General features: G+C 40.8%; 1 protein-coding gene across 1 annotated transcript; it reads left to right on the top strand.

Moving 5' to 3' along the window:
- The first annotated feature begins 84538 nt into the window (after positions 1-84538).
- On the top strand, positions 84539-142596 carry MTPN (myotrophin). Its single transcript, XM_042925789.1, has 4 exons — positions 84539-84890; positions 118874-118987; positions 119840-119923; positions 140022-142596. The coding sequence occupies exons 1-4, from the start codon at positions 84819-84821 to the stop codon at positions 140106-140108; spliced, it is 357 nt and encodes a 118-aa protein (XP_042781723.1). The 5' UTR covers positions 84539-84818; the 3' UTR covers positions 140109-142596.
- The last annotated feature ends 1583 nt before the right edge of the window (positions 142597-144179 follow it).

The raw sequence follows: 144179 nt of genomic DNA, 5'->3' as shown, positions 1-144179 counted from the left end.
TAGGAAAAAAAAAAAAAAAAAAAAAAAATATATATATATATATATATATATAAGTATACATATTACATATGTAATATATATGTACATATATATGTATACACACACACACACACACACACATACATACATACATACGTATGCCAAATTTATATATAGGCCAAATTCAAGAAAAGAAAATATTTATGTAAGCCAGTTCCTGAATATTCAGCTTTTGATAACAGATAAAAAAAAAAAAAAAAACCTCCCAAAAGCTGTATCCCAAGGCTCCCTAAGGCTCCCAAAACACAAATACACACAAATCAAGTTCAGGAATCCTTAGCAAAGTTGATTAACCCAGTCCTTCAATTCCACCCTGTCCCTGATATATGATCAAGTGAACTCATTAGTAAAATGCTTTTGTAAACGATGCTTTTAACACAACCCAGATGGGCAGATGTGTGGCAGCAGTCGGGTCCACCATTCTGCCTCATTTTTACTGACCAGCCAGTAACCGTTACAAACACTCAATGAATTGTATGGTTTCCTTAGGGAGAAAATTCAGGGGAGAAAAAGTCTACGGATATGAGTTTTTTTAAAATAAATTCTAGAAGAAAAGACTTTGGTCCATTAGTTTTGAAATCTGGTGAGATGTTCAATTAGTGGCAAAGCACAACTTTTAAGGCTAATCTATGAACAAAGAATCTAACTAGGTGAATTTAAGTAGACCTAAGTCAGTAAGGTTGACTCTCCACTAAATTAATAATCAGTGAGTTTTTCCAGAACTAAAAATAACTGAAGCCAACGTGTTTTCAAGAAAATATCATGATAGAGCTTAAGTAATAGTTATTTTGCCAACCTAAAGTTTCTCAGGTTCTACAATCTGCCCGAGCAGGAAACTCATCTACCTCTCTTCTACGTACAATTTTGCTAGGGTTATAAAGCTGAAGCCTTTCCATAAATTAAGGTACTAATCAATGCATCCCATTTGATGCATTGATTCTCCAAGAGGATTGAGGGATTTAAATCAGTGGCCCACATACGCCGGGACTTTGTTTCCTGGAGGAAAACAAAAGAATTTAAAACCAACTGGGTTGGTTGCCAATCTTCTCGGCATCCTAAAAAAATATGTCAGGGGCATCTAATGAGGTCCAGACCAGCACATCTCCACCCTGGCAGTTTATTGAAGTTTTTTGTTGAATGTTATTAACATGTACATTCCCAGATCTGGCCCTATAGAATCAGAATCTCCAGATACATAGCCTGGATATATGCACTTTTTAAAAAACTCTAAAGGAGCTATCGCTGCAACTCTAGGATTGTGGAACCCCTTTTCTCGAGTACAGTTAACCCTACTTGTCAATTACACTCATAAAAAACCATCAACTAAAGGAAACTCAAGGTTTATTGGATATGGTTGTATTAGGCTCAGTTTTATGTCTTATGTTTTAATTTTTCAGTTTGCATAGCCCATGTTCATACTATGATTTTTCTTCTCTCTGAAGGAGGCTACCCTCCTTCACTTCCTGTTCTGCTTATCATGGAGTCAGGCTCATCAAATACCAATGAAACAATTTCCCTGGCTTACCCTCCATCTAAAACAGTAATCATAGGAATGTCTGCAACTGTTTGGAGGCAGAGTTGCCCTGAAGGCCAACCTGAAACACTGAACTCGGTTTAGACAGCTCAGGGCAAGGGACAGTAGACCAAAGAGTCTCAGTCCGGAGGGAGCACTGAGGAATGTGCCTCTACCAACAGATGCTTTGAGCCATCTGCATATCCAACAAACCAAAGCCAGAACAACAACAAAAAAAAAACCCTGTAACCAGCAGTGACCCTCCATAATCCCTACAGGTAATTAGTTATAAACTGACAGTTAGCTGTTAAATCCTTTAATCAGACTTTTCATCTACTCATGCTTTCATCTAACAACAGACACCACATCATGTAGCTAATCATGCTATCCTCTGTATTGGCTGCCGAAAAGTTTTTTTTTTATTATTAAAAAAAAATTTTTTTAATGTTTATTTTTGAGAGGCAGAGAGACAGAGTATGAGCAGGGAAGGGCAGAGAGACAGAGGGGGTCACAAAATCCAAAGCAGGCTCCAGGCTCTGAGCTGTCAGCACAGAGCCCGATGCGGAGCTCAAACTCATGAACCACAAGATTATGACCTGAGCCAAAGTCGGATGCTCAACCAACTGAACCACCCAGGTGCCCCTGGCTGCTAAAAAGTTTAAGCATAAATTTAGAGTATACTCTTTTTTTTTTTTTAATTTACATTTCAGGAGAAGATTCCTTAATGCCCCTTACCCATTTAGCCCATCCCCCCCTCCCACAACCCCTCTAGCAACCTTCTGCTTGTTCTCTATATTTAAGTGTCTTATGTTTTGTCCCCCTCTCTGTTTTTATATTATTTTTGCTTCCTTTTCCTATGCTCATCTGTTTTGTGCCTTAAATTTCTCATATGAGTGAAGTCATATGATTTTTGTCTTTGACTAACTTCGCTTAGCATAATACCCTCCAGTTCCATCCACATAGTTGCAAATGGCAAGATTTCATTCTTTCTGATTGCCGAGTAATACTCCATTGTATATATATACCACATCTTCTTTATCCATTCATCCATCGATGGACATTTGGGCTCTTTCCATACTTTGGCTATTGTGGATAGTGCTGCTATAAACATGGGGGTGCATGTGTCCCTTCGAAACAGCACACCTGTATCCCTTGGATAAATACCTAGTGGTGCAATTGCTGGCTGATAGGGTAGTTCTGTTTTTAACTTTTTGAGGAACCTCCATACTGTTTTCCAGAGTGGCTACACCAGCTTGCATTCCCACCAACAATGCAAAAGAGATCTTTCTCTGCATCCTCGCCATCATCTGTTGTTGACTGGGTTGTTAATGTTGGCCATCCTGAAGGTGTAAGGTGGTATCTCATTGTGGTTTTGATTTATATTTCCCTGATGATGAGTGATGTTGAGCATTTTTTCATGCATCACTTGTCCATCTGGATGTCTTCTTTGGAGAAGTGTCTATTCATGTCTTTTGCGCATTTCTTCACTGGATTATTTGTTTTTTGGGTGTTGAGTTTGATAAGTTCTTTCTAGATTTTGGATACTAACCCTTTATCTGATATGTCATTTGCAAACATCTTCTCCCATTCTGTCGGTTGCCTTTTAGTTTTGCTGATTGTTTCTTTCGCTATGCAGAAGCTTTTTATTTTAATGAGGTCCCAATAGTTCATTTTTGCTTTTGTTTCCCTTGCCTCCACAGACATGTTGAGTAAGAAGTTGCTGTAGCCAAGGTCAGAGAGGTTTTTGCCTGCTTTCTCCTCTAGGATTTTGATGTCTTCCTGCCTTACGTTTAGGTCTTTCATCCATTTTGAGTTTATTTTTGCATATGATGTAAGAAAGTGGTCCGGGTTCATTTTCCAGTTTTCCCAGCACCATTTGCTGAAGAGACTGTCTTTATTCCATTGGATATTCTTTCCTGCTTTGTCAAAGCTTAGTTGGCCATACGTTTGTGGGTCCGTTTCTGGGTTCTCTATTCTGTTCCATTCATCTGAGTGTCTGTTTTTGTGCCAAATTTAGAGTATACTCTTAGCAAAATTTATAAACTCCTTAAAACATTTGTCAGTTTATTCTATTTACCAACCTCACTTCTGACATCATCTTATTATCCCAATTTTTCTTTTAAAATTTTTTAAATCTTTATTTATTTTTGAGAGAGAGAGAATATGAGCAGGGGAGGGGTAGAGAGAGAGGGAGACACAGAATCCGAAGCAGACTTCAGGCTCTGAGCTGGTAGCACAGAGCTCGATGCAGGGCTTGAACCCACGAACCGTGAGATCACGACCTGAGCCGAAGTCGGACGCTTAACTGACTGAGCCACCCAGGCACCCCCCCCCCAATTTTTCTTTTAATGCAACTTCCCCACTCACTGTAACTTGTACATTGTACTCAATGTGACTTACACTCAGTTACACTTTATCTTGTTCCAGGCTATGTACATTTTTATAAGTTGACCCACATCCTTTATGAGAACAAGGAAAAAGCAAGAAGAAAAAGAGGAGAAGGGGAGAAAGGGAGAAAGTAGGAGAAAGTACTCTAGAGTAGCGGGAGCTCAACTTCTCCATCGTCTCTAAAGACGTAGAATCTACTGACTCTAAATGGTATTCTCACAACCAGGGATATCCTGTTACTCCAAGTTATTCAGAACCCAGCCCTGAGGTTTCCCAAAAACGTGTTTGTTCTCGTAAGACTAAATTGTCTTACATTTTTCCAGTCAGAACTGTGAAGTAAGTGAAGCAAGGGGTTAAGATTCATTGATCTCTTTGGCGAGTTCTTTAGTGAGGGAATACTCCATTGCATTTGCGTCTTGGCCTACCTTTCCTCAAAGCCATTCCACTCCTGCCCATCACAGGATCCTGGCACGTGGCAGTCATTCAACAAATGGTTGTTGAATGAATGACTCTGATCTAAGCAAAGTTTTATAGATCTGAGGATGTAATCATGCCTAAAACAGGCCCTCGGATCTGTGGAGTCTAGTGTATAGGCTGTGATAAACATCTACCGATAAAAAACATATATCCAAGTATATACAAATGACTGTCACAGAGAGTAAGTGTGGTGAATACTATTTAAATGGTTTAGAACATAAGGTTGTAGGAATCTCAAGACGGGAGAGCTTTCTTTCAGGGGAGCAGTCGGGGAACGATTCATGGAAAAGTGATTGCCACCACCTGGAGGCAGCATGGGACATATCTCCCAAGTGGAGGAAAACACCACAGGAGCAAAGGAAAAGTGGGGCAATGCGAACGGGTTCAGGAGACTAAAGAGGTAAGTTGAGCTGTGGGATGATGGGAAATAGTGACTGGTGTGAAAGAAACTGTCAGCTATTTCCTAACTGCCATCAACCCCTTCTTCCTTCATGACAGAACTGTGGGTTTAGCTGGTCTTCTTGTTGTCTTGCTAAGAGATTACATTCCCATCCTTTCTAGAAGGTAGGTGTAGCCAACAGAGTTCTGTTTGGGCTAATAGAATGTTATCTGAAGTGTCACATGGGACTGCCTCAAGGCTCTGTAAACAGAAGGGGCTGCACCCTCCTCTTCTTCCATCAGTACTGGCTCTTGGAGATCAAGCCTTAGCGGCCATCTTTGTTTCTGAAGCTGAAACCCATAACCTGAGGCTGGTCACTCCTACAAGAAGCCTTGGTCCCTGAAGACTTCTCGGGGCCACATTCCAGGCCTTTACTACTTAGTACTTGTCTCGTTTCACAGGAGAAAGAAAGAATTTCTGTGTTGCTTGAGACTCTTTCATGTGAGGCTTAATGTTACATAAAGCAAAGCCTAAAACTGAAACTGATGCTTTAGAAAACTGTGTAAGCACGACACACACACAACACACACGTAACAACACAAAACAAAAAACGTTACTCTAGCCCCTTAAGCTGTTCAGCCAACTTTTCCACTCATCACTTTCTTGACTTTCCTAAACCCCGATGATACACTCCGCTGCATTTAAGTATTGTTTACCACAAACAGAGCCCCTGAGAAATCATCTTCAACGGCAACGTCGAAAGCAATTTTCCGGCATCTGATTTTGGTGTAAATCATTAAGATTTTTGCTTTGGCAGGCCGCAATTACAGCGAGGTAGGGCTGTAGCGCGGAATTAATCAAGGCGTAGTAACCAGGTCAGCTTCCAAGGACTTAGTTCCAGCAGGAGATAAAAGCAAGGACAGGGGAGGGGTCAACACTAAAACTTAACCGACCCGTCAAAGAGCTGCTTACGATCCCTAGGCAGGTATAATAAACACCTAACTAATGAGAACCCTGGGCGGAAAGGGCCCTTTGTGCAGCAAGATGAAATCTTTATATTGTCTTGCAAAGCAAAATCTGTAGTGTTCTGAATAAGTGCGGGAAAGAAGAATTCTGTGGCAGGGGCTCCGTGAAGTGTGTAAAAAAAAGAACAAAAGGCACAAAGTTGTAGACAAAACGGGGTTTGGGAAAGCGTGGTAATAAAGAACAGGCGCCTGTGGCGAGAGCAATTAACTAGTAAGTGGAGAGATCAGCATTTCCCATCTGATTAATTATCAGCTCCCCACTTCCGGGGAGACCTGACTGGCCCCAGAAGTTATGTCAAGATTTCCCAGTGGCTTCGAAAATCCCTTTTTGAACAGAAGGGATGACAGAAAAGAGGAAGGTAGCACTGCCTCCTACTGACTGCACTCCCAATGAAACATTTGGCCAACGTAGGCCATGCTGAAAACAAAGGTCCAACCTTGGCTTCTCATTGCCTTCTTACCCACCACCCCCGCCATCAAAAACATCCAAACAAAATCCATGCTTTTATTACAGTGGCAAAGCATTTCCACGTATATCCGATTTGGTTCAGGTCATGATCTCATGGTTCACGAGATCGAGCCCCCGCGTCAGGCTCCACACTGAGGTGGAGCCTGCTTAGGGGTCTCTCTTTCTCTCTTTCTCTCTTACTCTCTCCCTTTCTCCCTCTCTCCCCCGCCTAAAATAAAATTTTAAAAAATGAATCTGATCAGATGTGTAGATGGTACACAAGTGGAAAAGCCTGAGACTGGGCAGAAACTTGGGGGAAAACTGGTGGGGTAACACGGCAATTTTCTCTCTCTCATGCGTATATGCCCACGATTTTTCTTTACGATGAAAGCTATTCCTAAACTAAGGTTTCCTCTACTCTGGGATGATAATCATGCCAGGCTCTGCTCCTGCGTGCAAAGCCTGAGTGAAAAGCCCGTGTGCACATCACTTAAGGGACCCTACTCCTTCTCCAGCAGCTGTCCAGAGTCACCACAAAACAAATACGTGGGACTGTTGACAGAAAGCAATAACCCTTCCTACAGCTGTTGAATAAATTGCCTATTAGCAGTCCCACACCATAATTCATGTCAGATCATGTAGATTCAGCCCTTATGAATAACTGGAAAAATCTTATCATTAAATGAAGTTCTATACCAAATCCCTAAGCATTTTCCTGTTATTTCCTAAAGCTGTTCCTCCTTCCGGCTCATCCCTGAACTTTCTGAGAGCTGGCAGAATCAAAGATAAGCAAAAAGTTCATATGCTCTGTACACTTTTCCTCTGGGACAGGCCTCTTGGGTCCTTGGGATTTACATTTTAGAACCCCAATTTAAATGCAGATTTTTAACTCCCATGTTGAGCAGCCAAAGAAGTTTCTGGCTTGATTAAAATACCGATGCATAAATTTTATACTTAACATTTTTCTTCTAGAGCACGAACCGGGCTGAGTGGGGTGGTACCGAAAAGATACTTTTAATGAACTTCCAGGGCATGTGAGGTCTCCAAGAAAGTGTATTTTCACAGATCAGTTTTCTAAGTCTTAAAGGAACAGAGTTCTGCTACTTTTGAAACAGTATTTTAACAATACTTGGGGTTCCTTGGTCAGTCCGTTGAGCATTTGACGTCAGCTCAGGTCATGATCTAGCAGTTCATGAGTTCAAACCCCGCATCAGGCTCCGTGCTGACAGCTCATAGCCTAGAACCTGCTTTGGATTCTGTGTCTCCCTCTCTCTCTTCCCTTCCCTCGTTCACACTCTGTCTCTCTCTCTCTCTCTCTCTCCAAAATAAATAAACATTAAAAAAAAAAAAAAAAAACTCTTGCCAGTGGAAACTCATAAAAAATGGGACATATTGGTACTTGGTCCTGTTGCGGACAGGACAGTTAGGAGGCAGGAGAGCAAATGCAGAATTCGCAGTCCAGCCAACTGGTGGTTTGCAGTTTGGGTTTGGGAAGATGTCTCAGGCATTTTGAGCCTCAGTTTCAGCATGTACAAAAGTGGGGGTGCTTCCCATGCTGAAATGAGGTCACAGTCGGCCAATAGCTAAAGCAGAAGCCACACAGTAGATGGGTCCTCACTCCTTCATGCAGGACATCTCGGTTTGCCATCGGCTTCATGAACTTGTACCAATCACTTCACCAACCTGACCCCCAATCTCCTCTCTTGTAAACCTGGGGAAGGTGATGCCCTAGGTCTCTTCAGGTCCTAAATACAACAGTCCTCTGATCCCGCTCCAAGCATCACGACCACTAACCACTATGGAGACAAACACTGCACGTGGTGGAGAAGCCGTGACAGGTGGCCCAGTAGGCAGGAAGGCAGGTAGATAGCAGATCATATGAAATATAACACAGCCTGACAGAAGGGCAAAAGCAAGCAGGATTGAGCCATTCTGTCTATCCTTCTCCTAGCTGCACAGAGGCCATCCCTTCAAAGAAAGAAAGAACACAAGATGGCGGTGAGGGTAGGAGAATGTCATGGGGGGAGGGGTGGTAAATGGAAAAAGTCAGGAAGGAAATGAAAAAAGAAGGCATACTATATATAACTTAAATACTATATAAAATGCAACTTATAAAACCGAAGATATACCAAAATTCTCTACTAGAGGCAGCAGACCTTAGTAGCCACCCTGAAAGGCCAGTATCTTTTCTTCTCTTTCACACGTACATGAATGCAACCTCGGATCTGAGCACAAGTAATGTTCTCCCAAACAAATGCAGCTCTCACTCTACCTGATCTTATTCGTGATGACCAGGCAATCTAGCAGACAAGGAGAATGAATGTCATCTGCGGGTGCCAGCTGCCAGATGGAGACTGTTCGTGAAGGATTTCCAAATTCACAAGGACCATCCAACCCCACTTCTTTAAGAAGCAGGAGACCCTCCTTCACTATGCACAACGATGTACTTGGGAATTCGGCAAGAGACAAGCCTCAACCACAGACAGCACTCAAGCAAATGACATGTGACATTCTCCAAGAAAATTCACCAAGGACATTCTTGACATTCTACTACTCTGATACAGATAATTAAAAAAGGAACCTGTCCGTTAGGCTGAACTCAGGTACGACAACCACACCAATGCCAATTAACCAAAGGAAGCAAGAGTGACCCTCACCTTTGACTCAACTAGGAAAAAGTTAAAAGCATCTGGATAATGTGCTTTGAGATCTTAAGCCAAAAAGTTATGTGAATTGGCTACTGTAAAAAAAAAAAAATGCCAAAAATTACATTTCTAGCAATATTATAGAGATACTTCATAATAATCTTTCTCTGCCTCCTGCCAATATTGGCACCCCTCTCTTTTCTAAGTGGATTTGCCAAGAGCTGTGCTTTGTAATGGGGCAACTGGGGGGCACCTGGGTGGCTCAGTCGGTTAAGTGTCCGACTTTGACTCAGGTCATGATCTCGCAGTCTGTGAGTTCGAGCCCCGCGTCAGGCTCTGTGCTGACAGCTCAGAGCCTGGAGCCTGCTTCGGATTCTGTGTCTCCCCCTCTCTCTGTCCCTCCCATACTCATGCTCTCTATCAATAGTAAATAAATGTTTTTAAAAAATTTAATGTACTGGGGCTCCTGGGTGGCTCAGTTGGTTGAGCGTCGGACTTTTGATTTTGGCTCCGGTCGTGATCCCAGGTTCGCGGGATCGAACCCGCAGTTGGGTTCTGCACTGAACATGGAACCTGCCTAGGATTCTCTCTCTGTCTCTCTCTCTGCCCCTTCCCCCACTTAGGTGCTCTCCCTCTCTCTCTCTGAAATGAAAAAAAGGAGATGTGGTTTGTTAGGTTTTAGTTTTTGTTTTTTTTTTTTTTTCAACGTTTTTTATTTATTTTTGGGACAGAGAGAGACAGAGCATGAACGGGGGAGGGGCAGAGAGAGAGGGAGTGTTAGGTTTTAGTTTTATTTCCGATTTGCATACAGTCTAATACTTCCGGTCTTGCCTTTCACTGTTCGTGAGTTTGAATTCCTTGCAGCAAAACTCGAGTCTGCAGTCCGCGAGGTCAAAACTAGATCCCTAACACCACTGAGGACTTTGCACTGTTGAAGTGGTCGCTGAGGGTGCCAGTCCCAAAGCTGCTGCTGCCTCAGCACAAAATAAGTTTGTGGTGCCAAACCCTACCAGGAGTCACTGTATTCTTCACTTCCACCTACGTACTAACAGGACAAAAAAAAAATTTTTTTGTTTTGGGATGCCTGGGTGGTTCAGTAGGTTGGGTGTCCAACTGTGGCTCAGGTCATGATCTCATGGTCTGTGGGTTCGAGCCCCGCGTTGGGCTCTGTGCTTCGGATTCTGTGTCTCCCTCTCTCTCTGCCCCTCCCCCACTCACGCTCTGTCTCTGTCTCTCTCAAAAATAAATAAACGTTAAAAACAATTCTTTTCATTTTTTTTTTTTTGTTTTATTTTAAAATGTCCCTGATGAGTACAAATGATTGACTTGGTTACATCTCAATCCTGAGTGTATGTCTTTTCAACATCGTGTGTGATAAATGGGAAGCCTACAGGAAGCACTTGTCACAGGCGGGAGCACTATGTTGTCTCCTGGAAAAGCACTCGCTTAAAGGTTTGAGCTGGGGATTCAACTAGCCACTCCATGGAATGTCATTTTGACTTGGGACAGCGATGCAGAGATTCTCAGACTTGGCAGACATTTGCTGGAAAACGAACAAAGGGAGCCTGTCGCTTCAATGAAAACCATCGACGGTGTTTGTTGCCCATAATAATGTGTGCTTTCCAAGCAAAAAGTAGGTTTCAGAAAACATGAACCCGCTTCCCAATTTTGAAAGATTTTTCTGTTTGGATCAGTGGTGATATTGAGGAGTATAATTTTTTTTATATATTATATAATGAAACATGTAGATATTTGAAAGATGTGTATAACTCAGTGAACCAGTATTTTCCCGATCATCAAAACATCATGTTACGTTTAAAAAATCCAACATGCAAGATGGACCGATAGATTTTCAGGCGATTCAGTAGGAGAAGTTCATTCATATGGCTCCAGATCTCACACTGCAAATAACCTTTAAGAAAGTATAACTTGCCAAGGTTTGGTTTAGGGTCAAAGAATGATATCCACAATGAATCTGAAAGCCGCTTACGTTTTTCAACTACCTATCAGCGTGAAGCCAGATTTTCTTCATGTAGACTAATTGAAGGCAGGATCTGTGTCCTATCAAGTCCAGCCTCAACAGCCAGTCAGACTCCCCAGCTCATAGCTTACTCAGTCTCCCCCCACGGGCCCCCACACTCATGTTTGCTATAAAGACCCTCTACATCCTTTATACAGCATTTTCCAGCGACCATTTAATCATCCAGCAATACTTGGCATTAATTACTATTATTATTGCCATTCACCTAAGCCAGACGTGATTCTCACTAACCTGGCTGGTAATGGGCCGCACAGAGACTCAAACCAAGGTAGGGCAGCTCCAGAATCCAGCCTCCTTCCCACCATACTTCTCTGCTTTTGTGCTGGGACACTCTCTGGTGGCAGAATATGCTAGAACTTCAACCCGGAGCTGGTTCTTTGGTTTTGGGTTCAAACATCTTCTCCAAACCAGCTGAAAAGAATTCCTGCCTCTCTATTCATTCCTTGGAACTAATCCCTTCTAATCTTACCACGAAACTAAAAAAACAAGCTGCTGTGGGCTGAATTGTATATTTGGACAGGAGGCCTTTGGGAGATCATTGGGTTCCGCTAAGGTCATGAAGGTGGGCCCTCATGATGGGATTAATGCCCTTTATAAGGGATACCGGGGCTTCCTCTGATGTTCTCTCTGTTCCTCCCTCTCCCTCCTCCCCTCTTCCTCTCCCTCCCTATCCTCCCTCCCCTCTCTCTCAGACACCAGCTCTGCTGGCACCTTGATCTTGGATTTCTAGTCTCCAGTGACAAATAAGCTCCTGTTGTGTAAGTCACGGAGTCTGTGGTATTTTTTTATTTTGTCAGCCTGGCCTAACACATGAACACAACTTGATTTCTTCTGTTAATTCTTCACCTCGCTTCACCTGCACTTAAGGTGCCTTCTGGTTCAACTTTTCTCATAACACAGGACTAACAACAGTGTCCTGAGAATGAACACGAGCGGACAGAGGACTGTCCCCTGACAGAGCAGTCCCCACGCCCCCTGCCCCCGCCCCATAGTTTGTCAGCCTCCGGGAGACACATGGCAGAAGAGATTCGCCCTTGGCCTTCTTCCCCACATGTTACATTCCCACCGCTTCTAATCTTTCTGTTTCCTAACCTCCATATTCTCCTAAACTTCTCGGGAAACATGTAATGATATATTTTTTTTTTTTTTTATTAATTTTTTTTTCAACGTTTTTTATTTATTTTTGGGACAGAGAGAGACAGAGCATGAACGGGGGAGGGGCAGAGAGAGATGGAGACACAGAATCGGAAACAGGCTCCAGGCTCAGAGCCATCAGCTCAGAGCCTGACGCGGGGCTCGAACTCACAGACCGCGAGATCGTGACCTGGCTGAAGTCGGACGCTTAACCGACTGCGCCACCCAGGCGCCCCTTGATATTTAATTTTAATTCCTTAGCTGCAGTGGATTTTGCTGACTAGAAATGGAGGCTTCTGGATGCAGTATCTTAATCCTCTTTAAAAACAGCGCCTGGGGCTCACTGCAGCTGCAAATTATAAAAACAAAAGCGGGATTTAAAAAAATACACATGCGTCGTGGTAATTATTTAAAGTGCAACACATCAGGTTTAAACAGCAATATGAATGCGTCCTTGGGATAAATGAGGCATTAGCGGTATAAATCTTGATTACTGGTTACTATTCCCCGGGTTTATAAAGGAGTAGCAATTTAAATCACTCCAACGGGGAAAGAATTAACCCGTACCTGCCTCTGTCTTGGGCCAGGAGACAGACACAGCTAACAGGAGTCTTCTGCTTCTGTTAAAACAGGCAACATGGTCTCTCTCTCTCTCTCCATTGCTCTTTTAAGACACACTGTATTCACAGAACCTTGTCTTTTCTCCCAGACGCTCATCTAAATTTATAAACACACACGCGATTCTCCACTAGACGATAAGCTCTGTGGGGGTAGGCCTCCTGTTTATTTTTATGACAGTCCTACTCCTAACGCGGGGTGCCGGCTGATCCAGTCCTCCTGGGACTGTCCTAGGTGAAGCTCTCAAAGTCCTGCGTCCTGGGAAACCCTCCTTTGCAGGCAAACCAGAACATTCAGTCCCCATACCCTAGCATCTAGTTCATAAGCAGTGTTTGAATGAAGAAACAGCCGTAAGGACTGGCCCGTCCTTCCTAAAAGTAATCACGTGTACAAAGGATACAACGGCGCAGTTGTTCAGAGCCTGACCGTGGAGCTGGATGGCTGGGTTCAGATCCAAGCGCTGCCGCTTACCAGCTAGGTGACCTTGGGTAGCTTAGCCTCTCTGTGTCTCCGTCTCCTCTTATGGAAAATGGGAAATGAGTGGTACCAACCACAAAGGGCTGTTAGAAAATCAAATCAGTTACTATATGCAAAGTATTTAGGACAGGGCCCGGTGCCTACTATCAAAATTTATGAAAACAAATGACCTAGTACATGGTCAACAGTAGATAACACAGCTTATTTAAAATAGTAGAGGCAAGGAGAAATCCTGGGCCGAATTGTGAACTAAATGAAATGATTCTTTAGTTTCTCTCGCGTGTTCCAAGGCTTGTCAGAAACCAGAGCAGGTGTGCCCCTCCTGGGTATTCACTGTAAGCCCTCACTAACCCTGCCTCGCGGTAGAGCCCTTCACCCTTCCTCTCCAATGGGACACCACATTCGCTCCCACTACCTTTGCCCCGTCACAGAACCAAATTGTGGCTGCTGATGAATTCATTTGTGCTGAAATGCCTCCTCCTTACCATACCTTGCCTCCCACCTACAGGGCTCTAACTTGCAAAGGGAAGTTTCATCTAGGGAAACGCGTCTCTAACGACTGGGATTTGAGGCTATGTAGGGAAGGGAGGGGGAAATTGGGAACAGGGTCATTTCAATGGCGTCTCACAAATCCCCGTGAAGACCACTGCCTTCTACACCAAGGACTGATTTTGCTGGCAGCTCTTTCTGCAAATTCTTGCCTCGAGACACCCATTCATCTCTGGTGGGTCACTCAATGTGTCCTAATGCTGATTATACTGGAAAGCTGCCAGCAGATGAAGCCCTTATCCCTCACGCTTGAGTAGAGGTGCAAGGAAGGGAAGTCCGAAGGTATAATTCGGAGAGAATGGAAGCTATCACCACATTACCCCTTCATCAGGGTGAATTTCTGGAGGCGGACAGAGGCCTTCAGAGAAATGACTGAAAGTGAGCTCACCAAGATGAGTGAAGAACGCCCCCACTTGGGCCTTCACTTTTACCTGGGAAAGGAGTCTTCGAAATGCCCAGCCAAACACAAAACTGAAGTGACCAGAGATTCATTTATAATTTCCCTCTCCTTACTAACTTCTTCTCTTTTCATAGCCTGGGCTCAGGCATTAGATACCAGCCAAACCCAGCCTGATGATCCTCTCCCATCTGTCTTCCTCTACAGCCGCCCAAGCTTCCAACCCCTTCTCTCATCAAAACTCGCCTGCTCTTGGGGCGCCCGAATGGCTCAGTCAGTTCAGTGTCTGACTCTTGGTTTCAGCTCAGGTCATGATCTCACTGTTTCATGGGTTCGAGCCCCGCGTAGGACTCTGCACTGACAGTGTGGAGCCTGCTTGAGATTCTTTCTTTCTCCCTTTCTCTCTCACCCTCCTGTGCACGTGCTCGCTCTCTCTCTCTCTCTCTCTCTCTCTCTCAAAATAAGTCAACTTACCTGCTCATGTCTCACTCCTTCAGAACCTTATTCTAAAGCAAATCTAATAAATTGTGCAAAGAGCTGACACATATTGTTGAACATGCCACCCCCCCCCCCGTTTGTGTCCCTTTAGTGCCTTAATTTGAAGGCTAATCTCAAGCACAATAATGGATTTCAAGTGTAATGACAGGCATATACGGGAAATACTTAATGAAGGGTGTGCATGTTGTACCCTAAAAGCATACCCCAGGCCTTTTCCATTGATAATTAGATAAGGTAGAATTTAATGTCAATAGTGAATCGCTCTTCGTATGGCACGATTTTTACAAAACACTGTTTTATTTTGCACTTGGTGACTACTTAAACCATCTCTAGTTTGGTATTTTATTTTTTTAATGTTTTTATTTTTTATTTTTTTATTTTTGAGACAGAGAGAGACAGAACATGAGCAGGGGAGGGGCAGAGAGAGGGGGAGACACAGAATCCGAAGCAGGCTCCAGGCTCTGAGCTGTCAGCACAGAGCCAGACACGGGGCTCGAACTCACAGACCGCAAGATCGTGACCTGAGCCGAAGTCGGACACTTAACCGACTGAGCCATCTAGATGCCCCTCTAGTTTGGTATTTTAATTTCAAAAACAAGAAGTGTCTTGGGGCGCCTGGATGGCTCAGTCAACTAAGTGACCGACTTCAGCTCAGGTCATGATCTCACAGCTCGTGAGTTCCAGCCCCTCAATGGGCTCTCTGCTGTCAGCATGGAGCCCATTTCAGTTCCTGTCTCCCTCTCTCTCTGCCCCTCCCCAGCTCATGCTTTCTCTCTGTCCCCAAAAATAAATAAAAACGTCAAACAAAAAACAAAACCAAAAAACAAAACAAAACAAGAAGTGTCTTTAACAAATCAAGTAGAAACTTGATGATGCACCCTGGCCACCTTTCCCATGCTTCTTAAGAAAACTTATATAAACAGTAACGGCCCTGAATACTCCAGGGACAAGACTCCTACCTCTTTCCTTACCTGGACAGGTCCACTGACAGCTGCCAACAAAGCTTAATAAGACATTGCATAGCGGTGCCTGGCTGGCTCAGTCAGGGTTTCATGCATCTCCTGATATTGGGGTTGTAAGTTCGAGCCCCATGTTGGGTGTAAAGATTACTTAAAAAGAAAATCTTTAAAAAAAAAAAAAAAGGAATTGTGTAGAAGTTCTGAAGTTCAAGGTTAACAACAGGAACATCAACAATATTCTCGGTTAACACTGAGGACTCAGTGACCCGCAAACTTGAGTCAGAAAATGCCTTGCAGGGGTGCCTGGGTGGCTCAGTTGGTTAAGCTTCTGACTCTTGATTTCAGCTCAGGTCATGATCTCATGGTTCATAGGTTCGAGCCCTGTGTTGGGCTCTGCACTGACAGTGAAGAGCCTGCTTGGGATTCTCTCCTTCTCTCTCTCTGCCCCTCCCCACTTGTGCTCGCTCTCTTTCTCTCTCTCTCTCTCTCAAAATAAATAAACAAACTTGAAAAACAATTTAAAAAAGAAAAGAAAATGCCTTGTGGTATACAGTCCAGTTACTTGGGTTATAATATAAGCCTCTTCTCCTTTATTCAGTTTTCCAGAGGTATGGAGAAGAAAAGGGTGTAGTCTAGTCCAGAAGGGTAGAGTGAATTCTCTCATAGATGGTGTCATCTGGGGAGCTTTCGGTTATTCTCCTCGCAAAATATCTTCCTTTCCCAGCTGTCCCAGAAGCTGCACTTTTTACTCATGCCTTACTACCGAGGCTGAATCTCTCTACAATTCCCAGAAAGTACTGCAGAAGTGGTAACACATTAACCCAATATCTATCATTAAAATGTTTCCTTCCACCTTCCATAGCCATGAAAGGAAGAGCACAGTATTCTAACATAGAAGATCTATTTGCATAAGTCAATGAACGATTGAGTACTTAAAGTGCGGTATTAGAGATTTTCCAATAAAAGTAGATTTATATACAAGTGTTAGGGGCCGAAATGTGTCCTCCCAATAAGTCTTATGACTTATGTTGAAATCGCAGTCCCCAGTACCTCACAAGGTAATTGTATTTGAAAATAGGCCCTTTAAAGAGGTAATGACATGAGGTCATACAGGTGGCCCCAGTCCCTGAGACCGTATTCGGAGATAGGGCCTTTCGAAGAGGCACTGAGGTACAACGAGACTGATAGGGTTGGGGCCTCACAAGAAGAGGGAGAGACAGCAGACGTGTGTGCTAACAAGGGGCGAGGCTGCGTGAGGACACAGTGAGAAGGCTGCTTGTCTGTAAGACAAGGGCCTCAAGAAAAACCCACTCATACCATGAATTTCTACCTCGAGAAAAACCCACTCATACCATGAATTTCTACCGTCCGGAATGCTGAGAAGGTAAATTTCTGTTGTTTAAAGCACCCAGTCTGGTATTTTCTTTTCTTTTTTTTTTTAAACATTTATTTATTTTTGAGACAGAGAGACACAGAGCATGAACGGGGGGAGGGCCAGAGAGAGAAGGAGACACAGAATCCGAAACAGGCTCCAGGCTCTGAGCTGTCAGCACAGAGCCTGATGCGGGGCTTGAACTCACGGAGTGCGAGATCATGACCTGAGTGGAAGTCAGACGCTCCACCGACTGAGCCACCTAGGTGCCCCCCAGTCTGGTATTTTGTTATGGCGGCCCTCACAAGCTAACCCACGGCAAGGGTCCAACTTCCACATGAAATGCCACTGCATTTGATTCATCCCTAAACACAGATGCCATGTATGTGGGGTTCGGGAACATTTCAGTGCCCATTAGTGTCAGAGTTCAGTAAGTATGTAGCCGCCATGATGATATGACAGAGGACTAGAGAAGTAAACAAACCCATTTTCCCAAGTACAGTTAAGGTTGTTGCCTGACTGAAAGATAAACAGCCCAAGAGAGCAGGAGGCACGTGTTTCTTCTGCTGGTTGTTCCTAATTCCTCACTACTGACGTTACATGGTTGACTGGCTTTTGGCCAACTTGCTCAGACCACAAAGACTCCAACTTTCGCCACCACTAGATATCTAGTGCCTTGACTATGTCTCTAACTGCCTCTGCCTCTGTGTGTCTCTGTCTCTCTGTACGGGGCTGTTTCTGTGCCTGTCTCTCTGTCTTTGTCTCTGTTTCCTTCCTGACTCATTTCTCCACTCTTCCTTCACACCCCAAATAAACCACATGTACTTGGATCCTCAGCTCAAGGTCTGCTTCTGGGCAAAGCCAAATTAGGACAAAATAGACCCGGTTTAGAATCCTGGTTATACCACTTACAAGGTCAGGCAAGTTAACGATCTCCCTCAGTCTTCATTTACCTATTTGTGAATGGAAATGGTTAATACCTACCCTGTGGGTTTAAACAAAATAATATTCATGAAGCATTGAGCACTATGTCTAGCACGTAGCCTATCCCTAATGAGTTAATTTCTCTGTCTTTTGTTTGGCTCTCCCTGCAGGAGATTTCAAACCTGCAAAGAGTTACACCATTTCGACTTGCGATGTAATGACACCCCTCCTCAATTTAGACGCCTAAAGTGCTGTTCTTCAGCTCACCATCCGGGGGGCCAGCAATGCGGTCTGGGCTCAGCTGGATGGTTCTTCTGCTGGCTTGTGCTGGGCTCACTCATGCATAGGCGGGCCCCAGACAGTCAGTTGGATGGTTACACTCCTGGGAGTCAACTACCTAACTGCCAGGGTAAGCAGAGTGACTGAGCCACATGCTTCCTATCACCTGGAAAGCTGGCCCAGTCTTTAAGTGGCAGTCAAGTCCCCAAGAGCAGCCAGATGACAGGGCCTAATGGGCTAGTGTTTTTGCAAGTCTGTGTCGTTTTTGCTGGTAGAAAGACTCTGCTTTTCAGATGGGAAGGGCTACCGAGTGATGCCGCAAGGGTGTAGATATCGGTAGTGTGGGAATCTGTGGCCATCTTTGCAATTTACCCCAGAGAATGTGCCTTCTATACATCTGAGGAACTTCGATAAGATGTCTGGGGACCCCCGCTCTGTGGTGGGATCTCCCCGTGCTAAGTAGCTCGCCAGTAATTAAAAAAAAAACAGGCTGGCTCTCTCAAGTCAAAAAACTATCCCTCACCGGCACTTACCGGTAAAATTTAGGAAGCAGAACGTGTAACTTTTATCTTTGACCAAAGTTAGGAATTTTTCTTGGGAGATGATAAAGACAAAAGGTTTTTTTTAAAAATACCCAGAACTCTACTTGTTACACTAAATTGTTCAGATGTGTTATCATTTTTTTAACCACCTCTGATGTAGCCCTATTAATCACGGCAATGGTCGTCTGAATACAGATACTCACTCAAACGCATTCTTCGAGATTCTGTCTGGAGACGTAACCATAATCAATCCAGGGAACCCTTTTAAGCTAACTTGTCGCTTCCTCCCACCCAAAACCAATTTATTGCAAGCCTAAAGGCTACACGGAAAGATAGCAATAATTGCTGCTTTCTTGTAAAAGCAAACCAGTTTTCTAAGTTGATTACGGGTCGTAATTACTGATCTTAATTTCAATAATAACTACCTTTATAAAATTCCTTATAAAAAACTCTTTATGAAGCCCTGCTTTGTAAAACCTTTTCTAATAAAGGAAGAAAAATTATAAATAACCTTAGGGGGACAAGGGTGCCTTGGCTTCAGTAAATCGCAAGCAGCATTTCTGGCTGCTGAACAAAATGTGGTCTGCTCAATAAAGTCCAGGGAGGCTTGGGGCAGAGCCATGAGATTGAAGTAATTCTTGTGCTGTCGTAATCGCATTTATTTCTTATTAACGGCTACGTACACACTGCTGATATTTTGTTAAACTCTGTGTATAATTAGGATAAAAGAATTAAGGCTTGACTGCCTTCCAGAAGGTTACTAAGAGGACCTAGGCTGGTGGTGCCTAACCGTACCTCCCCCCCATACATACGCGCACCCACAACCATCTTGAACAAGCCTCATAAACTAACTCTAAGAAAGGCACTCAGGCCCTCCGGACTCAGGGCAATGGCCAAGACACGCTGTCCTAAGTATAACTCTCTGGTGCGCAGAAACAGAACAATTCAGCTGCTTGCCAGCCACGGTGAAATTCCCTCTGGGCTCCGCTGGAGGGACACCTCTCCAAGGCAGGGCTAAGACTTCAGTCTCCCTCTCCAACATGGAATCCATGAGGACAGATCTCTCATAGGCGGAGCAAAGGGGAAATTCGAGGCCTGAGGGAACTGTGAGTTCAGCTAGCCCATACCCAAGTAGATCCAGTGCACCGTGAGATAGGACAACGCTAAGGGGAGTATGGCCGTATCACCTGTCGGTGGTCTGTATAGGGAGAGCTGATAATTTATCTGATGACAGGAGGGCGTTTTTTCCTGACCTTGGGAGAGGTGCCGATCAGACTAAGCAACAATGGAGTGGAAGCTGGGGTCGGCCTCTTGGCAGGCCTCTTCCAACACCTGGCCTTCCAGCAGGACTGTCACGAACGCCACACGACAGTCTTGACCCTCTGCTTCGAGTGAGCGAGTACGGCTCCCAGGACCACGGGCAAATTGGCGGTTCAGCAAAAGAGCTCAGCTACCGAAATGTCCTCTGGGAATTCTCAAGAATTCTCACCACCCCCATACAGACCTGGACCTGGGGTGGGCGGCTGTATCTTCCTATTCACAGCTCCCTCCGTGCCCCTTCGGAGCGATGGCACAGCATTTGTCCGCACCCTCTTGGGGTCCGTGCTTGGTGTCACTGGCACCGAAGCCCCATGATGTCCTCCCCCAGCCAGCCCTCAGCCCTTGTGCATTGACCTCAGCGGGGGTGCAGGTAACGGAAGGTTATGCTGCAGTTTTCTGCCCCTCTCCCTTTGGAGACGGGAAGGGTTAGTTTAGTCTTCCTTTGATAATTATAGACTTTCTTTTCATCTAGGTCCTTCCCGGGAGGAAAACAACACCCTCTCCGGCCCTAAGTGAATGCTTACACCACCGACGACAGTTGCAAGATCTTACGGTGGCTCAATAAGTATTAAAGTATTAGGGTTTTAGCTCATTTGAAAGAGAGCGGACTCACGCCGTCTGCATGCCAAGTGTCTTTTTCAAAGCTATCAAATATTACTGCATAAAAACAGGTTTGCTCCATGATTCAGGTCACCGTGAAACCTTCACCGCTAACACTGTCACTACCAAACACCAAGTGTTCTGATCCTGCCCACCACGGGAACATCTGTCTCTTGAGATCACGTCTTCTTGAACCCTCTCCTCTCCCGCTATCCCACGTCCAGGCACCACTGGTCTTCAAGTAGCAGCCGCTTCCTTTCACTTCCGCCTGCCACCCCAGCTGCTACCCTCCTGAACTCGCACTGGCTCTAGAGCAACAGCCTTCTGCCTGGACCCCCAGCCTTGGGTCTCCCCCACCCCCAACCAGCCCTGCCCACCCCCCCACCCCGCCCCCCGCCAGCCAGATCAACCTTCTCAAAACACCCTCCCCTGGAACACACCATCAACCGGCTTGCAATCTTTAGAGGTTCTCTCTTGCCTTGGAGAGACTGTCCAAATGCTTCAGATCTGCCCAAATCTGACGTCAGCCCCGTTCACCATTGGTCTCACCCCTGCACACAAGCCGCGAAGATCGCCGCACTCAGCTTATGGGTGCAGGCTGCTTCGCACCAGGAGGGCGCCCCAGTTTTCCCAGTTCTTGTCCCATTGTCTAGGTTAGAGATCAAAGAGGCACCAGTGCCCAGGGCCCAGCAGCACAGCAGTTCTGACCTCCAGAACTTGAAAATAGTGAGCTGGCGGTGTTTTAAGACACCCCCCGGCCGCTTCCTGTCAGTGGTGATTTGTTAAAGCAGCACATCCTCATCGCTTACAAAGACACAGATGCTACAGTGCTTGGCGTTCATGGGGTTTCCTCACCGCCCCGCAGTAACATGGGGTGGTTACTACTGTTACCCCTAGATACAGGTAAGGGAATGGGCCTTAGCAAAGTCACCCGAGGTCACACACAGAGCTAGTGACAGGTACAGCCGGATATCAAACTCAGGATTCTGGGGCCCAATCCTATGCAACTGATCCTTTCAAACTTTTCTCGGGTATGGGGGAAGAAAGGCTCCCAGGATAATCTTGATAGAGGAAAAGGCACAGCGTTGCTACCCCTTGGCTGGCAGATCTGTGGGAAAGAAAGTTGTTGTTTTTTTCGATGGACTCTGCGAAGGGTGAGAGGAGCGGGCCACACCCCACCTCGGCAGCCAGGGCCTGCTGCGATCGGGCAGCTTCTGGGAACACACTCATACATTTGTTCCCTTTTGTTCTCGGACATTCTTAAATCTTTTTTGTCTCTCGTAGGCCATGGGAATAAGGGAAGGGGAGCGTGGGAGTGAGGCAGCTCTAGGCACAAGCTTGACTCTTTCCTTTGCTAAACAGCCTCCCCCCAGATAAGACCGAGGATCCCAGGCTTGAGGAAATGGGATGTTTCCCCCACGCATCGCTTCGGAGCTCGGTGTTAGTCCCAAACCGCCTTCCCCCACCTCCCTCCCCCGATTGCATCTTGCCTGTCAACCCTCACAACACTGAAAATCCCTCCAAAGTTTTGCCACTGGTGACACTTTTCCATTGTCTTCATGGACTCATCTAATTAAGATGACTCCCCAACCACCACGACGCTAGGGATTATGTCTGTCCTGGTTCATGTTTCTATCCTTGAGGAATCCTCCTTGAGTCCTGTCTTTCCTAAACCTTCACATAGAATCTAATCAGCAAATCTAATCACTTCTACCTCCTAAATTACAACCCAAATCCTTCTACCACCCTCTATCTTCATTGCTATCATCCATGGCCAACTCTTTATCACCTCCCATTTGGGTTATTGTCACGGCATCCTGCTTCCTACTCCTGCCATCCCTAAGACTTCTCTACACAACAGTCACAGCAAATTCCAGTAAAACCCAAACCCTTTAACCTGACTTGCAAAGTCCTGCCAAATCTGACCCCTGCCTTCCTTTCCAACCTTATGCTATGCCAATCTCATTTTCAGGCCACCTGATTGGTCCAGTTCATTCCAGCTTCATGGCCTTTCCCCTCATGTTGCCAGGAACATGCTGCCTCCAACCTTCCTTCACATGGCTGACCCTTCAGCATTCACATATTGGCAATTGACGCCTCCTTTGATGCCCCAAAGTAGACACCTAGTCATATATTCCCTTTATAAGTTTCGACACAGAACTTACTACTATACGATATCTTTCTTATTTGTTTCTTTGTTGGTTGACTTCTCCTTTCATTTATATTAAGCCTCATGAGAACAGTGACCTTGTCTTTCTTGTCTCTACTGTATCCCAATGACAAAAACAAGGTGCTTGCTCAACGTCCGTTAGTGACTTCCTAGCACTCTGCCTGGTGCAGCCTACCTTTTCCGCAAACATTTGTCAAATGAATCCACAATAATTCGGTTTTAAGCTTTTAAAACTTGATGCATTTTCTAATTAGTCTGACAAAATTAACAGTATTTTAATACTCAGATTTCCAAGCATTAATTTGCCTGGTCCTACAAAAACCTAGCAAAACTTAAAGATACAAGTCTGAGATCCAAGGCGTATCCAATGTAACTCCACTTTGAGCCCTAAAATAACAGCTTGTCGCTTTTGTGCCTGACTCTACGCACATTCTGAGGTCTACCTAGCAGATAGAAGGACACGTGAACTTATAAAACGCCTTATGTTTGCATAGCTACCTAACAAATGTCAAGTTTCCTGTGCCATTCCTGCTGGAATAAAAATGGGATTACAGTAGAAGCCATAAAATGGTACACATCTTGGAAGGCTCTTCTCCTAGTTTCTATGAGAGTACCATCTGAACAAACTTCCCACCCCACCTTCAAACTTGTCACGAAGTCTCACGAAGTCTCACCCTGGGGCTGTCACCCACATGCTACATGAACTAACCATCCTTTTAGTCACCTGAAAATATCAGTTTCCTCCCTTCCCACTTCTTTCATGCTGGTAGAATCTCTAGTAGCTGCTGTTAACAAGAGCCCACCAAAACCACCGCTGCTGAAGCCCAGTAGGGCGGCCACCTCTCCAGGAGCCCGCTCTGTCCTGCGCTCACAAGTTGAAGGTGCCATTAAAGGGCTCTGAATAACCCTGAGTTTATTTCCCACGGCTGCTGAAACTGCTGCCCCCAATCTGCTAAAGCCTTCCTTGTGGTCTCAGTATCTCCCACGTACTTGGGAAGGTTTTAATTTTGCCTTGCTAATTTATTGGAAACTAACCTCACCCCATCCCTTCCCATGATAGACGGAAGTGTTATGCTCTGAATCACTCTACCTTCCCTTATGGCCAATACTCTTAAACCAAACTTGTGTATTTCAGCTTTCTCTTTCTTTCTTTTCTTTATTTTTTTTAATTGAAAATAAATTATTTGGAGGGAGAGAGAGCACACATGCACAAGCAGAGGAAAGGGGCAGAGGAAGAGGGGGTTGGAGAGAGAGACAGAGAGAGAGAGAGAGAGAGAATCTCAAGCAGGCTGCATGCTCAGCATGGAGCCTGATGTGGGGCTCAATCCCATGACCCTGGGATCATGACCTAAGCTGAAATCAAGAGTCAGATGCTTTACCAACTGAGCCACCCAGCTATCACTCTCTTTATTTAAAATAAACAATTTCCCAAATAAATCATGGGTATATATCCCCTAACAGTTCCTCGGGATAGTCCTGAGATGAACACAGTTTAGGCTTATGTTCACAACACGGTTTCACGATCACGTATGTTTTGTTTGCTTCTCTTAGCAATCCCGTAGTAGGAGCAAAGCAACAACAATCCTACACCCAGGGAAGTAGAGCAAAGATTATGTGAGTTGCCTGAGATCCCACAATCAAGTAACTGGGGGAGTGGGATTTTGATTCAGGCCTCTGGACAACAGCTTGAGGGTTCTTTCTGGTACCTCAAGGTCCCACTGCCGCCTCTGAATTTCCACCTGCTCCCCCAACTCTTCCCCAACCTCGACCAAACTTGAAGCATCTGGAATTTCTTGTAGTTCTGCTGAGTTTCGAGTGCAAGTTTTAGGTTGCACTTTGTTTTTAGCATTACCTGTTGTCAGTTCTGCCCCTCAGAATATTCACTAATACCATAAGGCCAAATTCTTACTGCTTTTAAAATGGGATCCACTAGCCCAAATCCCACAATACCCACCAAGATCATTAGCTCTGCCTATTCGGAATAAAAGCACGGATCTAAGTGAGGTGAGCTTCTGCTAAATTGAATCCCTTTGCCTTTATTCCAAAAGTAAATAATTTCCCTAAAAAGGATTTACCTTCCTTTTATGAATACATAGATTACTCCCATATTACTCAAAAGGATAACGCTTACTGTTTTGTTTTGTTGTTTTTTGGCTTCACATGAGTAATAATCTTCACTGATCCTGTTTTCTCTTTTAGGAAAAAGAGAAAGTAACATAAACCCATAGAGTTATTAGTAACATTTAAAATTTTCTATACATTCTCTATTCTCCTCAAGTTCACCTAATACACTATAAAGAATCTATGCAGGGGCACCTGGGTGGCTCAGTCAGTTGAGCATCCAACTTTGGCTCTGGTCATGATCTCATAGTTCAAGAGTCTGAGCCCCGCGTCGGGCTCTGTGCTGACGGCTCAGAGCCTGGAGCCTGCTTCAGATTTCTTTCTCTCTCTCTCTCTCTCTCTCTCTGCCCCTCCCCTGCTCATGCTCTGTCTCCTTCAGTCTCAAAAATAAATAAACAGTAAATAAATAAATAAACAAACAAACAAAATAAGATTGAGAATGGCAGTAAATCTGGAGATCAAAGTGGGTAGCAGCCTCCATTATATCAGCTGAAAGGTGTTCCATTTAGCTTGATTTTTGTTTTGTTCAATACTAGAAATCACGAATGGGATTGTACTGTTCCGAGTATGGCATTTGAACAACATGTGGGTCACTAAATCACGGGACACATATTTGTCTCAGCTTCTAGAAATCTTTGGACACCATCCCCAGGATTTTACAGATGACTACATGGTAGCTCAGAGAGGAAAACAAATTATCCAAGGGAAGAAATATAATTTACCATGCCAAGAGGTTGAGGGGAAAAGCAACAAGCCCAATAAACAACCCACAGGAAGTCATCAGCAGAAGGCACAGGTGCTCGCTAGTCCCCTGTCTCTCCGCATCCCGCTAAGAGGTGAGCCCAGACCCAGCACACTAGGACGCACCTGCGGGGCTGCAGAACAGGGTCTCCATCCCCTAGGTTCTCCCTATGCAGTGGGTAAGCATGAGGGTGGCCTTATAAACAGATGCAAACGAGTGCCTGGAAGCCAAGCAACCAGAGGTTTTTAATTGCCAGCCACACAGAGAAAGCGCTGGAAAAGCATCAGAAGACCTGGGCTCATGAGAAACTGCAGCCCCTGCTGCTGGGATAAGGAAGCCATCACCTCATAAAAAGCTGAGTTCATGTACTTTCTGCATTTACTTCTGTGCATCGCAGCATGCTGCCTCCGCTCCCACTTCTAGACACACACGGGGTTACTGGTCTTTGGGCTGATTATTGGGGAAAACGGAGGGGCAAGTCTCATCTCCCCTCCAGCTACAGGGTTCAAGGAGAGGTAAATCTTCCAACTAGTTATATTTGTCTTCAGGTTCTAAATAACCTGAGTACAAGGACCCTATCGCAAATGTCTTCTCTAACTCTCATTATATCATAAAATGAGCTTTTCAATACATATTTGTTGGTTGAAGCATTTGATAAAGTTCTCTCACTCCCTCTTATCCTACTTTCTGAAAATTCTGCACGTAATTCTAGAAAGCCTGGGGGAAAGAGGAAAGAGACACAGAATACGAACTAGTAAAATGTTGCATTCCATCAAAGTCAATCACCCGATCATTGTTCTTTGTTCTCACGTCTTATCCCTCACATTAATGATTTGTGGGAGAAGAAAAAGGGGAACATGTCCTGCTTTCCAGTTCCACACTGAACTTCCCCTTCCTTTGGGGGCGGTTGATTTCTTGAGTGGACACACCATCTGCCAAGCTCCTTGCCCATATTAATAAGAACCCACCATGTCCAGGCAGTGACTAAAGATGGGGAGCAGAACGTGGGTGAATGCCCTGGCAAGAGTATTTCCCTGAAAACAAGCATACCTGTATTTCAAAACATTTTGGTTTAGGTTTCATATAAAAAATTCTAATGCTTCTGGTTGGCTCAATCTTAAGGTTGGTTTGTAATTTACATAGAGGCACTGAACTTTAAAAGTATAAAAGACTCTGGAGGTTGTCTAACGCACTCCCTTTCAAAGAGATGGTAAGCAGTTTTTCAGTTCGTTAGGCACATTCAACAATTTAGGTTTCTCTTTTGGGCAAAATTATACATTCCATTTCTTTTTTTAATGTTTATTTATTTTTGAGAGAGAGAGAGACAGAGTGTGAGTGGGAGAGGGGCAGAGAGAGAGAGGAGACACAGAATCTGAAACGGGCTCCAGGCTCTGAGCTGTCAGCACAGAGCCCACTGTGGGGCTTGAACCCACGGACCGTGAGATCATGACCTGAGCCGAAGTCAGACACTTAATCAACTGAGCCACACAGAAGCCCCTATACATTCCATTTCTAGAAAATTCTAGTTAGTTCTTCCTTGGAATTTCTACACAAGCACCTCATATTTGCCCTATTGGCACAGACAATAAGAGTAATTGCCTTTAAATATTTGGTATTGAGAATTGAATTATTGAAGATACTGTCATTACCCTGGACTCTTCTTTTCCCTCAATAAAAGATTCCTAGCCCCTCCAATAATACCTCCTTTGGCAGGATTTTTAGATTTTTTTCCATATATCTTTCCATTCTCTATGTAAAGGTTTTATCCTAAATTTTGTCTTGACTTTGCAGAAAGTGTCTATGTGGAAAAACTTTCAGGATTATTTGCAAGATGACCCCAGTTGCTGTCGCAGGGTTGGCTAGTTCCCACTAATGAAGTAAGGTGGCATTCGACCTTCAGTGCTCACTGGAAAATTTCTAGATTGTCTGTAAGTTGTTTTTTGGTGTGTGTGTGTGTGTTTTTTATATTTTGGTGTTGAACAAACTTGAATGTGATTCTCTACTATATTCTTCTATTCTGTTTTGTTTTTGTTATTCCCAACTTGTTATGATCAAAAATTTCAACCGTCAAAATTTTTCAAAGGACAATGAACTCTAATACACCCTCTATCTAGATTCAACAATTATTAACATTTGCCCTCTTTTGATCTCTTTCTCTCTGTACATACACACACATACACCCCTTCCAATCAGTTTTCAGTCTAGAGTCCACCCTTATTTATATATGAATGGACAACTGAGGCTCATAAGTGCTTGAAAAGAAAGGCTTCAACATGAAAAAGTGAATTCAAAGGCAAAAGAAACTCTCCCCTCCTGCCAAAAAAAAAAAAAAAAAAAAAAAAAATCACAGAAGAAATGGAGACATTTAGGTGACATTCAAAATAAAGCAAGCAAACAAACAAAACATTACATTTAAATTAATATAATCAAAGAGCATAGATAATGCATCTGTCAACTAAGGGAAGGATGGTATTTTTTAAAAGCCAAACAAGCAGAAGAATTTAAAATTAAAAATATGATAACTGGGATAAAAGGCTTAATAAAGGGAATGGAAAGCCAGATCAAAGAAATCTCCCCCCAAAAACAGAACCAAAAACTAAAGAATTAGAAAAATGGAGAAAATATTTTTAAATTAGAGGACCAATCAAAAGAGTGCAATATGTGATTATTTGAGTTCTAGAAAAAGAATAGAGAAAGAGATGTCGGGAAGTTATAATAAAAATAGTATAAAAAGAAGGTTTGCAAAATCCAGGGCAAAAGTCTTAAGACTGAAAAGGCCCACAAACACCCATTGCAATAATTTTTTTCAACTGCATATCACATAATCATGGAGTTAAGCAACTCTAGGTATAAATAACCAGTGATAATTGCTTTCATCAAAGTAGAATCTGACTTCCCAAAAGCAATGCTGGAGCCCCGGAGAACGTGGAGCCACGTTTGTAAAATTCCACATGAAAACTATTTTCAACTGATAATTCTCCCACCAACCAAATTGGCTATGCTTGTATACACATGGAATAGTCACATCACATGTACAAATATGCATGGACTAAAAACAATGTCACTTCCCTGAAGACTTGCAAAGGAAGCTACTGGCTATATGATTTTTAAAAATTAAGAGAAAAAAAGTCAAGATAAGGAGACTTGGAATTCAAAACATAGGTTCTCCTGCACATGCCCGGGAAGTTTCTGGACAAGAGTTCTGTACCAATCTAGAGATGCAAGATGGTGGCTGTCAGGAGGGGGTACAACAGATAACGGAACTGATTATTGGGATCGCTTGCAAAATTTTTATCTGGGTGGTTGACAGATACATCGCATTTAGCGAAAAAAAAAAAAGACTATTGGTACATAGAAAACAATTGGTACATAGAAAACTAAGAAATGTAAAAGCAGGGTAATTATTAATCGTGAGATATATTTTTTTAAATTTTTTTTAACGTTTATTTATTTTTGAGACAGAGAGAGACAGAGCAGGAAGGGGGGAGGGACAGAGAGAGAGGGAGACACAGAATCGGAAGCAGGCTCCAGGCTCTGAGCCATCAGCCCAGAGCCCGATGCAGGGCTCGAACTCATGGACCGCGAGATCGTGACCTGAGCTGAAGTCAGATGCTTAACCGACTGAGCCACCCAGGCGCCCTGTGAGATACATTTTTAAACGTACAGAGAAAAGGCATAATCATACAGCAAGCAGTGCTTGGTTCAAGTGTAAGCAGTATTTGTAAAGTCCTAAAAATGTAACTCCTAAATACTGATTTAACTAAACATTATAATCTTTAATAATAGTTAATATAACTATAAGAATAATATATGTTACAACTGTAGAGGGACTGGATGTGAGGAAAGAGAAAATGGAGAGGCAGGAAGGACTCCTCTATCGCCTGAACAGGAAATCAATCACCACTGAGTAAAATCAACCAATCAAGAAATAGAAGTAAAAGCATATTTGGATATGTGGAGATAAATATATAAGGAAATAGTGAAAACTGTTGAAGGTGGCTGCTTCTGGGAAGAACCTAGAACAGTGCCCAGGATATTATGCATTAATCAGAATAATTTCCATTGCAAGTGACAGAAATTCAGATTAAACTAGCTTTAGCAGAAAGAGGGATGTATTAACTCACATAACTTGAAAAAAAATCCATGGATCAAGACAGCTGGATTCAGGTTTTCAAATAATGTTTATATAATGTCTGCAAGAAATTATCTCTTGGTTTTCATCTCTCAGTCCCAGTTTCTTTCCCATAGGTTGGCTTAATTTTCCAGCAAGCATTCCCCACGTGGGGGCAGAGATGGTTCCCTGCATTTCCAGGCTTAGCGACCAGACTCTTAAGAATGAAACAAAGGTTTCAGTCCTGGTAGTTGTAAGAGAAATCCCAGAAAGGGATCTCATGGACCTAGGTTTGGTCCTGTGGCTATCCTTGAAGCAGTCTCTTTGGCCAGGCTAATCTAATACTGTGATTGGCTGGGCCTGTGTCACATACTCACCCTCAGAGCTGGAAAAGGAAGTCAGTCCCACCTGAAGCATGTGGAATAAGGAAGGGTCAGGAGAGCAGTTCTTCAAAAGGAAGTTGGGGTATGTGATGGCTAATTGCATGTGTCGACTTGGCTAAGCCATGGTACCCAAATATTTGATCAAACACTAATCTGGACGTTGCTCTGAAGGTGTTTTTTAGATTAAGATTTAAATCGGTAGGGACACCTTGAGTAAAGCAGATTACCGTCCATAATATGAACGGGCCTCCTCCCATCAATTGAAGGCCTTAAGAGGGAAAAAAAAAACAACAAACAAACAGATGTCCCTCCCGCTCTAAACCCCTGCCTCAAAAAAGAAGGAATTCTGCCTACAGACTATCTTCAGACTTGAACTGAAACATCAACTCTTCCCTGCCTCTCCAGCCTTCTGGCTCATCTTGTAGATTTTGGACTTGCCAGCCTCCAACAACTGCATGAGCCAATTCCCTAAAATCTCTCTAAAGATAAGTAGATAGAGATAGAGGTGATAGAGATGGATAGGATAGAGTTAGAGATAGAGATACCTATTGGTTCTGTTTCTTTAAAAAACAAAACAAAACACAACAAAACTCTAATACAGGGCACTTGAACCTAAAGCAGTAAGTGAAGATGCTGGGTAGACCAAAAAAAATAAATTAAAAAAAAAATCTACTCATTGGTATTGTTACGGGGGTGGGGCGGGCAGATTGGCTAATTTTTAAAGTAAAACTACTTTAAGTAGAAGGACAGGATACCTAAGGGCCCATAAATTCTCAGTTCCAAATGCATATACAAAGGTAAAGGCATAATTCATCTAAAGTGATTAAAAAAGTATTTGTCCGGAAAAGCCAGCTCCCTGTTTTATTTCAAATGTGGAAGATAATGTCAGCTTAGAGACTTTAGCAGGCCGGGAAATGGGCACAAGCGTTACACAAGAGACCCGTAAACAACAAAGAACAAGGAGTGGACGTCACTTATAGGTTTCCCAACTAGGCTGAGAGCTAAGTGGTAACCCTTAAATGTACTAAACTTGCAGGGATCCTTACACAGACCCTCCCACTATTCTGGTTTTCCCGCCATCTAAAGTCTAATTCTTGCTTAGGTTTCTTTTGCTTGAAAACAGGATCCTTTTTCTAAATTGCAGGCAGCATCCTTGCAAGTGAGGGCATCGGTGTCAACATTTTGGGTTCCGTGGGAACAGCATTCCCCGCCCCCCCCCCCCCAGGTCTTTGGATGGGAGCCCAACCTGTTCTAAGTGAAACTATCTTAAAAAAATCAATCCAGGGCCCTTTCTGTCTAAGCCACAAAGATTGCACAATGAAGCTTACTTGAACAGCTTCTTTCAAAGGGCAGCTAAGAAGATAATCAACGTTTCTCACTGTTATAAATAATAGTAATAATAATTGTTAATGTCACATACGGTCTGACGCCTTTTACTAAGGCGCACACATTTTTTTTTTTTTTAATAAAAATTACTATTTCAGGAATTTTAAGTTACTGGCCTTCTGGTCACACCCCCTTGCCGCCCAGTCCATACTGAAGATAGCTGATGGGTCCGCGCCATGCCAACACCCGCCTAACGAGAGCTGGCTTCTCAGAAAACTTCCCTGAGGGCAGCATATAGTGAACAGTGAAGATTTCAAACAACTCTTGGGTGAAACATGCTCCTGATAAAGAAAGTATAAATAGGGATCGGAGACGATGACAGACCAAGTCACAAAAACCGGTACAACAAATCTTTCTGACTGGAGAGCCATTTTGCTATAGTAAATAAAAATGCAAAAGATTCACCGCAAATTCAATTTCACTGTTTACAAAGAGCTGTAGCTCTGAAACGATCAAACTAAATAGATAAAATTAAAACTTAAAAAGTGAGCAAGAAAGACAGAATGATATAATATGAAGTAAGACTAAATAGACATATTAAAAAGGCAAAGAAAAAATGGTAAAACTAAGAGTATTCCGAACAATGAAAGTGAATATTAGGTGAAAGAGTATTCTAGAAGAATTAAGCAGTATGAGAAAAGTTAAAAATCAATTAGGAGAATGCCAGAAAAAAAAAGGAAATAAAATTATAGATGGTTCTAGAAATTCAGAAGTGCTGTGACTAATACCCCATTTGGAAGTAAATAGGGTCCCTTCAAGCAACGTGACTGATGGCGGTTTTCTCCAAACTGGAGATCACTGCTGTGGTTTAATGGGACTTGATGTCCATGGGCAAATATTCCTAAACAGATGCAGGTAGTCCATAGAATGTCTCAAAGTCAAGTCTGCAGACCACATTTGCAACTATTAATCAAACCCAAAAAATCTCATCATGGACAACAACACAACCATGGAAGCCAACCAACTTCTTGTCAGACTGCTTGGGGAGAACAAACCCGGCTCCAACAGCAGACTCTCTAAAACTCCAAGCTCTTCGAGAGCGGGATACCCATGAGCAGAGCCTGAGAGTAGCTTCTCCTGACCTGGGCAGAGCTGAACCACGCCACAAGCTTCCAGGCTTCCAGAAATGGTGCGCTGACGACATAATTGGGCTCAAATAATTTGAGTCCCATCGATCTCAAAACGCCTCGCCAACTCAACACTCCTCCTCATCGTACATCGTGGGACACGTCTCGTCTCGAGCCATAGGAGCTCAGTCTCCTGGTTTTCAGCACCCAGGTGAAGTAGTGAGGACAGAAATCAGAGAGGGCCAAGGCCACATACTGGAACGAGCACAAGCAGGGCACAGGGTGCCATACCCGGCAGTGCTTTTCAAAGTTAGGTCTGTGGACCGCGTTCCTCAGCATCTCTGAAGGATGCCACTTCAGAGTGAGATTTCTAGCCCATATTACAGATCTACCACATCAGAATCTCTAAGGGCCAGCAGCCCAGGAGTCTGCTCTTTGAACAAGTACCACCACCCCCCCCCCCAACAAAATCCACATCAGAGAAGAAGCAGTGAGCCCTGGAGAGCCGGAGGGGAGGCTGCCCCCTTGATAGAGCATAGTTAAATGTCCTCGCAGCCAAACGCACCAAACAGACCCTCAAGGTCTCAGCGGCAACCTGAGAACCCTCCTTCCAGATGCAGAGCCCACTCCGAAGGTCGTGCTGCCACGCGTGTCCAGCCTCGTGCTCAGTTCTACTCTTCTGCTCAAATCCTGGATCTCTTGCCCCGTTTGAACCACAGTGTTAGTGTTAGTGTTTCCCAATCGAACTAACTCTGACAGGGTGTGGTAATCTGGAGTCACCGATCCAGGGGGTCCCTGCGAAGTCAACTCATCGCGCCTCGACTTGAAGGGGAGCTATGACTGCAAACACGGTACACGATTTCGTGCCAGGGACTCAAGCACGAAAGGCCACATGACCGACCACCTCTTGCACGCACCTCACCCAAGTGTCAATTTCTTCCCACAAGGATGAGGGAAGACAGATATCGGACGTGGAGCAGGTGGTACAATCTTCTTCCACCTGGCTTTGGGTTTCCATGGAAGGTAAGGGTCACACTCGTGACCCTTCCTTACACACTCACTTATTTTGTCTCACGGTGGGTGGCTGAGTACCTCAGCCTCATTTTCCCGTTCCTCTGCCCGCCCACCTGCCTGCCTGCAAAGAACTCTGGTCTGAGAACCCATCTTGTCAGGGTTTCATGGAAGTCCATGGTTTTCTAGTCCTGCCTATAACCGGGCGGGTGAGCCTCCCTGATTCTGGCGTAAGGAGCCAGAAAGTTCAGTATTGCCATCTGCCTAAGCCACGTTCTCCAAAGTAGCCTTTATTACTTAAAAAAAAAAAAAAAAAAAAAAAAAAGGATATTGGGAATTCTATTTGCCATATTCTTTCTCCGTCAATTGGTTCAAAACTCCGTAAGGAAAGGAAAGTGAAATAGTATATTGGCTGCCCTCCAACATTTGGCTTCCACTTTCAGTTCAGGAAAGAGTTTGCATAAATCTCTGCGGTCAGAGAAATACAGAGCTCCCCTCAGCCCAACCCCATCGATCCAGAGTGAGGGGGGAGAACAGCTTCCCGGCATGGCTATGTGACATGTTTTCTGGAGTGTGTTGGGAAAACAAAACTAATCCAAAAAAATGCACCAGTGGCACGAGACTTAGGTAGGAGGGTGGGTGAGGACTGCTACTAGACTGTGGACACCATTGCTCTCTGTGATGATCCATTTCTGGCTCTGAGTGGACTAAATACAGGTGCCCTGTTTGCTACGTCTACCATATTTGATATTTTCTCCACACCTTCACACACACCGTGTACACATCCCTTTGTAATGGACTTTCTCCTGCACCACCCCGCCCCCTGAAAGTTCACTTGGAAAACTCTTGCTTATGCATAAAGACTTAGTTCAAATTTCGTTTCATCCTGATCTTTTTCAGACAGTTACGTACGTCTTCGTGTTACTCTAACGTGTTGCTTGTGCCTCTATTAATCGTTATGGTTACTATTTCTATGCCCCTTCCCTCCGCTCACCCCCCACCCTGTTAGATGGACAACTCTGGAAAGCATAATCTGTCTTGTTTATAATCTTTATAATCCACACCCCCTAACCCAGTGAGTGCCTGGCATGTGGGAACATGTAATAAATATGTGGAGAGAGAGGAAGATGAATTTAAAAAAAAAAAAAAAAAGAGAGGAGACAGAAGGACACAGACACAGAGAGTCAGGTAGAAGAGAAAAGGAGAAACATAGGAACAAAGACCCACAAAGAGAGATGAGAAAGGGGAGTGAAACCATGACGTGGAGAAAAGGAAGAAAAGAAAGATTAAGTCATGGGGCATCTAGGTAGCTCAGTTGGTTAAGACTGGCTCTTGATTTTGGCTCAGATCATGATCTCACAGTTCATGAGTTCGAGCCCCATGCCGGGCTCTGTGCTAAGAGCACAAAGCCTGCTTGGGATTCTCTCTCTTCCTCTTTCTCTGCCCCTCTCTCTCTTTCAAAAATAAATAAATAAATAAACATTTTTTGTTTTTAAAGAAAGATTAAGTCATACACATAATGGCATAGCCTTCCCCCTATAAAAATATTTGCTAACTTGGGGCATCTGGGTGGATCAGTCGGTTAAGCGTACGACTTCGGCTCAGGTCATGATCTCACGGTTCGTGGGTTTGAGCCCCACGTTGGGCTCTGTGCTGACGGCTCAGAGCCTGGAGCCTGCTTCGGATTCTGTGTCTCTCCATCTCTCAGCCCCTCCCCTGCTCATGCTCTGTGTCTCTCTGTCTCTCAATAATATATAAATGTTAAAAAAAATTAAAAAAAAATATTTGCTAAGTTCTTTCTGATAGCTGGAGATAGCGCTCAATAGGGGAAAACACCCAGAACAACCAGAAACCATAGAAGTGGTGCTAAGCAGCCAAGCAGTCACTCTGAAGAACTATCTAGAACCCAGGCAGCCCTGCAGAACTGGGTGCCCATTGCTAGTCAAAGTGTAGGGAACAGAGTTTACTTGCTGAAAGTATTCATGAAGCCCCCCACACGTGGAAGCTTTCTATTTCAACCGTGTCACGAATAAATGACTTTTCTGCTTGCTAATCGCAATTTCCAATCCTTCTTAACTTCTCTCGATATTTAAATAAAGAAGAAAAGAGTCCAGATGGATTTGTTTTTAATTTTGACCTCCAAACCACGTGGCCCAATTGTGGGACTTTTAGAAGATCATTTAAACCTTCACATTTGCATTATAAGGCTTTTTTTTTTTTCATCAGGCATGCTATAAATCTGCAAGAGGAACTGTGTTTCATTCCTGTAGGTGTTAGGGATTATGCAAGCATTGCCAATAATGAAAATAAATTACTAGAAATTATGGCAAAGAACAAATAAAAGCAGCTCTTTCTATAAAAGTGCCACATCTCCGTACTATAATAAAAGACGGTCTGTGTATAGAGAAGTAGCTTGTAACAGCTAGTAAGCAAATCAACGTTTTTTAGATGACTATCAGCCAAAGCATCCTGTATCAAATAGGAAAACTTACAAAACAAAACATAGCCATATAAATAGAAATAACTGATTAGAGATTCTCTTTTTTACTGTTTCCTCCGCTGAGCTGGATGATTCCTTCGGCCCACGATACGTACGAACCATTTCGTGTGTCTGCCTCCACGTGTCCACGTTAGGCAGTCAAGTCCCAGTGGTCGGGAACCAAAGTAATTCCTCGATTAGCAACACACATAAATAGGCTCGTATGTCTCTCTTGTGGTGGCCATGGTGGTTTTGAGGGACGCTGGTTCCGGTTTGCGTGCTTTCTTTCTAACTCCATGCAACCATCCTTGACCGAGCACCTCCTCTTTGGCAAATGATGTGTTACGCCCTGAAGAAATGCTTTAAGAGGCAAATAGGGTTCAGGCATTATATTCAAGACTCTTACAGGGCAGTGGATTTGGGCAGTGCTACAAGTCTGTAGATACGGATGTTCTGTCTTCTACTAGCCTAGGTCCCCATAGAGCCCCCCAGGGGACTTAACAGGGAGGGAGCACAGAGGCCTAGTCTCCCACCTTCCATCTCCCACTTCCCCAAGAAGCCTGTCTCACCGGGTCCACATGACTCCTCCAAGATGTGTTTGTCTTTGTATCAGTGCCGTAGGTCTACTTGCAATGTCCTTTAAAGCAGATCGTAGGTGCATTGAGTGCAAAAAATAGGTCTGACTTGTTTTGATGTCATCCAGAGCAAGGAGCCTGGGGCCTAGATCAGCAGACTGCTTTGTCTTGTCCTTCCAAAAGGCACCATGAGTTCTTTGAAGACACGAACTACGTCTGGTATGTCTTGGTGATAACCTAATATCCCAGCATCGTGCAAATTCAATCATTGTACACTTTTAGGAGATGTTTGTTGAATGAACTAAGAGGACCGTGAACTGCCCAGATCAGAAGCATTTCTGTCTGCCAGCCTAATTCCTTTCTCTGCTGGCTATGGCAGGTAGTTCTGCTACTTTTTTTTAATTCTTCTATCAATAAGAATGGTTTTAACTATTTCAAAGTGCATTATAGAAAATGAAATACTTTGAAATACTCAGCACAGTTCTTGGCACCCAAGAGCGTGCTCGAGCAATGGTAGGTGTTCTCTACTATAACTCTCAAGCCTGGAGGATTGATCTAAGGGTGAAAGAAGTCCCTTAACTCTTACTTTCAGGGGTGAGAGGAATTGAACCCATGTGCTCTGATCGGAAAAGTGTCTTCTCCATCAAAAATGCTTGATGTGTCAAATTTATGGGTTGAAACTAAAGGGATTTCCCGGGGTCTATCTGAAAGCACTGTAAACCACTGGTTTTTAGCTTGGGGTTCATGAATGGGCTTTACTCAGTCCATTAACTCATAAACGCATTCCAAAAAATGTACGCGTGTAGATGCATTTTTCCACCCAGTGATTACATAGCTTTGATCAGATGTCCAAGGGAATTGGTAGCTCAGAATAAAACTCAGAACTCCTGCTATTGAACAATCTTAGGATAAGTTCTGTTTTTCCCTAAAAAAATCACCAGAGAGAACTTTCTTCCATGAATTGAAGTATCCAGGAAGATTTTTTTTTTTAACCTATGGTGTATCTCATATTTTATAAAACCAAAGAATTAATGATTTTTAAAACCTAGAGAACTGAAAACAAAGACGAATCTCTTATACCCAGAGGCACAAAATATCAAATGCCCTATGAAACAAACAAATGCCAATGATTAAAACCTGACACATGCTCACTTGAACACCTGGGCTTGAAATATATTAGAAAGAAATGTCAGGGCAATTAATAAGCTTCTGTCTCCTGTCCATATTTATTGAGAGAAAAATAAACAGAGGCTTGGCAACTGCAAAAATCAGTGAGCAGAGTTTTGTTAGTTCTGCAAGAAATTTCCAGGAGAACACATCTCTTTTTAAATGAAATATGCCACCAGCAGCCAAAAGATAATATGGTAAAAATTCTGTGGCAGTTCAAGAATATTGTTTCATGAGGCCAGTTCTGTAACTCTGATTTCCACCATCTCAGGTTTCAGAGCCTCCAAAACACCATCTTCTACCTGTTAGCTTTACAATTTATAAACTACCCAACTATTTCCTTAACTAAAATTTTACCACTGCTTTCCATGCCATTCCGATGGTCAGAGAATGTGTTATCTACAGAAAGGAAAAGATTGCTATCTATTGCCTTTATACAAACTAATTTCTCCAAATGTCTTACTCACGCATAAAGCACATTGAGCCAGACACTGTGATAGGTTCTAGAGGTAGAAAAGTAAGTAAGGTAGACATTGACCTTGACATCAGGGAGCTTGCAAGAGAGAAAAAGATAAGAGGGAAAAGTCAAATAAATAAAATAGTTTAACAGTTGTATGTTATGTTTAATGTTATGGAAACAATCAAGACTTGTTTATTGTTTTTTATAAATTTTTTTGTTTATGTATTTATTTTTGAAGGAAGGGGGTGCAGAGAGAGAGAGAAAGGGAGACAGGGAATCCCAAGCAGGATCCACATTGTTAACCCAGAGCCAGAGCCTGACACAGGGTTTGATCTCATGAACCACGAGATCAAGACCCGAGCTGAGATCAAGAGTTAGATTCTTAACCAACTGAGCCACACAGGCCCCCCAAAATTTTTAAGTAGGCTTCACGCACAATATGGGGCTTGAACTCATGACTCTGAGATCAAAACCTGAGCTGAGATCGTGAGTCTGATGCTCAACTGACTGAGACACCCAGGTGCCCCCGAGGCCTAAGTTTAGAATAACAAAGAGGACCTTATTTTAGTCAGGGAAGATCTCTCTATAGAAATGTCACCTAAGCTGAGACCAGAAGATAAAAGAGCTGTGTCCATACACAGAGTGAGCAAAAGAGAATCTAAGGCTAAAGAAACAGCGTGTGCAAAGACTAAGTACCAGGAAAGACCATGGTGTTTTTAACAAAGGAAAAAGGATGGTGAATTCCATCCATTGAGGGAGAGAAAGCCAAGACATATGGTTAGAGAGGAAGGAACAGGAGCATGCAAATCTTGGAGGCCATGGTTAGTTCAGACTTTGTTCTAGCCACAATGGCAAGTCACTGAAGGGTTGTAAGCAAGGGGGTAATCTGATACAATTTCTATTTTAAGAATATCATCTTTAATGATATATGAAGAGTGAATCGGCATGGGAACACTAGAAGGTGTTAACGTGGAATAGATGGTGAAGTTAGAAAGAAGTAAGTAGACTGAGACATATTTAAAAAATAGAATTAACAGGGGCACTGGCGTGGCTCAGTCGGTTAAACATCCAACTTCAGCTCAGGTCTTGATCTCGCGGTCTGTGAGTTCGAGCCCCACATGGGGCTCTGTGCTGACGGCTCGGAGCCTGGAGCCTGCTTTGGATTCTGTGTCTCCCTCTCTCTCTGCCCTCCCCCAACTCACGTTCTCCCTCCCTCTCTCTCTTTCTCTCTCTCTCTCTCAAAAATAAACACTTAGAAATTACAAAAAAATAAATAAATAAAATTGACAGTTTTCTGGTAGACCACACATGGGGGAGAAGAAAAAGGAAGGAATCAGTATTACTTTTAGGATTCTTGTTGAAGTAACTGAGGGGACGGCAAGGCCATTTACTGAGATGAAGAAGATTTGCTGGAGGTACCAAGCATCCATTTTCAACCTGTAAATTTTGCCATATATCTGTGTTACATTCAGGTGGAAATGTCAAGGAAGCTGCTAGATCTATAGTTCAGTCTGTAGTTCAGATGAGCCACCAGGGCCAGAGACATCAATTTGGTTTCCAACACTGAATTAGTGTTTGAATCCCTAAAAATGGGTGAGATCCATCTTGAAAGACAATTTGGAAAGGAAAGGGGGTCCTTAAGACACTCCCCACCCCCAAAAACCAAAAACCCAACCATTTAGAGGACTAGTTGAGGAGGGAAGCCAGCAAGGAAGTCCACGAAAAGGTAACGAGTAGAGTAGGAGGAGTAGAGTAGGGTTCAAGAAAGGGTAATGAGTAGAATAGGATGAGAGCTGGGAAGTGAGAAGCACTAAGAGAAGGAAATGCCCTTCCTTCCAGCTCTAAATATCATGCTCTTAGAAACCTTGGTGTCCATTGGCCTGTGAAGTCCGTTGGCCTCAGGCACATCTATTTGTCATTGCCCCCAGTGTTGATTTGACTTAAAGCATATCTTAAGTCAATGCTTTCCAACCTTTAGCATGAAGACCTGTGGGAAATGATAACATGTCTCATTCCATAGTGGGCAAAATGGAGGGTCTCTGGAGCCCTGCGGAGGCTGCTCATGGCCTGGGGTGACCAGCTACGGAATCCCAAACCACAGCAACGTGATGCTGTTGGCTTAGTCTGTGATTAGACACATGGATCGGTTAGAACTCTCTCGGTTAAAGATGTAGAAAACAACCTGAGCTAACTTAAGCAAAAATGTGGAGAATTTAATGACTCAGGGGTAACTCAAGGGACCCAGGACGGGAATTTGCCAGGCCTGGGGAAGGGCTGGAATGGAGAAACGGAAAGCATCTGTCATTGCTGTTTCTCTCAGTAGCCTGCTTTGTTAACTTTTTTGGCAGAGTAGCCCTCTCTGCTACTCTGTGTTTGTGGCATGCAGTCATCCCTCCCAAGTTCAGAGATTCCTTCTCTACGTCTTAATTTCAGATTCCTGGGGAAGGGACTCTGGCCCAGCATGAACCGGGGGTGCATGCCAGTTCTGATCAGCTGAAGTTAGAGGAGGGTGTTACGGTGTGTAAAATGGCTGCAGGGGAGCACTGTGAGCTGAGCACACAATTCCAAAAAGCTATCGCTTTGTCCAACATGAAACTTTCACTTGTCTTGATGGTCATATTATAGTCCCTTGATTCTAAGACATCATCCATTGTAAAAAGCATCAATTTACTGACAACTTCTCCAGAAAAAGCAAAGACCATATTAAACACACATACATTGAAAAGCCTACGGAAGCTTGTGTTTGTTCATTCCAACACATCCCACTTTCTCCTATCGTTACGACCATCAAAACTTGACTCTAAGTTTCTTTTACAAAGTATAAAAAGAAGTCTGAGTCACTTTTAGATCATAAAGTTATTCTAATTTTCATTACCCACGTCCTTTGTCTTGACAGATAGCAATTTTTGGATTAGTAATATAACTGAAAAGCATATCAAAGAATCTGGAATTTTGTCTCCATTTCTGCTTTGATTACACTTACAGGATTTTTAATTGAATTACATATCTCTGGAATTTAACATGCTTTTCTTGAAAGTCAGCTAGAGGCTTTTATCTGATGTTCTGAGCTTGAGTGATGGACCTTCACAAAATTAGTTATACGCACCTTTCTCCTAGCTTTGAAAATTCGATAACGTATTCTGAAAAACTTGGCCTTCTCTGATGTCTTTAATTGCATCACATAGCATGTGATAGGCGGTCTTTGCTGCATACACAGTAACTTTTTGTTTGGTGCTGTACATGATGTAGGCTTGTTTTAAGATATTTTTGTCGATTTTTACAACTCCACCCTTAAATTTAATTTAATTTTTTTTTAACGTTTATTTATTTTTGAGACAGAGAGAGACAGAGCATGAACAGGGGAGGGGCAGAGAGAGGGAGACACAGAATCTGAAGCAGGCTCCAGGCTCTGAGCCATCAGCCCAGAGCCCGACGCGGGGCTCGAACTCACAGACCACGAGATCGTGACCTGAGCTGAAGTCGGACGCTTAACCGACTGAGCCCCCCAGGCGCCCCTCCTAAATTTAATTTAAACGCTATACACATGTAGTGCCACCCACAGAACTAACTCAGCTGAGGTGAACGCCTACCTTCTTGGCCCACCAAAGCAGGCACATGAACACGGGGAAGCAAGGGTAACTTGGGGTCTCTGGCTACCGGCCTAGAGAGTCTCTTTGGAAAGATTTTAAGACACATCCTGATTTGAGAAATGTCAAAACATGGAAAATGTGTATCTTGCAATCAAGCAAATATATAGTTTTCTTTCACTGAGACTGGATACGTGACAGGCCTTTTTAAACTAAGTGATTCAGGCACCTGGGTGGCTTAGTCGTTTAAGCGTCAGACTCTTAATTTCAGCTCAGGTCATGATCTCGCCATTCGTGAGCTCGAGCCCCTCATCGGGCTCTGCACTGATAGTGTGGAGCTTGCTTGGGATCCTCTGTCTTCCTCTCTGCCCCTCCCCTCCCCCTCAAAAGTAAGTAAACATTTAAAAATAAATAAAGTAATTCACATGGTTTAACTCACTTAATCCACATGACAATCTAGCAAGCTATAGCTCTTAGGCCCATTTTATAAATGAGGAAACTGAGGTTGTCAGAATAGGTAATTTCCCCAAGACCACCCAGCCAGTAAATAACTGAGCCAGGATTGGAGGCCAGCCTGACTCCAAATCCCATGTTTAGTGTATCAAAAGGCTTCCTCATTAATTGTGTGGTAGTCAGCAAGAGTTATTAAGATAAGATTAATTGACAAGTTTAATTATAAGATTAATTAATAGTATGAATTTATCCATCTTGCTATTATTCAATTAACTGAGCTGTTTTTCCAAGAAATGTGGAAAAGACTACTAAGTAGCTGTTATATGTTTCAATATCATTTCTGGTATAAGTTGGATGAATCACTATTCACATATCCTTGATTTGCTCATCATTAAATTCATGGAACTATTTTAAGTAATAATAATCATAGTGAGTGGGAAACAACCTGCAGCTAGGGTTCTCTGAGATGCTCAGCTCCTTCCGCCACCTGCCCTAGGCCAGGTGTCCACAGCAGAGAACTGTTGAGCAGCCAGCTGCCTGAGCCTTGCCATAACTTGCAGAGGCAAGGAGACGGGGCAAATGAACATAGAAAGTGCCCTGTTCTGGTAGGTTCCTGATCCTCTCACATTAGAATTCTGCCTCTGGGAATGGTACCAAGGGGTGGTGTGCGGGACAGCAAGGTGTCACCTCAAAAGTCTTAAAGGACATCCAGTCGGCAACAGACACATGAAAGGCTGCTCACTATCATTCATCATCAAGAAAATGCAAATCAAAACCACAGTGAGATATCACCTCACACCTCTGAGGATGGCTAAAATCAAGGACAAAAAAATAACAGGTGTTGGTGAGGATGTGGAGAAAAAGGAACCCTCGTGCCCTGTTGGGGGGAATGTAAGTTGGTGCAGCCATCATGGAAAACAGTATGGAGTTTCCTCAAAAAATGAAAAATAGAAATATCATATTAACCCATAATTCCTCTACTGGGGGCTTATCCAGGAGAAATAAAAACACTAACTTGAAAAGATATATGCACCCCTATGTTCACTGCAGCACTATTTACAACAGTCAAGACATAGAAACAACCCAAGTGTCCATCGAGAGACAAATGGATGAGGAAAAAAAAAATATATATATATGATATGTATTTAATGGAATATTACATGCCATAAAAAGGGATGAGATCATGCCATTTGAGACAACATGGATGGACTTAGAGGATATTATGCTAAGTGAAATATGTCAGACTAAGAAAGACAAATACCATATAATTCCATTTATAAATGGAATCTTAAAAAAATGAGTAAACAGAAGAATCAGAACTATAAATACAGAGAACAAACCGATGGTGGCCAGAGGGAAGGAGGTGAGGGTTGGGCAAAATGGGAGAAGGGGAGAGGGAGATACAAGCTTCCAGATATGGAATGAATGAAAGCCATGGGCATAAAAGGCACAGCGTAAGGAATACAGTCAATGATACTGTGCTAGGGATGTAATGGGACAGATGATAGCTACACTCAAGGTGAACACAGCATAGTGTTTACACTTGTCAAATCACTAAGTTGTATATTTGAAACCGAAGTAACATTGTGTGGCAACTATACCCACACTACGTATATAAAATAAAATGGACATGGGGGGAAAACGTATTAAAGAATAACCCCAGGCAGTGTAGATTTTCTTAGGAACCCTGGTACCATCTGAGAGCATATTTCCTTTGCTTGTTAGGAAACAGTGATGCTGTTTCAACCTAACCTGCCAGGATTTGGTGAAGAGGGTTTTCTTCTAGCCACAGCCAGTAGCAAACTTCTTGCCTATCGAGTACAAGTAAATAAATAAAGCTCACAGCGAATATTATAATAAATCACACATTATAATTACAATGCATATTAGAGATTATAATATTATACTATAATTACAGCATAAGGAACATTGAATCTGAGCATAGTAACTCATTCATGGCACTAGTGCCTCATGGGACTTCCTTCCCTAATGCTGGGAAACCCACCCTGAAAAGCTTCATCAACTTTCCAAGGACTGTGGTTGGGGTTTACTTGATAGATTGTTCAATGAACTGTAGACAACACCCATTTCTATTGTTAGAGAACTAAACAGATGGCACAAAAATCTTTATGTGCGGGTTTCAAACGTGTTTTTGCCTTGTTTCTCGTTTCCTTCTATTATTTTCAGGCTCACAGGTTGCTCGAATTCACCATCTTTATGATTTCCTCCCCCTGCTCCCTATTACCGGTTGTCTATTAGTCATGCTCGTCTAAGTGGCTTTTCAGTTGAAACCAAACCTTCCAGTTGATTTATCCTTTCTTTCATTCATTCACTTTCATTCATTTGTGCTGCAAATACTGAGTCCCTACTATGTTTGAAGTCCTGTATGTATATCCATGTGACTAACTCACTGGGAACATTGAAATCAGTTCAAACAGACACGAGCTATATTTAATAACCAATAGAAAATTCAGTTTTACTCTTCCCTAGAATCTTGTTGGTTTCTGAGTTCCCTGTGGGGCATCTTTAGATTAAAAGCTAGATCTGCCCCTTCCTATATCATCATCTCTGCTGTTGAAGGGGAAGCTCAGCAGGCAGAGGCTTGTGGATTTGGGCATTTGGCAAATCTGGTCCAAATTCTGTATCACTTACCAGGTATGAAACCAGAAACAAGTTTGATAAGTTCCCTCAAGTCTTGATTTCCTCATTTACTAAATGGGACAGTCACATCTAACTTCAGGGTAGTTCAAAATCTCAAACACATTATTGTAAGTAAAGTAATGCAGGGCGCCTGGGTGTCTCAGTCGGTTGAGCACCCAACTTCAGCTCAGGTCATGATCTCATAGTTCGTGAGTTCGGGCTCCATGTTGAGCTCTATGCTGACAGCTCAGAGCTTGGAGCCTGCTTCGGATTCTGTGCCTCCTTCTCTCTCTGCCTTTCTCTCTCTCTCTCTCTCTCTCTCTCTCTCTCTCAAAAAGAAATATTAAAAAACAAAAAATTTTTAAAAAATAAGTAAAGTGATGCAAAGAAGTAGTCAATAAATGTTACTTCTCCAATGCCACACCCCTTTCTTACTTATGTCTTCTTTACATTCTGTTACAGATTCAGTCTTTATCCAGTTAGCAACTCTTATGTGCCCTTCACGATGCTATTTTTCTTCTAAACTGGGCTCGAGAAGTTCTAAACAGGAAGAGCTTACAGTCAATCTGGATGGAATGGAGACTTGCCGCAGGCTATATTTGCAGAGCAAGCTAGCTCTGTACTAAGAATTTATGTGCAGGGGCAGGGAGCGGGGTTAGTGGGAGTGCTGATGGAAGTTATGCCTCTGCCTACCTGCACCGGCCAACTGTCCCAGAGAGAAGACCGCTTCCCTTGAGGCCTCAGTGATCTGGGCTACCACAAACCTTCTCCATGCACTGCTGTGTCCTAGGTGCCCTCACTTACAAAGCAGGTGCAAAGAAAGCGCCGCTGCTTCCCGTGTCCTTGATCAGGGCCCCCAACTCTCTTTCCAAACTGGCTCTCAGGCAGGCAACTAATTTCTCTGCTGAGTAAGCTTTTCTGCCCTGACTCTGGATGAGAGACCTCTTCAGCCAGCTTCCTTCTAGCTTAGTCACTGGATTATTTTCCTTCTGCTCATGCTTCCATTGCTTATTTATTATTTATTTCCAGTTCTTCATTCAGTATTGGTGACAAAACCTCTTTCTTCCTTATTTCTTTTGTGTTGAATTTTCTAATTTGGAAGGAAAATATTTTTAGGGGCATATAATGCCTGTTTAGTATTTTTTTAGGCTACATCGCACACACGTCATCTCATTTACCTCTTACAACAACCCTGAGATGTAGGCATTACGACTCCTCCTATTTTGAAGATTAAGAAATCCAGTCTTAGAAAGACTGATATGTGGAAAGGGTCTTCAACTCTATATGCTCTTCCCATTACCCCAGTTCGAAGAATTATTACAAATACTTCGCAAACAAATTCACAAATATAATAGACTATAAAAACAGCGTCTGCAATTGTCGACCGACGTGCATATGAAATTGCCTTTGTTTTTCATTAGCTAGGTCTTCAGTCCTAAACACCTGGGCGTCTTCTGGTCTAAGTTTTGAAAGATAATATTTCAACTAATTCATCCATTTCAATGGACTATTTAATAGTATATTTTCTAAGGCATCAGTAAGCAAGAGGACTACTGATAATACAGTACAATTATTACCATATACATCAATTCTTTGTGTCTGCATTGTATTTATTTACTGACAAAGCCTTTTTCCCCCAGTGTCAGCACTATGTCATTAATATAGCTTTAAAAGAGAATTGTATTCTCTTCTGACCCATATATCACTAACAAAATTATTAGCAAAGATCCAATTCTCAATGACAAGCACAAAATAGTCCTAGATTTTAGCATATATCAAGCTGGCGTAGTTCAACAACTATTCTCTGACATTGATGTATTTCATCAGGACAGTCTGTGTCATTAGAAGACTTTGCAAGTTTCCCCAGTATCATATTATCAGGTTGTATTTTTCTTTTGGCTCTTCCAATTTTGCCTTCACATCATAAAATCAGTAATGACCAGTTTTAAAATGTTTTTTATTAATTTTTTTTATTTATTTATTTTTTTAGAGAGAGAGAGAGTGTACAAGCAGGGGAGGAGACACAGGATCTGAAGCAGGCTCCAGGCACTGAGCTGTCAGCACAGAGCCCAACACGGGGCTCGAACTCAAGAACCATGAGATCGTGACCTGAGCCGAAGGCAGACACTTAAACAGCTGAGCCACCGAAGCACCCCAGTAGTGACCAGTGTTAAAGCAGACTTATAAAGTCATGTGTAACTTTGAAATTGACACCTCGCTATCAAGGTGGGAAAATCTTAGCAAACTTGGCCAAGAAAAATCCTCTAATTTCATCAGTCAGGTTTTCTGGGGCAACCAGCCTACTTCTTTACTCTCTTCCACACTAATGTATATCCAACAATATAGCTTATCCTAAACATCACAACATAAAAGTTTGTCTCAGTCAGCTTGGGCTGCTGTAACAAAACACCATAGACTGGACGGCTGAAACAACACACGTGGGGAAGTCCATGATCAAGTGCCATCATGGTCAGGTTCTGCTGAGAGCTGTCTTGCTGGTTTACAGATGGCCACCTTCTTGTTGTATCCTGATGTGGCAGAGAGAGAGGGCACAAGACCTCTGGTCTCAGGGCGCCTGGATGGCTCATTTCTTGAGCATCCGACTTCGGCTCAGGTCATGATCTCACAGGTCGTGAGTTCAAGCCCCACATCGGGCTCGCTGCTGTCAGCACAGAGGCCGCTTCTGATCCTCTGTCCCCCTCTCTCTCTGCCCTTCCCTGCTTATACTCTCTCTAAAAAAAAAAAAAAAAAAAAAAAAAATCTCTCGTCTCTTTATATGGGCATTAATTTTGTCATGAGGACCCCACCTTCATGAACTCATCTAAGCCTCATTATTTCCCAAAGGCCCACCTCCAAATACCATGCATGAAGTTGGGGATTAGGGCTTCAGTGTACGAATTTTGGGAGGGGTACATAAACATACAGTTTATAACAGTGCCCTCATCATTTACGATACAATCTGTCTAAAAAGTTTTAAGTTGCTGGTATTATCACTGGCTTGTGTACAACCCTAACCAGGCCTGAGTAGAGGAAGGGAATAAGAATAATAAAAGAGAATACACAAGTATGAGTCCAGGAACCTGGGATCCCATACAAACTCTGGCACTAATTCTTTGATCTTAAACCACGTCTTGTCCTGGGGCTGTACCTTGCTTAGCAGAAAAATGAGTGAGGCACAATGATCTCCCAAGTATCACCAGCTTTAATAAATAAGTAAAGATTCTGTGACTGTATGAATAACATAGGCCCTGGGATCCGTGAGAAAACCCAACATAAGCGTCATTGAGAAAAACTTCACAAAGAATGAACGTGAACAAAGCAGATGACTGAAATCGTCACTTTACTACCTCATGTCTTCATTTCTAGAGGGAATGAACCTACGCGAGATCAACAAAGCTTTCCTATTTAGAACAGATAAAGGCTTTATAAAATCTGAATGGTAATCTGCAATATAAACTGCTTGCCATTTGCTAGGCGATTCTACATGCCAACCATTTTCGATACTTAACTCATACAATCCTTAAACCGCCCTGCAAAGCAGACAGCATCCTTTCCATCTTCCATGCACTCCAATACACCAGACCTCTAACAGCCCTTCAGAATCCCCATGCTCACTCCTACATCACCTGGCTCAACACTCATCTGACTTCTCATCATTTGGGTCTCATCTCAAATGTTGCATATTTTCGAAGAGTTTTTCCCTCGTTGCTCTGGATAACATACCAACTCTGTTCTTACCCCAGTCACTTTCCATCCCATTGTCCTGTATTCTCCATGCTACTTATCACTGTGTATAAAGTAAGTATCACATACTTTATGTGTATTTTCTCCCGCTCCATTCTCCACCTTAACTACAAGGTGAGCTTTATGAAGGCAGGTAATTAGCTTACTCAAAGCTCGATCCCGAGCAATTGGAACAGTGCCAGCTTAGTTAATATCTGGTGAAGAAGAGACTGTCACCCCCACCTCACAAATATATACGGTTGAGGCCCAAACAAGGTTGATGGCTTTCCCAAGGCCACATGCTGAACTGATAGAGCTAAGATTCAAACCCAAGGTTGTCTAGCCCCAACATCCATGTTCTTTCCAGTATCTCAAAAATTCACAGGCATCAAATACTCTCCATAAGAGTTGTTTTCATTTTGTGTTTTTGTTTGTACAACAATCTAAGACAGAAAAGTGAACATAGTCAACATGATATGGAATGTCACCTTATCACCTTAGAAATCAACACTGCTCCACAATTTTAAGTCCTGCCTTTGCATTTGGATTCGCCACTAAGTTAACACTGTCTAAGCAAGTACTAACCAAAGCCTAAGTGATATCATGATATAATATAGGAAATAAAAGATTAATAGCACTTCAAATAGAACAGGAAATAAAAGCTTTACGATACTTCAACAGAACAAAATAGTGGGAGAATATACTCATCATCTTCCTTACAGCGATTGAAACATATCAAATTCAAATGAACATGTATCAGCGTCTAGAACAATGACACAAGTAGCATTGTCTGAAGATGGTCCTAAGATCTCACTCTGGATCGCCTGTATTATAAAGCAGTTGGCCCTACACCAGACCCAGTTTGGTGGCTACCCTCCCCCAACAAGAAAGTCTGCACCAAAACACGACTCCACATGGGTCCCCAATGTCCCCAAGTAACTGCATTTCCCAGATGACTCTTCATTTTTTATTAATTTAAAAAAAAATCTAATGTTTATTTATTTTTGAGACAGAGAAAGAGCACAAGCAGCGAGGGGCAGAGAGAAAGAGACACACAGAATTGGAAGCAGGTTCCAGGTTCTGAGCTGTCAGCACAGAGTCTGACATGGGGCTCGAACTCACGAATGGTGAGATCATGACCTGAGCCCAAGTTGGACGTTTACCCAACTGAGCCACCCAAGCGCCCCTCCCAGACAATCCTTTTAAACAATGGATTCCAAATCCAGATATCCCAAGAATTTGAGCAGTCTATTTGTCTCACTTTTAACATGGCAACTTTGTTGGGTTTATACTACAAAAAGGTAAATAAATAGGGGGCAAAGAATCTTCACTCAAACACCTATAGCATGTCTGGCAAAGTTTGCTAACTCCAACCCATTTCCTTCCAGAGGCAACCAAATGTCTTTCTTCTTAGTGACCCTTACCTTGTAAAAGTAAAGCCTATTTTCAATTCATTCTGGCTGGCATTGTGAAATTATTTTTGAACTCTACTACAAGACAGATAGTGATCATGAAAGGAGCCATCTTGAATACCGCAAAGAGATTCACCCTGCACAAGTACCATATTCACACAATGAAAGGTAACATTGTTTTTAACAAACCAGTATTAAATAAATGTTGTAGATTGGATTCTACTGGTTTTATGGGTTGCATGTAATTAGTTTGTAAATTTGATTTGGATGGTAGCTATATGAGAGCTATAAGCACAAAGCGTTTGTATCTGGTTCCGTATTTATTCATACTTAACCAATATTTTAACAAAGTAATTTAAATCAATACTTCTGCTTGGAAGACATTGTTATGTTTGTGAATTCTGGGCTCTGCTCAAGCCCAGGTGAGTAACTCCAAGACTTTAGTAAGCACATTTTTGTTTTCCCACAGGAAGAACTACCTAAGAGGGGACATCTGGTTAAAAATAACTTCCCACTGTACCACTGTGGCTATTACCTACGTAGCATTCTGAACATTGGGGTACAAGGAAGCCTGAGTGAGAAGGATGTTACTCACCCCTAAATATTAGAAAATATACTTTGGGCTGACTTCCCCTCCAGTCACAAGTTACACTGAGTCAAACATGCTCATTTTGTTCTCCTAGAGACTGATGGGAGAATCCCTTGATAGAGAACTTTTTTTAGCCCTATACTACTCAGGCAATTTCTGACCTTGCAAAAATTAAAGACTCACCTGGAGTTTGGGAAGGGAACAGATATATTAAGATACTCTAGCCTTACTGGAAGACTGAAAATATTCCCTTCAGTTTCCATGTGTAATCAAGCAGTACCAGTCTTTTTTTTTTTTTTTAGTTCAAAATTCTTTATTTTTTAAATTTAGATTCAAGTTCGTTAACATATAGTATAGTATTGGTTTCAGGAGTAGAATTTAGTGATTCATCACTTACACATAACACCCAGTGCTCATCCCAACAAGTGCCCCCCTTAATGTCCCTCACCCACGTAGCCCATCCCCTACCCATCTCCCCTCCAGAAACCCTCAGTTTGTTATCTATATTTAAGTGTCTCTCATGGTTTGGCTCCTTCTCTGTTTTCATCTTATTCTATTTTTCCTTCCCTTTCCCTATGTTTATCTGCATTTCTTAAATTCTACATATGAGTAAAATCATATGGTATTTGTCTTTCTCTGACTTATTTTGCTTAGCATAATACACTCTAGTTCCATCCATATCATTGCGAATGGCAGGATTCCATTCTATTTGATATTCCATTGTATATATATGCACCACATCTGTTTTATACATTCATCAGTCAGTGGACATTTGGGCTCTTTCCATAATTTGGCTATTGTTGATAGTGCTGCTATAAATTTTGGAGTGCGTTTGCCCCTTCAAACCAGTATTTTTGTACCTTTGGGGGAATACCTTGTAATGCAATTGTTGGATCTTAGGGTAGTTTTATTTTTAATTTCTTGAGGAACCTCCGTACTGTGTTCCAGAGTGGTCGCACCAGTTTGCGTTCCCACCAGCAGTGCAAAAGGGTTCCCCTTTTCCACATCCTTGCCAACATCTATGGTTTCCTCAGTTGTTAGTTTTAATCATTCTGACAGGTGTGAGGTGGTATCTCATTGGGGTTTTGATTTTTATTTCCCCAATGATGAGTGATCTTTTCATGTGTCCATTAGCCATCTGTATGTCTTCTTTGGAAAAGTGTCTACTCATGTCCTCCAAGCAGTGCCGATCTTACTCTGTGATACTAACATTGAAGTTGCCTTAAGAAACTTACAATAGTGAGAGTTATATCAGACACCAGAACAAAACCAAGTAGTATAAAGGTGAAGGATAAAGTCTCTGGACACCCTGGAGTTTGTTTAGCAAATCTACAACCCTGGGGCGCCTGGGTGGCTCAGTCGGTTGAGTGCCAAACTTCACTCAGGTCGTGATCTCACGGTTCATGGATTCAAGCCCCGCGTTGGGCTCTGTGCTGACAGCTCAGAGCCTGAAGCCTGCTTTGAATTCTGTGTCTCCCTGTCTCTGCCCCTCCCCAGCTCATGCTCTCTCTCTCTCTCAAAAATAAATAAACTTTAAAAAAGTAAAAAGTAAAAAAAAAAAAAAAATCTACAACCCTAAGTCCCATTTTCACCTCTCCCCCTGCCTTTAAAGAGCTCTTGACAAAGATATGGAAATTGAATCATATTGGAAATTAAGCTATAATGACTGCCTCTCTAGTCAAGTTAAAGTGGATTCCTCTCTCGTTTGTTTTTCCATAAACCGTTTGAGCTTTTGAGTTTTCCAACAAGCATAATTTACAAATTCATTTGCTATTGGGGTTCTCATTATAACTTTGATTGTAATCTTTAATGAACTGGCTTATAGCAATATTCTGAACATATCAAATCTCACTATTGATTCTATCCTAGCACTCTGTCACCTACCTCTATATTCATTCTCCAGAGAATTAACTTATGTACTGAAAGTTTTAGGAGAGGACATTTAACCCCACTACTGGTTGTAACTTGAAACAAATGTATTAACTGGTTTTATATAGAGATGTAGCATCCAGCTTTAATATTAACGTGTAACATTATCAAAATGCGTAAGATGTCAAATGCTATTTTAATGTCCTGATTATAACTACTTAATTAAATGATCCAGATAGTATCAAATACATTAATATTTACACATATTTTAAATCAAGCATGTGCTTTGCACTCTTTTAGGAAAGGGTTTGTGTAAGTGATTTCCTGTTTTGTATTGAATCGGATAACTGGATGGGCAGAAAGCTCATAGGAACTGTTGAGACACCTGAGGTAAGAGCTAAAAAATAGAACTATACTTTTTAGTGGTGATTTAAAAAAATACTCCCACAAGGTATTTGAAGGGGGTCATTTGAAGAAGCAGAGCGGTTTAGTTGTTCCAGAAATGATGCTGCATTAAAGAGAGGAAAAAACAAGACGGTACCAAAGAAATGGAACTTAAAAGGAAACTTGGAATTAAATTTGAAAACGTGGTATGTCACAGTTCATGGGAAGTCTTAAGACTTCTGCTCAAGTCCTAGTCACGACTGAAACTGAGGTACCAGCCTTCTGATGACCACACTCTTCTCCCCCACAGCAACCCATCACAAGCGTCCCTCCCTGCCCACACTCTTCATTTGCGGGGCCCATGGGAGAAAACTCTGCCTTCACCCCTTCTCTAAGAGAGCGGCAGGTCCAGGAACACCCAGGTGTGTTTCTGAAGAGTTTATTTCTAAGTGCCCAATGAGCTGCATGAAAGAAATTACGATGTAACATGTTACAGTTAGGGAAGAGAAAAAGACAAAGGCTTTTTGTGCCAGACAGAAAAAAAACAACTCACCCAGATATGCATTTTAAATATTGCCTAGAAGGGATAAACACACACACACACACACACACACACACACACACACACGGATATGAATGTATATGGATATATATAATTGATGTATCGATATAGATGAATATACCATACATCCATGTGTGTGTACATGAAGAAAGAGAATGCATGCTTTCTTCCAAAAGATTCTGTTCGATTCTAGTTCGATCTTTCCGTGCATAGCCATTTATATATTTGTTGCATGTTTTATTTATTTATTCATTTATGAGAGAGAGAGAGAGAGAGAGAGAGAGAGAGTGATAGAGCACGCAAGTGGGGGGAGTGGGGCAGGGGGAGAGAGAGAGAATCCCAAGCAGACTCCATGCTCAGCACAAAGCCCCACATGGGGCTCGATCCCATGACCCTGGGATCATGACCTGAGCCAAAATCAAGAGGCAGATGCTCAACTGACTGAGCCACCCAGGGGCCCCTGTTACATATTTTAAAAGAACATCTATATAGATAGGGATACAGCTATAAATGTGTTATAGCAACTGAAATATTCAGCAACTGAAATATTCATTAGCAACTGAAATATTTTTTAAACACCAAGGAATAAATTTAGCTAGAAATGAGCAGAACCTTCCTGAAGAATATGTTATGTCTCTACTAAGGTCCATAAAAGAGAACTAATAAATCACATACCCTCTTCTTGGATCAAAACCATAAACTTGTAAAGATGCCAATTCCATTTAGTTTAACCTATAAATTTAGTAAGATCCAAATACAAATACTGGAAAGGTTTTTAACCTTGTGAAATTAGAGTTTTTTTCCTTTTGTACAATTTTATTGGCTAATTATTTCAAATTATTTCATTGTCTCATTTTTAATTTTTTTCATTTTATTTCATTGTCTCGTTTTTTATTTTTACTTGAAATACTTGTCACCATTAGGAGTTAGGCCAGCACTGGATGATATAACACACACACACCAGAATGTTTTAGTTACCTGACAGAAACTCAACACTTCTCTATTTTCATTGTACTGAACTTCTTAAAAGGAGTCAATAGAGCTTATCTCTCTTTCCACTCTTTTCTTGTGGCTTCTAATGCTGCCATCCGCTCCTGCCTTTCCTTCACTACTGTCCTTTTCTGTCTATGCCACTTTAATCTGACATCGAAATATTGCAGATGCCTCAGAGCTTCTCTATCTAAACACCTGCCCATGTGATCTCATTGGGTCCATCTATAGAATCCTAAACTAAAAGAGCCAACCTCAGCGTTCTCCCAAGCTCCTTCTTCATTTCCAACTACCTCATTGACACCTCCATTTGCATGTGAAACGGGCATCATACAATTTACCATGCCCAAATAGAACTCATACTCTCTCTGCCCCCAAAACTATTACTCAGCTCACATTCCATGTCTTGGTAAATACCACAACCAAACAGTTGCCTAAGTCAAAAGCTGAATTATTCTTGGTCCTTTCTTCTTAATTTTTTTTAATGTTTATTTATTTTTTGAGAGAGAAAGAGACAGAGCATGAGTGGGTGAGGGCAGGGAAAAAAGGAGAAGCAGGCCCCAGGCTCTGAGCTGTCAGCAGAGAGCCCGACCCAGGGCTCAAACTCACAAACCGCGAGATCATGACCTGAGCCGAAGTCGGGCGCTTAACCGACTTAGCCACCCAGGTGCGCCAATTCTTAGTCCTTTCTTTTCCCTCATCCCCCGTATCCATTTTATTGTCCAGCCCAAAATATCTGAAATCCATTCCTTTCTCTCTCTACTATCACCATCCCGATGATACAAGCCACCATCATTTCCAACCTGGACCATCATGCTGGCCTCCTAGCAGGTCTCCCTGTTTCCACCCTGGGGGTAACCCCCACAGCCCATTCTTCATGCACCAGCCACAATGATTATTTTAAATTTTTTTTTTAACGTTTATTTATTTTTGGGACAGAGAGAGACAGAGCATGAACAGGGGAGGGGCAGAGAGAGAGGGAGACACAGAATTAGAAGCAGGCTCCAGGCTCTGAGTCATCAGCCCAGAGCCTGACGCGGGGCTCGAACTCACGGACCGTGAGATCGTGACCTGAGCTGAAGTCGGACGCTTAACCGACTGAGCCACCCAGGCGCCCCAACAATGATTATTTTATAGCACAGGTCACATCTGGTCACTCCTCCGCTTAAAGTCCTTTAAAGGCTTCCCTTTGAAAATAGCAGAAAGTCTAAATTCTGCTCACCACAGCCAACAAATCTCTCCTGGTAGGACTCCTACTTACTTCTCCAATCTCAACACACCACATTCTCCTTTCCACTACAGGCTCCAACACTCTGCCCTGAGATCTTTACACTTGTTACTCTCTTTGTCTTGGTTACCCTCCTTTTCCCGCTCTGTTTCCCATTCTCACACAGAAAATAATTGCCATAAAGAGCCAAACGACAAAAATTTAAAAACAGAGGTCTCATTGCCATAGTTGAAGACTATAAAAAGGTCTTTTAAAATATTTTCATGCAATGCTTTTTTAATATATAAGATCCTTATCTTGCTGTGGAAGACTGGAAATAATAAATAATTATGCACTTTTAATTTCTACAGAAATCCCAAAGAACTAAGTGTGCGTTGTTTGGGGGGTGGGGGTGGGGATAATGAGTTAGAATAACCAAGATAATTTTAAAACTAGAGCAGGTGAAAGACATCAGCTTTATCAGATGCTAAGACGTATTTTGGAGCTCCAATAATTTAAAACATTAAGTAAGGGGTATAACTTTAGAAAAGTAAGGGACAAACATTTGCAAATGATAGGACTGTATACCGAGAGAGCCCCCAAAGAATAAGCCAGATACGTTTTTTAAAATGAGAATTTGGTTGGAACACTGACACTACTCAACCCCAAGCCTTACTACAAAGCTACAATAATCAGGACAGTGTGGTATGGATGAAAGAACAGGTAAATAGATCAATACAATAGAACAGAAAGCCCAGAAATAGACCCATATGAATACAGTGAACTGATCTTTGACACAGGAGCAAAGGTAATACAATGGAGAAAAGATTGTCTTCTCTACAAATGGTGCTGTAAAACTGGACATCCACATGCAAAAACAGGATCTAAACACAGACTTACACTCTTCACCAACATTCATGTAAAGCAGATCATAGACCTTAAGGAAAAGACACGGAAGAACCTTAAATGCATCCTTAGGTGAAAGACGCCAATCTGAAAGGAATATATACTGGATGATACCAATTATGTGACATCCTGGAAAAGGCAGAACTATGGAGAGAACAAAAATTCACTGGTTGAAGGTGTTGGGGAGACGGGGAAATGAACAGGTGAAGCACAGAGGAATTTCAAGGCAGTGAAACTACGATGGTCCCTTGACTTAAAATTTCTCGACTTTATGATGGTGCTAAAGCAATACGCATTCAGTAGAAACCAAAATCGAAATTTGGAATTTGGATCTCATCCCAGGCGAGCAGCATCTCAGGATGCTGGTCACCAGCAGGGAGTGGCCGCCATGTGATCACGAGGGTCAACGACGATACACTCACAAGCATTCTGTTTTTCACTTTCAGTTCAGCGCTCAACAAATAGGGAAGACCACGCATGTATAGGAGTAGAGTAGGTATATGGGTTTATGGGAAATCTGTACTTTCTTCCATTTTCTTATGAACCTAACACTGCTCTAAAAAAATAAAGTGTATTGGGGCACCTGGGTTGCTCAATTGGTTTCGCTTTCAACACCTGATTTCAGCTCAGGCCATGATTCTAGGGTCGTGGGATTGAGCCCTATGTCAGGCTCTGGGCTGGGTGTGCAGCCTATTTAAGATTCTCTCTCTGGGGCGCCTGGGTGGCTCAGTCGGTTGAGCGCCGACTTCGGCTCAGGTCACGATCTCGCGGTCCATGAGTTCGAGCCCCGCATCGGGCCCCTGTGCTGACAGCTCAGAGCCCGGAGCCTGTTTCGGATTCTGTGTCTCCCTCTCTCTGACCCTCCCCCATTCATGCTCTGTCTCTCTCTGTCTCAAAAATAAATAAACGTTAAAAAAAAAAATTTTTTTTTTAAAAGATTCTCTCTCTCTTTTGCTCTGCCCCTCTCCCCTGCTTGGGTTCTTTCTCATTCTAAAAGTAAAAAAAAAAAAAAAAAAAAAAATTAAAAAAAAAATTTAAAGAGTCTATTTTTTTAAAAATTAGAGTTTAGTAAAATTACAAAAAATACAGAAACTAATGAAACATAGAGGAAACTATATTTTTAAAACTAATTCTAAGTAGTAACATATAAGAATTACATGTGTAACATATAGAAATATAACATTAAATGAATAAAGAGACATGCTTTGACTGGTGGTAGGAAGACAACACTACAGAAATATAAATTCTTCCTAATTATCCTCTAAATTCTAAGTAATCTCATTCAAAATTATTTTAAGGCTAATCTGGAAGAATAAACGTGTGAAGAAAAGCCAGGAAAATTCTTAAAAAGGAATGTAGGGAACATGGTAAAATGCATCACAAAACGACAGGTCAATTGAGGGAAAACAAAGTTTAAAACATAAAAGGCCTTCATTGTGTGATAAAGGCATTTCAAATCCCTTGGTAAAAGAAGAATCAGAGTGTTGAGTCAACTGACTAGTCATTCAAAAATAAATAGAAACACACAGTCAAATATAAATAAAGCTGGGGAAATGTGATTAAGATTGATGGGTTGTATTAATGTCAATATCCTAGCTGTGATATTATACTGTTGGCTTTTGCAATGTTACCTTTGGGGGAAACTGGGTAAAGTATGCCAGGAATCTTATTACAACTGTATGTGAATCTACAATTATTTCAATAAAAATTTCAGTGAAAGAGATCAAAGATTCTGTAACTACAGCAAAATATTTTCAGATGGCTGTTGTATTTAAATATACATATTTTTTATTAAATTTAATTTCCATATCAATAATTTTTTCTCAATTCTACTGTTTATATTCAGTTCTTTTCAATGTAAAGAAATAATGTTTTATAGTTTTTTTTTTAATTTGAGAGAGAGATAGCAGGGAGAGGGGCAGAGGAAGAGAGAGAGAAAATCTTAAGTAGGCTTCTTGCTCAGCACGGAGTCCCACAAGGGGCTCCATCCCAAGGCCCTGGGATCATGACCTGAGCCGAAATCAAGAGTCCGATGCTCAATCGACTGAGCCACCCAGGCAGCCCAAAGAAATTAAATTCTAAAGGAGTCCTTTATTCTATCTGTTACCATGTATTTATTCTTAGCTAATACTATATTTAAACAATTCTTGCCCTTTGCACCAAATCTAAACTCCCTTCCAGCACATATATTCCACACTTCCCCACCCCATCAAGTGTACAAAAAATTTTGTTGAAATGAGCTTTCATTTAGTGAAACGAGCAGATAAAAGAAAAACGAAATGTTGAATAAAAGAGTAATTCTGCTCTACAAACCAATATTTCTGCTAAATTCTGCGCATGTGCAGCTGTGCTTAGAGGATTCCTTTCAATGACTGTCATCCAACGGAAGAGAGTTAACCATGGAGCAGTGGGGGTCTTGCCTCCCTTGTCTTACTCCTTTCTTTACCCCCTGCCCTTCATGTTTCCTCTCCTTCTGCCTTTTTTTTTTTTTTTTTTTTTTTGGTTAAGACTTCATTGTTAAGTAATTTCCATACCCAAGATGGGCCTCAAAATTACAACCCCTAGCTCAAGAGTTGCACAGTCCACGGATGAGCCATCCAGGGGCTCCTCCTGTTCTTGAGGACAGGAAGCATCAGGACTTATTTTTTAATGCTCCTTGGGTGATTCCCATATGCAGCCCACTTTGAAAACCCCTGGCGTAGACACTTGGTGGTTGCGAAGGCCTCCTCCCATGGGCTTTTGATGAGAGAGGTGTTCCTTATGAGTGAAGGAACCAGGAGCCCTCCTGGTTGGTGGCCCTACTTCCAGATACTTTTCAACCCTGTGACTATTTCCTCCATTCCCTGCTGAAGAACACCCCCCACCCACTCTCCAAATGCTTCCGTCTCCTCACTCAGATGGCAATCTCCAAGCTGCCGGGGCCCAGCACCCCATCTCACCGTGTTCTCACCTCCTGATGGAAGCTGCTGCCTGAGTCCCTTCCACCCCGTCTCCCTCCCAGAGTGTGGTGGCAGTGTTTTGCCTTCTGAGAAAGTCATTCCCACTTGCGAGGCCCAGGGAACCCAGAGCCGAGCAGCAGAAGAAACACTCAGATGTCGATTACAGACCCCTGGATGGAAGCGAGCACATGGAATGAAATACAGGCAGAAGACAGGTGTACAAGCAACTCTAAGAACTGAGAGGTTAGTTCCAGACTGAGCGTGGGTGCAAGCACGTGTGTGCGTTAAACTGTGTAAAAAGTGTTAGTGTAACAAGTGTCAGTGGCTTTCATTTTGAATAACTAATGAAAAGAAAACCTGTAACATTTTTGTCTTGATTTTGTAAAAAGGAATACCTAGTAATTGTCACGAATTGTTTATCATTTACGTAATTATCAGGCAGCATGCAGATTGGATGTGTATATATAATTTTGTGCTACCTGAATATACGTATGTATATATTAGACAAACGTATGAATTTCACTTTACAATGATGCTTACTGCTGCTTGTACTACTCATATCACAGGTTATAGGTTTGTAAGATCATCTCAGAAATTTTGGCACATGAGGTTGTTTTGAAGTCCATTGTTTGATGTGTAACATATCCAATCACTGCAAACGGAGTCCTATTCTACCCAGTGCTTCTTCACAGAGGTTTTTACAATATTCTGCCCAACAAGGTGCCATCGTTTTTCTATGACCTGTTCTAAAAACAGTCATGATGAATTTTCAGTACACGCTGCATAGCTACAGAGCGTATACAATATTCATTCTTCCAGCAGGGGGCTCTCTCACCATTAGAAGCATAGATGGGAAAACAAAAAATGATCCACTCCGTTGTTCATTCAATTCATTTACTCACTCAGCAGAATATCACTGAGTTCCTGGGATCTGCCAGATTCTGTTACTTTCCAAGGACACAGTAGGGAGTACTTCATTCTCATGGAACTTAGAATCTAGTGTCTAATTTTTAGCTACCTCTGCTGGACACAATCATTGCTTCCCAAGTAAAAGCTGTTATTACTGGGACATTTATTTGGGGAGGAGGTGATCCTGCTGCTGAGAAAGTAAGTACTTTGGAAAAGAGTGTGAGTACACATTACTCAAACGGAGTCTCTTCCACCCCGTCCTCCTCCCAGAGTGTGTTGGCAGTGTTTTGCTTTCTGAGAAAGTCACTCCCACGTCCAAGGCCCTTTGATTGGCTCTCCTCCGTGCTCTGAGATGTATTCCCTCCTTCAACTAGGAGAGAAATGACCTCTGTTCCTACCATACCCTCTCCTGAGATCCAGCCACTGCTGTATTCTGAGAAAAAAAAAAAAAAAGACTAATCTAGTGGGAGAAACTTTCTATGCCAACAATGTCAAATTTCTGATCTTAGTATCCATTATTCTGAGAGCAATGAGGGAATTAGAAACGATATTCAGCATGCAGACATCATAAACACCATCTAGAGCAATGGTAGTCAAATTGTTTTGTACAAAGACCAATTCAGAAAAACTTAAGATTTTTCAGATTACATTTTTGTCTTCCTTCCAAATGAAAATTATATCATTGCATCTTACAGGGGAAAAAATCATTCTTACAACTTGAATTACTCACTTGAATGAATTTTTTCAATGTGAAAGAGAAGATTGGAACGGCTTTATGGGCCACTAAGATTGTAACCTCTGAACATCTCCAAGAAGTAGAACATGGTGGCAGCTTCTAATCTTTCTTCTTAACAATTTAGGCTGGATGCATCCCAAGGACCAAGGAGTGTACATTTTTGATCTAGTGTCCAACCATCTTCTGCTGATTAGGGATCTAGAGCCCAGAGAGGAGGCAGGACTTATACATGCCACACAGTGAGTTCTCAGGGCATCTTTTTTCCGAATTCATTTTTACAGATTGTGAAAGCATAGCATCTTAAAGTTAAACATTTTTAAAAAAAGATCCATTTTATTTATTTTTGAGAGAAAGTGAGCACAAGCAGGGGAGGGGGGGGCGGGGGAGACAGAGGATCCAAGCAGGCTCCACACTGTCAGCAGAGCCCCAGATGGGGCTCGAACTCAGAAACTGTGAGATCATGACCTGCGCCGAAGTCAGACGCCTCACCGATTCAGCCACCCAGGCGCCCCAAAGTTAAAATGAATCTTAGGAAGTCAATCAATCCAACCTTCTGCCCCAAGGGAAAGCCACTTTGATAGCACCCCTAAAACAACATCATCCAAGCAGTGACAGATTGCTAATAGTGTTCTACCTCTCAAAGGGGCTCATTCCATTCTGAATTTTCTCATCATATAAAAATCATACATGGGGCCCAAAGATAACTTCTTGTCATCATTTCTAGCTTTGTTGTCTGCTTCTGTGCAAAGAATTGTACCACAGTTGCTCAAGGACAATGATCATAACTCCAGTTCCCTTCTCTGAGCAAAACATAATCTATGCTTCAGCCATTTTCCATATGCTATAGTTCCTCCTGACCCTCGCTCAAATCCCAACTAGCCTCTAAAATGTGATGCCAGACGTGAAGCTTTTTCAGATGAATCTGACAAGCCATGAGAACAGTGGGATGAACAAAGATACAAAGTGTGTCCATTTCCCAGAAAACATATTTTATCTATGCAGAGAATAAAGAGTACCACTCACGACTATTCCTTTTCTTTTTTTTTTTAATTTTTTTTAACGTTTATTTATTTTTGAGACAGAGAGAGACAGAGCATGAATGGGGGAGGGTCAGAGAGAGGGAGACACAGAATCTGAAACAGGCTCCAGGCTCTGAGCTGTCAGCACAGAGCCCGACGCGGGGCTCGAACTCACGGACCGCGAGATCATGACCTGAGCCGAAGTCGGCTGCTTAACTGACTGAGCCACCCAGCTGCCCCTATTCCTTCTCTAGAAGAAAAACTGCCTTGTGTGCCATTTCAACCCATGGAAGGCTTTTCCAGTTTAGCCAGTTCTCCAGGGTAAGAAAAAATGAGTTTATTTAGAGGGAAAAAAAAATCAAAACATTTCATGCAGATGATACAAATAAAAGTTCAATGCGGAAATTCCAAATACCACTCCCTCCATCCCAAAGTCTCAGGGCCTGAGCTCCAAGTTAACTGGGTATAAATGGATAGTGAACGCCTAAAGGTTCAGTCCTCTCTTGAAGATACCACATTTTCATGAAGCACATACTCTCCAGGATCTAGAGGTATAACTGTGAGAGGTTTTGGGGTTCAAACAATAAGCATACCAAAAACCCACCAGGTCATCAACAATGCAAATCTCTTCTATTAGTAAATAATATATGGACGTGTTGATGCAAATCAGGGAGTACAAAATACTCCTTGCAACCATTTCCAGACTCATTTTCCAACATTTCCTAAAACTAGTTTCAGCTACTTAACCATGGTGGAAACCAATCTACTGCCCTCAATCTTTCTGAAACTCTTTATGGTATTTTCAGCAACTCAGCAGTCACTCAAATACGGTCCCAGACGATGCCAAAGAGTCAATATTGGCAAATGCCCAGAATTTCATACTAGCCTCCAACAACTTACATGAATTGTCTTCTGTATCTTTTCATCCCCAAACCAACCACCTGCTCACTTTGTGGTCAGTGTCGCAGGGGAGAATTTCAGAGGCTTACAGTGACCATATTCATTGGGTTAAAAATATGATGACTTAGGTGAACAATGGAACAAAATATTTTAATTAGTATCTTCAGAAAATTTAGAAGTCACGGTACTAATACCTCTCCCCATGTGGACTTGGGCCATGTTCAGTTTTACCGAGATCATGTCCTAATGCGTAAGCCATGAGAATATTTTGCATACGCTCCATTCACTCTCGTTGGAGAAATTTTAGTCCCCAAATGCACGACATGAAGATAATAGCTAATGATGTACTTACTGCAATTTGTTGGGTATCTAACAGAAATGATTTTACCTTCATAAAAAAACTTTTCATGCATGTATCTGCTTCTTCCACGTTCTGCAGATAAGGAAGCTGGGCTTTAGAAGAGTGAACTCACTCGTCTAAGGTGGCTTAGGTGGGGAGGTGAGAAAACTGAGCCTGGATCCCGGGTCTGCCTCCAGAGTTTACGCAAAGTAGCACCATTCAAGAGAAGGCTTCTCACTGAGGAAGGAAGGATCTGGATCAGGGCTGTGGATCTTCGACCTGGAAAGAGTAAGAAGTACCTGGGCTGGGAAGGACTCATTTCACTTCTGACAATTATCTTAAACATCAAATGAAATAGCTATACCTACTTCCTAAACACTTATATTTGAAAACCCTAAAACCACCTTCAACCCCATTTTGAGCCCCAAGTCTATCAGTTCTTTCTTTCCCCCCATTAGGAGGACAGCTTCGTGTAATGAAAAATCGCAGAGTTGGAAGTCAGGAAACTGGGTTCTAATTCCAACCTCACCATCCTCTATCGTGGGTAAGCCATTCCCTGGAATCTATTCTCTCAACCCTAAAATGAAAATAGCAATGTTACCAACTTGCTAGAGCTGCTTCTGAGTATTAAATAAGAATATTGTACGTAAAAAAAAATGTTTCTCAAAATCCTGTACAAGCATTATAATTACTATTATGCTCTGCACTTGTTGATAACGATTTCTACTCTCTTCGTAGATGTAGCCATCTGGGATATTTTCCTATTTCCCCTTTGATTATAGTTAAATGAGAGCGAGCTGTCAACAGAGTGAAGGAATTCTCAAATGTTAATTTTCATAGGCCGTCAAACATACAATGATAATGCTTAAACTCGAATTTCCTTAACACTTCATCTTACTTGTTCTAACAAGTACACAGAACAATGAATGTAGCTAACAGCGGTTCCCCATTACCTCCCTACCATAAAGCACTCAACTTTTATAATTTATGTGGAGCCAATAATAAGCACAGAGATGAGCAATTGCTTTTTAAGAAGTATTTGTTTTCAGCTTACATTTCAGAGTAATGTGGAGGACTAAATTATTTTCTTTTGAATGGCCTTTTGTCAGGTAGAACTCTCAGTATCACTAATAGATTATGAACTGGCAGCATAGTCATGGGAAAAGGAAAATGAATTTTTAAAAGCGTTAGACCCTAAACGCTTATCAGTATTCATAAACCATAGTGAAGACCACAACAGTCTATTATGGAAGTAATATTATCAATCATGTTTTATAATATTTCTGTAGATAGTTAGACACTGTTATTGTAACAATTTTCAGTGTAGATTTTTTTCATCCAAGACACTCTTTCTTATAATCAAGGCATAAAATGCATGCGTGTCCATCTTGATGATAACTTATAATTGAATTTCTTTCATCCTGTATCTGCTTATCTTTATGTCGGAAAAAAAATGTTTAGGAAATGCTGTTCAATTTGTACTTTCAGTGGCCTCCCCAGACCTATTGTCCGACCCACGGGTTAGTATGTGACACAAGCATTTCCTCTGCCTTTACCCTCGTTCTGAACTATATTCTGAGAATTTCCTGGCTCGAAGCCTGCTGTTATTTGTGGTATGATCCTCCTGCCAGATTTTATCTTCTTCTGGCTGCATCCAGCTGTTTGCTTTGGACATCCAGTCATCTGCAGGCCAAACTGCTCCCTTCGTGGGAGCGATGAAAGGTCAGCAGACAGGATATCGGCAATCCTCATCCTCAAAAGAAAAATCTGGCTTTGGAAACAATCCTGGAATACTCCCTGACCCAAAGCAGAGATGCCAGGTGGTCCTCCGAACAATTATCTGTGCTCAAGTGCATTCGTTTAGAGATCATATAACAAAGTGGAAAAAGGATCGTCGCTAGAACAACATTGCTTCCCCAGCTCTACCACTTATTAGCTGTGTGACCTTGGATGAGTTCCTTAACCCGTCCGTGTCTCAGTGTCTCCATCTAGAAAATGGGGAAAATAATTGTACCTAGCTCAGAGTTACTGCAAGAAGTGATTGAGTTAATAAGTGTATGATACTTAAACGTGCCTGGTGCAGGGCACATGCCTGATGTGTTTCCTATTAGCGTTACCACCGCCTTCTGATTTTATTCATTCATTAAATACTGATTGGTCTCTGCAGGTGCTGCGACATCAGGCATCGTAACACAAGCCTGAGCAAAGCAAACAACAAACAGCCCGCGTGGCATCTATAGCCACAGACATAAATCAAATAACCTCGTACGTATGTAATAGAAAACATGATATAAATACACGAGACATGACTGCACCCCTGGAAATCGTGGGCCTCTCTACCAGGTTTCTTAACGTCTGCAGGTCCTCTACTTTTTCCAGGTGACAGGTAGGCGCCTGCTCGCTCCCTCGGTCTGTGAGCCAGTACTGACCTGCTTGTCTGGTTCCTTCGAGCCCTGCTTCTGGGAGGAGGCCCAGTTCCCACCCTTGCGCTTCTTGTTTTGTTTTGTTTTGTTTTTTTTTTTTTGCACGGCTCTGTTCGACGGTACCGTCCACATCTCAGTAGCTCAGGGCTGCCCCTTTGAAACTCAGCCCAGGCCCGGATTCTATTTAAATCAGCAGCCTCCTGGAGTCTGCCCCTTGGATGGCAGGTGAGTCGTATTGTTTGGCGTATTTGCTCCAGCTTCCCCTGATTGTTCACATTCCTGCTACCTTCTACACACGCTTTACAGCACCTGGATCCGGGGCGCCTGCGTGGCTCAGCGCGTTAAGCCTCTGACTTTGGCTCAGGTCATGATCTCAACGGTTGGTGAGCTCGAGCCCAGCATGGGGTGAGCACCGAGCCCTGCTTCAGATGAACATAAGCCCTACTTCAAGTGAGCCCCTTTTGTCTCTCTCTCTCTCTCTGCCCCTCGAGGGAATCTCTGGCTTGCGCCCTTTCTCTCTCTCTCTCAAAAAAAAAGAAAAAAAATACAATACTTGAATCTGGTATCAAATGCCGCCTTTATACTTGTTACTCTGTGAATTCTACTAAATTTGTCAACCTTTCTTGGCCTTTGTAGTCTCATTGGGAAAATAAGAGTAGAAGTATCCACACCGTAGACTTGAGTGGCTTAAATAAGATAAGACGTCTTACACAACCTTTAGGGTTTAACACTCAGCAAATAAATTCATCCATACAACAGACACTTATCCCCAGACGCTGAGGATATTTATTCAACAAGTACTCATCCCCAAGCACTGAGGACACACGAGGGAAAAAAAGACCTAAATGAGTTTCTTCATTTGTGAAGATTATATTCTACCAGGAAAGGCAGCTAAAAAGTAAAATAATGTAAATTTTAAGTACTGTCCAACCTGCCCTTGAGGAGACAGGATAATTCAAGTGGGTGAATACCAGGAGGCAGAGATCATGGGGGGCCATTTTGGCCAAATGTTACTATTACTACTACCAAATTTTGTGTTGAAAACGGATTTTCTGCTGTTATTGCTATTAATGTGGTTCTTACAAGTTAATAGGGTTCTTACAAGTGAGTGATTGGATGGCTGAGGGTTCTTAGTTGCAGGCAGCGAAAACCAACTCCAGCTGACTTAAGCAGGAAGCGGGATTATGAAACATTCAGGAGTGGCTCCCAGAATCATTGGAAGAACTAAAGAATTGGCATGGGACTGAGCAGCCGGCAACACTACCCAGAATCATGAGGCAAAACCTATCTGGTAAGACCCCTGCCCCCTCTGTCTCCACTACTCTGAACCTCAGATGTGATGGCCTGCATCACCAACTCTCTGGGTCCCAGATGCTGCATAGGCCCAGCTGTCCTAAGAAACCGAGTCTCCCTCAGCTCCTACCCCCATAGCACTCGGGTCTCAGAGCCCCCACATCACCTGTTCTGGGCTCTCAGCGGGCACCACGTGACTGATGGAGGCTAAGTCTGAGACATAGGTCAAATGAGTAAGGATTTGGCATTTGCTTCCTCTATGGTTGCAAATAGGCCTGCTTCTTTCCAAGATTCATTAGAAGGAGAGTTCCCCAAACAGAAGATGAGCATTCCATTGCTGGACAGCCAAAATAACTTCTAAAAGTAAGGTCCACTAAAGTGGTTATTAATGATTTCTCTACGGTGAGCATGATTTTTTAATCCACGCATTAAAAATTCAGTGAGTTCCTGCAGGGAAGTTCTCTCAAGAATTTCTATCCCTCATTATATTCCTTTCTAAGTTGAAATGATATTCTTGGAGCTAAAATATTGGTCAAAACACTACATCTTTGACTGATTTACTTGTATTATTATTTTTTCACCAATGGATTTTTCCAGAAAATCATTAATTGTACATTATAGTCTCCACCAAGACTTGTGCCCTTTCAGCACTCGGAAGCCATGATATCACAAGCCTCTTGCCCTAGAAAAAGTAAGATGTCTCTATTCATGACCACCTTGGAAGAAGTTCAACTTCTCATTGCTTGTTGTATTTTAACTGCATTTTTCTAGGAGACAATCATGAGAGTTTCTCTCATCAGAAATGTCAGATTAGGTGATTCTGAGCCCTTGCGATTCAGTACCAGTGAACTTGATATGTGGTAGAGGCTCCCCCACATGCCAGAGAGGGAGCCTCTGACACCAAGACCAAGGCCAGATGGTCCTCCAAAAAAGATTGTACCATGTCACATGCCTAGAAACAGCTTAAAGCTGCTGCAAAAGAAAGAGACTCAGGAAATTTCTGCTTTGGGTAATGTTCTACTTCCATTATCTCAAGAATCTAGAATTTTTCTCTAGCCTTTTACCTTAAGGCCGTAATTTCCCCCTTTTTTATTTTTCCCTGATAGTACACATCTGTAGAAGTTTGCCCAGGAAGCATACATCTGGCAAGTTGATAATATTGCTTTAAAAATACTTCACAATAGTGTGAGGGGAAAAAAAAAAAATAGAGATGCAATCCATGTGCAGGTTGGTTAATTTGAAGTTTAAATCTTGGTTCCCTAATTCAGCTTGATTCATTTTAAATAATGTTTCTCAACCAGGGGTGACTTGGCCCCCTAGGGAACATTTGGAAATGTCTAGAGACATTTTGGTAGTCACAGCTGGGGACGGGGAGGGGTGATACGACTGACGTCCATTGGGTGGCAACCAAGGATGTTGCTAAATACCCTACAATGCACAAGGCGGCTTCCTACAACAAAGAATTCTCCCACCCAAGATGTCAATCATGCGGAGGTTGAGAAATCCTTATGCGAACACAGTGACTTTCGTAGGTGTTTCCAGTTTTCCTTCCTTACACCATAGTTCTGACCCTTCCTGGCATAGAGATACCTCTTCCAGTCCTCAGGTCTTTAAAGAGGCAAGATTCTTCCTGAGTGGTCGCTCCAGATCTCATCCTCAAGCCTGAACTGTGGAAGCTCTACCTTGATCTCCCATTCTGAAAATTCTTTGAGCAAATTTACCTTGGTGAAAACTCCTTGGTTTTCTGAAACACTTCTACTCAATTACGTGTATTTGAACCTGGGACTTGAACAAACTCAACTCCTGCTCTTATCACATTGTGCACGTCCAACCTTAGTTTTTCTAAACATTTTCGGTCTAAAGCCCTGACGGGCATCCACCCTCTCCTCCTACAGTCTATGTGGCCTTGGAAAGTCACGTAAGCTCTCGCCACTGTATTTTCACATCTGCAAAATAATATAATACAACTAACTTCACAGGATGTTTTGGTCAGATGACATAATATAAAAGCCTTTAATAATCAATAAGACAGGAGAAAGTTTGCTTTTACCATTATTATTCTTTTTCTCTCCACCTCTTTTCCATACCATGCTCCCCTACGGTTAATAATGTATAGAGCTCTCTGAGAAGGATGTCACATAGTGTACCAGTCAGGCATTTACTTTTAGCAACAAAACCAGTATACCTACAACATACACTTTTATTACATTTGCTCCTACCCATAAAGACAGTAAACTACATAGTCACATGTTCTGGAGAATAGAGAATGCATTGTACTGCCATTAGACCCTTCCCCAATTTAGCAGAAAAAACTATTACAGACGGGTCAGGATTTTTACTGCATGGTGCCTGGGAATAGAAAATAAAATGAAATATCATAAAATATCATATTTTTTCATAAGAACAATCATGATTTGTGGTTGGAAAAAATAGCATCAAAAAATCAAAGAAAGAACAAACAATAAGTAAACTTCCATAATCTCTGAAAAAGAAATATTCCACGCCATAGAAAACAAACATAAATGTGTTGCACACATTGACACATAATATTTTTGTTAGTTTTAACATTTAGAGGACTTTTTATTGGTGACTTGGGTAGTTTGTTTTATAAAAACACAACTCATGGAAGTCTCTATCTCTTAGTAAATTTCTCTGAACTTAGCAGAAAAAAATCAGCCCTTTTCCATCTACCTTGGAGAGTTTTGACCCATTGAGATCATTATTCAGAGTCACTGCAAGATCTGAGCATTTGAATCTTCCCCAAAGAACTTTAGTTCCCAATTACCTCTATCCTCCAGCATCGGAAGGGAACACAAACCACATAAGGAAACCTGTAACGAACTAAGTGACGAAAAGGATGAATATAGTCCGTTGGCTGTGAGCACTGGAAGATATTAATGAGGTGCCTATTGATGAAACACAGAGCTTTTTGAGGGTTGGACTATGAAGACATAGTCACCTCTCCTCCTCTTGCCGCTCCCCTGGTTTTCTGCCCAGAGCCAGTAGCATGAATTACAACTTCAGAGATTGTGCAATGAGTGAGTCTATTCACAACAAAGTGAATTACAGGTGTTAATTACCCAGTTATACACACTAGTATCTATTTGTCTATATCCCCTAGTAACCTTTCAGTTTTATAAAACATGATTCCTTCAACCCACATGTATTCTTTAGTAAGTATATACAAAGGAAAACATTTCAGAATTATGATACTCGGGAATGTTATAAATGCAGACATTTTTTTTTTTTTTTTTTTTTTTTTTTTTTTTTATTTTTTATTTTTGGGACAGAGAGAGACAGAGCATGAACGGGGGAGGGGCAGAGAGAGAGGGAGACACAGAATCGGAAACAGGCTCCAGGCTCTGAGCCATCAGCCCAGAGCCTGACGCGGGGCTCGAACTCACGGACCGCGAGATCGTGACCTGGCTGAAGTCGGACGCTTAACCGACTGCGCCACCCAGGCGCCCCATAAATGCAGACATTTTGATGTGTGTGTCTTGAATCAAAAATCAATTTCCCTCCAGCTACAAGCATGTTTCTGGGAGTTATTTCTGATGCATATGATCAGACTTTATACAGTCTCCACAACGTTATCTTAATCAGCACTGGCAATTTACCGATGCCTGCTCTTGTAGGCAGATTGTTGTTTAAGAATCCAGTGAGATTTCAATTCTTCCTTCAAGAAGTCTTCAGTTGCATCACAGACTCAAGTCAATGTGGCAGACTTTGCAAGCTCTATCTCTGCCTCCTAATCCATCCAGTCTAGTGAAGTTCCCTAAGAGTCCATTTCAGCAATTGCTGTCACTCGTGGCAGTGTGACATTTGCCTTTCCTATTAGGCTCAGGATCGCAAAGTTAAGACTTCAGAGACTATTCCTGTCAACCCAGGGATGCACCAAGAATCCATGTATTGCCAAAGGTGAGTAGTGGTGCCCGGCCCAGGAATCCGCATAGGTATGGAGTAATAAAATGAAAAACAGCATACTTTTCAATCGATTGTGTTTTGTCCCAACAATGCATGTGTTTCCATAACCAAGAAAATAACAAAAGTTGTCCTGTAATCATTGAATATAAAAAATTACACATAATTCAGAACCAGGAAATGCAAAAGTCTTAGAAGAATAAGTGTTTACAAATAACAGTCTACACAGTAAGTCTAAGCTCCCTTATCTCAACTAAATGTCTCTTTTTGGTCAAGTTGACTCATCGTCTTCCTAAAATGGCGCATCTCCTCTCAGCTAAGCCAGTCAGAGTCTGAGTCTGCTGTTGCCACCATGATCCTGTCCTTGGAAGGGACTTTCTGAAGGATCAGAGCTATAATTTCCGGGCCCCTGATGATCATCACCATCCACGTTGAGGCCACTTAAGCCTCAGCTCTAAAAATGGGTCTAGATCCTTTGAAGCAGAAGGACCTAGGCAGCTCTATCATCACACTCAATCACTCTGGTTGTGTGTCCATCCCAAATATAGCGGCCTCCCAGATTCATGGCCACACACACAACATGGCCGGGATGCTGGCCCTCTGACCCAGCTCTGATCTTGGACTATTGCTCACTGACTCATCTGCACTTGCTGCCTGGAACTCAGTGCTGATACCATCCATTTATTTTAGAGGGCTTAATCAGGACACGTTGAAGCACAGGGTTCCTTGAATCTTCATCTTGAAAGTGTTTAAACTGTAAGGGTCCTAGCTGTTCATGACACTGAATCTGCATGAGGCACGTGACCTAAAGGAGAGCTTGAGAGAAGCAAGAGAAGCGGGAAACTGAATTTTATGCTCAGGTAGACACTCTGTGTGAGGCTAAAGTCATTTTAGTGCTGTGTTGTTCTTCAGCACTGCATTTTCACATTTGAAAAGTATCGGGAAGAAAGCAAGAAATCAACCATACTCCCACAACTCGGAGAATGACACGATTAATATTTGATTCCTTCTAGTATATTTTTCGAAGTGTGGGTATATACATAGACATATACATATACGTGTACGCACATACACACATAATTAAGGGTTCTGCACCCAATTCCACCATTTGTGTCTCACATGGAGATTGGGGTGGAGGGGTGCTCTCTATACCAACGAGAAATGTTTGGACACCAGCTAGATGTCCTACAATTCAACTCAATTCTGACACTGTCTACCCAGAAATGGCATCAGACTCCACACGTTAAGGGCTGAGTCCTACAAAACTGTCCCCTCAACACACACGTACAACTTCAGACTCCAGTGCAAGCCCAGGGGGTCACTTGTGCTTCTGACTGGCTATAAATCGGAGGGTCCCACGACCCCCCTCCTTTGGTTCAATTAATTTGCTAGGATGGCTCAGAGAACTCAGAGAAACGTTCTACTCTAGATTACTAGTTTGTTATAAAATAATAAAACTCCAGAACAGCCAGGTGGTAGAGCTGCAGGAAACAGAATGGGGAAAGGACGTAGAGCTTCCATGCCCTCTCCAGGTGTACAACCCTCCCAGCACCTCTGGGAGGTTCTCATCCTCATACTCACCAGCCCAGAAGTTCACCAATCAAGTTCTTTTGGGCTTTTCTGGAGGCTCATTACACAAGCATGGTTGACTAAATCATTAACCATTGGCCATTGATTCAACCTTCAACCCCTCTTGTCTCCCCAGAGGTCAGAGGGTGGTTGGTTCTCTCAGCCACAAGTCCCATCCGTCAGAGGGGTCCCCAAATCACCTCATTAATGTAACAAAGGACACCTTTATAGCTCTCATCCCTTAGGAAATTCCAAGAGTTTTAGGAACTCTGTGCCAGAAACAGACAAAAACCAAATACATACTTCTTATAAGTCACAATATCCCAATAATACTCTCACAGATCCATTTTTACTGTCTCAAATTAAAGGTGCATACTATAGGGGCACCTGGGTGGCTCAAAGTCAGTTAAGTGTCCCACTTTGGCTCAGGTCATGATTTACAGTACGTGGGTTTGAACCTCGCATCGGGTTCTGTGCTGACAGCTCAGAGCCTGGAGCCTGCTTCAGATTCTGTGTCTCCCTCTCTTTCTGCCCCTCCCCCCTCCACTTGTTCCCTCTCTGTCTCTCTCTCTCTCTCTCTCTCTCCCTCTCTCTTTCAAAAATAAATGAACATTGAAAACAATTGCATACTATAGTTCACTATTTCTGCAGAACACTATTGGTGGTAATCTACAGGAAGTTAAGAGATGTGGTTTAAGAGAGAGATCACGGACTGCAAGAAAGGGTATTTTCACATTTTACTCCACATACCATGATGCTTTCTTAAGAATTGAAAAATAAACACGCATTCGTGTATTGCTTTTGTAATACGAAAATAAAAGGACATGGTCCCAGTTAAAATTGTCATGGCCCTCTTCAAGATTATGATTTTGTATGTGTATGTTGAAGCAGGTCTCAAATTCTTTTAAAAAACTATTCAGACCCTGTTTGCATGCGTTGTCTTGGCTCACCACCATGAAAAAGTGAGATGAGTATCTATTAAGGCATGAATCTTGGTTATTAGTTAAGGTTCTGAATCATACTAAGACAATTAACCCATTCGATAATTCAAGAAATATTTTGAGCACCTGCTAGGAGCCAGTGTAGTGATAAATATTCAGTATATAACTTAGAGCAAGATAGACAAGTTTCTTGTCCTCATTAAGCCTATCTTCTAATGCAACAGGCAAACAATAAATTGATGTATTATTCAGAATATGCTAGATTATTCTGTAATGATATACAATCCCCCAAATCTTAGTGGCTCAAAACAAAAGGTTTATTTCTCACATGCCACATGTCTATCACAGCTTGGCAGGGGAATTCGCTTCTAATAGATACTCAAAACCCAGGTGGAGGGTTGCCTGTTGGAAAAAAAAATACATGGAGGAGGTTAAAATGGCATTTAAATGCTTAAAAGTTCTGACCTAGAAGTGATTTCATATCATTCATGTTCATAACTCATTTGCCAGAACTACTCACATGGACCCATCTAACTGCTAGGGGGACAGAAAGTGCTCCAGTGTGGGAAGCATGCACAGATGAGACTAGTGACAGCGGCCTGCCCTTCTGATCATTCTTCCCATGTGCAAAATATATGCATACCCTCTGCAGGGAAATAACCCCAAAAGGTTTATCACAGTGTCAAGCTCAAAGTCCAAGGTCTCACAGTACTTGGGCCTAGACGTATCTTCTCTTGATCTGGAGACATATCCACTAAATAAAATGTCTGCACCATTATTCCCACCTCCCCACCCCTCCCACCCCACCCCATCCTATTAGGAATAGGATAACCATCATAAATACTCCATCTGAAAGCAAGAAGGTGATTAGAGCCATCGTTAGTCCATGGCAGTTGTGGAATTCTGCCAGGCAGACATTGAGGTCCTAGACACTAGGGTGAGGAATGTTCCTTGGTGAAGCACCAATTCTGATCCATGGTAGTCTTTCGTCTCCCATTGCCTTGTCTCCTGTGGTCGTTAGTTCCACCTTCCACCTTCTAGAAGCCTTCTTTTCCATTACCCTTCATGTCCTTAGATTAAGTAAGCATTGGATGGGGCGCCTGGGTGGCTCAGTCAATTAAGCGTCTGTCTTTGGCTCAGGTCATGATCTCACAGTTCGCGAGTTCGAGCCCCGCATTGGGCTCTTTGCTGACGAGTCAGAGCCTGGAGCCTGCTTCCGATTCTGTGTCTCCCTCTTTCTCTACCCCGACCCCTTTTGTGTGCGCTCTCTCTCTCTCTCAAAAATAAATTTAAAAAAAATTTTTAAAAGATTAAGTGAGCAGTGGAGAATATGTCCTTCTTGGTTTTTGAACAGCTTTCTCAGACTACTTCCAGCCCACAGAAAGTTGAGGCCCAAGGGTCATTTAAAGTCTCATTTACAGTTTCCTTTAGCACTTGCTGCTCGATATTTCGGCACCACCCTAAAAATTGTGGTCAATTCCTCCTACATTTGATTCAAGTCCCTTCCATGTGCTATCATCACAGCCACTGTGCTTTCTGAGACACAAATTCTTCTCTTGTTTAATTTTTCTATTTATTTGGGTAGCTTGAGCCCATCAGGCTTTGTCAGTGAGAAGCCCTGTGCCGTTCTATTCAAATGAAAGGCTTTACTGGGTACCACTTTAATCTACTCAGAGGCTTTTGTCATGAGTGTGACTGTCATATCCTTGATTTGATCCTTGCCACAAGGCTGAGGTCTAATCGGCCTTTTTGCTCATCTTAGTTTTAGATGAGAACCATTTGTATCTTCCAAATGCAAGCTTCCAGATCTCTGGACGCTATGATCTCTTTCAGTTGTAATTGAAAGCTGGACAATTACTTCTGTTTCATGTCTTCCTGTAGTATCTTATGTATTCAGGAGTACCAACACCCAAATGGACCTATCAGACACATGCAGAATATCCCATCTGGCAGCTGTAGGATATGCATTCTCATCAAGTGCACATGAAACATTTTTTAGGATAGATCCTACATTAGGCAACGAAACAAGTTTCAACAAATTCAAGAAGATATGAATTATATGAGATATCTTTTCCAACCATAGTGGCATGAAACTATAAACAAAAAGAAAGCTGGAATAGTCACAAATATATGGAAATTAAACACACACTTTTAATTTTTTAATGCTTTTTTTATTCATTTCTGAGAGACAGAGAGAGACCGAGCGTGAGTGGGGGAGGGGCAGAGAGAGGGAGGGAGACACAGAATCGGAAGCAGGCTCCAGGCTCTGAGCTGTCAGCACAGCGCCCGATGCGGGGCTCAAACCCACGGACCGTGAGATCATGGCCTGCACCGAAGCTGGACGCTTAACTGAATGAGCCACCCAGGCGCCCCTAAACAACACATTCTTGAACAACCGATGGATGAAAGGAGAAATCAAAAGGGAAATTCAAAATAATCTGACACAGGGGCGCCGGGGTGTCTCAGTCGGTTAAAAGTCCTACTTCAGCTCGGGTCATGATCTCAGGGTCCGTGAGTTTGAGCCCTGCATCGGGCTCTGTGCTGACAGCTCAGAGCCTGGAGCCTGCTTCAAATTGTGTCTTCTTCTATCTCTGCCCCTCCCCTGCTCACTCTCTCTCTCTCAAAAGTAATGAATAAACATTAAAAAAATTCTGAGACAGATGAAAAGGGGAACACAACATACCAAAACTTATGAGATGCCACAAAATCAGTTCTAACAGGAAAGTTTATAGCTATAAATACATAAATTAAGAAAAAAGGAAGATATGGGGCGCCTGGGTGGCTCAGTCAGTTAAGCGTCCCCTCTTCAGCTCAGGTCATGAGCTCGTGGTTCTTGAGTTCGAGCTCCACATCGGGCTCTGTGCTGACAGCTCAGAGCCTGGAGCCTGCTTCTGATTCTGTGTCTCCCTCTCTCTCTGCCCCTCCCCACTCGTGCTCCGTCTCTCTTTCTCTCTCAAAAATAAATAAACATTAAAAAATTAAAAAAGAAAAAGAAAGATCTCAAATAAGCCGGACATTATACCTCAAGGAACTAGAAAAGAAGAACAAACGAAGCCCAACATTAGAAGGAAGGAAATAATAAAGACTAGAGCATAAATAAATTGAAAACAATAGAAAAGATTAACAAAATAAGAGCTAACTCTTTGAAAAGATAAACAATTTGTGGGTCATAAATACATACAAAGGGTCATAAGAGACTATTATGAACAATTACATGCATGGGTTGTTCTAGGACAACTTACAAGAGTGGATAAATTCCTAGAAATATACAACCTACCAATACTGAATCATGAAGAAATAGAATATCTAAACAGACCAATAATAGGTAGGAAAGTAAGAGATTAAAGTAAGAGATTTGATAACTTATCAAAAACCTCCCAACAAAGTTTAGGACCAGACGATTTCAGTGGTAAATTCTACCAAACACTCAAAAGATTAATTACAATCCTTCCCAAGCTCTTAAAAAACAAAGAAATGAAGAGGAGGGAATATTCGCAAACTCATTTTACAAGGCCAGAATTACCTGGATACGAAAGCCAAATGAGCACACTAGTAGAAAAGGCAGCTACAGGCCAATATCCCTGATAAATATAGATGCAAAATTTCTCAACACAGGACTAGCAAACTGATTCAACAGAACGTTAAAAGGCTCATACACCATGATCAAGTGGTATTTATTTCTGGGTTACAAGGATGGTTCAACATACACAAATCAGTAAATGGGAAACATCAAATTAGGAGAATGAAAGATAAAGATCCTGATCATCTCAATCGATGCAGGTGAAGCACAAAATTCAACATCTTTTCATAATAAAACTCTCAACAATTGGGTATTACAAGAATGTTCCTCAACATAATAAAAGTATATATGACAAGCCCACAGCTAACATCACAGTCAGGGTGAAAGATTGAAAACTTTTCCTTTAAGATCAGGAACCAAAACAAGGATGCCCACTTTCACCAGCCGGAAAACTCAGGCAAGAAAAAGAAATAAATAAAAGACATCCAAATTGGAAAGGAAGAATTGGAAGTGTCTCTGTGTGCATATGGCATGATCTTACATATAGAAAACCCTAAAGACTCTACCAAAAATTGTTAAAACTAATGAATTCAGTAAAGTTGCAGGGTGCAAAATCAACATATAAAAATCAGTTGCATTTCCACACATTTAACAATGAACTGTCTGAATAAGAAATAAAACAATCCTATCCCCAATAACATCAAAAATTATATAATACTTAGGAATAAATTTAACCAAGAAGGTGAAAGATCTGTATACTGAAAACTAGATGACATTGGTAAAAGAAATTGAAGAAGATACAAACAAATGCAATGATGCCCATGTTCATGGATTGGAAGAATTAATACTGTCAAAATGTCTATACTACTCAAAGCAACCTTTACATTTAATGCAACTCCTATAAAAATTCCAATGGCATTTTTTACAGAAATAGAAAAAAATCCTAAGATTAATATGGAACCACAAAAGACCTCAAATAGCCAAAGCAATCCTGAGAAAGAAGAACAAAGCTGAAGGCATCACACTTCATGATTTCAACAATATTACAAAGCTGTAGTAATCAAGACTGTATCATACTGGCATAAAAACAGACACGTAGAACAGAATAGAGAGCCCAGAAATCAACCCACACATGTACAGTCACCTAACATTTTAAAAGGGATCCAAGAAGACTAAATGGGGAGAAGATAGTCTCTTCAATTAGTGGTATTGGGAAAATTGGACAACCACTTGCAAAAGAGTGAAATTAGACCACTATCTTACACCACTTAAAAATTAACTTGGAATGGGGCACCTGGGTGGCTCAGTCGCTCGAGCGTCTGACTTCGGCCCAGGTCAGGATCTCGCAGTTTGTGAGTTTGAGCCCCGCGTCAGGCTCTGTGCTGACAGCTCAGAGCCTGGAGCCTGTTTCAGATTCTGTGTCTCCCTCTCTCCGCCCCTTCCCTGCTCATGCTCTGTCTCTCTTTGTCTCTCAAAAATGAATGAGCGTTACAAAAAAAAAATTAACTTGGAATGGATAAAAGACTTAAATGTAAGACTTGAAACCATAAACTCCTAAAAGAAAACATAGAAAAAACGCTTCTTGACATTTGTCTTGGCAATGATTTTTTGGATATGATACCCAAAACATGGGGAGCAAAAGTGAAAATAAACAAGTGGGATTACATCAAACTAAAAAGCTTCTGCACAGAGAAAGAAACAATCAACAAAATTAAAAGACAATCAGGGCGCCTGGGTGGCGCAGTCGGTTAAGCGTCCGACTTCAGCCAGGTCACGATCTCGCGGTCCGTGAGTTTGAGACCCGCGTCAGGCTCTGGGCTGACGGCTCGGAGCCTGGAGCCTGTTTCCGATTCTGTGTCTCCCTCTCTCTCTGCCCCTCCCCCGTTCATGCTCTGTCTCTCTCTGTCCCAAAAATAAATAAAAAACGTTGAATAAAAAAAAAAATTAAAAAAAAAAAATTAAAAGACAATCTACAGAATTAGAGAAAATATTTGCACATAATAGGGGTTGATATCCAAAACATGTATGGAACTCATACAACTTTATAGCAAAGTAACAAATATCCAACTTAAAAATGGGCAAAAGACTTGAATAGGCATTTTTCTAAAAAATATATACAAATGGTCAACAGTTACGTGAAAAGGTGCTCAACATCATTAACCATCAGAGAAACGCAAGTCAAAACCACAGTGAGCTCACACCTCACACCTGTTAGAATGGCCATTTTGAAAAAGACAAGAGAGATAATAAATGATGGCAAGGATGTGGAGAAAAGGGAGTCCTTGTATACTGTTGCCGGGAATGTAAATTGGTGCAGCCACTTGGAAAACAGCATGGGGGTTCTTCCAAAAATTACAGATAGAACTACCATATGATTCAGCAATTCCACTTCTGGGTGTATAGCCAAAGGAGACAAAATCACTATCCTAAACTGACATCTGCAGCCCCATCTTACTGCAGCATTAACTAGAGTAGTCAAGAGATGGAAACAACCTAAGCGTCCATTGACAGATGAACGGATAAAGAAAATGTGGTATATGCACCCAACAAAATATTATTCAGCCATGAAAAAGGAAATCCTGCCATTTGAGACAACATGGATGAATTTGAAACATATTATGCTAACTGAAATAAGTCAGACAGAGGAAGACAAAAACTGTGAGGTCTTCATCTTACTTATATGTGGCTCTAAAACACCCAACAGGAAACAAACAAGCAAACGAACACACAGAAGACTGGTGGTTGCCAGAGGCTAGGGGTGGGGCAAATGGGTGAAAGTGGCCAAAGGGTACAAAAATTCTAGGTATAAGGTCAATAAGTTGTGAGGATCTGATGTACAGAATGCTGACTACAGCTAACAATCCTGCATTGCATCCCTGAAAGATACTAAGGGAGTAAAGCTTAAAAGTTCTCACCACACACACACACACACACACACACACACACACACACACACACAGTAACTTTGAGGTGATGAACGTATTTACCATCCTTACTGAGGTAATCATTTTGCAATATGTGCATATATCAAGTCATCACACTGTATACCTTAAACTTACACAAAGTTATATGTCAGTTATATCTCAGTGAAGCGGAGAAAAAATTAAAACATGCCCCCCCCCCCCGCCATACGCACACAAAAAATAGTTACCAACACATGCCACCAGCTTTCCATTTTCCAGTCTCTTCCACTAGAGCTCCAAATGTACAGGGTACATTAGCTGCCTTTCAGGCTTTACTTTGCTACCGCGGGAGATTGTTTTGCCAAAGTTTTCGCTCCTGTAGGTATGATTCATCATCCTTATGGCTTCTAATATCACTTCCTTTGTTGTGTACTACCTAGCCCTTAAGTCAATGCCATCTATTGAGGTGTTTTGTTCTAGTAACAGCTCTCTTCTGACGATAATTTCTGTATCAGTCAAGATAGGCCCAGTGTTGGCTGCGGTCGTAAACACCCAAATTTCAGCAGCTGAAACGTTTAATTATTATTTTACTATGTATCCATCGTGGGATGGTAGGGGAGCTCTCCTCAATATAGTCACTCAGGGACGCGGGCTGACTATAGCCACTGCCTTCAATGTTCCTGGTTGCCGTAGCAGAGGGAATAAAGAGCTCTGAAGGGTCTCGTATTGGCAAGCACGGAAATGACTATTACTTCTGCTCATAAATAATAGGCCAAAATTAGTTACATGGCATTAGTCAACCACCAGGAAGCCAGGGAGATAAATTCTCTCGTGCTCAGGATGGTATACAGAAGGAAATATTTGTTGAGTGCCATGAATACCTACCAAAATAGGTAAATAACAACAACGAAATAATGCAAAATCCGTGAAAAGCGGGGCAAAGGGGGGGAAAAAACTGGACTATCTGGCTATATTTGCATTGAGACTTCAAAGTTCAGAAGGAGTAAGCAAGAAGGAAAAGAATATTCCAGACAGGAAACAAGGACAACGGCCCTCGGGTGGAATGAGCTTGGTTTTTCCTACAACTGATTAGAAGACAAGATTTTTGAGGAACTGAAGAAGCAATACGGGTGGGAGGGGAGTGTCATAAGATGCGAGAGACATCAGAGTCAGATCACAGAGGACCCACCATAGCAAATCAGTAGAATTTTATCCAAAATGCAATAGGAAGCCATTGAAGGGCCTTAGGACAAAAAGTGTCTGTTGGATTTCTGTTTGAAAAAGGTAGCTCTGGCTAGGTGAGGGATTCCTGGGAGAAGGGTAGGAGTAAAAATGGAGAGACCAGCTAGGAGGCTACTGTGGCAGTGCAGACAGAGATGACGGGGCTGGGAAGGGTTGTGGCGGGTCATCAGTAGTGAAGATGGGAAGTGGTGAACAATTTAAGATACATTGGGAAGAACTTACTGATGGATTGAATAAGAGAGAAAGATTGGGAATGATAGGGGTTCTTTATGACTTCCAGTGTCGAAGACGATCAAACCTGCACCGTTAACATGATAAGTGGTAAGGACAGATTTTTTTTTTTTATCAGTAATAACTTGTTAAAATCAAAGACAGAGACCAGCCTTGAAAATGCTGTGAGCAGACAGTACCAGTTTAGTGATATGAGCAAAGATTAATTTAACGTATTTTGTAAGCCTAACTTGACCTCTGAAAATCACAAGCAAAGCTTAAACTGTCTCCCAAGGTTGATATGAGGTAACCCACTAACTGGTATCTTATCATTTAAGCAAATTCTAATACTATAACCAGTCACTGTGAGGAATAAACATTCTGCTTTGCCACCGTATAAGCTGCTTTATACAATATACCCCTGAGCCTCGTTTCATATTTTGGTTTGAGGGCTCCTGGCTTGCAAACTATCTTTTTAGCATGTGCACAATAAACTTTTACTAATTACTACTCCTAGTGATTCATTGGTTTTACTCCTTTTATATCTGAACTTTTGGCAAACTAGTGCCATAGGGAAAAGAATCCAACTTGAAATGAAGTCAACTTTGACCTGTACAGAGATGATTGGGTGTTTTAAAGGAAGAATGGGGGAGTAAAGGGGAGCCAAGTAGGGGCTCAATAGAGTTAATGCAAGTAGGACAGCTGTGTATGCCAGCTGGCAATCACTGAGGTTAGGATTCTACCTTCCAACAGAGATGGGGAGACAGAGGCCCTAACCCCAGGTGTTGGCTGGAATGAACGGTAAAAAAAAAAAAAAAAAAAAAAAAAAGTGGCAGCCTTGAGTTTTCTGAGGCAGGCATTTTAAGGAGGACTGGGGTCATCTTAGGATGTGGCCTTGAGCTGTTAGGAATTACGTTAGTGTTTGTTCAACTTTTTAGAGATCAAGGTTGAGGCATGGTTGAGAATAGGGCTCAGAGTAGCCTGGCTACAGTTGGGCCAAGGAGAGAATCTTTGTCACCATGTGTTCTAGTGACGCATGGTTACTGGTGTCTTTCACAGAGAAGGGGGAGTCTATGGGGACAACTAGGTTTAGATTCCAGAGGAGATCAAATCCTATGTTGCACATGTTAAGTTTGACACATTTGAATGGCTAAGAAGTTAAATATAAGAATGGATCATAGTAGAAATCTAAGCTAGAGATATAAATCAAGAGCTGTCAGCAAGATGTAACTCAAAGATCACACAGGTGGGAGTGGGAGATCAAGAAGCTCCAGGATTTGCCTTACAAATCACTCCTTGAGAGTTATTTGATACAGAAATGTATCACCATTAGGTAGATGGATCTGTGTTTCTAATTGTCAGAAAGTGAAATTAACAGAACATCAATCAGGGTAGCTGTTAAATATTTGGAGATTTTTATTTTGATTTGAAACCTCTCTCTATTTGCTATTTCTTTTTTTTTTTTAATGCTTGTTTATTTTTGAGAGAGAGAGAGAGAGAGAGAGAGAGAGAGAGAGAGAGAGCACAAGCAAGGGAGGGGTAGAGAGAGAGGGAACCAGAGAATCCCAAGCAGGCTCCACACTGTCAGCAGAAAGCCCGATGCAGGGCTCGATCCCACAAACTGTGAGATCATGACTGGAGCTGAAATCAAGAGTCGGGCACTCAACTGACTGAGCCACCCAGGTGCCTATTTGCTATTTCTAAATCATAGCCAAAAAATTACATTTATTGAACACTATTGTTCACATTTAACAAATGTGGAAAACCGAACAGAGAAGGGTCAAATAATTTTTGTCTTACAAAATTAGTAAGGGTTGGATCCTGTATTCAAAACTAAGCAATCTATTTCCAGAGGCTATAATCTGAGTATTACTATATGGTAAGCATAGTAAAGTAGTTTGGCTTCTTTATATAGTGGGTTGTAAATAATAGACTTGATATATATATACATTTATAACTATTTATACATTTATATATAACTATATATATAGTTACACATATATATAGTTACACATATATATGTATAGTTATATATATAAATGTATATATATAAATATGTGTATACATATATATGTATATATATGCACACATATATGTATGTATATATGTATACACACATATATAGTTATATATAAATGTATATATATATATAAATATGTGTATACATATATATGTATATACATATATATTATGTACATTATATAATCATATATGTGTATATATATTTATATATATAAATATATAAGGTATATAATATATATATACGTATACACACATATACATAAATAGTTCCAGTAAGTTTTTATTGAATCTTTGTTCATGTGTGCATGTCTGGGTCATCAGTGTTGGGGCACAATTCACTTGGATTCTCTGCCCCAAGGTATTACACCCAAACTCTAGGAAGAGTAGAACCGGCTTCACTAGAATAGTCCTGAAGCTTCAATCCACTGAAAACAAACAGAAAATTTAAAAAACACAAATTATACGGGACAGTTGGGTTTGCTCTGGCCTATGGCACCAAACTGAATTCTTAGTCCTGGAAATAAACTTATTGCATCTTTTTTTAATTATATCCTCCGTGCCTAGCAGAATCTGGCATGGAGGAGGAGCCCAAGGGATGCCTGATAGTGGAGGAAGAAAGGGAAGGAACAAGAAAGGGAGGAAAGGAAAAAGAGAGGAAAGGTGGTAGAAGGCGGGGGGGGGGGGGGGGGGGGGGGGGAAGAGGAAGAAATTCAAATCAAACATTCCTACTGCACACTTTTAGAAGGTGAGCAAGATGCCCTCCAAGGTTGTGTTTTAAAGAAAAAGTTCTTCTCACGTGTAGTGTGCAAAAACGTCCTGGTTCCACCTGAAATACCCCAACCGCCCCTCCACTCCCTGCCCTCCCCTCCTGCGGCCTCGCTACGCTGGCCTTCCAGTCCCGCCCACTCCCGACCCCGTCAACCAGCCTGCCTAGCCACTGCGCCTGCGCCCACGGAGCGCTCCGCTGCGCGCCGTCGGGGCGGGGTCGAGAGCGGGGCGTTCCGCCGAAGGGAAGAGGAAGAGGAAGTTGGGGGAGGATCCTAGCTGGGAGTGAACCGGAAGTGTAAGCGCTCTTGCTTCTCCTCGGCCAGGCGGAACCTGCTCTGCTGGGCCCGGTGGCCGCAAAAGAACTTTCTATCTCCCGCCCCAACGGTCGCCGCGGCCAACTGCCTCGCCCGCCTGGCAGCCTTTCCCGCCTTCTCTTCCCTTCGGCTCCGCGCGGCCCTGTCTCCCTTTCGCCCCGCGGTATCCGCTTGCTGCTACCACCGCCTCCTCGTCTTCTGCCCGGCCGAGCGGCCCGCCCCGCTGCAGTGATGTGCGACAAGGAGTTCATGTGGGCCCTGAAAAACGGAGACTTGGATGAGGTGAAAGACTATGTGGCCAAGGTAAGCGGCGACGAGTGGAGTACGCGAGAGCACGGAGGTGGGATGCCGATGGATGGGGCTGAGGAAGCTGACGGGAGCTGGGTTGGCGGGGGTGGGGGCGGCGGAGGGTGGGGGGAGGAAAACCAGCCGGGATGGAGGTGGCACCGAGGAGAGAAGGGAGTCCGGGAGCGTCTGTATTGAGGGAAGGGGTCCTGATGACGCGGTCGCGTTCCGTGCCAGGTAAACTGCTCGGTGTTCAGTCAGGCTCTTGTCCGCCTGCCTCCCTGGGGGGAGGGGAGGAGTGGTCACCCTCTGTTAGGGTCCCTTCTGAGCCCTGGTCACTTGAGTCTGGCCCTCTTCTATGCCTGAGTTGCTTAAACCTTGCTTTGAATGGGGTAATTCTCCATCTTGGACCTGCCGGTTGCTGAATGAATCAGAGGAACGTCTTCTTGAACTTTGAGCCGGTTAAGAATTTAAAGTAGTCATTGACCGTGAAAAAAGAGTGCCGAAAATAGCAATGGTTAAAATTCTGAAACTTGGTATCACTTCACTGTGAAGCCTTCTCTTTGGGTGTGGCCTTTTTGGTGTCCCACGCTACAACACATACATCCTTGCTTCAAGTGGTAACGTTGTCCATTAGCGCCGGGGGGTGTTTAAGGTACAGAATAGTTTTCCAGCAGGCACGTTAACTTCAGTTACTCCGTGTTGATCCTTGATCCCATCTGAAGTGAAATGCCTAAACGTGTAATAAATAGTGTGCCGTTCATTCACAGTATATTTGGGGGTAGGATCATGATGAGAAAAAACTCATCTCAAATCTACACTCAAAATGCAAAATTGAATCTGCATGGTGGTGGAGTGGTAACATTCCAGGCCGACCTGCCTCTGGACCCCAGAACTGTGCCTTTTGTAATTAGGAGAGTACTTACGTGTTTTTTGTTTTGTTTAATTCAGTGGTAATGTTAAAAAAAAAAAAATCCCCAAAGTGTAACCTTAAGACATAACCTTGGAGGACATCTTCTAAAAAGTGTAACTTTAGGACACAGCCGTGGAGGGCATCTGACTCACCTTCTAAGAGTGTGAGAACTGGTTCTGGATTTTAGTTCTTCAAAGGATATGCCCACTGATGTGCTGCTTTGTCTCTAGAGATCTGTTAGGAAGCAACTAAGCAGAAGCAGAGTTTCTTAAAACTTGCAGGATTGTGCAAGGCAAGCTGCTGCTGCTGTTTACTCTGTTTAATAAATACCATTACAATTTAGACTTCTGCTTGCAGGTCATGTGTTTAGCTATTTGCAGTGGATTTGTAGGACGCCTTCTCACTGCCCTTTCAGCTAGTGGTAGTCTGAAACCTAACTTACGGGATGTTTCAATACAAAGTTTAAAGGAAGAAATTACTGGGGCGCCTGGGTGGCTCAGTTGGTTAAGCATCGACTCTTGGTATCTGCTCAGGTCCTGATCTCACAGGTTGTGGGATCGAGCCCTGCAGCAGGCTCTGCACTGACAGCATGGAGCCTACTTGGGATCCTCTCTCTCTCTCTCTCTCTCTCTCTCTGCGCCTTTGCCTTGCTTGTGCGCTCTCTAAATAAATAAATAAACAGACATTAAAAAAAAAAAAAGATGTGCATGAGAGGAAAACTAGACATTCAAAGAAAAGGAAGTATTAACTAGTTTATCCGAAAAGGTTTGACTGTCGTGTAATCCTATGAACAGTGAGCTTTTTCCTTAGTTTTATTGAGTAATTTGAGTCTCTTAGAATACCGTTTGTTTTGTTAATGAAAAATAACAACAACCGAAACGGCCAAAAACCTGCACTCCAGTTTTTACTGACTGAGTTCCCTTCAGGTGTCTCTTCACACTCTCAGGTGCTTATAAGATAGTTTCTTCTGTTCTGCAGCCGTCTTCCCTGCTTACTCATTGACTCATCGTTTTCATCTGCCAGTTTATGATACTCTACTCATTATGACACTCTGAACTTAACGTAATGTGCATTTATCTAAGTAACTGCAAAGAAAGTACATAAAGCACCGTTTGGAGTCCTCTAGTTTTCCTTGTAAGCAGTAAGAGCCTTTAAAATATTCTTCTCTACTCCTGTGAAGATGTCTCGCATAGTTAGTATACACGAATGGACCTGTAGGTGAAGCATTTTAGTATTCTCCCTCGTTAAAACTAGTATTTAAAAAAATCAGTAATTTTACTTTTCTACCTGCTTTTGACTTAGATACAGAAATCTAAACATGGAGAGCCATAAATTACTGGTTTGGGGTGAGTTCATGAACTCTGAAAAGTAAGTTCAGAGTCCCCAGACCATTGAAAATTGTCTATCTTTAAATGGAAAAAGCAGCATATAGAGAAGATTTTAGGTTAATCCGTATTAAATGTTCATCTGTAACATTAAAACAATGTCTGAGACAGTTTGGCTTCTTGACTGACCAAGATACCATACTTGGTTCATTCTTTTTTCGTGGGCACCTTTCAGGTCCCAAGCACTTTGCTAGGCCAGGCCTGATAGTGAAGAAATCGGACACAGTGCTCAGGAAACTTAAGCATCTGTATTCAGCAGACTTGTGTGGGAAAACTGTCATACTTTTAAAGAAGTTTGAAAACTGTAAGTAACATCTCACATAAAATTTGGTTTGTCCGTTTGGAAAACGAGAAAGCCGGGAAGTAAGATAATCACGAGCAGCAGTAGTAGATACTCGTAGCCCCATTTTCAATCTATATACTTCTGGGTGACATTACCCTTGCCTTGTCTGCCATTTTTGCCTGTGTGTTAATTTCTTCCATTGGACTTCATTCTGCTCTCACCTGAGCTCCAGACTTTCTAATGGATAGTTCTGTTCAGATACATTCGATTGACCCCACATTGCCCTCTCCAAAACTGTTTTCATTTTTGTTGTCTCCATTTCGACTAATGACATCATGACCCAGCCGTTTCCCCAAATGAGAAATTGAGGGATCTTCCCAAATTTCTGCGTGTTATCAAGACTACCTTCTTAGTCTCTCGTCCATTCTTTACTCTCCATTCCTATCATGACCTTAGATTAATTGCTGTGTCTTTCCCACGTGGACTGTATTTTCCTTGACTATAGTATTCCTCTCTTTCCTCGTCAACTTGCACATCTTAGGGGAGGGGATCTCTCTGTCACGTGAATTCTGGGCATGTTGTCTTTTTCGGCCAACCTCCTTCACTGCCCTTAAAATACTTTTATGATTCCCCATTATTAGTTTTTTACTTTTTAAGTAAAAAACTTATGGCTTTTTAAGCCATCTATTCCGTAAGTACACTCTGATCTGGCCGGGGCCTGCCTTTCTGCAAGCACTGTCTACAGGTCCTCTGCCCCAGACCCTGCCAGCTGTTTCTTACTTGTACATCTTTCTGTGCACTCTTTTCTTCCTCCCTGAGCAGGTCTGCTCACCTCAATCCCTAACCCCCAACCTCGTGAGCTCCTCTTAGTGCACATATCACTTCTTCCAGAAAAACATTTGATTTCAAATGGTACACTGCTTCTTTTACCGTTTCACTTACCAGATTGCTGTGACTTTGTTTACATGTCTGTCTTTAATTAGGCTCTGAGTCTCTGGAGCTTAGATATTATATTCTTTTTCATCTTTGTATCTCCAGTACAGTGCCAGGGAATTTCACACATTAAAAGCATATGTTCTGAGAAATTCTTTGTCTTAACTTAGCTACAGTTTCAGCATACTTCATTAGCAATATAATTGCTATTGATTACCATTGACAGAGTGATTTATATTGCCAGGTACTAGACGATACTCTGCAAGATCTTTACCAAAATTTTCATTTGCTTTTTACCAAAGCATTTCAATATAGCTAATAGTATCCCCATTTTAAGGATAAGGAAATTGAAACCTCAGAGAAGTTAAGCAACTTAACAAGGCCACAAAGTAGCACAACTGGGATTTAAACCTAGAGCTGTCTGACTCTACAGCCCATATTTTTTTCTCACTGTATCAGTCTTCCCCGAAATGGTTATCGGGTGTCTTCGCTCAGAGTAGCTTAGCATCAGCACCTTAAGAAAGAGAAAGGGGCTTATAAGAAGTAGGCACAAGTTACCTCTGATTATGAATAACGACATAGAAAAATGGCTACAATTAACAGTTTGGAAATAGCATAGAAACAGTATCTCTTATAAACTTTAAATCTCACTGGGGGGCTGTCTTTGCTCAGTGTACATCTGTAAAGAGATGGATAGTTTGATAGCTTATGGAAACTTGTATTTATAGTCACACAGTTTTGGGGGCTTTTTTTAAGATTTTTTTTTTAAGTTTCTTCTACACCCAGTGTGTTACTTGAACCCACCACTTTGATCACTTTGATACCAAGAGGTGGATGCTCCACCGACTGAGCCAACCGGGTGCCCCAGATAGTCACACAGTCTTAACAATTTATATGTGCGATTATGATCCTGCGCGGTACAAAAAACGTAAATTGTGTCTGTTTGCTTTAAGAAACAAAAGTTAAGTATTGAGATTTCTTTTCAGTGGTTTAAATTAAACAGACTGCAGGGGCGTCTGGGTGGTTCAGTTGATTAAATGTCCGACTCTTGATTCCTGCTCAGGTCATGATCTCATAGTTCATGAGTTCAAGACCCGCATCGAGGTCTGTGCTGACAGTGAAATGCTTGCTTGGGATTCTGTCTCTCCCTCTGTCTGTGCCCCTCCCCTGCTCGCTTTCTCTCTCTCTCTCTCTCTCTCTTTCTCTCTCTCTCTCTCTCTCTCTCCCCCCCCTCCCTCCTCCTCTCTTTCAAAATAAACTTTAAAATATATATAAATTAAACACATTGTAATTTTTTCAAAAAGTATGTTCTTAAAATTTTGTATGTTTGAGCACTGTGATGCCAAGTGTAAGTATAATTTCACTTACACATCATATAATTTCATTTACTTATCACATCAACCCATGAGCATAGTTAATGTTGCTAACCCCCATTTTAGAGACTAAGAGACTGAAGCAAAGATTAAATAGCTTGCCCAGGGTCATAAAGCTCTTGACTAGTGAAGCTGAGATTTGAACTCTGACTTCACAGTTCCTTGCTATGATACTTCAGCATGCCATTGACCTCCATTTCTCAGTAATGCTAGGTAACTCAGGAGATGCTGTATTATTGAGTATACAAGTGTTAAAAATAATCACAGCAGGATGGTAATTATCCATTGAGACTACTTAGGGGTGACTTTTTTGGTAGATTTTGAGGATCCAGCTGTCCTAGATAGAGGTGAATGCTTATGAGATGTATTGATAAGTTGCCCCTTATCTCCAGCAGGTCCCATACATGTAGTCTCTTGTTTACATGTGCTGCTTTTTCACTTGCTGTGAAATACTATACATCAGGTCTGTAACTTCCCTTTCTCTGTGGTTTCCCTTCTTTCTCAGGCCCCCATTCTAATTACATCTACCTTTGACACCCTGGTAGGTTTTAAAAGCAACAATTGTGCACTCTTTGAAAGGATAGGATCTCTTGAACCTGAGAAAAGTATCAACTCTAATCTTGAGAAATTGCCAAGACTTACTGGGATCACTTTTCACTTTCCTAATAAAATTGGCAATTTAAAAACAGTCCTAATTCAGTCTGTCTTGCATTTATTCATTTTAGGTGGTTTCCCTTTTCTCCATTCCTTTTTTAAATTGACAGTTTCTTATATCGAAAAGATTTGTTGCTGTGTTATGTATGCCCTTTCTGCATCAGGGCTGGTGACTCCGTCAGAAAGCAAATATATCAGCTTGTATAAATACAGGTGCCCCCAGAAGGTATAGAACGTTTAGTGTAGATACTTTTTTTTCTATTAGTCTGGTGTTTGGTTTGTTTTGTTCTGTTTTAATGCAAAGGAAGACCTTTCTTATATTGGAAGGCTCGTGTTCACTCAGATGTCCATAGGCTATATATAGTGTTTTGCTCTAAAATTTTAGATAGGATCCTTGCACTAGTGCAGACAATTAAAAGCGCAGTAAGTTAAAGCCAATTTAATTATAAAAACAACATAAGCTTATTATTTAAAAGACAGCTCTGTGTTGAATAAAATAAATAGAGACGAAGTCTCTCATTGCTCACTCCTCCTCCCCAGGTGGTTTCTTTAAAGTATGGCTTGTTAGGTGCCTGGATGGCTCAGTCCATTAACTGTCTGACTCTTGATTTCAGCTCAGGTCATGATCTCATGGCTCTAGAGTTGGAGCCCCATAGGGAGCTCAGCGTTGACAGGTTGGAGCCTGCTTGGGATTCTCTCTCTGCCCCTCCCCTACTCGCTCGCTCTCTCTCTCTCAAAAAATAAACTTGAAAAAGAAAATAAAATATAGGTTGTAGTAGGTATTTTCAAGACAGAAAAGCATAAAAAAGACAAAAATTGACCTATAATTCTACTATCTAGATAATTGCTGTTAACTTTGAAAACTGAAATTCAGGAACAGATTAAAAAATGCAACAGCTATGGCTCCCTTCCCAGGTCTCTTTGAACAAAGTGAACCATTCTTAACAGTTTCACCTAATTGCAGAAAAGCACTGGAAATTTACTTATCTATTTCCCCACTTAAAAAACGATTCTGTGTATACATACCTTCTGCACTTTGCTTTTTTTAATTCCTTAATAATTCATCTTAGGTTCCACATTGAAATTTATTTATCCTCTCCTTTTTTTTTTTTTTTTCTTTCTTTCTTTCTTCCCGGTGGGACACAGTGTCCTGTTTTCTGTTTCATTGATGTACCATAGTTTATTTGACTAGTGTTCAATGCAAACATTTTTTCCGGCCTATTTTTGTAATTAAACAGTGCTGTCATGATTACCTATGTATAAACCTTGACAGCTTTTGAGGCTATATCTGTATTACCCTCCTGAGAAAGTTTTATCAACCTAGCCACAAATCAGTAAGCACGTAAGACTAATTATTCTCTCACAACATCAGCAGCACTGGCCATCATGACACTTTGTAGTTTTTGCTGTTTGAATAGGTGAGAAATGATACGTTGCTTCAAATTGCATTTCTTTAATAAGAAAATCCAACATCAGATCTTTAGCATTTGTGTTCTTTTCCCCCAATTTCTTGTTTATTTCTTCTGTTCAGTTTTCTGTTAGGTAGTTGGTCTTTTTTTTATTGATTTGTATGAGCCCTTTATAAATTAAGGAGTTTAGTTTTTTATCATGTGTTTTGCAGGTATTTTTTCCAGTATGTCTTCTGACTTCATCCATTTTGTTTTTCTATAACAGTCTTTACTTTTTATGTGGTAAATCTCACTTTTTCCCCTTGTGTGACCTGGATATTTTCTATTACAGAGATCTCTTTCTTTATAAGATTATAAATTTGGTCTTCTAGAATTTTTTTCTTTTTTCTTTTTTTTTTTTTTTTTGGCATTTTAGGCCGTTGATACTTCTGTTATCTATTTTGAAGTAAGCCACAAAACAGGAATGTAGTTTGTGTGTTTTTCTGACAGTTTGTTTCCGTACCATTTATTGTGTAATTTTTTAATTTGTTCCTGAATTAATAATCTGAACTACTGTCTTCATCATAAACAGAATTCCAGTATGTGTTTGGATTTCTTGCTCTATTTCGCTCCATACTAAATTGTTTTAGTTACTGTAGCTCCATTATTTAGTATGGAGTAGAGCCATTTTCCTCTTACATCCTTTTTAGAATTTTTGTAGAAAGGTTCCTTTAAGATTTTTTTCCCTTTTCTTTTGTCTCAGGGAAAATGGGAGCATTTTTTGAATGATTTCAAACTTAACCCTTATGTCTCCATAAGCATTAGACATTTTTTTTCCTAGAATACTGGTATCATGTAATCTAAAGACCATAACGCTTTAGATTTTAATTCATTATGAACTATCTTAAGATCAGAGGATATAGTGCAGCATGGGAATATTCTATATCAAAGTATTTGTAACAGTGAAATTGTGTTTAGGCAATCAAATCACAGCTGAATTGATAATTAAGAGTTAATAGGTACTATAACAAAGGCTACCTTACGGTAAGAAATACGACTGAAATTAATTTTTTTGCAACTGTATCTTTATTAATAGTTCTGATAAGCTTGGGAGGTTGGTTTTTCTTATTCTTTTTTCTTCTCTTTCTTTTCTCTTTTCTTTTTTCTTTTTTTAGTCCACAAAACATTACAAAGATGGAGAGGGGCTGTGATTACTGAAAGCAATGAGAGAAGAAACAAAAACATGAGCTGACCCAAGAAAATGAAGGGCCAAGAGTCATATTACCTTAAAGTTCTAGAGGCCCATACAATAATGAATATGTATGAATGTAACTGTGAGCTTCATGAATAGTTTAAATTTGGTCCACTTTTCTCTTATTTAAAAAATCAGACAAGTGTATATTTTGGAAAGATTTCTATTTGACTATATAAAATAAAGAACATTTTGATACTTAGGTCTAAATTCTTGACCTTCTGAAAAATTTAGGCATCCAAATAAGGGGGTTTTAGAAGCTAAAACACTCTCCTTAGGGAATTTGGAATTTCATTGTTGATTTAGCTATCATGTTAATGGCTTTGGAATTAAACCCTCTAGCTGTGGTTCTCTTAACTAACTGGATCACTTTGAGTGAATGAGTTAACTGCTCAGAACCAGAGTTTCCTCAATTGGGAAAAAATGAGGATGTTTATAAGACCCTCTTGATGTATTTAAACTGTGTACCTTTTTCCCTGGCATGTGGTGAAGTGTTAGCCAATAAACGTTAAGCCATTGTTACTCATGATAGTGACCATAAATATGTTTAGAAGCAAAGCTACTTAAATATCCATCTAGTCGACCTCCCTTATTTTGTAGAGGAGGAAAAATTAGATGTTAAAAGGCTTGACCCAGATCATACTGCTAACAGGTATTAGGATTTTAATGCAGTTTTCTGGAACCAGAACAGATTTTTTTCACTATATTATGGTATTTTATAATAAAGTACTTTATACTTTATTACGTCTGATGGAATATTTTTTGCCTACCCTATCTGCTTAGTACATTTCTGCTTATTTTTAAGTTCTTGTTCCGCATAGCATTCACTGTTTGTGCAGTTAATTCCTCATTTATGCCAATGTGGTATCAAATATAGATATAGAATCTAATATAGAATATAGATATCTAATATAGAACTTTTTCACTGTGTTTATGCTGTAGTGCAGTGTTTCTTACACCGGAGAGCTATGGGCTCCTGATTTGACTGACAAGTCCCTAGACTTGAATTTGAAAAACAGTGGTTGAGAAACTCAGATCTTGTTCTGTAGAACTCTTGCTCCTGTCTTTAAGTTTTGAATGTTCAAAAAGAGTTTTTGTCTTACTGACTGGTTTAAAAAAAAAAAAAAAGGTGCATGTGTAGGAGTGAATCGCTTGTTACCATTTAGATATTGAATAGTGCCTCTCAAACTTGAGAACTCAGAGATTACCTCCCCGCAAAATATTGTGTAGATATTTTTTTATAATTTTTTTTTAATGTTTATTCATTTTTTGAGAGACAGAGAGAGAGACAGCTTGAGCGGGGAAGGGGCAGACAGAGAGGGAGACCGAGAAGCCGAAGCAGGCTCCAGGCTCTGAGCTGTCAGCACAGAGCCCGACGTGGGGCTCGAACTCACGAACTGTGAGATCATGACCTGAGCCGAAGTCGGACGCTCAGCCGACTGAGCCACCCAGGCGCCCCAATATTGTGTAGATCTTGATTTAAGGTGCAGTGTTTGTAGTGGGGCTTTTGTCTTTTTAGGGGTGGAGGTTCCCAGAATTTGAAGGCCCTTCCTTCTTATATAGTAGGAGTCTTGGTGAAATGCAAGGCTTGGCTCCTACCACAGTAAAAGCCAAAAAGGACAAATAACTTGCTTCTGCCTGCACTTAAGAAATGGGCCCGTAATCCATAACCCTAATTGGATGCTTTTACCTGGAGCTGATACAAAGACTCGGGCACTGTAACGGATGCAGTGGCAGCAGTAAAACCTGCAGTTTCAGAAAGAGAAGTAGTGTTGTGTCCATTGTGGCCTCTCTTCTGTGCCCAGATGATTCTCTGAACATTTTGGTTTTATTTCTTGTTTTTAAGCCTCTTTCATTGCCGTACGTTTACTCAGCTTGGTTCTTCAGCCTTCACAATAATTCTGAGAGATACTTGTATTATTTGTTTAATGCATTCCATTTCTGTTCATCATTATGAATTGGTTTCCACTGCTTATAATTAAGAGCCCCGTATGAATTTTTACCTGCCTATTCTCCATTATTATGCCGTGAACTTTTTGAAGATAAAAAAATCATCGTGTGTTTCCAGTATTTATCACATTGTCTCTTTTCTGCCGTATAGTTAAGTTTGGGTTGAATTGGTATTCTGGGAACTGACCCTTGATTTGTTGTTTCCAAAGTTGTTTTACCATATTCCTCTTTGTGACAGTTGTTTTTCGTATAAATGATGTTCCTTCATTTCCTCTCTTGAAAATGGCTATTTTCAAAGTCTTTGTTTTAAACTCAATAAGTTCCGCCCAACTTTTTCACACTATTACAATAGTTGTGGAATACAATGACAGTGACGATAGTTGCCTAGATATAACACCACCTTCCGCTTGTAACCTCTCATGGCCATCGCTTTAGAATTTCAGTGATGAATTTTTAAAACCATACAGTCTGAGTAAAAGTGAAGGTAGTTTTATGCTTGTTTTCTTGTGAAGAATAAGCAGCATCATTGCTTTTTCATTGGTAATAATGAACAAATATTAAAATCTATACTTAATGCCACATTGCTTAAAACAGTATGAAAGCACGTGGACCATCCAACCAATAAAATTGAAAGCTTTCCAGCTGCAGACCAATTCCTTGGAAAACACCTTTATTATTTAAAGCTCTCTTTAGAAGAGTAATTATACTTTCACTTTGCATTCCAGCACACCTGGGTTTGAGTGCCAACCCTACCACGTACTAACTTTGACCAAGTTGATTAATTCCATGAGCCTCAGCTTTCTCATCTGCAAGTAGGGATTGTAGTAATAACCAATTCAGATGTTTTATCTCATTTTTAAAAAAGATACTGAATGTAAGATTCAGCATAGCATTACCTAACAGATTATAACTGCATAGCGCATGTCTGCTATTTGAGTTGCTTTTATGTAGATCCATTCCTAAGAGGAGTCTTAGGCCAAGGCTGTCCTTAGGTTTTGTGAGCTCTACAGTCTCTATCATCAGTATTCATCTCTGCAGTTATGCAAAAGCAGCCATGGATGATATATAAGCAGATAAGCATGTCCCTGTTCCAGTTACACTTTATTTACGAAAACAGGCAGCAGGCCGGATTTGACCCATGGGTCAGAGTTTGCTCATCCCTGTATAACACCGAAGTTACAAAAACTGGCTTGTCTAATAAACTAAATTTTATTTCTTTCTCTTCAAGATTTTGAGATCTAAAGTAATTAACATGTATGATCAAACATAACACTTATTTTGGGGCTCAACATTTCCGAAAATATGATTCAGAAATCTTTCTGCTGTAAAGATATTGAAGGAAGAACAAGACTTGGAAAAGCCACATGTAGATAAGGGGATGAGAAAGAAAGTTCAATGAAATTCTCTAAAAGAAAAAGCAGAGTCTTAATAGTAAATTTGAAGCTTAGGCAAGAGGCCTAGAATTATTCTGAAAAATAAGAATCATTGCTTGTATACATGCAGATAAGAACTGATTTAAATCATTAAACTGAAAGGGAATTCTACAAAATCTTTTCGGTTATCAAAGGTCATTCTTCACCAGAATGTTCCAGGATTATTCTCTCTCCAGTCCTAATGCCAGTCCCACAACCTCACTTGATTTTCAAACTCTGGAAGAGGAAGAGAAGGCTAGTTAGTACAGTTTTCACTGGTTCATACATAATTCATTCAGCAGATACCATTAAGCACCTGTAGTGCTTAGTAAGCATAGAACTTAACAACAGTGAATATTTCTGAGGATCCATTTTCTTCAGTAGGTTCATTTAAAAGGCTGTACAGGATAAACAACAAATAAGGTAGTTGTATAGGTTCTGAATAAATTATTTTCCTATTTAAAACATGGCATACAAATAAAACTTAGAAAGCAACTGTACAAATGTGTTTAAATTCTGCAACTATATAAAAATAGTAGACTGCTTTAAGAGCCAAGAAGTAGCCATATTTGATTGCAGTAGAGAGGAGAATCAGTGCTATAGAACTTCAAATTCAAAATGGAAGATAATGGGGCACCCGGGTGGTTCAGTCGGTTAAGCATCCAACTTCAGCTCAGGTCATGATCTTGTTGTTTGTGAATTTAAGCCCCACGTCAGGCTCTGTGCTGACAGTTCAGAGCCTGGAGCCTGCTTCGGATTCTGTGTCTCCCTCTCTCTGCCTCTTCCCCGCTCACACTCTGTCTCTCTCTCTCTCTGTCTCTCTCTCTCAAAAATAAACATTAAAAAAATTTTTTTTGAAATGGAAGAATGGGAACAGAATGCCTTCTCTTTGAGTACTTACCCTGTGCAAGGTATGGTCCTATATAATAAATTAATATAGATACACATATAATTTAATCTCACATCTACCCAGGTAGGCTTAATCTCCATTTTATAGTTAGAGAAATGAAAATTAAGCAACTTGCTGAAATCCTACAGCTCGTAAGTAGAAGGACAGGATTTGATCTGACCCATCCAGGAGAGTACTCTTTTCCCATCATTTGCATTGAAATTTTTCAGAGCTACAAATGAAATAGATAGGGGGAAAATTGAAGATTATTACAGTAGGTAAAGCATTGAGATGGAACCAGCAAAAGATAGGGAAGAACATATAAGTTTGAACCAATAAATAGAAATACAAGTTTTCACAACTGAAAACACCCAAAATTGGACATACAGGGTCCCCATCTTTTATTCAAAATCAGTAAACACAAATGAGGAACAAGACACATCTTAGATAAAATGATTATGAAGTTTTTTTTGTTTTTGTTTTTTTAAGTCTGTATGCTCATGGGAAAAATTATAACATTAATTTTAAGGGGTTAAGTCATCTTCCCTTCTTTTTTTTTTTTTTAAGTTTTTTTTTTTTAACGTTCACTCATCTTTTGAGAGACAGAGACACAGAGCGTGAGCAGGGGAGCGACAGAGAGGGAGACAGAATCCAAAGAAGGCTCCGGGCCCTGAACTGTCAGCACAGAGCCCAACGCAGGGCTCAAACTCACAAACCATGAGATCACGACCTGCGCCGAAGTCAAATGCTTAACCCACTGACCCACCCAGGTGCCCCCCTTTATATTATTTTTGATGGTACTGGAAAACAGTGAAACAAGCATTTGTGTCAGGAATAAAACCTATAACATGAATTCAGGTTGTCACTCTTGTACGATGGTGACAGAAAAACAAATCTTAAAATATGTACACCCTCCCCTTCCCACTCAATAGATTTCTGTAGAGATTGTGTTTAAAATTGTAGGAATTGAATTACTCTTCCCCTTCTTTCTCTCTTGCTCCCTCCTTTCCTTCCCTTCTCCCACTCCTTTCCTATCATGGGTTTATTTACAGATACAGACTTTAGGAATGTAAATCATTGGATCCTGACAGAAGATATTTCCCTGGCATTGGATCCTGACAGAAGATATTTCCCTGGCTACCTAAGATTTTAGGAATAAATTCCAGCTGTGGAGCCATGAATTAGTTTTCTTGAAAATGAGGCTAATTTTTGATCATATTAATTTTTCCAAATTGAGATACTAGTAATAATGTTTTGAGTGGATTTTTAAAATTTTGGTAGTCTTTCTAAATATAAATGCATGCATTTTGTAAAAATTTCAATTTTATACCACCAGTAAAAATTTTAATACTTCACTGTTTCCATAGGAAAATTTCTAAGTGTGACTAATGGCTTTAAAACCTGCCAAAGAAGAGGGGAATTGGGTGGCTCAGTCGGTTAAGTGTCCGACTTCGGCTCAGGTCATGATCTCATGGTTCGTGAGTTCGAGCTCCACTTCGGGCTCTGTGCTGACACCTCAGCCTGGAGCCTACTTCAGAGTCTCTGTCTCCCACTTTCTCTGCCCCTCTCCCGCTCACTCACTCTCAAAAATAAATAAATGTTAAAAACAAAAAATTAAAGAAAAAAACCTCCAAAGAAGAAAAATAAAGTGAGCTTTTATTAAGTAAATCAACTATATAAAACTAAGTGACTGAAATAGTCATCTTGAAAAAAAAAACCAAACTTACATTAAAAGTTCTATGTTGGGGCACCTGGGTGGCTCAGTTGGTTGAGCATCCAACTCAGACTCAGGTCATGATCCCAGGGTTGTGGGATCAAGGCCTACATCAGGCTCCACAATGAGCATAGATTGTGCTTAAGCCTGTTGAAGATTCTCTCTGCCTCCCCCCACCCCCCAACCCCTGTCCCCTGCTCATGCTCTTTCTCGCTCTTTAAAAAAAATAACAAAGTTCTGTGTAATATATAGATAGGGGAACATACCATAAAATTTGGGGCCTCACCTTTCATGGACCTTCATTTAAAAACATTTTTTGTTAGTAAAGAAGGTAAATGCTTAACACTTTTATTAGTTAAAAATACTTACAAAAATAAAAAGTTATGCATTACATTCGCATTTAAATTTTTCTCTGGTTCATATTTTATTTGATTTTCATTAGGTCTGTGTGATACTGGTGAGTAACTTAATGAACATGAATGTATAATTTGAACATATAATTCCAGAACCTTGAATAGTCCTAAATTAAGAATCCCAGAGACAGAAAAACATAGCTGTTTACATGAACTATGTTAAAAACACAGGACTTTGGGTCACCTGGGTAGCTCAGTCAGTTAAGCATCTGACTCCTGATTTTGGCTCAGGTCATGATCTCACCATTCATGGGATCAAGCCCTGCATGACAGTGAGAATCCTGCTTGGGATTCTCTCTTCCCGTCTCTCTGCCCCTCCCCCAAATGCACTCTCTCTCAGAATAAATAAACTTATTTAAACAAAAAAAAGAAAAACAAAATAAAAACGCAGGGCTTTGTTTTATTTTGTAGTTCTCATCCTTAAACAAGTTATATGTGTTTTGTTTTTTTACCATGAGCAGGTTCTTTGTTAAAAAAAAAATTTGTGCCAAATTATCAGGCATTATTACCATTGAAATTTCTTAACATTACTACTATTTGTAGTGATTTTGTCAGTGAAAATAACCCTCAGTAGGTAACATGTCTGGGGTGACTGATCCTGGTAGCTTTTAGGTGACCACTTTGGTCAGGATCATCTGAGTAATGGTTTTAACTAACTAGTAATAAGAAGCTATTCAAAACAAATTTAAAATGTTTTCAGTGGATGCATTATTACATATTTACTAGATAGGTGCCCATTAAATAAATGATTATTATGGGTGTTATTACTGTTCATTACTTTGAAATGAGTTCATATTTATAATATTGAAAGTTTGATGCATTTGGTGTGGCAGATCTCTTCTGTTAACTTTAAAGAAAATATGTAGAAGTAAGAGCAAGTTGATTATATATTTCTCAGACCTACTTTTCTGTTGTGCCATCTACTTATATAATCACCTTTTTTTATTTGCTTTGCCTCTCAGTGGTAAATTATACATGTGAAGCCATTGCTATGTTGTAATTTATAACTCTGGTTCTTTTTATCCATTAATGTCACCAGTGCAGTAATACATGATTTTTATGTTATGTTATGTTATGTTATGTTATGTTATGTTATGTTATTGGCAAAGTTATATCCTAAGGCAAGGACTTTTAACCTCAAAGAGCAGGGGAGAGAGGACAGAGGGATAATTGTGGGAGGAGGGGCCATAGCATTCATCCAATTTCTTAAAGGCTCTGTCATTACAAAAATACTAAATACCATAGTCTTAAGGAAATTCTGAACTCCAAGTGAGGAAAGATAATAAATACTTAGCTGTAACTGGATTACTGGGAACATTGACTCAACATTATGGAATTTGTTAAATTTAATAGTTTTATGCATTCTTCTATCAGTTAGGTGTCCAGTATTAACTTACATGCTGTGCTACAAAATGGTCACACATATGCTAATTTAGTCTAGTCTCTGTTAAGTAGTTTTTGAGGACACTGGTTTCTTGTGACAGAACAGTATGTGCTTATGCCTTAGAACTCAGTTGCAGCAACATGTAGGTATCTTGGAGATCAAAGGAAGCAAATTACTTGCTTCTTTTCCCCTGAAAAAAGTCCTAAAAAAAGTTCTCTGCAGGAGTCAGATGACCGTTTCATTTGGAAATATTATAAAGAATGTTATCTCAATCTGAATATTTATTATTCAAATGAACCTAACGTGTAGTAGAGGCCTGAAAGAAGGTCTTCTGGATCTAGTAAATATCTCCACCAAACCGTACTTCTGAAAAGCATATAAAAGGTTTGCTATTACAGACAAGACATCTGAAACTTCAACAGTATATACATATTTGTAAATGTGTTTTTATTGCATATTAAAACCATTTAGGAGACTAGATAAGGCAAACTTTTAAAAAATCTGGAAGAATCTAGTGAGAGCAAGATTGAGACATGCACAAAAATAGAAATACTAAGTAAACTACACCAAGTAAATTGTACTCCTCTGTTTGGACCGTGGATGTTAGAGTTGAGCACTTCCTATCACAAAGCCCGTTGAAATTTTTTTATTCACCATTGTACCTAACCTGTTGTCCTTTATTTGCCTTAAACTTCCAGAAGCTATACTTAAAGTGAAGTAGTATTAGCAGCCCACCAGAAGAAATTTACTCTCTGGACCACGTAAGTGATTAGAATAACAATATCCCTAGAATATAGATAAAGCACTAATACTTGCCCTGTGTTACAAGTAAACATAATGAGCGGCGCCTGGGTGGCTCAGTTGGTTAAGCGTCCGACTCTTGATTTTGGCTCAGGTCATGATCTCATGGTTCGTGAGTTCAAGCCCTGCATCGGGCTCTGTGCTGACAGTGTGTAGCCTGTTTGAGATTCTCTCTCCCACTCTCTTCCCCTCCCCCATGCGCGTATCCACGTGCTCTCTTCTCTCTCTCAATAAATATTTTAAAAAAACAACAAATAAACATAATGATACTCTAATGGCCACCATGTAATATTAGGTTATTTGCTGAGTACTTTGTCTACATTTTCTTTTACTTCTCATAAACATTTGATTTTAAAAAGATACCATGAAACATGGTTTTTATGGGTAAGGTAAATGAAGGTTGAAGAAATTTAAGTCATGTGCCCAGGGTAACCAGGCTAGTAAATGTCAGACCAAGATTTGTCTCTAGATCTGTTGGATTCCATAAACCACTCATTCCATTATATGATGAGTATTTTTGAAAGACTGAGGGAATAGAGAAATGGAGTTTCGTTTTTTGTGTGACTTAGTACAAACCTGTTGTCAAGAGAAAGTTTTAGAACCACGGTGACCGCACAGCTCATGCTATGTGAATGACAGCCATTATTACTTGACCTCATGAACTTGTCTTTTTTGTTCACTTCTGTACGTTTCTACCATGTAGAATGATGTCTAGCTCTTAGTGGGAACTCATAAATATTTGTTGAATAAATGACCAAATAAATGGCTAGTGAATGAAAAATATCTTTAATGCTTGAAGGTTTTAGAAAAGATCTAGAGCTGTGCATATGATGCTAAGAGTTTATATAGAAAGAGCCTGTAGCTATTCTCTATCCAGAAGATGAAATCAAGGATCAGATTAAGGAGTATCAGCTTGAGCTGAAAGTCACTGGCAAGATTTGGAATCTAAATGGCAGGAAAAGAAGTGTCCACATTCTGAACAGGAAGGAAAGTGTTAACAGAGACAGTGAACCAGTTGACCTTCATCTTGGCATTAGCAAACTGGCAGAAAAGGGGTCTGGATCTGGGTGGAGGTGGGGGAAGCTGGGACACTGTCTTGGGATTTAACTCTTGTCACCCAGTACATTAGGGATGTTCTGTGTTCATAAATGCTTTTAACTGCTTCTCAGGTATAATACAAAAAATAAGGAGATCAAATAAAAGAGATGCCAGGCCACTTTGATTTAATCATGTAAATAATCATTTCAAGCTTCATAATTGAAAAATAGTTTGTCATTATAAGACTTCTTTACCTTTGACATAGAACATTGCTCACTGTTTCTTTTATAATTTGTTATTCAGGAAGAACCCGTCAAATTATTAGAGTACCTCCAAAACCAGGTATTAGTTGGCCAGTTTGCTTAAAATGACAGATGAATTCAGCACCTGCTTGGACTCCTAGACTTTGACTCAAAATATTAAGACTTATTTTTTAAAATAAGCTTGGAGATTTCTGCAGTTAGTCCTGAAAGTGTTGTACATTGTTCTTAATTCTTGTTCGTTCCACATGCTTTTTATAAGGATATATTTTGAATAGGTTTGTGAATAATTATTCTAAAGGAAATAATGGAGTGTGTGTGTGTGTGTGTGTACATATAAATACTGGATTTTTTCCTTAAAATTGTTAAATGAACTCTTATTATTGATTTTTACAAAACTAGAAAAATAGACCTTTGAATTTGAATTCAGATGTTGTGAGGTTAATTTTCTTTGGAAACAAGGTGGATTGGATGAGGTTTCTGTGCATTTTTTTCAATGGATTTTTACATTTGTAAAAATTGTCATTACCTTGTAGCCAATATGGAAAGTTATCAGAATTAGTACTTAGAATTTTTGTTGTTGCAAGATCGTGGTAAAATTATAAATGTTTTCAAAGTCCAGTGTGAAGCAAAATACTGACTTTTTAAAAATTTATTTTAGAGAAAGAGAGAGAGAGAGAGAGAGAAAACCAGTGGGGGAGGGACAGAGAGCGAGGGAGACAGAGAATCCCAAGCAGGCTCTGTGCTGTCAGCATGCAACCGGACGCGCAGGGCGTCATCTCAGGAACCCATGAGATCATGACCTGAGCCGAAATCAAGAGTTGGGTATTTTTTTTTTAATTTTTTTTTAATGTTTATTTATTTTTGAGACAGAGAGAGACAGAGCATGAACGGGGGAGGGTCAGAGAGAGAGGGAGACACAGAATCCAAAGCAGGCTCCAGGCTCCGAGCTGTCAGCACAGAGCCCAATGCGGGGCTCGAACTCACGGACCGTGAGATCGTGACCTGAGCCGAAGTCAGACGCCTAACCGACTGAGCCACCCAGGCGCTAGAGTTAGGTATTTAACTGACAGAGCCACCCAGGCACCTCAATAACTGACAGATTTTTAAAAGCCATGTAATTTTACATTAATTTAACTAGCATTTCACAAAAGCTGTGGTTTTCCACGGTTTTGGGTCTATCCATAAGTAATATTCTTACCTTTAATATAATAATTTTTTTACCTTTATTTTCAAAATAGTAATTCCAGTATTAAGCTCTTCTTTGCTTCGTCGGTAATTTAGAACATTTACTGTTGGTTTGGTTGTATGCTATTTTTGTTTGTCCCTTTGGTTTTTTTGGTCCTGGTTTGTGTTTGCACTAAAGCTTTTAGTATTAATTTTTAGTTTTTATTGCATTGGGGTTAGAGAACCACAGGTTCTCTACGGTTTAAACTTTGGAATGTATTGAGGTTCTCTTTGGTCTGTTATAATCAAGTTTTGTTAATCAGTGGAAGTCAAAGGTGTAGTTTCCATAAAGCACAAAGTTCAATATATATTAATTCCATCATAGTGATTATTAATCATGCCTGCCATATCCTCACCCACCAAAGACTGAGCTTATTGTGATAGTCCCTCACTACAATGCTATGTTTGTCCCTTGTTTTCTTGGTATTCTTCAGGTAGATTCACGACGAACAAACATTTTTAAAATGTTGGATGGACATCTTTTTTGCATATACTTTCCTTTGTCTTGAATTCAACTTTGTTGTATATTAATTTTTTTTTACATTTTAAAATTTATTTTTGAGAGAGAGAGAGACAGAGCACAAGTGGGGGAGAGGCAGAGAGAGAGAGGGAGACACAGAATCTGAAGCAGGCTCTAGGCTCCGAGCTGCCAGCACAGAGCCAGACGTGGGGCTCGAACCCACAAACCGTGAGATCATGACCCGAGCTGAATTCGGACGCTTAACCGACTGAGCCACCACAGGCGCCCGTATTGATATTAATTTTTTAGAATATGTGCCTGATATATTTTTGCCCATTCGTTTATGTTTTTCACACTTTCTCATATTTTGTTTGTAGGTGTGCTCAAGTAGCAGCTTCTATTTGGATTTTTGTTTGCCTTTCTTTTTGTTAATGTTACTTAACAAAATCCAAGATTCATTCTTTATCTTTAAAGATAACCTGACCTAGTTGCCTTTTTTGTGGAGCAAAACCTTGCAAGTTATTAATTTGGTTATTCAGACCTTGGGTATTTGGCAGATATTTTCTTTTTTTTAATTTTTTTTTTTTTGATGTTTTATTTATTTTTGAGACAGAAGGAGACAGAGCGTGAGCAGGGGAGGGGCAGAGAGAGAGAGAGACACAGAATCCGAAGCAGGCTCTGGGCTCTGAGCTGTCAGCACAGAGCCTGACACGAGACTCGAACTCACGAACCGCGAGACCATGACCTGAGCCGAAGTCAGACGCTTAACCGACTGAGCCACCCAGGTGTCCCGGCAAATATTTTCTTGAAAATGAAGTTAGTGAGCCTGTCAATTCAAGGAAAACAGCTAGTAGTTTTTATAGCCAGTGGTAAAATTCAAGCTTTAAAAGAAAATTCAAATTTTGGAACATTTATATCTGCCAGCTAGAGCCTGACAGCTTTCCAATACTTAGTTTACTGATGAGATTGGAAGTGTCATCAATGAATATGATTGTTTTGATACTGAAGAAAGAAATGTGTCAACATTTGGAATATCTACATCACTCAGTAAACCAATATTTTCTAAATGACCAATGCATGACATTACAAAATCATGCATATATAAAAGATCCATTCAAATTGTAAATTGATGGTTTTAATGTAAGAGTATGAAATTCATTGATACAGTGTCCGATTTCCACAATGTAAATAATTAACAAACTACCACTTGTTGAGTTTTGGTGTAGTGTTAGAGAAAAGCCATAATTAACTGAAAAGGTTGTTAAAAGCATGTTAAATTTTTTACTTGTTCAACTACATATCTGTGAGAGGCCAAATTTTCATCATATATTTTGGCCAAAACAATATGTCAAAACAAACTGAATGTGGAAGCAGATATGAGAAGGCAGCTGCCCTCTATTAAAACAAACATTACAAAGATTCCCTGCCCCCCCCCCAAAAAGTAATACAGTGTCACCCTTCACTTTTTGGGGGGAGAAGGAGAGGAGGAATATAGTTATTTTTTATTTTTAAAAATCTCATTTACGTTAACATGCAATGTGCTGCTTTTTGTTATTTCTAAATGAATGAGTAAATATTTTAAGTTTTTTACTTTAATTTCTAACTTGATAAATAACCATAGATACAACCATTATAAACAAAAACCCTTTGGGATGCTGAGAGTGAAGTGCCCGAGACTTCACTGCTCTAGACGTCTTAAGGTGCCGCTTACCTCCTCCTTCTCCCCTCCTGGGAACCGCAGTGGTGTATTTTCTGATTTGCTGGTACCCAAGGCTGCCTTTGCCTTCACATGAGTGTTGATTTGCTTGGTGTGGAATGCATGAGTCATAATTTATTCTCTCTCAACTGCAGATCAGAGATTCTCAACCTTCTGCCTACCTTCAGCATGTCTAAAGGACACCTCATACATCCCCCATTAGTGTTGCTGTCAATAACTCTCCTCAGAGGGTTATACCTGATCCCCAAGTCCTCTCTGGATATCATTACTATACATAGCTTCTTTCTCTTGTCCTCTGGAATCCAGTGTTGTAGAGAGAGACCAGGCTAATTTAATTTTCTTTAGAGTTAATGTATTTTTTAATTTTATTTTATTTTTTGTTTCTGTCCTTGTAAAACAGAAATTGCAAAACTGTATTACTGGGCAGGGAGAGTGGTGTGGCGGGGGTGTTCTATTGAATTTTGTCCATAATACAGTGAGCTTTTACGATCTGCAGATCTGTGGGCTCAGGTTTTTTGTTTGTTTGAGCCCAAAAAAGTTTACTTTTATAACTATTTCCCTTTGTTCTGACTTTGTGTCATTTATAGATTTTTACTTTACTGTCTTTATATCATTTTAAGCATTTTCATTTATCACCTCAGTATTCTGGGAGAATTTCTTAAGCTTATTGTCAATTCTTTAATTACGTTTTCTTAATTTAGAGTTGGTAGGGCTGCCCAGCTCTCCTGATGTAAGTGCAGATTTTAATCTTTCAATTGCAGTTTTAATTCTCCTGCCAGATTTCACTTTCTCAGCCAGCTTCCTGTTTCCATCATCCTGGATCTCATTTTGTTCACTTTGCATGTTTGCTTGTTTTCTTCTTAAGATAACTTTTTTCATAGAAACAATGTCTTTTGGATTCCATCTTGATCACTCTGAGTGCTTTCTAAAATTAAGTTTCTTGAGTCTTCAGTATGATTTTTCTTTTGCTGTAGTTTTCTTGTAGTTTTCATACACACACGCCCCATATTGTTTTTCTTCTGTTACTTATCCTTGAAAGGGGAAGAAAGCTGTCCAGACTGAGGGTGTGCAGACACACAGGACGTGAGGATTGCTCCTGACCACACATATCACCTGTCTTACACTAGAAGAATTCTAGTTTCTGGTGGCTCTGTTGGCCTGATGTGATATCTTTTATATTCTCTGTTGCCTCGTTCTAAAACACTACTTAAAAAATTCTAACTAGGGGCGCCTGGGTGGCTCGGTCAGTTAAGCGTCTGACTTCAGCTCAGGTCATGATCTCACAGTCCGTGAGTTTGAGCCCCACATCGGGCTCTGTGCTGCCAGCTCAGAGCCCGGAGCCTGTTTCAGATTCTGTGTCTCCCTCTCTCTGACCCTCCCCCATTCATGCTCTGTCTCTCTCTGTCTCAAAAATAAATAAAGGTTAAAAAAAAATTAAAAAAAAAAATTCTAACTTGAGGCAGGAATGTGCCTTCGGTCGCTCTGTGACTCTGTCTCCACATAAAGTGGTTGATCCTTCGTGGGTAGAGAAATAGTGGATCACTTTTGTTTTCCTCCAACGGAAGTGGATTCTGCCACCAAGAGGAGACAGTGGGGGAGAAGAAACTTTTAGTAAACCTTTTCCCAGAGGGAATAAATGATTGAACAAGAGAGTGACTTTTTTTTCTCTCTTGTAAAAGAAATCGAGAAGCAGGCGGTCCACGCCTGGTGCAGTGGCTTCATGGTCATGAGGTACTCAAGCTCCTTTTCGCGTGAGGTACTTGAGCTCCTCCGTTCTTAGTCACTTCTGTCTTCAGGATCACCTCATGGTCAGAATCGCTGCTGGAATTTCAGCCACCATTCTCTCATTCAAACAGGAACAAGAGAAGTAGATCTTCCAGTAAGTCTTTGAGGCACCATTCAACTTGTGTTCTCACCTATCGGCTCCTCCTAGGTACTGAGTTGCTGGGAAATGTGTGGTAGCTGAGCACATTGCCAACTTAATCAAGTCAGGATTTGTTGATAAAGAGGAAGGATAGAATGGTGATGGAATAGGTAATCTCTTTGCCGCAGTGGCACTATAGTAGGGCAACATGTAAGTCAATCACAAGGGCATGCTTCAGTAACACTGTGTAGTTCACGTAGTTGGCCAGTACAGTTGGTTTTCTGAGCTTTTTTGAGTTGTCTGTCTCTGTTTTCACAAAAGTTGAGGCAGGCACATCAGGAGTGTGTCCCTGAGAATCTATTACTTGTACTGGAGGTCAGTCTGCTTTCCTTTCCAAGTTTGTGGACACAACTTGGATGAAGTGAGAACTTCCAGACATTTAGGATTAGCATTGGGGTTTAATGTGTTCCTGTTGGTTTTAATTTTTTACTATTTTCATTACATTGTGGTAACCATGAGTTACCAGAGTGGGGTAACCATGCCAAGGAAAGAAAATATGGAATATTCTGGTTTAATTTAATGTGAGCAGGTCTGGTTTTCTTGGAATTTCACCATTTTATGTTCTCCAACTTCAGCATAGTATAATTCTGTACTACACATTCTGGTATTTTGACCCAGTCATATTTTAGTTTCTGTCGTAAAGCCAGGCATAGGCAGTGACTGTTCTTGTTTTTCTAAAGCACATAATCAACCTGTAAGTTACCCTTCCCCCTTTTCACCAAGGCACAGTGGTAAGGCTTTCCTCCACCACCACCCCTGCCCCGCATTTTGTGACCCAATTTCAGAGATGTTAAAATACAGGAAAATGTGTGCTTTTGAATGGATGGAATATGATATTGTTACGTTCTATAAAATAAGAACTTCAGTGGTATAGGGTATTTGGTATTAATCTACATGTCCAGAATTAGGAAAATATTTAGGTAAACCGGGGCACATCTGCTTGACAGAATATTATGTAGCTTTCAAGAAAGATAGCAAGGTATCTCATATGATGTATAATAAGTAGTGTGATTATAACTTTTTTAAGTAACTACTTTCACAGGAAAAAATGTAAACCAAAGTACAGCAAGGTAGTAATAATGGTTGTATTTTAGATGGCAAGACTCACTACTAGGAGAAAGATCTTTTATTTTTCCAAATTTTATTTAATGACCGTATTACTTTTTAAGTGTATTTGTGGTGGTCATGAGGTTGTTTGTAACACTTATGAAGGGATCAATTAGAAATAAATCCTGCTACGCTAACTTCCCTTTTTTTTTTTTTTTTTTTTGTAGTTCCTAGACCATTAGATAAAGGAAATCTCAAACATTTCATTGAAATTTTTATGTTTTAATGTTATGCTTGGATGAATGATGGTAAAGGATGGTTGGATAAGAGTGTAATGAATGAGATTCAAGACTGAATGGCGGTGGTATCTAAATGAGCTCTTTCTTTATGTAGCGAACTGAAGGAAGTTTCCTGAATACTGGTGGGGCTCATTCCTCAGTCTTTTCTCTTTTTCTAATAAATGTCTTAGGTCACATGATGAAGATACGTGAGGTACAGCTAGATGGAGGATGGGGATCAGAACTAACAAATTCCTTTTAATAAGAATCTAGAAAGAACTTGGCAGCCTAGAAAAATAAGATGACCATTATAAGATGAAATTTAAGAGCAATTAATATAATGTCCCTACTTGTATACTCAGAAATACCAGTAACTGAAGGTCAGGATAACAACAAATCATATAAAAAGATTTCACTTTAGTTATAATGTGATATGGCTGCTAAACATAATTGGTATATTATACCTGTTCCATGTGTCCCCAAGGAATAGAATTAGAACTGGGAAACAGTGGATTTTCCAGCATTTTAAAGGAATGAGCTGATCAGTAAGATCTTGAATTGCCTTTCATTAGAGAGGTTCAGTTTTAGGTTGGGCATACACAGGCAAGGATTCCAACCCAGAGTGAGTGGTTGGGTTGGATGACCTTCAGAGTCCTTTCCAACACTGAGACTCTGACTTTCAGACACACTAATAATGTTTTTAAAATACCTCTATGGGGAGTGATAGTTGTCATGGTAAGCAACGGGTTCCATAGTGTGACAAAGATAAATGTATAAACAGTATAAATGACTGCCCCAATTCATTAAAATGGGCTGTAAGGCACCAGTTGCCCATAGACATTACATAGGCAGTAAATATAAATAAGGCATGGCCCTTTTTTTAATGGAGTTTTCATTGAAGTATGTAAGTAATAAATACACGATTGAAGAAAGGTAAATGTAGTGTAGTAAGAGACATCAACAAGAACTTTGAGGATTAAAAGGAGGGAATTCTCTATCAAGAGTATCAAGGAGAGAAAAAAGTATCAGGTAAAAGTGTGACAAGAGAAACATAGGTCTCGGAGAGTAAGTGGCATTTTAGCAGATCAAGACACGAACGGAAGTGGGGTAACCATGCCAAAGAAAGACAGCAACATGAAGGTTCCCGGAAGTGGGAGAGCACTGATGTGTTGGAGCATTGTATATATGAGATGAAACAACCAGAATGGCAAGTTGGTGTTGAATGGAAGACGACTTGAGTGTCATGCTGAGGATTTTCTGTTCAACAAAAGGGAGTAGTTGAAATTTTTTGAGTAAAGGAGGAGCACGATCGGTCTTACTTTTTAGGAACATTGATTAACTTGATTCACGTTTGTTGAATTGTTGAATGTGGAGAAATTGCGTAGAAAGCTATTCAAATGAGAACTGTTGAGGCCTCTATTAATATTAATAAAAGCATTTGGCATTATTGAGTGCTCACTATGTGCCAGGAACTTTACATTATTTCAGCAAAGACTCACAAATGTCATGGGATCCGTACTTTTCCAAAGTATCACCTCCTAGATTTCTGGGAGGAAATTCCTATGGGAAATCCATACACCATAATAATTAATCTCTCCAGGCATATTCTCTTGTATACACAAGTGCTGCATTTACCCACACTCTCCAAGTTACATCTTAATATGGCATTTTATAACCTGCTATCATAGTAATTTAGCAATCACAACAAATAATTATTGAGGTTGAGAAGTACCACATTTGGCATTGTGGTAAAAAATACGTGTAAGATGTAGTCTCTGACTCCTAAGGTAGGCATAGACCCACAGTTCCACTTTTTTGTACCATCAGCATGCCCAGCTAGGAACATGGCTACTTAGTAAATACTAGCTGATTTATTGATATTAAAGATAGAACTAGACCGTTACACCAATCATTTTCTAGACAGATAAAAATATATCAGAATAACAGAGGCTCTTAGTTATTGAGAACAGTGATACTTGAGAAATGAAGCATGGATATCTTTCACAAATGCCAGTAATGTCATTTAATTTTTAAGAAGTTGGAAAACCTGTCCAGTGTCCAGCCCTAAAATGTCATGCTCTAGTGTTGAAATAGGTGATATTATAGTAATTAAGTTCTTCCCTTAATATAGACTCACCAGTGTATTGACATAAATTAGTCATGCATTATCACTTTTTTTTTTTTAATTCTAAGAATGATTTTGATTAAGGAGCAAGGTAGAGTCAGAGCAGGTAGTCTGCAGTTTGTTAGAATATAGGGTAATCTTAAAACTCTTCTTGGGTTCCATTTGATTTAGAATTTCACAGAGACTTTTTCCTCCACCATAATCTAAACCCCCCCATATTTGAGAGGCACCAGGAATCAACCTATCCTAAAGCATTTCATAGTCACTAACGTGGTTCTGGATGGAATGTATTAATTTAAACTCTCACCAGAAACTATTGTGAAGTAGATGGCGTCTGAGTGGCCCAGTTGGTTAAGGGTCCAACTTCGGCTCAGGTCATGATCTCACGGTTCATGAGTTCAAGTTCCACATCAGGCTCTGTGCTGACAGCTCAGAGACTGGAGCCTGCTTTGGATTCTGTGTCTCCTCCTCCCTGGCCCTCCCCCATTCATGGTCTGTCTTTCTGTCTCTGTCTCTGTCTCTGTCTCTCAAAAATTAACATTTAAAACATTTTTTAAAAAAATATTGTGAAATAGTATTATATCTGTAGTATATATTACTTACATATATATTACATATGTGGAATATGCCATATATAGAGAAAATAAGAATAGCTTCATAACAACTTACAAGAAAAATACTGGCAAAATATAATTTTAATAAAAATCTTTGTTATGTATTGAACGGTTAACAGGCTTTGCTGTTGCAGTAAAGACAAGAGAGTAAAACAAAACTGGATAAATCACTCTTGCTAAAAGGGAAAGGTGAAGCTAGGCAAGCCTTGATGTGATGATAAATTAGGTTTGTCAGTCTGCATTACCTCAACTGTGTATGGTCAACAAAAGCTTTGTGCAGAGTTATTTGTGACCTGCATGGTTCTTTACACACATACCATGATGAGAATTTTATTTCTGCCAGACTCTGTGACACGATATTATTGCATGGTAATGTCTTTAAAAACATAGGTACACTTTGTTGCCAAGGAAGTGTTTTGTTATTCCAAAAAACTTTATAGTCAGGGTATTCTGATGTAGATACTGTTACAAGACTGTATAAGGATGACTGAACTTCTCAGCTATTTAAATTATATATGATGAAAATCTGAACTCATAATCAAGATTCCCCAAATTTGTTTTAAACACCTGGTAGACGTGGGTGAGTCAGGAAACAGAAGCAGTAGTCAGGTAGGAAGAAAACTACCAACAGTGTGGTGTCACTGAAGCCAAAAGAGAGTCTGTTTAAAAAAGGAAGAAGTGATCGACTTAGTCACTTTTGGGAGGTCAATTAAGGTGAGTACTGAGGTAACCTCTGCATTTTGCAACAAGGAAGTCATTGACCTCAGCAAAAGTGGTTATGGTGTAGTGTTGAGGGTGGAAGTCAGATTAGAACGGAAAGTGAGAAATCGGAGATAACAAATACAGACGATGCTTTTGGAAAATTTAGCCACAAAATTTGGGGAGGAACAACAATAACTAAAAGGTCTAGGAATGGGTCTAAGGAGAGGTTGATGTGTTGCACTTTGCTTTTTTAGTCAAAGAGTGTGTGTGGCAGGTACTGATGAAAAAGAGCCAGTACAGGAGTAGAGGTTGAAAACACAAAAGGTAGCAAACAAAGGAGTAAGTTTTCTCAAAAACCAAGAAAGGATGATATCCAAAACATAGGTGAGAGATTGGCTTTAGATAGGAGGAGAGGATTTGTCAGCTGTAGGAAGGTGAGGTGGAGAAAGTTCCTGAGAGAGTGCCTGTCTGAAGGCAGTCTTCTGTGTAAAAAGTATATGATGAGGTTATCTGCTGAGAATGAAAGGGAAGGAGGAGATAGAGAAGTCTAAGGTCTTTAAAAAGTGAAAGAAACTTAAAATAGTCTCTGTGGAAAGTGTAAAAGCAAGGGAAAAAGGAAAACATGGTAAGATTGCCTTGTAATGCTAAGGGACCCCTTGAGATTGTACATCTTTCTCTAAGCCCAGAATCTGGGAGACAAAATTAGTGTTAGATTTTTCTCCTTAGCTGGTAATGTTTCATTAAGTTGGAATCAAGATTACAGAATAGGTGTCTAACTTCTCTCTGGTGATGTCACTGATGTCTACTGTGTGGGCAGAGGGTAGGGAGAAAGGAGCTAGATACAGCACTATCATCCTTCCCTATTTTACAGCGACTACTGCGGTTACCACGTATCAAGACTGCTGAAAACCTAGTGAAATTGTCATTCAGATCCCCTACATCAGTAAACACGCCATTGATCTCAAGTTACTGCTGCTGCTACCAGATAACTAATGTATTGTCCGTGTCTGCTTGAAACGGAAGGTGTTGTTTATGGCTTACTTCCAAATCTAGTACTTGAGCAATCTCACCATTTCTCCAAACGAAAGCTTTATTATATCAGTGTTTACTATATGTTAGAAACTATACTAGGCATTGGAGATGCAAAAGTAAATAAGAGAGACGTGGTATCTGACCTGTGTTCATAGAGGATACAGATACAGACAGTTTGAGTAGAATGTGGTAAGTGTTACAACACGGGGAGATGCAAGGTGTCTTGGGCACACCTGTGAGCTCACATTACTCCAAGTTGAGAAGGTTAGAGATACTTTCCACGAGGTTTATTAAAAACCGGCTTCTGAAGGACTAGTAAGAGTTAACAAAGGACAGGGGTGGGGCCGTGAAGTCAATTCTTCACTGTGAGAATTGAAGTTGAAAAGGTAGTCACCAGATAGATCACTCTAGATCTTCTGAACTGTGTTGTTCAGAGCAATGAATAGTCATCAGAGGACTTTTTAAAAGGTAATGCTGTGATCACATTTTGTGTTTAGCAGGTTCCCTGTCGTTGCCTGTAGTAGCAGTTTCCCTGTAGTTGTAGTAAAGAATCGAGTAGGCAAAATAATGCTAGAAGTACTGATAAGGAGATTTTTCCCAGAAGTTCAGACAATTGTTTTGTTCTCTGAAGCTGGTAGGGACCACATTGATCTTCTCTCATACCACTTTAAAACTTCTTGTTCCATATAGTTAGTTGAGGTATAGGACATAGAAGGCAAGAGCTTTCCTTTCATCACTACCAGGGAAGGAACTTGACCTCAAATAGCTTTTGCTCTTTAAGTCTCCCATGAAGATTGTTGGTCTCCCTTGCCCCCATTCTACCTCAACTGTTGCTTTGTTAGCATCCCATTTTGTAACAATGAGCCACAGAAATTTGATTTCAGGAAAATCTGTTATTGAGGTATAATTAAACAACAGACAGATGTTAAAGTGTACAATTTGATCAGTTTTGACCTGTGTATATTTCTCTGAAATCATCACCTCAATCAAGATAATGAACACATCCATCACTCTTACTGCCTGCCCCTTCGTAGTCCCTCCCTCCTGTTGTCCTTCCCTCCCCCCTGTTGTCCTTCCCTCCCCTTCCCCCAGGCAACCACTGATTCACTTTCTTTCACTATACATTAGTGATAAAAGTTTGCATGTTTTGTAATTTTATGCCAATACTGTATTTTCTTGATTAGTTTTTAATAATCCTTGGAATCAGGCAATACTACTAGCCGTCCAACTTGTTCTTTTTCAAAGTGATTTTGGCTAGTCTAGATTCTTTGCATTTCCAGAGGAAATTTAGGGTCATTTGGGCAGTTTCTTTAAAAAGCCTGCTACGGTTTTGACTGGTATTGCATTGAATCTACACATCAATTTGGGGAGAATCAACATCTTTACAGTATTAGGTCTTCTAACCCACAGACGTGGTATCTCTCTCCATTTCTTTAGGTCCTCTCTAATTTCAACAAATTTGGTAGTTTTCCGTGTATAAGTGTTCCACATTTGTGTTAATTTATCACTAAGTGTTTCATCTTTGGATGTTATTGTAAATAATATTGATTTTAGTTTTGATTTGCAATTATTCATCAATAGTATATAAAAATGCAGTTGATTTTGTATGTTGGTTGTTCTGTCCTGCAGCATTCCTAAAGTTACTTATTTAGTAGCCTTTTGGTAGATTCCATAGAATTTTCTACATAGATGATTGTGTCACCTGCAAATAAAGATAGTTTTACTTCTTTTTCCTAAAACGGATGCTTCTCATTTTTTGGAAGAATTGATATTACTCTCTTTTCTTAAATGTTTGGTAGAATTTACCAGTGTAGCCCTCTAGGGCCTGGGAGTTTCTTTGTGGGAAGATAATCAGTAAAGTCTGATAGTAGCACTTTGTGTCTTCACTGTTTATTTTTCCGATCACTCTGGCTAGAGATTTATCAATTGTACTGATCTCAGAGAGTTAGCTTCTGATTTTTATTCTTTTTCTGTTTTCCATCTCAATGGTTCCTGCTCTTTTTTCTTCCCTCTGGCTTACTTTGAATTTAATCTGCTTTTCTAAAAATAAACTTTACTTTTTGGAGCATTTTTAGGTTCACAGCAAAATTGAGTAAAAGGTACAGAGATTTCCATATACCTTTTGTTTTCACCTTAGGTTTTTTTTTTTTCATTTTTCAAGTTTTTATTTAAATTCCAGTTAACATCAGTGTAATTAGTTTCAGGTGTAGAATTTAGTGATTCATCGCTTCCATACGACACCTGGTGCTCATCCCAGTGCCCCCTCCTTAATCCCCGCCAGCTGTTTCCCCATCCCCCACCCCATCCTCTCTGGTAACCATCAGCTTGTTCTCTGTGGTTATTAAGTAAAGGGTCTGTTTCTTGGTTTGCCTCTCTCTCTCTCTCTCTACCTATGTTCATTTGTTTTGTTTTTGAAGTTCCACATATGAGTGAAATCCTCTGGTATTTGTCTTTCTCTGACTTATTTCACTTAGCGTAATACTCTCTAGATTCTTAAAGTGAAAGTCCAAAACTCATTATTTTGAGGCCTTTCTCCTTTTCCAATACAGGTCTTCCAGTACCATAAATTCCTCTATAAGTACAGCTTTTGCTAAGGCCCCACAGAAGCGGACCCTTTCTTTCCTGTCAGTCATGCAGAGCCTTTCTGGTGTCGTCATTTTTTGTCTGCCAAAATAAGAACTGTAAAGGCAGTGTCTGCAGCGATAAAGAAGAAAGTTTAAGCTCACAAGTCCATTTCATATGCATTTTCCAGGCTCATACCAAGTGGGGAAGGAAGAGGTCACTTATTTGGATTTGGGAAGATATCTTTGACAAAGCCCTCTTATCGATGGCTTACTACAAGTAATACTTTGCTTTTCTCACTGAAAAGACCTATCCCGTTAATGCTCTGTAGTTAATAATGGAGGGGACCTATTACCAACGTAAGGGGAACTAGTTTCATCGAGAATTGTTTAAGCAGTGTCTCTTTTTGCCCCCAAGGCTCCCATTTGTGCAGTTGTGAATAAAGGCTAAGGTGGTACGCCAGATTGCCCAGACTATTTAAATTTGTCTCTGGAGAAAAAGTATATTACATTCAATCATACCTTTAAACTTCAGCTGTCCTGCAGAAACCTGCCTTAACTCAATTTTGGAATAGTCTTTTAGGGCCAGTATAAACCAACATCAGGGATCCACAGAAATAATAGTTAACCCTCATTAGACATTTTGCCATGTGTCAGGACCTACGTTAAATATTTTGCGTGGGTTGTCTTAATGACATACGTGTAAAACCTTATGAGGTCTAAGCATTTTTATTCCCATTTTACAGATAAGGAAACAGATTTGGAAAGTAACCCGTCTAAGTCCCACAGCTAAGTAGTAGAGCGGAGCTGCAGCCCAGCCTCTACTGGCATTAGGCAAGTTGTACACCTGTCTCCTATATCGGTGTTTGAAAAGGCAGCTGGTAGTGGCCATGAAATGATAGGGTTCTGAACTGCTTGAGTCGGAATATGACTTGATGAGTTAACCAAACCAAGGTAAGTGAATAATATAGCAGTTGAGGATATAAATTCCTTCAGGCATTTTGCTACTCTAAAATCTGCACTTTCCTTAAGAAAGAAGGGGAAAATATGGGGCGCCTGGGTGGCTCAGTCGGTTAAGCGTCCAACTTGGGCTCAGGTCATGATCTCACGGTTTGTGGATTCAAGCCCCACGTCGGGCTCTGTGCTGACAGCTCGGAGCCTGGAGCCTGCTTCGGATCCTGTGTCTCCCTCTCTGCCCCTCCCCCACTCTCACTTTGTCTCACTCTCTCAAAAATAAATGAATGTAAAAATTTTTTTAAAAAGGAAAGAAGGGGAAAATGCTGCATTGGGGGCAACATGGTGGTATAGAAAGAGAATGAGTTGAGATCTCACTTGTTACTAAGCCCCATTAAAAAGTTAGTTAACCTCTTTTCGCTTCAGACTTTTCATTTATCAAGTGGAGATTTTCTCCTTTTAGGATAAAGATTGGAGATTATGTGTATAGCACAGTGCCAAACCTGTATCAGCTGATCAGTAAAGAGCCTGGTTGCCTTTGTTATTGTTAGAATCTGTTAATTCTCAGTGAATGAAAACTTTTGGTTTTTTGAGGCCTTAGTAAGTTCATTTTCTGACACAAGCCACTCCCCATCCATCACCAAGATTCAGTCCTGTTCTTCTGATAAGTGTTTGTATAACACTGAGTTCCTTTCCTTTATAGCAATTCTGTTTTGACATTCTGTTTAGTCCTGTGATGAGCCAGTTAATGTCTGCCTCGCCACACTAGATAGTGAGCTCTGTGCAATCAGAAGCTCTGATCTTGTTAACCTTTGTCTTCTGTGCACAGTGCTTGCCGTATAGCAGGCCTTTAGTCAATGTTAAACGAAGGAAATGATTCTTAGTAGCAGTACTGACTACGTTGTGATGATGTTGTCTGCTTCCATCAAAGGAGTGATGCTTTCCTTAAAGTAAAAGACAGGTCCTGTGATCTGGGTAAAATCTCAGTATTTGAACTTACCAGTCTTTTCTGGCCACATCTTAACATTATGCTGACTGAACCCCTTGGAAATAGAGCGCGGTAACATATTTCATTACATTTAGCATCATTGTCTGTTTCCAGTTTGACTGATCACGATTGAATTACTGCCGTACTGCATATGTGCTGTTGCACAGAATTTAATTTCAACTTCTTGGTTACTTATTTCACTTTGCAGGAAATGTGACTGTTTCGTGGAACTCTTAGGCTTTTAAGAAAGTGAAAATACTGGGTATCTCATGTCCCATCTTCCATCTACCATCCATCTAAATACCATTTTCATTTGGCTTCTCTTATAAGGGAGAAGATGTCAACCGGACACTAGAAGGTGGAAGGAAGCCTCTTCATTATGCAGCAGATTGTGGGCAGCTTGAAATCCTGGAATTTCTGCTGCTGAAAGGAGCAGATATTAATGTATGTAAAGAACGTGGTCATTCTAGAAAAAAAAAATCCTGTTGTATGCCTTGGGTAATTGTTTTCTAGTCTTATAAAATAGAAATATAGTCTGAGATTATACCAAATTTCCTGTAACCTAGAAATATATAGTTGGCATTTTTTTTTAAATAAGCAGAACAAACAGACTTTCTTAAATGGATAAAACCGTGAGTTAGGATGCTTCATTTTTAAGTTCTACAGCAACTTGAGAGTTAACACCGTCACTGTCTATAGGTGGCAAATGGCTGTCATGCAATGGAGGATAGGACTATGTAGTCCTAGAATAAATCCAGACTGGAGTTTTGGACAAAGGTCAGTAGGCAAATGGTCAGACAGGAGCGGTCACCTCCTGGCTCTTGCCTTTTACAGCTTTTCAGGGTTTTGGAAAAATGTTTAGCCATGACAGCAAGTGAGATGAACTTTACACATTTCAGGGGACACTATGTCACCCGGCCCCATTGTGGCAGCCTTGTCCCTCTCATTGGCTATTTTCTACCCCCTCTCTTCCCTTCCTGGGCCTCATTCGCATTCCTACAACATCGTGAGGACTTGGGGCTCAGAGAGGCCAGACAATTGCCACAGTGTAAGTGGCAGAGCCAAGGTTTGAGCTGAAGTCAAAGCCCTGTGCCCTCTACTTCACTAGGCTGATACTCAAGGAGACGCTGCTTATGGGCTTGGGCCCCGGCAGCTCTCTAAGAGGCTGAAAACTTGTAGCCTTGAAGGGATTTTGTGTAACAAGGCAAAGGGGTAAACGTTGATAGTTCTCTGATCAAATCTAGAAGGAAGGAAGAAATGAAAACTAAAGTCGTTTTTTAATCTCTTATTTCATAGGCTCCGGATAAACATCATATTACCCCTCTTCTGTCTGCTGTCTATGAAGGTCATGTTTCCTGTGTGAAATTGCTTCTGTCAAAGGTGAGATCAATTGCTAATTGTCTTAAAGTTTTTATTTAAAATTCCAGTGAACATCCAGTGAACATCAGTTTCAACACTACTTCATATATCACCTAGTGCTCATCACAACAAGCTCACTCCTTAATCCCCATCACTTACTTCACCCTTCACCCTTCCCACCTCCCTTCTGGTAACCATCAGTTTATTCTCTACAGTTAAGAGTCTGTTTCTTAGTTTGTATTTTTCTTTTCTCTCTTGGTCATTTCTTCTTTAAATTCTACATATGAGTGAAATCATATGGTATTTGTCTTTCTCTGACTCATTTTGCTCAGCATAATACTCTAACTCCATCCATGTTGTTGCAAATGGCAAGATTTCATTCTTTTTTATCGCTGAGTAATATTCCATTGTATGCACCCCGTCTTTATCAATCAGTAGCCACTTAAGCTGTTTCCATAATTTGGCTGTTGTAGATAATGCTACTGTAAACATCGGGGTGCATGTATCCCTTTGAATTAGCGTATTTGTATTCTTTGGGTAAAAACCTAGTAGTGCAGTTGCTGGATCATAGGGTAGTTTCATTTTTAACTTTTTGAGGAACTTCCATACTGTTTTCCAGAGTGGCTGCCCCAGTTTGCATTCCCACCAACGGTGCAAAAGGGCTCCCCTTTCTCCACATCTTCACCAACACCTGTTTGTTTCTTGTGTTGTTGATTTTAGCCATTCTGACAGGTGTGAGGTGATATATCATTGTAGTTTTGATTTGCATTTCCCTGATGATCAGTGATGTTGGCCATCTGGATATCATCTTTGGAAGAATGTTCTTGTCTTCTGCCCATTTTTAATCATCGTCTTTTGGTTTTTAAGCTTTGGAAGTTCTTTATATATTTTGGATACTAACCCTTTATCAGATAAGTCATTTGCAGATATCTTCTCCCATTCTGTAGGTTGCTTTTTAGTTTTGTTGATGGTTTCCTTCACTGTGAAGAAGGTTTTTATTTTGACGAAGTCCCAGTAGTTTATTTTTACTTTTGCCTAAGGAGACACCTGGGGAAAGAAGATGCTATAGCCGATATCAAAGAAATTACTTACCATGTTCTCTCTTAGGATTTTTATAGTTTCAGGTCTCAAATTTAGGTCTTTCATCCATGTTGAATTTATTTTTGTGTTATGGTATAAGAAAGTGGTCAGTTCCATGCTTTTGCACTTTGCTGTCCAGTTTTCCCACCATCATTTGTTGAAGACATAGTCTTCTTCCCGTTGGATATTCTTTCCAGCTTTGTCAAAGCTTAATTGACCATACAGTTGTAGGTTCATTTTTGGGTTTTCTGTTCTATTCCATTGATCTATGTGTCTGTTTTTGTGCCAGTACCATACTATTTTAGTTACTACAGCTTTGTACTATAATTTGAAACCCAGAATTGTGATGCCTGTAGCTTTGTTTTTCTTTTTCAAGGGTGCTTTGGCTATTCGGGGTCTTTTGTGGCTCACGAACTGTTACCAGTTCATGATGGATAAGAAGGTTGGGCTAGAATAAATCAATCCAGCCTCCTTCATCAAGAGTATCTTGCGATGAAAAAACAAGTTAGCTGAACTAAGCATTGTACTCAGTGATGTAGAAAATATTCTGGACTCCTAACCATTTGCAGACTGGTACCAGGTTTAGAGACCACACTTTAGCCCTTGTATGAAATTTGTAAGCTCCATTTTCTGTCGTACATACTGAGTGAGATTGTTATTAGAGGCAGTTTGCTGTAAATAGGAGCCCTCCAAGTCGTCTGGTGTCTTGATGTGCTTGAGGTCCTGGTAAATTTGGAATTTTCTGGTGTTGACTCTTAGAGGGCGTTCAAAATCCAGCTTCAACAAACCAGTCAGTTGCAGCATTTCTAGCCATGTTACATGGAACCTGCAGGTGTTGGAAGACAAGAAATCTTTGTAAAATAAGGCACCAGGATTAATCCTAAGCTTGTCATTTCATTGGCATAGACTGGAAAATGCTCTTTATAGCATTTCACTTGGGATTTTAAAATAAGTCCTGTTGAAGGAAGAAAGATAGAAAAATGAGTAAATGTATATAAAGCATTTTGCCACAGTGCCTAACACCTAAGTGTTCAATAAATAGTAGCTTTTATTTTAACTAAGACTGAGGAGGATTTTTAGCTTCATAGAGATAGCTTCAGTAAGATTTAGAAAAAATTGGGAAAGAAGGTTAGCATGTTTGTCTCTTAACACTTTATTGATACTTTTTTTAATTTACCCATAGCTGCATGTTAAACACAATTACTAAATTTCTTTAGGTGTGTGGTTGTTACTGGTTTGGTGTTGGGTTTTTATTTTGGGAGAAGAGATATATATTAATAGTAATTTTTAGATACTACACATTCTATCGATAGGAATAATGTGGTTCTCCCAAAGCCAAAACAAATGGAAATATTCTTGGTTACTGTAGAGGATCTAGAATCTGTCGTAGGATGTGCTCCCCAAAATTTCCAGTCACTGTGTCTCCTCACTGTCCATCCCTCCCCCACACCCATGACGAGATTTTTTTAAGTACCTTTGAAAACTACTGGATAATTTCATCCCTCGGAGAATATTTTTGCTTACCGTATTCAAAACTGGTTGTCACGGGCTGCAACTATTGATTCACAGTTTGTTAAAGATTTGTGTAATTCCAATATTTTATTAGTTAGAACTCTTTATACTGCAAGTAACTAAACCCAGCTCAGATAGGCTGAAACAGTAAAGAGATCGTGTTGACTCACATAACTCTACCGTTGAGGCACGTAGCCTCGCCCTGGGCTTGAGCCACGTTACCAGGATCTGATTTCTCTTTGCCTCTCAGCTGTTCCTCAGCATAGACTTAATTTAATGCCCTCGGCCTCGATATATCTGCTAAGCGTATAGTAAAAGAAACTGTAATATTACTATCTTGTGTATTTGAAAATTGTTAAGAGTAAATCTTACAAGTTCTCATCACAAGAAAAAGACTAACTCATGTGAGGTATGATAGATATTAACGAAACTTATTGTGATAATCAGTTTGTAATCTATGCATGTATCAAATCATTGTTATAACATTTGTATTAGTTTAAGGGATACATATGTCACTTATGCCCAAAAACTTAATTCGTAAGTCACAGTAAAAGATAAAACACACTTTCTTCCTCCCCCTTTCACTCTCCCTGATATTTTTCTACCCAGCTAAGGTTTTGTTCTCTGAAAATAAAAACCTCCATGGGATCCTTTTTAGCTTAGGCTGTATCTAATGTTTATTAAATGAGAGGCTCCTAATAAGCATGCTCTTTCTTCTTAGCCGTATCTCAAATTCTGTATTTCTTTCTGGTAAGTTTCTCTTTCCTCACAGGACAAACAAAAAAACCCAGTTATGGTCATGCCAGAGAAGTCCTGAAACCCTTGCTCTGTATTCCTTATTCCCAAAGCATGGTGCTCCAGGTCCCTGAGACATGACTGTAAGATTCCATTGTTAAAGAATCTTCTGGCTTGATGTGTATATACATTAGGCCCTAACATGGTTTCTTAGAAGGGTCTCTGTAATTATGTACTCTTCTGCTAAATTATTGGTTGTAAGTTGAGTTGTTTGACTTTTAACTAGCTTATTTATTTTTACTTGTAACTGTAATACTGTTATTTTATTTGTGTATGAGTCTTGATTTTTGGAGCTAAGTGACATTCAGAGGTGGCTCTGTTGATGGCAGATCAATTGTACCCATGCAGAGCTATTATTTTAGATGAAAGAGTTTTTTTTACCTTTATGAAAGCAGCATAGGAAAATTTAGTTCTGCTTTTTCAAAATTACTTTTTTTATTGCATAACCTTCTTTAATGGATACCCTATAGTTTTGTTAGCCCGATTTTTTTTGGAAATTGATTGTGCTTTCAGAAATCCTTAGTTGCTAAAATAAGGCTATTCCAGTGCATTTTTTTTTTTGTTGTTACGATCAATGCTTGTATTATGAAATCTGGTTCTGCCTTTTATCAAAAGTTAGAATCCTTATGGATTATTACAAATTTGTGTTAAAAGTACTTAGTTTGAGAAGTTTACCAAATTGGCGTTTTTAATTTATTATCCAGCTGGTATATCATTAGTATAGAAAAAAAAACAAAATAAAGTTAAAAACTCAGTGTGATCACAACTAATAGGGAAAAAAGAGAAAACCACTAAAACAAAAGAAAGGAGGGTTACTAGAATGATATCAAATCAGTAAGTGATAGTATATCACATAGTTGGGACAAGTTTTCGTGTTTGGTTCTCCTTTAGTGCAGTGGAAGATGAAGTCTATGACACAACTGGGAATTTAAAACATTTAATCCTTGATTGTCCATATAGTAAAAGAAAAAACTTTTACAGGGATAGTTATGAGAAATGTAACACGTATATTTCTGTACATAAAAGTTATTTGGCCTGATTTTTGAGCTAGAAATTTTAAAAAAAAGAAGAAGATCAATACATGTGGGACTTCCACTTCGAGATGGAGGCCTGAGCACATGCCATGGTATGAGGTTCATTAGAGAAGACATTGTAATGAATCCTTCAGACACAGGAAGCAGAGGGGATGGCACTGAGGAAAATAACATGCCCCGACACGAGCAAGAGAGTGTCATTGCAAAAGGTAGGAACTGATCCAGGGTGGCTCCAAGCCTTGAAGTGGTTAGTACCCTGAGCAAGAAACAAGTGAAGACTGGATACACCATAAACCCAAAGAGAAAAACCGAGAGGCAAGAAGGATCGTAAGAAATTAGTATATGAAAAAATCTAAGTGAATATTAAAATAAAAAACAAACACTAAAGTTAAAAAAAATAAGCTAGGAAAACAAAATGAGGTAGGGGCGCCTGGGTGGCTCAGTCAGTCAAGCGTCCCACTTCGGCTCAGGTCATGATCTCATGGTTCATAGGTTTGAGCTCCGCGTCGGCCTCTGTGCTGACAGCTCAGCCTGGAGCCTGCTTTGGATTCTGTGTCTCCATCTCTCTTTGCCCTCCCCCTACTCTCTTTCTCTCTCTCCCTCAAAAATAAATAAATATTTCTAAAAATTTTTTTAAAAAGCTAAAACTACATAATTGCTGAATGGTAAGATGGTGATCAAAGTTCCTGGTACTTCCACAACATCCAGAGCACATGAAAAATACTATGCAAAACTGGTGAGAAGAGACAAGGGAAAAGAGACAGAACAGGTCAAAATGCAGGCTCAAGAAGCCTCCTGAGTAGCAGTAGCAGAGGAGGAAGAAGCCCAAGCAAGAGTGTGAAACACACATCCAGGATAGAGAAGTGGCAACCAACGAGCACAACAGCAGCGAAAAGGCCAGACCTGATAAGACTTCTACCTGTTTTTATCAAAGCAAAACAGACTGTTTAAGTATATATCATTTTGAATTGTAATGATCTCAGTTGAATAAAGGTTTTTGGGTTTTGCCTTTAAAATCTTAAAAAGTGATAAAAAGTCATGTATGACTTTGAAGACCATGTGTTTTCTGGCATAACTCTGCCACTCTAAAACTGCCATAGACAAACTAGAACAAATACTGAAATTTGTGTGGAATCACAGGAGACCCTGAATAGCCAAAGCTGGAGGCATCACAGTCTCTAATTTCAAGATACCTGCTACAAAGCTTTAATAAAACAGTATGGTGTTGGCACAAAAATACACACATTCTGTCCAGTGGACTAGAATAGAGCCCAGAAACAAACCCATGCTTAATATGGTTAACCTTTGACATTGGCCTTAGCAACATTTTCTAAGGCAAGGAAAAGAAAAGAAAAATAGACTACTGGGACTATACCAAAATAAGAAGCCTTTGCACAGTGAAAGACACTATTAACAAAATGAAAAGGCAGCCTACTAAATGAGAGATTTACAACTGATACATTCAATAAGGGGTTAATATCCCAAATATATAAACCTACAGCTCAACACCAAAAAAAAAAAAACAAAAAAACAAAAAACAAAAAACACTACACAAATAGACACTTTTCCAAAGAGCACATGTAAATGGCCAATAGACACATGAAAAGATGCTCAACATCATGAATCATTAGAGAAATATAAATCAAACCCACAGTGAAATAGTACCTTAACACCAGCCAGAATGGCTGGTGTCGAAAAGACAAGGAATAACAAAGGTCAAGGATGGGGGGAAAAGGTAGCCGTTGTGCATTGTTGGTGGGAATGTAGATTGGTATAGCCATTGTAGAAAACAGTGTAGAAGTTTCTTTAAAATTTTTTAAGTAGAACTACCATACAATACAGTAATTCCACTACTGGGTATTTATCCAAAGAAAACCAAAATACTAATACAAAAAGGTTTATGCACTCCTGTGTTTATTGCAGCAATCTAGAGTCCATAGATTAATGGATAGAAGAGATACACACACACACACACACACACACAGTGGAATATTACTCAGCCATGAAAAAGTATGCAGTCTTGCCATTTGTTACAGCATGGATGGCTCTAGAAGGTATTATGCTAAGTGAAGTCAGTCAGAGAAAGACAAATACCATACGATTTCACTTATAAGTGAACTTTTTTGCTAAAAAGCAAAACAAAAAAGCAGAAACAGAGTCATAATCTGTTTACAGAGAGGAGGGAAAGAGGAGGATGGGCAAGGTGGGCAAAAGGGAGTGGGAGGTACAGGCTTCCAATTATGGACTGTGTAAGTCACAGGGATGAAAGGTGCCGCACAAGAATATGGTCAGTAGCGTCGTCTTAGGGTTTTATGGTGACAGATGGTAGCTGCACTTATGCTGAGATTCCATAATGTATAGAGTTGTCCAATCCCTGTTGTATACGTGAAACTAATATAACATTGTATGTCGACTGTAATTCTAAAAAGCTGTCCTACACAGTACAGAAATGAGCAAGCATGGCTGCATTCCAGTAAAACTTTACTTACAAAAACCAGCATCTGGGTCACAGTTTGCTGACCGCTGTTCTAGCTCATGAATAGTTTGGAATTTATAGTGCACGTCATGTTAAGGTTCTAGCCCTCAGTAGGAACATGACCCTTCCTAAGTGATGCAAGTTAAGAATGTAGCTGTCATCCTGGATGCTTTTTTCCGACTCTGCTAGTGCTCATTTGTTGAAAAGTTTTATCATCAACTAGTGTAGCCAAACAAGAGCTTACAGGACAATGATCTGGAATTTTCACTGTTTATTCCTGATTAAAATCTCATATGCCTGAGAAATAGCATCTTTTCATGAACACATTAGTTAAAAGGTTAAGCATGAAATGATACTCGTGAATTAAAATATTAGCCAGTAGACTTTCATAAGTCCAAAATTAATTTCTTTTTCACAGCTGTATTTATTTTGATAGACATAAAATTGGTATCTTCTAGTTTGGTTAAAGATACAATTTTCTGAGAGAAATGTTTGCCTCTAGCAAACTCTCCGTTAGACATTTCCTATAATATTGTTATGGTATATAGTATCTGACATCTATCAACATTTCTACATTAATACTTACTAAAATTCCTTATAATTTATGTAATGCCTTATAATTTATATGTTCATAATTGGATTTTAAGAAGTATCCTTGTTTCCTAATCCTAAGGAAAACCATTTCGAAATAAATCAATGTGGGGGAAAGGGAAATATTTAAATGTTTGCTTCTATACCTCAGTTAAAGGTGTTAAGTTTGGGGCGCCGGGATGGCTCAGTTGGTTAAGCATCCAACTTTGGCTGGGGTCATGATCTCACGGTTCATGAGTTCAAGCCCCGCATCAGGCTCTGTGCAGACAGCTCAGAGCCTGGAGCCTGCTTCGGATTCTGTGTGTGTGTGTGTGTGTGTGTGTGTGTGTGTGTGTCTCTCTCTCTCTCTGCTCTCGCTCTCGCTCTGTCTCTTTCTCCCTCTCTCAAAAATAAACATTCAAGAAAGAAAAACATGTTAAGTTTGCTACAATGTAGAATGTAGACAGATAAGCTATGTCATTTACTCTGGTGTGTTCATATTGTCTTCATGTAAGTATATGCTGCTATTAAAAATATAAGTATATGCTATTACTAAAAATGACCAACTTCCTGTGAGAACAAGAATTCTTTTAAAGAGAAAAAGTTGTACCCTAGCATGTGAGAATGAAAATCTTGTGAATTGAAAATTTAGCGAAAGTTTTATTTATTTATTTTTAAAAAAATTTTTTTAAGGTTTATTTATTTTTGAGACAGAGAGAGACAGAGCATGAACGGGGGAGGGTCAGAGAGAAGGAGACACAGAATCTGAAACAGGCTCCAGGTTCTGAGCTGGCAGCACAGAGCCCGACACGGGGTTCGGACTCACGGACCACGAGATCGTGACCTGAGCCGAAGTCAGACGCTTAACCGACTGAGCCACCCAGGCGCCCCTAGCGAAAGTTTTAAAACACTAATTACTGTTTTATTCCTAGATTACAAACCTACAGCATACTTAAATTATTATTATAAACTGTCATTTGTTATTAGTGATATTTAGCACATTACGCTATAACTGAGAGGAGGAAATCCAAAGAAAATTTGGCTTTGTTTTCCATTATTTCTCTGCTTCACATTTTGTCAAAGAAGTTACCTCCTTAGCAAGTCTACTGTAACCATACGACAAAATAGGTAACCGCTAATTGTGTGACACCAATTTTAGTGACTCATAGCTGTGTAAAGACCACTCTCGAAGTTACTTGCTTCTGTTTGAGTAGGATAAATGAGTGAGGTACAGACACAAAGGTTTGCTCAGCTACCTTTCCTTTTATTAAAAGGAAGTCAAACTACTAATGTTTTACATAAAGTATGTCTTAGAGTAAAAAATACTAAAACTCAGTCTACGAAAATTTAGAACATTGATGTTTTTACTGAACATATTTGTGTTATATTTAAATATCAAGCAGCCAGTTAATGATAAAAACTGAATACCCCCCTCAAATGCCAGCATCGTCAAATCCTCCAAGGGTCTGTCTGTGGTACCGATTTTTGCCGCTTGCACTGAGAATTAAATGTGTAAGATACAGAGATTGGGAAGTCACCCTTCTCAGCATAAACAAATATGTACTTGCAGTTAGAACCCTTTTTCCCTCTGATTACTCACTGCCGCATCCCCAGAAAAACCTAGACAGCTTTACATGTGCTCAAGCGCGGATTTTATGATTGCTCGGAACCCCCAAGTTCTGTTCCATCTAACTTAGGCAGGTTTGGTTTTAAAAGCATTTCAGGACCAGTGACCCTCACTGAACTCAGCGATGCCTTTCTGAATTACTTTAAAAAGAAACTGCATTGTCAGAATTGATCCAGCTCTGAATTTCACCACTTAAATAACGGAGAGACCAGTTGTTACACTGTTGCCCAAATCTCCTACACAAATGTACCCATTGTTAGCTTGTTGTTTTAAACCATTTAGATCTTTCAGCCTGGCGTCCTTATGAAGTACTTCTGGTCAGTGACCTACTTACCGGGTGCGGTGGTGCCACACACACCACCCCCAAGTTGAGTTCTCAGTTCTGCCTCATAATCACTTTGTGGTTTTGAGCAAGTTCCTTCACATGTAATCCTAAGCTTGCTCTTCTGCAGCACAGAGCCAGTAGAGTAGTCCCCCGCCCGCCTCATCCAGAGTTTTGCTTTTCATGGTTTTAGTCACCCGCGTCCAGCCACAGTCCGGATTCAGGTGATCCTCCTTCTGACTGTCCTCAGAAGGTCGTTCGTAGCCGAACGCCGTGCGACCGTGCCTGCGTCGTTCACCCCGTTGATTACATCTCCCAAGGCATCTGATCATCTCCCGTCACCACACTTAAAGGGACCACCTGCACCTCTTCCTTTCCCTTGAACACTTAGAGGCCAGTATAGGCTGACTGATTGGCCCACTTCAATACTGTTGTGTTTCAGGGGGCAGGGAGGCCGGAGGATCGGGAGAGAGGGTAACAGCCAGTCGGTGAACAGTCAATACACGTAAGGTCATCTGTCGATAAGTTTGCCATCTCACAGGGTCACAGTGCATGGTGTGCCAAAACAGTTACAGTGGGAACGAAGATCACTGATGCCAGATCCCCAAAACAGAAGAAATGAAAAAGTTTCACATACTGTAAGAATTACCAAAATGTGACACAGAGACAGGAAATGAGCAAACGCTGTTAGAAGAGTGGCACTCATAGACTTGCTTGACCCACGGCTGTTAGAAGAGTGGCACTCATACTTGCTTGACCCACGGTTCCCACAAGCCTTTACTTTGTTAAAAAACAAGAACACTGTATCGGCAAAGCACACTGAAGCAGAACACATTAAATCGAGGTGTGCCTGTATTTACCATGCTGACTTATGTTTGCATACGCGATCCTTTCCTTTGTCCTCTCCAGATTATGAACAGATGCAGAGAACCAGCCTCTTGTTCTCTTTAACGCCCCAGGATAGGAGTTGACAAACAGTCTCTGCAAAGGACCAAAAATAAATACTTGAGGCTTTGCAGACCATAAGGTGTCTGTTACAGCTACCCAGCTCTGCGGTTGTAGCACAAAAGCAGCCATAAGCAACATGTTAAAAATAATAATAATAAGCATGACTGTGTTCTAGTAAAACTGTATCAAAACGATGTCCGGTAATTCACAGAAACTTTATAAATGTTTGTTGAATAGACTTAGGAATTGGTCATCTCTGCAAATGTTCTTTAGCTGGAAAGGGTTCAACAGATGACACACTGTATCTATAGTTGTACAGGGTTCTTCATTTCCCTGTAGCAGGAGCCACAGAAATGTTGAGAATACCTAAAGTTAATAAATTGTAGAATCTGGGTCTCATCCTAACCTTTTTAGGAGAAAAGCCATAGGTCATTTTTTTTTTTTTTTTTAAGTTTATTTATTTTGAGAGAGAGAGAGAGTGAGGGAATGGCAGAGAGGGAGAGAGAGTCCCAAACAGGGCTCAAACCCACAAACCGTGAGATCATGACCTGAGCCCAAATCAAGAGCCAAACACTCAACCAGGTGAGCCACGCAGGCACCCCAGCCCTCGGTCATTTTTAACTAAAGCTGACACGGAACACGAGATGTGGAGTCAGAAAGCTCTAGTTACCATAACTTGCTGACTGACTTTGGGCAAGTTTCTTAACCTCTCTGAGCTTAAATTAAATCTCTATTAAAAAGATAACAGTGCCTACTTTACAGGGCTGCTGTGAGGATAAAATGAGATGATATATATGTAGTATTAGGTTAAAAACTCAAAACTGCTACAAAATTTAAGAAACCTAACATTCACTGTGTTGAGTATTGTATTAGGTTTTTGGGGTGCCCAGCAATATTCTTTACTGTGATACCTGTATCAATATGTAAATTAAATGCACGGTTAAATCCCGTACCAGTAAATAACATTATACGACATGTGTAAATGTAGGTATTTGAATAATTTTTTAAATGTTACTGTTTTAGTAGATTCCAGAATTGAATTGTGTAAGTTCTACAGTAATGGTAATGTTTAAATGTGTTTTCAAACAGTTGAAAGTTCCCAGGTTCTGAGCATCTTCTCCTACTACAGTGTAACTATGAACAGGTGCCCCAAATCATGAGATAATTCTTGAGAAGCAGTGTCTCGAGACAGTTCTAAAATGTGTATGAATTGACTGATTCGAAATAAGGAATTCACAGTATTCTAACACAGTGACTAGCTTTGGTGCATATATACACAAGATGGTAGAAAAGGTAGTTTTTCCTTTTAATGTGGTGAATATATGTGATCGCTGAGGGCGATTGATGTTACTGATACTCGTTTGCACTGTGACCCACATGTAAATTTTTGTTGAGCATCTGCTGTATCCCAGGCGTCGTCCTACGTGGTGAGGGTACAGAGATGAATATGACAAGACCCCTGCCCTCATGGAGCCCCACCTAATTTGGGGGGGACAGGTCTGTTAACCTAATTAACAGACTGTGGTAAGAGCCTTAAAAGAAATGGAGTCCAGCTATAACCAAAACTACCACGGTGATTTCAACAGGAAAATGACTCATAACAAGATGTCTGAAGGGATGCAGTCCGAGGCTGGGCATCAACGTCCCACACTCCCTTCTCCTCCATCTTCCCTGTCTTAGGGTCACAAGAGGACTGCTGAACCTGTAGGCATTGCGTCTGTGTTTTGGATGGGAGCAGGAGAAGAGAGCTAAGGACTCTTTGCTTTTCAGGAAAGCCCTCCATAGGGGAGACCGAATTGGTGTCAGATGGCCCTGTGTAGCTCTGAGGGAGTTGGGGATTCAGTTTCTCTTCCACCTCTGTAGCAGAGGAAAGCCAGGAAGAAGGGGGTGCACTGGACACCCGCTGAGCCCAGCCCCAGTATCTACTTTGAAGTAGAATCAGCAAGTGCCAGAGATATACAGGGGATGGGAGAGCCAACTGCCTGGGAAATTCGGGTCTTCACAGAGAATGGACCAGTTGAGTAAGTTCAACTCGGGTGGTGAAAGGGGGAGGACAAAGCACTTTTTTGTTCCTTTTTGAATTTTGAGAGTCCTTATGAGACCTGTAATATCAGATAAAAGGAAACATGCCATAGTCATTCAGGCATTCATTTTGTGTTTGATTCTAATGAACTTTCTGTCCAGAAGTGAGTTGACTGTCCAACCACGGTTGCTGAATTTTTATGTTTTTAGCTAGCTACCTTGTAGACTATTCAATTCAAGGACAGAGATAGCAGGACTTAACTTTTTTTTTTTTTTTTTTTTTTTTTACAATCCCTGTATTCTACAATTTACTATCAAGTAATACTTGATTATCTAAGCCTGTGACTTTTCAAGATCAAGAAGTTACTTGTAATGTCTTAAAGCTTTTACTCCCTAGAATGGTAAACGGCCTGCCTGTGTATTTGGGCCACTTGGCCATAATGACCATTTCCTTCTTCAGGAAACGTTAGTCACCTGAATCCTGCTCTAAATATAGGCAGATGAGCCTAGTCCTGATTCTCTAATCAGATGTCAGAACTGAAGGGCCTCCAGTGTTGAAATTACCTGAAGATAATTAAACATTTTATATATTATGCCTAATGAGCAACCTGTTCACAGTGGCAGTACTTTGTTGATCTGCTTATAGTAATTTGTAACGAATAATTTTGTTTCTTCCAGTCCCTTAGTGTGTATGTATATTCCCTATCTTTATCAATTAATTTAATAATTAAATTTTATTTATTAATATTTATTAATTAATATTATTAATTAATATTTATTATTTTAAATATTAATATTTATTAATAATATTAATAAATAATATTATTTATAAATATATATTTATAAATATAAATATATATAAATATATATTTATATTTATATATATAATATATAAAATATATTTATAAATATAAATATATAAATATAAATATAAATATATATTTATAAATAATAAATAATAATAAATAAATAATATTAATAATATTAAATATTAATATTTATTAATAAAACAGGCGTTTATTGACCGCCTGTTACTGATCCTCTGTAAGGCCTTGGGAATCCTAAGACTTACCAGCTTGGTTCCTGCTTCAACGTATTTAGTCTAGTAGGGGGAGAGAAAGACCTAAAACAAGCGCATTAAAGGGTTGTGATTGCTGTGGCAGGAATTTATATGTGACATAGTAGGGATCTGAAGGCAGAAGAGGTCAAGTGTGGTCCTAGGGGTCAAGGGGATAGTGTGTTTTGAGTAAGAATGCCATTACAACTTCAGGCACCATGATTCATAAAGCACCTGTCATGTAATTTATAAAAAGCATTTGACACTTGAGCTGAATCTTAGACACTTTTGTCCGGGAATCTAATAGAGAAGTGGGGTACCATTCTAAAGAGAAGCAACAATGTGAGAAAAGTCACAGGGACACAGAGAGACCCTGCGACGTTAGGGTAAGGTTTAAAAAAAATAAAAAATAAAATAAAAGCAAGCTCACAGCTACAGCATTCACTATAAAGGGTTTAACAAGAAATAGGACTAGAGAGGTCAGTAGTGAGCAGATTATGCCTTGTGTCATACTATTTATTTTCATTCTCTTCTTTGAGGATGCCATTAAGACTTTTTTGGTAGGTGAGTAGTCGTGTGATCAGACTTGGATTTTAACGAACATCACCCAAACAGATGTATGGAGTCTGAATTAAAATGGTGTAAGAAGTGAAAAAAAGATAGGAAATTATTGAATGTCGTGGCTGCAAGGACATATGAGAAATGTTAAGAATAGTCTCCTCTAAAGACTTGGTCAATTTATGGAAAGAGCCTAAATGTCCATCAACTGATGAATGGATAAAGAAATTGTGGTTTATATACACAATGGAGTACTACGTGGCAATGAGAAAGAATGAAATATGGCCCTTTGTAGCAACGTGGATGGAACTGGAGAGTGTGATGCTAAGTGAAATAAGCCATACAGAGAAAGACGGATACCATATGTTTTCACTCTTATGTGGATCCTGAGAAACTTAACAGAAACCCATGGGGGAGGGGAAGGAAAAAAAAAAAAAAAGAGGTTAGAGTGGGAGAGAGCCAAAGCATAAAGACTGTTAAAAACTGAGAACAGGGGCCCCTGGGTGGTTCGGTCGGTTGGGCGGCCGACTTCGGCTCAGGTCATGATCTCGTGGTCCGTGAGTTCGAGCCCTGCGTAGGGGTCTCTGCTGACAGCTCAGAGCCTGGAGCCTGTTTCAGATTCTGTGTCTCCCTCTCTCTGACCCTCCCCCGTTCATGCTCTGTCTCTCTCTGTCTCAAAAATAAATAAACGTTAAAAAAAAAATTTTTTTTAACTGAGAACAAACTGAGGGCTGATGGAGGGTGGGAGGGAGGGGAGGGTGGGTGATGGGTATTGAGGAGGGCACCTTTTGGGATGAGCACTGGGTGTTGTATGGAAACCAATTTGACGATAAATTTCATATATTGAAGAAAAAAAAAAAAAAGACTTGGTGACTGATGACATGCGAAGTAGCAAGAACTACATGGAGTCCGCACATTTTCCAGAAGATGATGCTGGTCTTTATCATCATAAAAAATACTGAAAAAGGGACAAGTCTGTAGGAAAAGATTAATTATGGTGGAGACAAATGTAGAGGTGAGCTTCAACCAGATGATGAGGACACTAACATGGGAAAAGGGACCTACATCCTTAAATGATCTTACAGGATAGAATGATCCTACCAACTTTGATACTCTTAGCACTAGACTGTCTGAGAGAATAAAATTACATTGTTAAAACTGACGTAATACCCAAAGTGATCTACTCAGCGCAACCCCAAAATCCAGTGGTACTTTCACAGATACAGAACAAACAATCCCAGACTTTATATGTGGAACGACAAAAGACTCCCAATAGCCAAAGCACTCTTGAGAAAGAAGAATAAAGCTGGAGGCCTCACACTTCGTGATCAAAACATTATAAAGCTTATAGAATTTAAAACAGTAATGTGTTAGCATAAAAATAGATTCACAGATCAGTGCAACAGAATAGAGCGCCCAGAATTAAACCCATACCTATATGGTCAATAATTTACAACACAGGAGCCGAGAATATACAGTGTGGAAATGGCAGTCTCTTCAATAAATGGTGCTGGGAAAACCAAACAGCCACATGAAGAAGAATGAAACTGGACAACCATCTTACACCTTGCACAAAAACCAACTAAAAATGGATTGAGACCTGAAATCATAAAACATCTGGAAGAGAACACAGGGGTTAATAATCTCCTTGACATTTGCTTTGGCAGTGATTTTTTTGGATTTGACACCAAAAGCAGGGACGACAAAGCAAAAATAAATGCATGGGACTGCAGCAAACAAAAAGGCATCCATACAGCAAAGGAAATTAAGAAAATGAAAAGGCAGCCTATGGAAAGAGAAAATATTTGCTGATCATATATATAAGGGGTTAATATCCAAAACATTATACAGAATTGCCATAACTCAATGGAAGAAAAAAAATCTGAATAAAATACAGATAGAGGACCTGAACATTTTTCCAAAGATGCCACACATGCCAGCAGGTACATGTAAAGTTGCTTCACTAGTCATCAGGGAAATGCAAATCAAAGCCGCAATGAGCTACCACCTCTCACCTGTTAGAATGGCTGTCATCGAAAAGATAAGACAGCAAGCGTTAGCAAGGATATGAAGAAAAGGGAGCCCTTGCATACTGTTGTAAGAATGTAAATCGGTGTCACCACTATGGAAAAGAGTATGGGAGTTCCTCAAAAAAATTAAAAATAGAACTACCGCATGATCCAGCAATTCTGCTGCTGGGTATGTATCTGAAGGCAGTGAAATCACCATCTTGAAAAGATACCCACAACCCCTGTGTTCAGTGCAGCATTGTTGACAGTAGCCAAGACATGGAAATAACCTGAGTGTCCATCGAGAAATAAATGGATAAAGAAAATGTGATCTGTCATGCACGCACACAGGAATATTATTATTCAGCCATTAAAGGAAATTCTGCCACTTGCAGCAACATAAATGGACCTTCAGGGCATTATGCTAAGTGAAATAAGTCAGACCATAGTATAGAGAGAGAACCAATACTATATAATGTCACGTGTATGTGGAATCTTTAAAGAAACAAAATACTGTGCTCATAGGTGCATTGAACAGACCGGTGGTTGCCAGAAGTGGGAGGTTTGGGGCAGTGGCCGAAATGGGTGAAGGTCGTCATAAGATACAAACTTAACGGTTGAAAGATAAAGAAGTCCTGGGGATGTAATATACATCACGGTGACTATAAAGGATAAAGAAGAAACTTTACAGAACAGAATATAAAAGCTCGTCTTGACAAAATAAAAAAGCTGGCAAGTTAAGAGATAGAAGGAGTGATGGGAAGGCAGAGAATCTTACAGAGGGATGAGATACTGTCAGAACTGATGGAACAAGAAATAAAGGCTTAAATAAGTGTCATTGGTCACACCTGGGTGACTCAACTAGTTAGTCAGACTCTTGACTTTGGCTCAGGTCATGATCTCATAGTTTTGAGATCAAGCCCCATGTGGGGCTCCATGCTGAGCGTGGAGCCTGCTTGAAAGTCTCTCCCTCTGCCCCTCCTCCCCCAACCCCCACGCACACACATGTGCACACTCTCAAAAAATAAGAGTTATAAAAAGTTAAAAATGTCATTTAAATTTATGAAGAAAGAGAAATTGATGTTTTAAATACAGGAAATTGGGAGGGTCTGGAGAAGAAGGTGGTGGTGAGCTAAAGCCTCACCCATGTAGCAGGAAGTAAGAAGGTAGTATCTAAAGTTAATAATGCAAATAGTACCCTGAGTATATTATTGAGAGCTACGAAAATCATCACTAGAATTAAAACCAAATGATTAAAAAGTTTCTTCAAATCAAATACACCAATTTATGTAAGTTTTTTAGTAACTGCATTAAGTACTAAAAAAATGTTTTAATTTTCGTATCCACATTGACAAAACTGGTTCATCTTTTTCAGAACTGGTTTGACTTCGTTAAATTTATTCCTAAGTATTTTTTTTTCTTTTTGATGCTATTGTAAATGGAACTGTTTTCTCAATTTCATTTTTGAAATTTGAATAGTCAACCTTTTATCTTATGAAATGCCCATCTTTGCAATAATACTGGTTAATTTTAAAGTTTCTGTTGTCTGACATGTAGTCACTCTAGTTCTTCTAGGGTTCCTCATTTATGTTTAAAAGACATACGTTTTCAGCATATGCTTATTTTTAGAACAAAAGTGTAGACAAACAGTAAAATGTTAACAAAAAAGTGTCTTACAGACTTACGAGTTTTTTGGGTTTTTGTATATTCTGAGTTCTGTGATGAGTCTGTTAAAATTAGGGGGGAAAGTGACTTCGGTGAATCAGCTAGATTTGTTTTGTTGTTGCAAATGGCAGAAATTAACAGATAGATATCAGGCATTTTTTAAGACTAGTCCAGAACCAACAGGAAAGCTGGAGGACCAGGCTCACCGGGGCGGGAAGATGGCAGCTGCAGGACTCCAGATGGCAGGAAGTCCTCAGTGGTCTCTTTCGGGTTATGCCACCCAAGAAGTGAGCTCTTCTTATTCTCTCTTTTGATCTCCAGTCGAGATTCAGAATTCAGAAGTGAGAGTCCTGCATGCGTCAGGTAAACCTTTGACACTCCACTGTGAGGAAAGTCCATGGCACCTTGAGTTACATAGTCCCAGGACTCCACACAGTGGGGACAAAGGATTCCCCAAAATGAAATCCGGATGCTGTTTTCAGAAGAAGGGAAATGAACTCTGGCCGCTAAAACGCAACAGATGTTCGCTATAATATTTAACTTTTTGTTAGTGCCCGATTATAGTTTATCATGCTAATCGTGAAAGCAGCTGGGAAAGGAGACGGTTTGAACAGAGCGGTCCCAATTACTGCCGCACAACCTGTGGAGGACTTACCCCATCGAAGTTCTCACTCACACATTTCTCTCCCAGTTGACTAGGAGTTCGGCTGCGTTCCACCAAGCAGTTAAGTTCAATTACAAAATGAGGAAACGGAAACTGTTACAATCGTATTGGGGAGGACTTTACAACAATTTAACTAACACTTCCTAGAATGCCATCTCCTTCTTGGCTTACCTAATCAACTTGTGCTTATTCATCGAGACTCAGCTCAAGCATTACCTCCTCCAGGAAACCTTTTTCCCTTACATCCTCCTAGCACATCCCACTGTGGTTAACAGATCACTCTTATTCTTGTCCCCTCTGTCACAGTGGTTCATGTGTCTGTCTCCCACTAGTCAGACTGCCAGACTATCTTGGTTTTCTTTGATTCTCCTGCTCCTTACAAAGTGTCTACACATTCCCTAAATATTTGTTGAATGAGTGAGTGGCTGTCCGAGCAAAGGGGGAAGGCATCTTGTATAGAACCCAAGATGTATAATGACATGATGAGGGGGCCCTACGACTAGAGCAGTGAGACATAAATGGGAGAAGAGACCCCTGGGCTTGACTCGAGTTGGTCTCTAAGTGACCATTTCTACCAAGTTTAGAGAATTCTGTAGGTCTTACAGAGGAACAGTGGAGATTTGGCAGGAGGAGAAAGGTGAGACGCTAGAGGCTGGTTGATGACTAAACACTGTTTGGGGCTGTAACTAGCGAGGAGAACCCCTGGATGGTGGAATATTGGGGTCTCTGGGAGTTTAAAAAGTTCCGACCTGGCTGGGGAGCAAATTCACCCCCCAGGTGATTGGCACTTTTGTAGGTATTGGGAACCCAGCGGTAATTAATACAGATGGATTCACCCTCCCACGGAGCTTCATTCTAGTAAAGCAGCTAAAACAACAGACACAAAGGTGTGTGTGTGTGTGTGTGTGTGTGTGTGTGTGTGTGTATGCAGTCTCAAAACTGAAATGCCGTGTTGCAAGTGAAATATTCCAGAGCCACACTCTCCAGGTAAAGCTTTGGAGCAGGCTGGAGAGGATTTCCCTAGGGTACAGAAGGGACCTCCTTCCATAGCCCACATAGCAGTCATTTACTGCTCAGTTTTTGTAAACATAATGACCAATATTACACAGTGTTCTTTAGGATTGTGTCTAAAATAAATGGTTTGTAAGCTCTGAATTTTAGAAATGTGCCATATTCATGCACTCTCCACAAAGTGTTAAAAAAGAAAAACAATTTTGTCACAGTAATACTTTCTTCTTTAGCGAAAGTGATTCCCCCATTTGTGTTTTTGTTAGAGAGAGAGAATAAGCAAGGGGGGACGGGGAGGGGGCAGGGCAGAGGATCCAAAGCAAGGTCTGCACTGCCTTCAGAGAGCCCAACTTGGGGCTCGAACTCAGAAACCATGAGATCATGACTTAAGCCGAAGTCAGCTGCTTCACTGACTGGGCCACCCAGCTCCCCTCCCCACTGTTGTATATTATAGACAGAGATGATCTTTTAAAGCTTAACGGGTGCATGGTAGTATAAAATGAAAGGCAGTCATTGCCTGTTCTTGGCAAGTTGTGTTTGTAACTTACAGTTCGTAGTGCCCAAAAAATAATTTGGTATTTTTACCACTTAATCTTACAACCTAGCCAAGTACTTCGGGGAGGGGGGGGGGGGGGGGGTTCTTCAGTAGAAGGCACTCCATTAGTTTGGGGATTATTAATTCTGGACATAAACATTAGCCTGGGCAGATAATGGAGTTCTCTTCTGTCACGGTGGACTCATTTAGTATTAACGCTCTTCCCTCTCTTTTCAGGGTGCTGATAAGTCTGTGAAAGGTCCAGATGGACTAACTGCCTTTGAAGCCACTGACAACCAGGCAATCAAAGCTCTTCTTCAGTGATGGACGGATGGGCTGACAGCTCTGGAAGAAGGGCTCTCCTGTGGCCTCACACTGCTGCCTGTCTGTCTGTCACTCTCTATCTGCCAGCTTCTTCAGCTAAATACTTTACGAGGGGTGAGGGGAGAGAGAAATTCATAACAAATCAGACTACCAGAAAAAAACATGTTTTGGAAGAGAGGAGAAAACCGTGATCAGGCTTTTACTCGGATTCCTGATCAAGTCCGTCTCTTTTCCATTTCCAACAAAATATACCGCTCATTCCCAAGGGAGAACCAAGACAAAATACGCCAGTAACATTTGACCTTTTCAGCTCCCTAGCTAGTTTATTCATTAGGTTGTGTCGAGGGTCTGACTATCCCAAGGCCAGCTCTCCGTGTGTGCAGCCCTAACTGTGCGAGCAGCGGCGGCTGCTGTGACGTAACTCTGGGTGCTGAGATCAGCAATCGGCTCTAGCCTTCTGCCTTAAGACGCACTGTCCTGGGGGCCTCCTGGCGGAGTTCAGAGCGCTGCCCGTGGTCGGCGACCAAATCTTCCCTCGGCGACTTGCAGCTTTACGTGGGAGCTCAGTTAAGGTGAGGGGGCACACTCCTAAATTGCTGGATGACTCAACTTTGGATTTCCTCTCCCCTTTCACATGGGTGTCATGTGTCTTTAGATAAAACTGACTAGTTTTATTTATAAAATCTTAAATTTTGGAAGCCTAAAGGAGAAATCATTCCAGTGTGCATATTTTTTTTTTCTCCTCTAGATTCAGACGTTTTTAGAGCATTCAAACACTTTCAAACTCCTGCTGGTAGTAAAAGGGGATTTAAACATAGAGTCATAGCCATAGCCTGTGAGTGTCATACAGAGAACAGTTGTCTTAGTACCTACGGATTTTCTTCATTTGCTCTTTGAATGGATTGGCCTCGATTATGTTTGGAGAATCAAGGAACATTCTTTGGAAATCCTCTGTCAGACCCACCTTGGATGCTGATTGCTCACTGCACCAAAGCTGTCACTGGGGTGAGATTTACAATCTGGACAAGTTGAGCCCCGTCCCTTCAAAAATACGCTTGTTACCAGGTTTCCCCAAGTTGTCGATAGGCTTCTGCTGAACATCTGCCAACCCACCTACATGATCTATTTTTGTTTTCTAAACCATTCATCACATTAAGTGTGACATCTGCAAAATGTATTCCATGTTCTTAAAATGCAGTGCCCTAAAATGGGTGTTAAGACCTGCAGGAAGTATTCAGACACATGTTCCAAAGTTTATTCCATGAGCAGTGCAAGTAATTAAAACATATACCCTTAAATTTGCTATCCTGCATTTAAAGTATTGATTCCTTTGACTTGCCATCCATAAAAGCTTGCTAAAAATGTTAGGGTTTTTTCCTTAGCCAAATCATGCAATAATTGAATGTACCTCAAATTTTTAAAGGGGGGGTTGGGTTAGGGACTTCTATTCAGATTGTGGATAACAAAGAATTCATGATGATTTTTTAAGGTAATGTAGCATTCTAAAACAGGGTTAAACTACTATCAAGAATAGCCAGCTAATAACAAATCTTACTGATCGATTGCTGATTGGTTTGTTAGGGTGTGGATTTATGGGTGTGGGGGGGGGGGGTGGGTGTGTGTGCGTGCGCTCTCGTGCATGCGTGCGTGTGTATTTTTCCCCCGTGGACTTTTTTTTTTTAATCCTGTGGCTTTTACGCTTACAACTAACCTAACCCTGTAATTCTCCTGCATCCGAGAAAACAATCACAAATAAAATGGTGGTTTAAATACTTTGATAATTTGGCTAATTCTCCAGTCTTAACGCAGCCTATTCGCGTTGGAGTCAAAGTCAGTCAACAGTACTTTATAACATCACTGAGCAGAAACAGACCTATCCTCATTGAAGATGGAGGGCACTTTATCAGTTGGTAGCAACAAGGTGTTTTGGTATCTTTGTTTTCACCTCTTGGCAGAATGCTATGGAAAGGCTTGGATTTTACCCTCTAGAATTTTCACCTTTCCTTTCAAACCTGTGGTAGTTGGCTGTTGCAGAGAGTGCACTGTCCTATCATTCCTAAACCTGGCCTGCTCTCTCCCGTCATCAGGTGTGGAGACCATGTGCTTCTTTGTACAGTTGAGCCTGCGTTTCTTGTAGTGCAGTAGAGGCTACCCCGCCTTCCCTCTTCTTTCTCAGCCATTTCAGAAGCCCCATGGTTTTGGAGCAATTGCTTGAGAAATAACATAAACATAGAATAGACTGGCCAAGATGGTTGACCATTTTTTTTAACTAGTTTATTTATAATGTATTTCTGAACCACTTGGCAGAGAAATTCACAACACTTAATGTTCATTTTTTGAGTAAAGGAAGCTAAAATCATGTCTGCTTTTTGGTACTACAAGCATTAGTAGAAGGTTAAGTAAGTTTTGTTCTCCACTGAATATTTAACATCTCAAGAAAAATCTTGCATGTTCTGTAGTTTTGTATGGAGTCATTTTGTATGCACTAGATCAAGTAAAAACAGGTGGTGTGCCTGTTCACGGTAGTGTACTAACAAATTCGCCCTCGCAGCTTCGAACCTGCATCCGCAGACCCAGAGTTGGTGCACAGCACCCGAGAATCCCCAAGTAGCTCTTCTATGCGTCGCTCACCTTCCACAGCCAGTGGGGCACAGAGGAGAGGTAGTTGGGTACAGTGGGTGCGAGCTGCAGGCAAGTAAGGCCCTTTCCTCGTTGATTTCTTTCCCCTCAATAATGGATCCTCAAATCTCTATGTACTGACTTTTTTTTTTTCCTAAAACTTCAACTGAGCTGCTCTTTACTTCATGCAATATTGTGTACTCGATTGTGTATAGAAGAAGCTGGGGAGAGTGCCCTCCTACGTAAGCAATTGCAGTGTTTTGCATGCAAAATTTTAAGAATTTAAATCGTCCTGATTCTATTTTGTAAATGGAGAAACAATCATATCTTTCTAAGCAGTAATGGAGGAAGACTAGTGCTTTGTGCATTTTGATATATTTGAGTTCGTTTTTTCCCCACAATGTAATACTTTTGACGCAGTTGGGTTTCTCATATTATCCTAGTCCATGTACATCCGAATGCTAAATAATACTGTGTTTAAGTTTTGTGTTGCAAGAACAAATGGAATAAACTTGAATTGTGCTACAAGGAATGCATCAGCAGCATTTTTACCCCCCCCCCCCCCGCCCCAGTTACCAGGGCCTTTCTTTGCCAGGCTCCTGTACCACTGTACAGGTCCTGTGACTGACTCTGACTCTTGAGTCATCTCAATTTCCCCCTGCCTCCCACCTCTAGAAAAAAACTAAGTGGAAAGAAACTAAGACATAGGAAAGATTTAATTGAAGTAGAGTTACTACTCATGTGGAAGTTTTGTTTTTCTGTCTCCTGATACAGACCGTCTCACTTACAAATGTTCGGTAATCCTCCCGGCTTTCTAAAAGCAAGGTACAGCCAGTATCCTCTAGAGCACCAGGATCTGACCAGGTGCGAAGGAAAACCGGGTCATGGGAAATCACGCCCACCTTTCATATGCTCCTTAAGTCACTGCATATCCCGGTGGTTCTCATTTGCCAAACTTCCTTGACCGCGAGCACTTCCTTAGAGTACTTCTCAGAACGATGTTCTGATTTAGCGTTAAATCCCTTTGAACCTCAAAAAACCCATCAAGATTATCTCTAGTTGGGTTCTGTAGTAATCTTGTCAACAACCTAAGACTACTGCGTATTTTACTTTTGAAGTGGTCTGAGTGGTAATACACGAGGTTGCTAAGTGAAGCAAAAGCTATCTTTCAGAAGCTTTAGGTTGCCGACTGAGGTTTCAGTGGGGGGTAGCAGGTGGCTGTAGGTGGGAGCATTCAGATATTTTTAATCCATGAAACTTCCGTTTTAAGAATTGGGGTTCATCTAAGTGTTTGAATCTAGTATAGATTTTTAGTCAATGGGAGACACTTAGAGTTACTATGAAAATCTTTTGTGATTAGAGATCGGCTATCACAGGACTCCAGCGGGGAGTCAGGTGGGTTACAAGGGTTTTTGTTGTTGTTGTTTTCACTTCTACAAGACCAGTGATTCT

This window comes from Panthera leo, chromosome A2 (genome assembly GCF_018350215.1).
Source record: "Panthera leo isolate Ple1 chromosome A2, P.leo_Ple1_pat1.1, whole genome shotgun sequence".
Lineage (NCBI taxonomy): Eukaryota > Metazoa > Chordata > Mammalia > Carnivora > Felidae > Panthera > Panthera leo.
The sequence above is the reverse complement of the archived record's forward strand: the minus strand, read 5'-3'. Positions and strand labels throughout refer to the sequence as shown.

Coding starts and splice junctions, on each gene's coding strand:
- MTPN (XM_042925789.1), top strand. CDS start 84,819: ATGTGCGACAAGGAGTTCATGTGGGCCCTGAAAAACGGAGACTTGGAT. Junction 84,891..118,873: donor TGAAAGACTATGTGGCCAAG/GTAAGCGGCGAC, acceptor TTCTCTTATAAG/GGAGAAGATGTCAACCGGAC. Junction 118,988..119,839: donor TGAAAGGAGCAGATATTAAT/GTATGTAAAGAA, acceptor CTTATTTCATAG/GCTCCGGATAAACATCATAT.